Source organism: Zosterops lateralis (genome assembly GCF_965231275.1).
Source record: "Zosterops lateralis genome assembly, contig: HAP1_HAP1_SCAFFOLD_57, whole genome shotgun sequence".
Lineage (NCBI taxonomy): Eukaryota > Metazoa > Chordata > Aves > Passeriformes > Zosteropidae > Zosterops > Zosterops lateralis.
The window spans coordinates 203,491-347,669 of record NW_028154609.1 but is presented as its reverse complement, the minus strand read 5'-3'; the positions used below and the strand labels follow the sequence as shown (position 1 = coordinate 347,669).

The window sequence follows — 144,179 nt, the reverse complement described above, 5'->3', positions numbered from 1 at the left end:
GGGTGTTTGTGGCTGCAGTCCTCCTGCAGTGACAGATGTGGTTTTCTTGAATCAATGATCTTGTAGAAGGGTGTAGTTTTCCTCTGAAGGTCCAGTGGTGGTACAGATGGGTCTGGTGCTCCTCTGGGAATCCAGTGAAACAGGCTGCCTTTTGTGTGGTGAATGTCAGATTATATCCAGGTAGGAATGCTTGGCTCCTCCCTGTGGGTGGAGCATCTCACAATGGGATGATTTACTTTTATCAGTCATGCAGTGAGCATCAATGGCCCATTAACAGAAGATAAGCCCCTGGAGGGAGGATGGGTTGTGGAAGAGATAAAGAGCACTGCCCCACCTGGTTCTCACAGATGCCAATAGAATACATTGTTTTGGTTCCATCTTGGATTGCAACCCAAGACTCTTGGTCAAATGCATATTCATGAAGAGTATACGCGTTTAAACATTCCTTTCTGTACATATTTTCTAGGAATTCTTTAGCTTAGTTGGACCCCTGACCTCATCCTCCTAAAATATGTGCCATAATGTAGATGTAATTTATTTCCTTTTGAGGCCACCTGGTCTGTGGTTTGGCAGTTATTTATGGCCAAAGGGTTGGTGGTGGATTCCTCCTGGCTCTTTCTGTGTTATTTGCCTGGGGTTTTTTTCAGTAGTATCTTATCATCCAGACATTTTAGCCAACGTTTTTCTCTGAATCAACATTAGCCATTTTACTATTGTCTCGTCAGTTACAGAAATACAGGCATCAGTCATTATTTCCCAACCATAGTCACTTCTGCAAAGGTAATTAGCACATTTTAATTTTTTCATATTAATATAGTCTATTAAATAGTATATTTATATTGTTGTTTATATTTGCATTTATATTTATGTTTATGAATATCGTCTTTATACTATATATTTATAGTTTTATAATATACTCTATTTCAATATTTTGCAATACCATAAACTAAAATACTTTTATCACACTGAAATATGCAATCTCCACAGGGATTAGGGTATTAACTGCTAAAGACTGACAAATTAGACTCTATCAAAAGCAGTTTAAAAGAGATTACAAACTGCACTGTGTCAAAATCATTTGCAAAAGCCAAGATATAAGTGTGAAAGCCAAGAACTACACAGTTATTTCTAACAGGTCTCCTGGCCTAACAGAACACCAGGACTGTGCTAAATGAGCAGATTGAAGGAATTACAAGGATGCACGCTAGGAGCACTGAGGACACATGAAAGGCTGTCGTCGTTTGAAAGACAGGGATCTGCTGGGGAGGGGCAGGGCCTCCCTAGAAATGGAGAATTCAAACCCCCTCCCTCCAAATGATTATAATTTAGAAAAGGAAAGGGGCTTTCAGGCAGGGGGATGAGGTTAAGAAGCACAGTTCTTTACTAGTATATATAACAAGGCAAACAAACAACAACAACTGCAGCATTAATAGCAAACACAACCAGGAACATTGGGAGGCATTGTTTCACAAAGGCCGGGGCAGTCCAATCTCTTGGGACCCTGAGAGCACCAAGCTGGAAGAGTGGAAAAAATCCCGGGCTGGTGGATGGGATCAGAAGCTGTGCAGTGGCAGCTGGAATGGCAGGGATGTCCCAGCAGGGCAGGGCAGTGTGGGGTCACAGAGCAGCAAAAAGCCTCAAGGCAGCGCTGAAGAAACGGCGGCAGCGGGATGGGGCTGGCCCAGCAGGGCAGGGGGAGACGAGCTCAGAATTCCTGGGCACATGAGCAGGGGTTGGCAGATTTCACAGGACTGCACTTTGGTGGTGGCAGCAAACTCCTCCCACAGCAAGCAGCAGCCTGCCTGTCCTCTCCCCGACACCGAGAGCAAGAGAGGGAAGCTGTCCCCAGCCCTGTCCTTTTTCCTGCCTCAAAACTCACGTTATCTCCCCCTCCTGACTTTTGGCCACCTCTATATTTTGGTCAAGCACCCAGAATCACTCAGTACTTAGTCTCCTAGCAATTTATGGAGAAAAAAATCAGTAAATAAAAAAGGATCAAACTGAACCTCCAACACTCTCCTGCTCCAACTCCTACTTCAGGGAACTTGGGCTCTGTTTTGGTTTGAATAGACAGGGATCTGCCAAGAAAGACTGAACTCTCCCTTGGAATGTAAGCCTCCTCTCCTCCTTTTCAAATTATTGTAAATTTGCAATTAAAAGGCTGTTAGGCAAAGATTTTGGGGATAGGTATAGCAGTTCTTTACTAGGGATATTAAAAATACAAATGTTGTAGTACAAAAGAATAAGCAAACAAACAAACAAGGAAGGAATCTCAGAAAACAAGCAAACAAAACCAAAACAAAACAACTTAAAACTTGAGAGAGTCAGAAATACAACGTGACACCCTGTTAGTCAGGGTGTTGGAAACAGTCCAAAGTCAGCCCTCCTAGGGTGGCAGAGGTGTCCTGTTGGAAGCAGAGATGGTCCTGTGGAGCCAGGGGTCCTGAAGTGAGTCCAGACTTCCTTTGGGAGTCTCATGGGAACACCGGAGTGCCTGATGCCACTTGTGGCTCTTTTTTATCTCGGTAGAAATTGTTTGCCTTCTGCTCTGTGGTAGAGCATCTCACAATAGAGTGATGAAATGTGTCATGCCATTGCTGAGCTTTAATGGTGCGTTAACAGAAGATATTCCCATGGGGGTAGTGAAAGACTGAGCAGAGATAAGAGATAATACCCCACCCGGTTTTTAACAGCTGGCTTGTTATCAGAGAAGGCAGTTACCTCCTCCCTTCTGGAGTTACAACAGATAAAATAAAACCTCCTCAACTGAGCTTTTGGCCATCTCTTTGTTTTTGGTCAAGTACTTTTTTTGTATCCAACACTTAGTCTCCACGGTAAGTTATGGGGAAAAAATTCTTTAAAGTAAAAAAGGAGCAAACCTAAACCCCAACAAGCAGCCAGCCTGGCTCAGGGCACCAGCCTTCAATTCCTCACTTTGGAGTTCTGCAGTGGTTTTGACTTGCCTGATTGTCCTTGGGAGATATTCTTCTCTTTAATGCCTCATTGCCATGGCTATCTGTGCATGCACTGAAGAGAAATGAACTCAGTTTCTGGGGAAATGAGCAGCTGCAAGTTGAGGGTGTGAATTTCAGATGGTTGCTAACTGGGTCTTCCAGGGCCTTGGGGCTGCCCATGGATTTCCCAGCAAAGGCTGCAAAGACACTGGAACAGACTTGTCTCTGGATTTCTCAGTCCCTGGGGATTGGTTTTCAAAACCTTTGGATGGATTGCTGAAAGTCTCTAGATGCTTGTTGAACTCCAGGAGTTTTACCAGAGTAGACTTTCTTGGTTGATTTTCCAACCAATACTCTAAATTTTGAATTTGAGCCATTCAAGAGCATAAAATTGAATTAAGTTGGCTTTTATTTCTTCCCATGTCAGTAAAGTTTTTAACCTTTGAGAACTTTGTCAGTCTTCTGCAGGGACATATGCTTGTCTCTGATGATTTTGCGGTTTTCTTCTTCAATGCCAGTTTCATTACATGAATTTATCAGTATTTTATCAATGCTAAATGTCTGAAACGTGTATTTCAGATAAATTTTTCACAGCCCATAATCAGCATCAAAGATTTTCCAGATTATTTGAAGGGGATACATCTCTGATCCAGGTTTCAAATACCACAGTCACTTAGAGCTTGATCTCTCAAAGTCCTCATCAGCATTTTTTAAACAGTATTCTTTTCCATCTTCTTTCATGTAAGAAAGGTCTTATTCCTGCCATCACGCTGTCCCACAATTAAAACCCCACAGCTCTGTTTAGTACCTGTAGGTAGTTGAATTGCACTGTTTCCTTTGAAAGCAGGTACGTGCTTGGGCTGCAGCCCTTGAAAGAATTCCTGATTGCAACATAGTTTTGTGTGTCACAGGAGGTTAGTGCTGCTAGGAGGCTCTGTGCTGATCCTTTGGAAGAACATAAATAATATTGAAGGATAAATCCAATGAAAAGCTCAGACAACAGAGTCATTGATAGTTTTACAGGTCTTAATTTTGTCAGTTTTCCCTTCCTTTAATTTTTTTAATGTATTTTAAAGTGAAACTCTGTCTTTCAGCCAAAATTTATTTGGCAGTTTAGTGGGCCATTCATTCAACCCAAATCTGCTACCAGTTCTTTGACTCCATAATGACTCAGAAAATTTACAGTCATTTCTTTTGAACTTTTTCTTACCTCTTATCTTATCTTTTTCTTATCAATGGTAGTGCTGACAAAATTTAAAGGCCCATGCTTTGGACAAAAAAAAACCTTTTTATAGATCGCCAGATTATTTTCATAGTGGGAAAGAGGTATTAGCTGGAAATAGATTCTGTTAGGGAAAGGAAGATTTTCTATTTTGAGGTGACGTGTTGAAAGAGATTCATGGGAAGATTTGACCCATTTATCACCATCTGATTTTAGGGGGAAGATGTGCAGGCTCTGAAGAGCAGCATTTGATGGCCTCAAGTTGGGGAACTCCAAACCCAAGGTGTCTGTTTGGGAAAATGTTGATTTCTGTAGAGCAGGTACTAAAGTTGGGGCCAGAGCTGGGAAGTGTGGCTCCCAGCCCAGAGCCATCATCTCCATAAAACCACTCCTCCAAAGTCCTGGCATATTTTGGGATAGCCTGCAGCTCAACAGTGGAAACCAAACCCTTGAATAAAGAACAAAAAGGGAAATGAAACAAATGTCAAAAGAAAGTAATTTGCATGTCTTGGGAGCAGAGAAATCATTTCAGTGAGCCATCTCTGACAGAGAGTTTTGGAAAACCAACACAGAATATTAAATTCCCTGCAGGGAAAAAGCCAACTCCATGCTCAGGCCATGATATTTATCAAAAGCAAGTCTGTAATTGAAGAAACCCCTTTGAGATCCTTCCAAAACCTTCTTGGGACCCCCCAAACTCCTCTAGGCCCCCCTTGGGACACCCCCAGACCCATTAAGGAATTTACTGGGGGGCCCAGACCCTTTTGGGGACACTTGGGAACCACCAAGACTCCCCTGGGATCCTCCCAGACCCATTTGGGACACCCTTGACACCCCAGACCCATTGGGGGCACCTGGGACTCCCCCACACCCATTAGGGGAGCCCTTTGGACCCCCCCTCAAACTCCTCAGAGACATCCTGGGGACACCCCCAGACCCATTTGGGACTCCTCAGAGACCCAAGACTCATTTGGGACTCCCCAGAGACCCCAGACCCATTTGGGGACTCCCAAAAACTCTCTGGAACTCCTTGAGAACCCATCCCAGACCCATGTGGGGACACCTGGGACACACTTGGGAGCCCCCAGACCCATTTGGGGACCCCCAGAGACCCCAGACCCATTTGGGGATGCTCCAGGACCCCCCTGGGACACTCCCAGACCCTTTTGAGAACCTTCAGAACCCCCCAAAATCCCCCTGGGCCACCCCAGGCCCAGTTCTGCCCCTCCCTCTCTATTTCACCCCAGTTCCAGACCCCCCCTGGGTGACTTAGGTGATATTTGGGGCTTATTTTGGTGATATTTTGGAGTAAATTTGAGGAATATTTTGAGGTAATTTTGGCAATATTTTGGGGCTATTTTGAGCTCATTTTAGTCTAATTCTGAGGTAATTTTGCTGAGATTTTGGGGATAATTTGGGGTAATTATGGGGATTTTGGGGGTAATTAGGGGTTAATCTTGGTGTAATTTTTGGGGTATTTTTGAGTAATTTTGGTGGATGTTTTGTGATAAATTTTGGGTAAGTTTGGCTTTTTGAGAGGACAAAAATATCCCTTATTTTAGGGATATTTTGTGGTACTTTTTGGTAATTTTGTGGATATTTTGGGGTAATTTGGAGACAGGTGAGAGAAACTTCCCCAGGAATGTTCCCAAAAAATTCCCAAAGTTTTGCAGGGAGGGTGCCTAAAATCTCCCCGAAATATTCCAGAATATTGGTTCCATCTTGGATTGCAACCTAAGAATGGGCTCCAGGCTCCTTGCCCAGGCTCTCTCCAGAACACGCCCAGGCCAATGCTCAGCACAGAAAAGCCCCGGGAGCAGCCCCACGCTGGCCCTGGGCAGGCTGGGGGCAAACAGCAGGGCTGGGGCTCTGCAAGGGCCCTGGGGGAGACGGGAAGGAGCAGCAGAGCAGGGGCTGATCCATCCCCACTGCGCTGGACACCCCAGGGCAGCGTCCCAGAGCGTCCTCATGCACCTGCCAACAACATCCCCCCTGGGCAGCCCTGGCCTCTCCCCCAGCTCACACAGGAGCCGCATCCTTGCAGGCACAGACACGGCAGCACTGCCTCAGGAGCCCCTGTTTGCACTGCCCAGAGCAGGCCTCAGCACCCCCATGCTGTTGGTGTCGGGAGATGAACCTGAGGGAGCACAAATGCCATCAGCCCCTGGGGCCAGGAAGGGCTGGGCCACAGCAGGGAAACCACTCAGCTTTGGCGTGGCCTCTCAAGTCACACAGAGAGTTTGTTCCCATCAGCTCTGAGTTTCCTGTGCCACTGCAGACGTTGTTGCTCAGAGCCAGGGCTGCCTGGCAGCCACCCTAAAACTGCCCTGAACATTTCCTTTGCTTTGCCTTGGCTTTATTTACACTCCTTGCTACAAATTTCTTCCTCTTGCCCACCCCTGTCCCTTCCCCTGCAAACAGCCCATCCCTGGTTGCCCTTTCCTCTCTGGCCCCACTCCCCATTGCAGTTCCTGAGTTGGCACCATGGGAACGTCCCTTGGGGAGCAGGATCATCCTCCAAGGGCTTCAGGAATTGTCTGCAGGCTCCTGCAGTGCCTGGGGCTGCTCCCTTGCCAGAGGCACCCCAGGCCAGGGGGGCACATCTGGGCTGCTGTGTCTGGCTGTGGGGCTCCTGTTGTGGGCCATGAGGAGGAGCTGCAGAGGCTCTGCAGGACTGACAGGATGGGCTTTGGGGCTGTCAGGAGAAGCTGAGGGACCTGGGCTGCTGCACCTTCTGAAGAGGAGGCCCAGGCCTCATCCTGACACTGCTGCAAGGCTGCTTTCAGAGAATCACACAATCAGCAAGGCTGCAAATCACCTTGGACATCATCAAGTCCAAACTGTGCCCTGACACTGCCTTGTCTCCCCTGAGCCTCCTCTTGTCCAGGAGAAACAAGCCCAGCTCCCTCAGCTGCTCCTCACAGGACTTGTGTTCCAGAGCCCTCCCCAGCCTTGTTCCCTTCTCTGGACACGCTCCAGCCCCTCCATGTTGTTCCTAAATTGGGGGGCCCAGAACTGGACACAGCACTCGAGGTGCTGCCTCAAGCAGTGCCCAGCACAGGGGAAGAATCTGTGCCCTGCTCCTGCTGGCCACACTGTTCCCGATCCATAGGAGTGCCAGGGCTTGGATGAGGGACATGGTGGGCAGGGCCTGGGGACAAAGTCTAATTTCTGTCGGCCATGAAGGGTGTCTTGGGTTTTCTAACAAAAACAAACAAACAAGTTTATTCTATTCCATCTTTTGGAACCTGGTTGTGGAGGTGTTTTTTCTTTCTCTGTTTTATCTCCAGGAGGGAGGGTGCAAGTGCCTTTCTGATAACAAGCCAGCTGTTAAAACTGGGTGGGGCATTGATTCTTATCTCTGTTCACCCTCCCATTACCTCCATGGGGATCTCTTCTGTTATTGGGCCATTACAGCTCAGCAATGACAATTAAAAAATATTTAGGGGATATTTTTCAGATATTTTGGTAACAATGTAGGGATATTTGGGAATAGTTTGGGAATGGTCTTAGGGGTATTTTGGGGACATTTTGAGAAGATTCTGGAAATATTTCAGGAAGATTTCAGAGACATTTTAGAAACATTCTTTGAATATTTTACAGGGAATTAGGAATATTTGGGGGATATTTTGATGAAGTTGTTGGCATATTTTAGGGACATTTTGGGAATGTTTTGGGAGCATCACAGAAATATTTTGGTAACATTTTGGAGATATTCCAGGGATGTTTTGGGGATGTTTTAAGAGGATTTTGGAAATATTTTAGGAATATTTCAGGGACATTTTAGAAGCAGTCCTAGCACATTATTGGGAATTTTTGGGGAACATTTCCTGCACATTTTAGAAACACTCCATGAACACTTGTGGGAACTTTTTCAGACCATTTCAAGGGATTTTAGAAACACTCCATCCACATATTTGGGAATATTTTTTGGGAAAGTTTCAGGGGATTTTAGAAACATGCCATGTACATTTATTGGAATATTCTGGGGACATCTTGGGGGATTAGAGAAACATTTCCTCACACATTTTCTGGATTTTTTTGGGAATATTTCAGGGACATTTTAGGCACTCTCCGCAGATTTTTGGGAATTCTTTGGGAACATTTCCAGGGAATTTTCTCTCACCTGCCTCCAAATTACCCCAAAATATCCACAAAATTACCGCAAAATATCCCTAAAAATATGTACTCTCAAAAAGCCAAAATTACCCCAAATTCCCTCAAAACTTCCTCCAAAATTACCCCAAACTACACCAGATTTAGCCCAAAATATCTTTAAAATATCCCCAAAATTACCCCAAATTATCCCCAAAATCGCAGCAAAATTACCTCAGAATTAAACCAAAATTAGCTCAAAACAGACCCAAAATATTACAAAAATTACCCCAAAATATTCCTCAAAATTACTCTAAAATCTCTCCAAAATAACCCCCAAATATCCCTTAAGTTACCCAGAGGGGTCTGGGAGGGGGGGGGAGGAAGAAAGGGGGAGGGGCAGAAATAGGTCTGGGGTGGCCCAGGAGGATTTTGGGGGGATCTGAACGTTCCCAACTGGGTCTGGGGGTGTCCCAGGGGGGCCCTGGAGCATCCCCAAATGGGTCTGGAGGCTCTGGGGATCCCCAAATGGGTCTGGGGGTGTCCCAAGGGGGTCTCTGAGGAGTTTGGGGGGAGTCAAAAAAGGGCTCCCCAAATGGGTGTGGGGGAGTCTTAGGTGCCCCCAATGGGTCTGGGGTGTCAGGGGTGTCCCAAATGGGTCTGCAGGGATCCCAGGAGAACCCTGGGGGTCCCAAAGTGTCCCTATAAGGGTTTGGGGCCCCCCGGAGGTTCCTTAATAAGTTTGGGGGTGTCCCAAGGGGGGCCTAGAGGAGTTTGGGGGGGTCCTAAGAGGGTTTTGGGATGATCCCAGGAGGTCTCAAGGCTCCCCAAATGGGTCTGTGGGTTCCCAAGTGTCCCCAAAAGAGTCTGGGGTCTCCCAAAGGGATTTCAGGGGGTCCCAGCTGTGTCCCAGGTGTCCCCAAAAGGCTCTGGGGTCTCCCCGCCCTTCACCTTGGGTCACCTGGGCAGGGCTTGGGCAGGATCTTTCAATCACTTGCTACACTTGGGACTTGGCCCCTGCTTGACAAAAAGGCTGATGGAGCTCACAGGCTCCTTCCGGAGAGCAGCTGGCCCTGCAGGATTCCTCTGTGCAGGAGAGTTCCTGCAGTCACAGACTTGCTTTCGATAAATATCATGGCCTGAGCATGGAGTTGGCTTTTTCCCTGCAGTGAATTTAATATTCTGTGTTTGTTTTCCAAAACTCTCTGTCAGAGATGGCTCACTGAAATGATTTCTCTGCTCCCAAGACATGCAAATTACTTTCTTTTGACATTTTTTACCCTTTGCCCTCTCTGTTTGTTATTCAAGGCTTTGGTTTTCACTGTTGAGCTGCAGGCTATCCCAAAATATGCCAGGACTTTGGAGGAGTGGTTTTATGGAGATGATGGCTCTGGGCTGGGAGCCACACTTCCCAGCTCTGGCCCCAACTTTAGTACCTGCTCTACAGAAATCAACCTTTTCCCAAACAGACACCTTGGGTTTGGAGTTCCCCAACTCAAGGCCATCAAGTGCTGCTCTTCAGAGCCTGCACATCTTCCCCCTAAAACCAGATGGAGATAAATGGGTCAAATCTTCCCAAGAATCTCTTTCAACACGTCACCTCAAAATAGAAAATCTTACTATCCCTAAGAGAATCTATTTCCAACTAATACCTCTTTCCCACAATAAAAATATTCTGATGATCTATAAAAAGGGTTATTTTCCAAAGCATAGGCCTTTAAATTTTGTCAGCACTATTACTGATAAGAAAAAGATAAGAGATAAGTTCAAAAGGAATGACTGCAAATTTCCTGAGTCATCATGGAGTCAAATGAACTGGTAGCAGATTTGGGGTGAATGAATGGCCCACTAAACTTTCAAATAATTTTTTGTTAAAAAAGAGACTTTCATTTTAAAATACAATTATTTTAAAAAAAATTAAAGGAAGGAATGAATGATAAAATTAAGATCTGTATAACTATCAATGACTGTTTTCTGAGCTTTCCATTTGATTTATCCTTGAAGTTTATTTTTCCAAAGGATGAGCACAGAGACTCCCAGCAGCACTAACCTCCTGTGACACACAAAACTATGTTGCAATCAGGAATTCTTTCAAGGGCTGCAGCCCAAGCACGTACCTGCTTTCAAAGGAAACAGTGTAATTCAACTACCTACAGGTACTAAACAGAGCTGTGGGGTTTTAATTGTGGGACACCGTGATGGCAGGAATAAGACCTTTCTTACATGAAAGGAGATGGAAAAGAATACTGTTTAAAAAATGCTGATGAGTACTTGGAGAGATCAAGCTCTAAGTGACTGTGGTATTTGACACCTTGATCAGAGCTATATCCCCTTTAGATAATCTGGAAAATCTTTGATGCTGATTATGGGCTGTGAAAAATTTATCTGAAATACACGTTTCAGACATTTAGCATTGATAAAATACTGATAAATTCATGTAATGAAACTGGCATTGAAGAAGAAAACTGCAAAATCATCAGAGACAAGCATATGCCCCTGCAGAAAAGTGACAAAGTTCTCAAAGGCGAAAAACTTTACTGACATGGGAAGAAATAAAAAACAACTTAATTCAATTTTACACTCTTGAATGGTTCAAATTCAAAATTTAGAGTATAGGTTGGAAAATCCACCAAGAAAGTCTGCTCTGGTAAAACTCCTGGAGTTCAACAAGCACCTAGAGACTTTCAGCAATCCATCCACAGGTTTTGAAAACCAATGCACAGGGACTGAGAAATCCAAAGACAAGTCTGTTCCAGTGTCTTTGCAGCCTTTGCTGGGAAATCCATGGCCAGTCCCAAGGCCCTGCAAGACACGGTGGTCAACCATCAAAAATTCACACCCTCAACTTGCAGCTGCTCATTTCCCCAGAAACTGAGTTCATTTCTCTTCAGTGCATGCACAGATAGTCACAGATAGTCAATATCTCCCAAGGACAATAAGGCAAGTCAAAGCCACTGCGGAATTCCAAAGTGAGGAATTGCAGGCTGGTGCCCTGAGCCAGGCTGGCTGCTTGTTGGGGGTTATGTTTGCTCCTTTTTACTTTAAAGAATTTTTTCCTCATATGTTACCAAGGAGACTAAGTGTTGGATACTTAAAGAGTGCTTGACCAAAAACAAAAAGATGGCCAAAAGCTCAGTTGGGGAGGGTTTATCTTATCTGTTGTAACTCCAGAAGGGAGGGGGTAACTGCCTTCTCTGATAAGAAGCCAGCTGTTAAAAACCGGGTGGGGTATTATCTCTTATCTCTGCTCAGTCTTTCACTATCCCCGTGGGAATATCTTCTGTTAACACACCATTAAAGCTCAGCAATGGCATGACACATTTCATCACCCTATTGTGAGATGCTCTACCACAGAGCAGAAGGCAAACCATTTCTACCGAGATAAAAAAGAGCCACAGGTGTCATCAGGCACTCCGGTGTTCCCATGAGACTCCCAAAGGAAGTCTGGACCCACTTCAGGACTTCTGGCTCCACAGGACCATCTCTGCTTCCAACAGGACCAGCTCTGCCAGTCCAGGAGGGCTGACTTTGGACTGTTTCCAACACCCTGACTAACAGGGTGTCACGTTGTATTTCTGACTGTCAAGTTTTAGTTTAGTTTTTTGTTTGTTTGTTCATTTTTATTTTGTTTTAGTTTGTTTTCTGAGAGTCTTGTTTGTTTGTTTGCTTATTCTTTTGTACTACAACATTTGTATTTTTAATATCCCTAGTAAAGAACTGCTATACCTATCCCCAAAATCTTTGCCTAACAGCCTTTTAATTGCAAATTTGCAATAATTTGAAAAAGGGGAGAGGGGGCTTACATTCCAAGGGAGACTCCAGTCTTCCTTGGCAGATCCCTGTCTATTCAAACCAAAACAGAGCCCAAGTTCCCTGAAGTAGGAGTTGGAGCAGTAGAGTATTGGAGGTTCGGTTTGATCCTTTATGATTTACTGATTTTTTTTCTCCATAAATTGCTGGGAGACTAAGTACTGAGTGATTCTGGGTGCTTGACCAAAATATAGAGGTGGCCAAAAGTCAGGAGGGGGAGATAACATGAGTTTTGAGGCAGGAAAAAGGACAGGGCTGGGGGCAGCTTCTCTCTCTTGCTCTCGGTGTCGGGGAGAGGACAGGCAGGCTGCTGCTTGCTGTGGGAGGAGTTTGCTGCCACCAACAAAGTGCAGTCCCGTGAAATCTGCCAACCCCTGCTCATGTGCCCAGGAATTCTGAGCTCGTCTCCCCCTGCCCTGCTGGGCCAGCCCCATCCCGCTGCCGCCGTTTCTTCGGCGCTGCCTTGAGGCTTTTTGCTGCTCTGTGACCCCACACTGCCCTGCCCTGCTGGGACATCCCTGCCATTCCAGCTGCCACTGCACAGCTTCTGATCCCATCCACCAGCCCGGGATTTTTTCCACTCTTCCAGCTTGGTGCTCTCAGGGTCCCGAGAGGTTAGACTGCCCCAGGCTTTATGAAACAATGCCTCCCAAGGTTCCTGGTTGTGTTTGCTATTAATGCTGTAGTTGTTGTTGTTTGTTTGCCTTGTTATATATACTAGTAAAAAACTGTTCTTCTTAACCTCATCCCTCTGCCTGAAAGCCCCTTTCCTTTTCTAAATTATAATCATTTGGAGGGAGGGGGTTTGAATTCTCCATTTCTAGGGAGACCCTGCCCCTCCCCAGCAGATCCCTGTCTTTCAAACGACGACAGCCTTTCATGTTTCCTCAGTACTCCTAGCATGCATCCTTGTAATTCCTTCAATCTGCTCATTTAGCCCAGTCCTGGTGTTCTGTTAGACCAGGAGACCTGTTGGAAATTACTGTCTAGTTCTTGGCTTTCACACTTATATCTTGGCTTTTGCAAATTATTTTGACACAGTGCAGTTTGTAATCTCTTTTAAACTGCTTTTGATAGAGTCTAATTTATCACCCTTTAGCAGTTAATACCCTAATCCCTGTGGAGATTGCATATTTCAGTGTGATAAATGTATTATAGTTTATGGTATTGCAAAATATTGAAATAGAGCTATAAAAAAATAAATATATTATATAAAGACAATAATCATAAACATAAACATAAACTACAAAAATAAACAACAATATAAATATGCATTTAATCGACTATATTATTATTAAAAAATTAAAATGTGCTAATTACCTTTGCAGAAGTGACTATGGCTGTGAAACAATGACTGATGCCTGTATTTTTGTAACTGACTGACAGTTGTGAAATGGCTGATGTTGATTCAGAGAAAAACATTGGCTAAAATGTCTGAATGATAAGATACCACTGAAAAAAACCCCAGGCAAATAACACAGAAAGAGCCAGGAGGAATCCACCACCAACCCTTTGGTCATCAATAACTGCCAAACCACAGACCAGGGGGACACAAGAGGAAAGAAACCACAAAAGTCTCAAAATCACATCTGAATTATGGCACATCCTTTAGGAAGATGAGGTCAGGGGTTGAACTAAGCTAAAGAATTCCCAGAAAATGTGCACACAAAGGAATGTTTAAATGTGTATAGTCTTCATGAATATGCATTTCACCAATAGTCTTGGGTTGCAATGCAAGATGGAACCAAAGTTTGTATTCCATTCCCATCTGTTTAAATCAGGTGGGGCAGTGTTCTTTATCTCTTCCATGGCCCATCCCTCATAACTCCAGGGATTATCTTCTGTTAATGGCCCACCTGTTAAAACAAGGTGGGGCAGTGTTCTTTATCTCTTCCACAACCCATCCTCCCTCCAGGGGCTTATCTTTTGTTAATGGGCCATTGATGCTCACTGCATGACTGATAAAAGTAAATCATCCCATTGTGAGATGCTCCACCCACAGGGAGGAGCCAAGCATTCCTACCTGGATATAATCTGACATTCACCACACGAGAAGCAGCCTGTTTCCACTGGATTTCCAGAGGAGCGCCAGACCCATCTGCACCACCACTGGACAATCAGAGGAAAACGACACCCTTCTACAAGGTCATTGATTCAAGAAAACCACATCTGTCACTCCAGGGGGACTGCAGCTACGAACACCCGAACTAACTGGGAGTCAGGTTGTATTCTGACTTTGTCTGTTGTTTTGGGTTTTCTATTCTACTGTATTTATATTTTAATTTTTAGTTTTTAGTTTAGCCTGCGAGGAAGTGGAAGATGCCCCAGAACAGCCAGGCAGGTGAGGAGGAAGTCAGTGCCCCTTTCCCCCTCTCTCCTGCTCCATCTCCCAGCCCAGCACGGCCCCCAGCTGCAGGACAAACCTGCTGCCAACACTGTCCTGCTGGGGATGGACTGGGGGGATCTCCTTCCCCTTCCCTCTGGCACGGAGGCAAATCCCATCCTCTCCTTGTCCTTCCTCCCTCAGATAAGAATCTTAGGATGGAGACCAGGGAGGACAAATCCCCACAACAGAACCTTGTAGAAGAGGCCGTTGTGAGCGGCTCCATGGCACAGGAATCCAACAGGGAGGAAAAGCCCCAGAGATCCCGCAGGAGGAGGGGCTCCAAACCCATCCCATGGGGCTCTGAGGAGGAAAGACCTGACCCGTGCCAGGAAGGTGGACAGAGCTTCAGCCGGGGCTCTGAGCTGGTCCATGAGCAGCTTCATGATGGGGAGAAGCCCCACAAGTGCTTGGAGTGTGGGAAGAGCTTCAGCCGGAGAGACCACCTGATCAGCCACCAGAGGATCCACACTGGGGAGAGGCCCTATGAGTGTTCCCAGTGTAGGAACAGGTTTCAGACCAGCTCCAGTCTTCTCTCACACCAGCGCATTCACACTGATGAGAGGCCCTTCCGCTGCCCCGACTGCAGGAAGGGCTTGAAGCACAACTCCAACCTCATCACCCACCAGCGCATCCACACTGGGGAGAGGCCCCACGAGTGTGGGGAATGTGGGATGAGCTTCACCCACAGATCCAGCCTGATCAGCCACCAGAGGATCCACACCAGGGATCAGCCCTATGAGTGTGAGAAATGTGGGAAGAGCTTCAGCCAACGCTCCTGCCTGATCCGCCACCAGAACACCCACGCTGAGGAAAGGCCATACAAGTGTGAGGAATGTGGGAAGGGCTTCAACCAGAGGTGCAAACTGATCATCCACCAAATGACCCACAGTGGGGAGAGGCCCTATGAGTGTTCTGAGTGTGGGGACAGGTTTCAGACCAGCTCCCATCTCCTCAGGCACCAGCAGATTCACACAGAGGAGAGGCCCTTCCACTGCCCCGACTGCAGGAAGGGCTTTAAGCACAACTCCCACCTCATCAGGCACCGGCGCATCCACACTGGGGAGAGGCCCTATGAGTGTCCCCAGTGTGGGAAGAGCTTCACCAGGAGCTCTCACTTGACCAGACACCAACAGAGTCACCGGTAAGGGAATGGCCCTGTGAATGCCCCAACTGTGGGAAGAGCTTCATGATCTGCTCCTCCTCCATCCCTCACTGGAGGATCCACGTAGGTCAGAGCCCTGGTGACCAACATTCATTGTAATCTCCGTTGGGAAGACACAGGGCTGGTGGTCTTTGTCTTTGGTTGTCCCTAATATTCCTTTGATTCATCTCCATGCCTCTAAAATATACAAATTTTGATAAAAATCAATAAACTCATCAAGGGCATCTATAGCCTCACTTTTTTCCATGTTTCAAGAAAATCTGGGATTCAGAGAGATACTTTGGATCATTTGGGGGTGTGGGGTGTATTTGGTGTAGTTTTCTCCATGTCTTAGCGCTCAAAGGGACAAGGGGGTTTTATTTGTCACTTCACAACCACTCAATGTCACTGAAAACTGCTCAATCCCACCCCAAAATTACTTGATTCCACAGCCTCTCAGGGTGGGATGGGGTTGGAAGAGGATTGGGCAAAGTGAGATGCAAATAAGAGAGGGGTGAGTGGGCATTGGGTAGGGCAGGATGGGTGAGATGGGGCTTGGGAGGTGTGAAATGGAAGAAATATTGCTTGGGAAGGGGGTCTTGATGTCCAGCACGGGTGGGGATGGGTTTGGGTTAGGACTGGGGAGGTGGGGTGGGGTCTGGAAGGAGACAGCCTAAGTTCGGGGATGATGAAAGGAGGAGGAACCAATTACTGAGGGGTTTTGGATATTCCATACTCCTTGGAATATCTCATGTTTCTGAGGCACTTGTAGAGCACTCCCCAACTCTTGGTGGGTGTTCTTAGAGCAGCTCCCTGCAGCCCCATTGCCAGGGGTGGTTGCCTTGGGCACCAGCTCAGAGCTGCAGGCAGAGTCCATTGCCTCGGTGCTGGAGAGCAGAGAAATGATGAATGACCCCAGACATCTCCAGGGTGTGTTTGGGGGCCAGGGCAAGTTCTGCGTAGGTGGGGCGGTCACTGCCCCAGCCTCAGCCACTGCAGCCTCTGCTCCAGCCCCAAAGTGGCTGCCAAGCCCCTGGCACCCCAAAAACCCCACCTGTGAGAGGGACCAGAGCAGCTGAGGCTGTGACACGGGTGTGATACTGACACGTCCCATGTGCCCTGGAGCTCCCAGCAGCTGAGATAATGCTGAACCCAAGGGGGACTGTGGATCTCCCCCTCTCTCTCTCTTCTCCTGAATTCCTCTTCTGAAAATCTGGAGAACTGTAAGTAGGACAGGTCAGAGTTTGCTCAGTCAGTGCTTTGTAACTGTAAGTAGGACAGGTCAGAGTTTGCTCAGTCAGTGCTTTGTGAAGTGATTTACTGGAATTTCATGGTGCTTTAAGATTTCCTAGCTATCTCATCCCCTGATGTTTGCAAGTTAAAAGTGCTTTCTCCACCCTCCTGAGAAGTTTGTTGTTTTCTCCCATGTGCCCCCTGAGGGGATCGAGGTACCTCAAGTCCATTTCCAACAGCGGCCCAGCCAGTTTGGGGCACAGCAGCAGGAACTGCAGTGCTGAGCAAGGCCTGGCTTGGCTGGAGGGAGCAGAAAGGCCAAGCCCTGAGCCCAGGCCTGGCACAGCAGGGCCTGTCCCTCCCGGGTGCCTCGGGGCTCTTTGTGGGGCACTGGGATGGCAGGGGCAGCAAGGACAAATGTCATCAAACTGCAAGCCCTGCCAGCCTCCTCAGGGAGGGGCCAGGGAGGAGCAAAGTGCAGGCCCTGAAAGGAAAGTTCCTCCTGTGGGGCCTCCAGAGGCGCTGCCAGAGCCCAGGGGACAAAGGTCTGGGTGCCTGTGGCCCTGCCAGCCCTGCCCAGCCCTTGGCCATGTGTCCTGCAGGCTGTGCCCCCTGTGCGTGCTGCTGCTGTGCCCTGGCCGGCTGCACACGCCCATCTCGCTGTCCCCCCCAGCATTTCCCAGCCCAGCATTTCTGTGCCCTCCCTGGGCTCCCTGCACCCAGCGCTGCCGGCTCCTGGCACACAGAGCCAGGCCAGGAGCCCACCCTGCCAAGGGCCTTTAGAGCAGCCTGGTGCCTGCCATGGCTCCTGACCTCAGCAGCTGCTCCTGGGATGCTTCCATGGAACCCGAGCACAGCAACGCTGCTGGGCATTGGCCCTGCTCAGGCTCACACACTGTCAGGGCACATTCCCTGCCTGGAGGATTCGTGCCTGACCCAAGCCCTGCAGTTGTGGCTCCAGCATTGCTTTCCAACAAGAACAGGGGAAGGCAAACTGTGTGTAGCTCATGGTATTTTACAGTGTCTAAAACTGGCTAAGCCATCAGTCTTAGAGGTGAGATCCATTTGGAATGAATGGGATGGAGAAGTAGGACAACATGGAAAAGGCGAGCATAGAAATCAATAGCAGAAAACATCTTTGATTGTTTCTTTCCATTGTCATTTCACTTCTAGAAAGCTGTTTTAATTTTCCAGGAATTTTTTCCACAGTCTCATCTGCTCTTTCCAAGAACCTTTCCTGGAGAATGAGGTCAAACTTCTGTCACAAGATGCGCCACCAACTGCAGCTTCCCTTGGCTTTCCACACCACGAGTGCAGCACAACTCTTGCAGCAAAGCAGATCAAATATTTGGAGAAATTTACAGCTTGTTCTTTTTCCTTGTGGAGTGGGAAGATGTGCATTTTCATTGTTACTGTTCTACTCTAAAAAACATGCTGGGGTACCAGGAGTTGTTAGAGAATACAAGGCTGGTTGAATGCAGAGAATGAATCTCCAGAGGCTGCAGCCAGGAGTGGAGAGCTGTGTGATAATCATTCTAACATGCCCATGGACACCTGGAAAGGGATCTAGAGCATGAAAATGGGCTGACAGAGGGAGTTTGTTTCTGTGTTCAGTTTAGATGATTCTACATCTCATGCATTGATCTAAATCGAGACCACAGTCAGTTCATGATAAGCACCAGAACAAGCTGAAAGTCACCAAGTAGATGACTGAAAGAATCGGAAAAGGAGAGATGCAGGAAATGACTTGGGGAACTTTGTCTGGAAGAAGGGTCATTTTTTCTAATCATTTCTAATCCACTCCCTCTGTGTTTGTCTTTCTCCAAAAAGCCATTTTCATCCCGGATGCCTCATGAAACAAGAAGCCTGAGCTTGTGGAAGTGCCTGAAAGATGCCCTGTTCCTCTGCAGGGACACTCAGGCTGAAAGAGGAGCCTGAGCCCTGTCTTGGGAAGGCTCCTGGGAGCTGGAATTGGTGGCGTGCTGGGAGAGGAGGAGCAGGGGGAGAAGGATGGGCGCTGCTGTGTGGCAGGAGCAGGAGGTTTGGGCCGCAGGACATTCCGCCTGCGCCGCTGCCCCGCAATGGGCGGCCGTGCCCGGGGCTCTGGGCCTGGCCCCGCCTGCGCTGAGCTCCCGACACTGCGGGAGCTGCCCGGGCTGGGCTCAGGTTCCCGCTGGCCCTGGGCAGCAGGCTGGGCTCCAGCTGGGATCAGCAGCAGCTGCAAATACCTCTGCCCATCTCCACTTGCTGCTGCTGCTCGGAGGAAGCAATGAAGGGAGTCGAGGAGTTCTGGTTTCTCTTTCTCCTGGTGGATTTTTTTCATTTTATTTGACATTGTAGAGGTAATTTCTGTGATGGCCTCTGCCAGTTGATTCTATTTCAGCAGCAGCAGCAGCAGCAGCAGCAACAGGGCTGTGTTTGAGTGCTGCAAATGTGGCCTGTGTGGCTTTAATTCTCCTCAATTTTCTGCTTGTAGAAAACGAGGTTCATTTTTGGTAATTTTTAGGAAATATGTTTAATAAAATTAAGACAATTTGGAGATAAAAAAGCAAAGTATGGCCAGCTGGGTGACTTGGCATTCAGCCAAGTCCACACTGTTATATTAGAGAAATTCTTAAAATATTCTTTCTATTGCATCAGTTTGTGAATATTTATATTTTTCTAAAAATTAGTTTCCATATTCTAGGAACTGTTTTGCATGGTCCTTCCTTGGGTCTGCCTTTTTAGAGCATGCGTGTTTTGTGGCTGTGTCTTCATTATCACATCCAGCTTGGGCTTTGGTCTATGCCTTCTTTGGATAGTAGATGCTGATAGTTTGTATATCTGTAGCAGAGTCTTTTTTACATGTTCACTGGATGTCATCTCGACTAAACAGACAGTTTAAGCATATTACATCAACTATTACCCTATGTCTAATTTTCTTTACTAAAAGCAGAAATAAAAAAACCCCTTATATCTTATATCCTTTCCACAACGTTATTAATCATATAGCACACATCTTGTGAAAAGCCAACTTTATAATATACTTTTACAACATGCTTTTTAGGCACTTGTGTACATTTGGAGATCTGCTACTCATGATTGCAGAGATTTCGGCAATGAAAGTGCTCTGGATGTCACTGATCAAAAAGGGCAATTGCAGTTTTACTGATACAATTCAAGTGGCCACCAGAAGAGGGGCAAGAGCAGCCATGATCTACAACTGCCAAGGCAAAGGCAGCAGCACCTCCTGCTGTCACCTCAGGGGGAGTAAAACAGTGCTGAAAAGAGCGCTGGAAGCCGATCCTTTCTTTCTCTGCAGGCTGGGTCAGGGCAGCACAGGCGGGCCCTGAGCAATCAGGGCTGTTGGTGGGTGATTGTTGCTCTAGTGCCGACTTGAGGTGGACAAAGGCCTTGGAAGGCGAGGCAGGAGCAGGTGGGAAGGGGCCGGCGCTGCTGCTGCTCCTGCCCGGGAGCCCCGGCTGGGCCGGGCCGGCGCCCGCTGCGCTGCGGCTCCTGCTGCTGCCAGAGCCGGGCGGGACTCGGGGACAGGGAATGGACACGGGGGGACACCAAAGGCCTGCGGGGCTGCGGGGATGTTGGCGCTGGGGCCAGCGCCAGCACAGAGCTTCAGCCGCAATGAACCCAGAGGGAAAGGCTGGGGAAAGGCTCCATTGCAGCCTTTCTTTCCTCAGGGCTGGGAAGGGACCGAAATGAAAGGAGAACAAGCAGGGCCCGACCCCTCCTCCTTTGGGAGGAGCCCCATGCCTGGGGCTGTGAGGGAAAATGAGGGGATGTGAGGGGCTGTGAGGGGTCATGAGGGGCCAGGAGAGGTTCTGTGGGGCCATGAAGGGCTGTGAGGGGCCGTGAGGGGCCAGGAGAGGTTCTGTGGGGCCATGAAGGGCTGTGAGGGGCCATGAGGAGCCTCAGCCCTGGCAGGAGGGGGGTCCCACCATGTCCCCAGGGCAGGGCAGCCCTGAGGGGCCGCCAGTGCAGACGTGGCAGCAGAGCGGGCTTGGGGCACCTCCGGGAGGGGATGAGACCCTTCCCCAGCTCCAAACCACACCAAACCCACCATTAACAGGATGTTCCATCTTTAGAATCCACTGGCTACTCGGAGTTGACTGTACAGTTTAATCCTGGTGGGAAAATCTAGGGAATTTTCACAGTGAGTGACATCCAGCCACTCTTAATAATGTCTAAGATTTAAAAGTCTTACCAATGAAAGATAATACTAATGAATAAAAAGAACAAAACCAAGAAATTATTCCCCAAATCCCAACACCCAGTACCACACCAAAATGACAAACATTTTTCTTTACTATCACAATATTCATGAAAACAAAATCCTATTAACATTCTTCACCTCACATCTTCCCCATCAGATAAATGAGGCTATTTGCAGTGTTTAATACCACTCACAATTGAGACCTGGAGGGAAGAATGGGGAGACACTACCAATTTCCATGTCAAACCCAGCAGGCCAACTCCAAAGTAGAGAGAATAAAATGGAATGGGGACAGGAGCTGGTCAGATGTTCCTCTAAATGATCCCAAAATCATCTCCAAGTGAACAGGAGGGGAAAATAAATCCCTATAAACCACCGTGTGTGTTCAGGGACTCAGCTGTGAGGAGCTGGACATGGACAGAGGCATCTGAAACAATCTCAGGTTTTATGGTTTCTTTCTTCTCAAGATTCCAAGGCTGGTGGTTTGTGTGGGTCCGAGGGAGTGTTTTTCCCTCCTGACCTCTGAAGGCTTTGACTCTTAGTCTGTGCTGAGCTCAGTGTGACGCAAGAATGATGACGACTCTCAAGATCTTGGTTTTCTTGGTTTCTCGTGTTGTTTATTAATTCTTATCTTACAAATTCTCTGTGTCCGGCCAAGATGTTCACAGGAGCTTGGACACGATGTGACTCCTCCTGTGATGGGAGGTCACTCTGTCTTTATACAGATAACTACATGGTTATTATTTACCATTTCATACCAATGCCTATCACCTATACTAACAGAGTCATTTCTACTTTGACCCAATCCACTGATACTACTTTGTGCCCACATCACTGCAGAAGATGGATGCCAAGGGAGAAAAAGAACTCAAGGAACCGCCCTAAAATCTCCATCTTGTCCCTTTGCATCTACATTCTAAAAACCCCAAACTACAAAACCTTCTACACGGTGATAACTACACTACTGTCTGTCATACATTTGTGACTTGCAATTCTTCTCTGTGTTAGATGTTTTTCACAAGGACCAGAATCTAAGACTGTGTCTTCCTGGGCTCTGTGCCAGGCAAAACCCCCCTGCACAGACCCCAGACCCTCTTTCTCAAGTCTCAGGCCTCTCTACCGAGGTCTGTGACCATCCAGGGCGCCCAGAGGGATGCCCTGGACTCCAACAGCTGATTTGAGAGGCCACGCCAAAGCTGAGTGGTTTCCCTGCTGTGGCCCAGCCCTTGCTGGCCCCAGGGGCTGATGGCATTTGTGCTCCCTCAGGTTCATCTCCCGACACCAACAGCATGGGGGTGCTGAGGCCTGCTCTGGGCAGTGCAAACAGGGGCTCCTGAGGCAGTGCTGCCGTGTCTGTGCCTGCAAGGATGCGGCCCCTGTGTGAGCTGGGGGAGAGGCCAGGGCTGCCCAGGGGGGATGTTGTTGGCAGGTGCATGAGGACGCTCTGGGACGCTGCCCTGGGGTGTCCAGCGCAGTGGGGATGGATCAGCCCCTGCTCTGCTGCTCCTTCCCGTCTCCCCCAGGGCCCTTGCAGAGCCCCAGCCCTGCTGTTTGCCCCCAGCCTGCCCAGGGCCAGCGTGGGGCTGCTCCCGGGGCTTTTCTGTGCTGAGCATTGGCCTGGGCGTGTTCTGGAGAGAGCCTGGGCAAGGAGCCTGGAGCCCCCAGGCCCTGCCCTGAGGCGTCAGCGCTGCCCCAGCAGTGCCCATGGCCTGTCCCTGCTGCAGCCCCGGCACTGCCACCCCCAGCCCTGTGCCCGGCCCCAAGAGCCCTCAGGCCCTACAGCAACACCAGGGCCAGGAGGGCAGCGGGGCAGGGCCACGGCAGCAGCACTGGCAGCACCAAGGGCTGTTGCTCATGGGCACAGCTGCTGTGCCAGCCCTGATCTGCCCCCAGCTCTGCACACAGACATTGCTGCTGCAGCTGCAGAGAAGGGAACAAAAGGGGCATCTCTGCAGAAACCTTGGCTGGGAGATCCTTGATTTCCTTTAAAGCCACCAAGAGTGCAGCCACTCATTGACACAGTCTGTGGTCACAGGGAAAGTGGAGAGAAAGAAATGAGAAATGGTACAAACAATAAGACTTATTTGTAACAAGATAAAAAGAATAAACCACAGGAGAAACCCCACAACCAAACCAAAAAGAAATATCATATTTGAGTTTTATTACAAGTGATATGTAGAAATTGGCCAGCAGTTTAATGTTTCTGAAAACATCCAGTCATCAGCCTCCACACTGCAGCCTTGAACTCCTGGTTCCTCAGGCTGTAGATGAGGGGGTTCAGGGCTGGAGTCACCACCGAGTAAAGAACTGACAGGGCCAGATCCAGGGATGTGGAGGAGATGGAGGGAGGCTTCAGGTGAGCAAACATGATAGTGCTGAGGAACAGGGAGACCACGGCCAGGTGAGGGAGGCAGGTGGAAAAGGCTTCGTGCCGTCCCTGCTCAGAGGGGATCCTCAGCACAACCCTGAAGATCTGCACATAGGAGAAAACAATGAACAGAAAACAACCAAATACCAAACAGACAGTAACAGCAATGAGCCCAAGTTCCCTGAGATAGGATTTGGAGCAGGAGAGCTTGAGGATCTGGGGGATTTCACAGAAGAACTGGCCCAGGGCATTGCCATGGCACAGGGGCAGGGAAAATGTATTGGCTGTGTGCAGCAGTGAATAGAGAAAGGCACTGGCCCAGGCAGCTGCTGCCATGTGGGCACAAGCTCTGCTGCCCAGGAGGGTCCCGTAGTGCAGGGGTTTGCAGATGGACACGTAGCGGTCGTAGCACATGACGGTGAGGAGACAAAACTCTGCTGACATGAAAAACACAAAGAAAAAAACCTGTGCAGCACATCCAGTGTAGGAGATGTTCCTGGTGTCCCAGAGGGAATTGTGCATGGCTTTGGGGACAGTGGTGCAGATGGAGCCCAGGTCACTGAGGGCCAGGTGGAGCAGGAAGAAGAACATGGGGCTGTGCAGGTGGTGGCCGCAGGCTGCGGCGCTGATGACGAGGCCGTTGGCCAGGAGGGCAGCCAGAAAGAGGCCCAGGAAGAGGCAGAAGTGCAGGAGCTGCAGCTGCCTCGTGTCTGCCAATGCCAGCAGGAGGAAGTGGCTGATGGAGCTGCTGTTGGATATTTCTTCACTCTGGCCATGGAATTCTGTTGAAAGGGGACACAGGGGCAAGTCAGGGGAGACTGCTCAGCAATGCCCAAGCCCTTTCTCCCAGCCCTGCCCCTGCTGCTCTGTGCCACCCAATTCTCATTTTCTCAGAGCCCTTCCTGCAGCTCTGTGCCTGGAGCTCTGCTGGGATCTGGATCGTGGCTGTGACGAGCAGGGGCTCTGCCCATGGACACCGAGGGCTCAGCTCTACTCTGCAGCAGTGGGGTCATGGGGACAGGGACAGGGGCAAGTTCTGGGGTTGGACTTCATCAGCCCAAAGTGCTCCTGAGGCAGAGGAGCTGGACAGCATCTCCTGCCCTGGGGCTAAGGAATGGTGATGGCCAAAGGCAGTTTGAGAGGGTTTCCTGCTGTGCCCAGGGAGATCAGAGAGAACTGTGCAGTGTAAGAGCATTGGCTATAACTCAGTGAAGAGTGAGGGGAGCTGCTCTGTCACTCCATCTGTCCCCAGCTGCCCTTTCTGAGATCGAGGGCAGTCACTGTGTTGCCCTGAAAATCAGCCTGACACAGCTGAGAGCAGAGGGAGCCACAGCAGAGCAAACTGGCTCAGCCTTTCTCAGTGTCAGCCTAACCTCTGACCAAGAACACTCCTGTTCCCAGTGTCCCCTGGAGGCAGCTTACAGCCTGGATGGCATCCTGAGGACACACCAAGGGTCCTGTGCATGGCACTGCTGGAGGAGAGTCAGCTCATTCCCAGCCTCCAGCCTGCCCTGCCCAGAGCTGCTCCCCAGGGCAGAGGGAGCCGGGACACCCCATTTGCTGTGTCTTGGCATCAAGATCTGTAAAAATAGTAATCACAGTGTAGTTTGGTTTGGAGAGGACTTTCAATATCCCAGCCCAGCTTGGTGGCCCTTTCCCCCCCACTGCCTGCCCAGGGCTCTGCTGCCTGGAGCTGTCCCTGCCTGCAGCTGCTTCCCTGTGCCCAGGGCTGGGCCCTGCCAGTGCTGCCAGAGCCCAGCCCAGCCCTGGGGGCTCAGCTCTGCCCTGCAGAGCCCTCCCAGCTCAGGCACTGCCCAGGGGCAGCTCTGGCTCTGCAGGCTCTGATGGCAACCTCAGAGCAACCCTGAGGAGGCTAGAAAAGTGATTCTGGTGCTGCCTGCAATGGGCCCTGTGCTGATTTCTGTCACTGCCTGGTTTAGTAAGATCTGAGACAAAATTGTTTGGTTCTGTTTTCTGAACCTGAACATAGAGATTAATGTCTATGTGCAATTTCCCATCCAGGCAACACAGAGTAATAGATTAATAAAGCAGGATTTCCCCATTTGTGCAGCCCCTGCCTCACTCTGCTCCCTGAATAACCTGCTTGGAAATATTCTGCAATTAAACGTCATGTTGGGAGACATCCTCAACAATGCAGCATCCTCACCATACAAGGAGAACACTTCCAAGCCTTACCAGCTGTCTCCTTCCACCCAGATCTTGTCCCCCAGTGCTGGGAGCAGCTCCCAGGGCTGGCTGAGAGCTGTCCCTGGCAGGCAGCAGAGTCCCTGCCCCAGCACAGCGCCCTGGGCTGCAGGACCCTGCTCTGCAGGACAGCCCTGGGCACCCCTGGCTGCTCTACAGGAGCAGGGTCTCTGCAGGACCCTGCTCTACAGGAGAGAAGCAGAGAATGTACTCACAGAGTCTGTAGGCATTGGGATGTTCCAGCTTTAGGAGAGGACTGCAGGAGCTGCAGCTGCATTGTCCTGCAGCCAGAGGTTCCTGTGCCAAGGGCTGGGAGTGATTCTCCCCCAGGCACTTGTCAGCCCCTTGCCAGCCCTGAGTGATTGAAGCTCTCTGTGCCTGTGTGCTGTGCCCGGGGTGGCTGCAGGCAGTGCCCCAGCCCTGCTGGGCTGGGAGAAGAGCTGATCATCAAGAGAAATGTGGTTTTGAGCTTTTCTTGGCTGCCAGGAGCTGCCTCTGTGCCAGGAGCCCGGCCCAGCTCAGGAGCACAGACACAGCACAAGGACTTTAATGACCCTCTTGGGGCTTGGTGATGAGGCCCTGAACATCAGAGGGAGATGATGAAACCTCTCCAGAACTCCAAGTCAGAATCCAACTCCAAAGTTTCTGGAAGTTTTAATGGGTCCCACTGAGGGACAGGAGAGAGAAAGTGTCCCCAGGCCCCAGGCAGAGCAGAGAACTGCAGGCAGTGGTGACAGGTTTTTCAAAGGACTTTGGGTTTTGCTTTTGCCTTGGAATCTCTGAGAGTTTTGTGCAATCCAATTATTTGCTGTAATTAGTCCCTTGAGAGGCTTTGTCAGTAGTGACATTCAGTGGGGCTCATTAATGCTTCAAGATACTTTAGTTATTTTAAGGTACTTGGAGTTTCCCTTTTAAAACTGACTCTGTGAGAGGTTTGTGCAATCATGGCCCCAATTATCTACTTTAACAAGTCCCTTGGGATTCTGAGTCAGTAACAACACTCAGTGGGGCTCATTAGCACTTCACAGTACTCAAAGTTTATTAAGGAACTACTTTTTGACTCTGAGTCTGAGTGCTGTGTGTGATAATTGGCCTCCAATTAATCTGCTTTAATGAGTCCCTTGGGAGCTTTGCATTGACACTCAGTGGGGCTCAATAATGCTTTGAGATACTCAAGGTGTTTAAGGTACTTTGGATTTTCCTTCCCACACTGAGTCTCTGAGAGGTTTTTGTGCAATCCTGGCCTCCAGTTCTCTACTTCAAGGACTCCATGAGGGGCCTGGTTGGGGATGGACCTCAGTGGGACACATTAATACTTTGAGACACTTTGGGTGTTTCTTCTGACTTTGACTCCTGGAAAGGTTTGTGCAATCTCCTCTCAGGCCCTGAGGTTCCAGGGCTCAACTCCAAATGCACCATGGGGCTCATTAGGATCAAACAAGTCCTGACAAACCATGGCTGTGCCTTGATTTCCCTCTGGTCTGGTGCAGTTCATTAGGAAGGTTTCCTACTGCAGTTATAGGGAAAAGTTTCCAAGAGCTTCTAAGAAATACATATTTCTGTTTAAAAAATGTATTTTATTACTGTTCTCTTTAGAGAAGAGGTGATTGCAGTATTCAGTAACTGATATTGATCCAGGGACTCCTCTAAGCAGGTCTGGCCTGCTCAGAGAAGCTGTGCCTTGAACTCTGACCCAGTGTGGACAACCTTGCTCTGCATTCCCCAGCCCCATCCTGTCTCTCCTTACTCGCCTGGGACCTGCTTTGCTCATAGAACTGGCTGCACTCAGGCAAAGAGGGATTTTCATCTTTTTTAGAAATCTAAAACTCCTGAGTGTCCCCAGTGAAAACAATCTCCTCAAGTTTGTGCCAAGAGCAAGGTGCCACCAAGGAGGTTTCCCTTCCCCAAGGAAGAACGATGCAAGGAATGTTTTAGACGCACAGGAAGTTCTGCTGATGGGCAGAGAGGGCAGAGGGCATGTGGGCAAAAGTGAGAAACGTGAGGAGACAACTTGAAAAAAAATGGCTGAGGAAAAGAGAGAAACATGAGGATAGAAAAGGGCAGGATAAATGAGGGGAAAATTGTGAGAAACATGAGGGAAGAAAAAAGCAGAAAACAGTGGGAAGATGGGGAAATGTGAGAGGTAAAGTGTGAGGAAAAGGAGCTGAAAAGGGTGGGGAAAATAAGTAAAAGTTGAGAGGGAAACATGAGAGGAAAACTGTGAGACTCGAGAGGGGGAAGGGGTGAAAATGTGAGAGGGAAAAGAGCAGGAAATGTGAAGAAAGAAAAGGAGAGAAGGCAGTATTGGCATAAGAGCTGAAATAATTCCTAAGTCATTCCCCCATGCATTTGCCCATTTCTTGCACAAGCCCAGGGCTCCTCTGTATGTCCGTCTCCACCTGTGCCTTGATTCCTGTTTGGAAGCAGTAGAAGTGGCAGGATGTGCCCAGCAGCAGGAGCTGCTCCAAGCTGGGAAGGCGCCAGGTGGTGCTGATTTCCAGAGGCTTCTGTGTGCCAGGGGAGGCCAAGGCAGGAGTGGGTTGAAAGGTGCTGGTGCTGCTGCTCCTCTGTGCCAGAGAGCCCCGGCTGGGCAGGGCACGGCGCCCACTGCACTGCGGGCTCTTTCTCCTGCCACAGCTGGGCACAGCTGGCAACAAATCCCCATGACTTGTGGGGAAACCAAGGGCTTTGTGGAGGCTGCATTGCTCTGCACACACCCGGGCCACCTGCAGCACAGAGCTTTGGCCCCCAAAAAGGTAACCCCGAGGGAAAGAGCTGGAAAAGGTTTCATTTTCACCTTTCAGTAGAAGCGACTCAAATGCAAGTCATTAAGCAGGGCCCAATCCCTGGTGCCAGCTCAGTGGGAGAAAGGAGGCATGACTTTATTTCAGTGCTGGGTGCATGGGGAATCACTTTTCTAACACAGGTGCTCACTCAGAAATCTCACCTGCTAATTTGTAACCATGGAAAGAAGACCTACTCATGACTTTGCTGAAACTCACAGGTAAACATTCTCTCCAATTAGTTGGCATATTTAAATCACTTCTTAGAAGTTCCTGACAGGAGAGTAGGGCTCTCTTGAGGGTCTCTGGTGGTCATTTGGGGAACATCTCATTCCTCCAATTCTCCTCTGATGCTCAAGAGCCTCCTACAACCATTTTCTTCCCCTACCAGTAGTTTTCCAGCTTCCTTCTTAGGAGGACTACTCTATTCTCAAGGCTAAGGTAGCCACTTGCACACATCAGTCACTGTGTTGGGGGAATAGAGGGCTCAACACTGTCAATGCAAAGGGAATTCATGATTTGTTACAGTTCAACATTTTCTCAACACCTTCCTTTTCTGAGAATTGCTCACAAGCATTTCCTCAATTTACCGTGAAAGTGTTTTTGCTGACTGAAGCTGCTGCCCGTTCCTGAGAGAAAACACAAACTAACAGAGTGTCAGTTTATGCGGTGCTTTATTCGAGGGCCCTGGGGACCTGAGGACTAGTGTCTCAAAGTCAGGGTCCCGAGTTGGTTACAAAAGATGCTCATCTTTTATACCTTTGTTACAAGTCTTACTTCATCAGCCTACGTGCAATCTCCTACGTATTTTACTTTAAACATTCACATTCATCTTACAGGTAACCTTTCTAAAGGCTATAAATTTTGCACGCTTGCTCTAGCTGAAATAAAGGTTAATTCTCTAAGCTTAACTCCCACCATAGAAACATTTTATTGGTAACCATGTAATCATATTTCACAAGTAATTTGTATACCTATATGTACTACATGCTCTACTAAGTCCTTTAAACGTTGTTCCTTGCATCAGCAGATTCTCAGGCCTCATTTTGGTTCTCATGGGCCTGCACAGGGACCAACTCCTTAGCCTAACTACTGCTAACAGAGGCCTTATGGCAACAACTCCCCCCTTTTGAGCATTCTTCAACCAGTTGCAAGGATGCTCAATTCTCTTCTTCATGCAGCAGTCTCTATATAAGATGGTGGTGGAGTAATTCTTGTCATGACTTCATTTCAGGTCATGGCCTTCATGACTCTTCTCGTATGCATCCTTTCCCTAAAGATCATTCCTAAGAAACAACGATATGCTACAAAAATAATCACAACCAAGATTATAATCATTATTACATATTGAATGACAGAGGATATCCAACCAGAAACCTGGATCCCTAAAGAGCTAAATATTGCTCCAATCCAATTGTGTTCAGCATCTTCTTTGGTTTCCTGTATCTTAGACTCTATATCATCCAATTGACTTATGTCTTTTTCTACTTCCTTTGTAACGTTTGGGATATGGATACAGCAATGATCTGTTCTATCATGTAGGTACCCGCAGACACCATGTTCTTTTAATAACAACATATCCAATGCCATTCGATTCTGTATAGCCATCCTACTAGTTGCTTGTGGCTGCAAATTCAAATCCTTAAACCCCTTTTTAGTGGCTGATGCTAATCTCTCAGTTTGTCCCAAAAGCCGGTAGAGCATTTCCCTATTTCTATAGGTCGATATGGGAGCAAATAATGATTCTAACATCCAACCCAATTTGACCCCTCCTGATGGTTCATGCCACTCATCTTCTGGATTTATTTCCTCCATGACCTCTCTTTTATTCCTCCTTCCTATGTCCAAATCTGTCAATCTTGATTGTTTCCAGAATGGGCATAATGTGGGCACTCCCAACGTTATTTGGGTTCCCAATCCATCTATAGGTATATGTGTGGTCCACATTCCATGTCCCATGACCCATACTAAATTCCCTGGACTCCTTATAGTAGTAGTTTTGCACTTCACCTGCTTTTGTCCTTTTAATTCTCCTTTTATAGAGTGGTTGTATCCTCTACATTCACATCCCCATTTCAGCAAAATCTTCACTGGTACCAGCCCTACCTGCTCTCCTGGTGTATCACACGTAATTACCCTTGTGCAATTCCATGACTCTACTTTCTCTGTCATTTTCCTATGACTTGTTTCTGCTGTCAGGACATGGGCATGTGTCTGGTTCTTTCTACCAGTCCATTGTATACACCATCCAATTTTCCCTAGATAACTATATGTTTCCAGCAAGCTTGGCCCCCAGATTGCTTGCCATGTAGTCCACTCTTCCTTGCTATCCTGGCAAACCACTTCATAATAATATTTTGTAGTGGGCATTTTATGTGATTGTACCTCATCATATTCACACCATCCTACATTTTTGAATCGTCCAATCGTGATGAATTTGGAATTGGGTAAGGCTTCACAATCCCCTCTACTTCCAGGTGATGACCACTGTTTGCGGAGAGTTGTTGTTTTAACTGTCCACTCAGTACGGTTATGCAACTCTTTCCTACATTCCTTTGTCCCATTTCTGGTGATCGGAGGCATTTCAGTGATAGGAATAATTCCCCAGGGTATGGGATCCCCTGCTGCATGGGGTAAAGGTAGACAGCAGTTATGGATGACACATTCTGAGTTTTTCCAAAGTCTCGTATCAGTCCTACTACCAGATTTTCCTGTTTAGAGTTTCTTGGTAACCCTACCTCATTATCTACCTGCCGAGTCACTCTCATCTCACCTAGGTATATCATCGTTCTTGCATGTGCCCACCAATCATCCTGTGCTATCCAACACCAGTAAATGCCTTCATCTTTTCCTGGCTGCACATTCCTTACTATCAGGATAATTGATTCTCCTAATCTTCTTTCTATCTGATACTTTCCTCCAGATGTTAAATTTTTCCCAAACCACCATCCATACTTGGAAAAATGCTGGCCTTCTTTAACTTCACAAGTAAAAATCACATCCTTCTCTTTGGTCACTTGATATTCTCCATGTTGGGCCTTAATTTCAGAGCCTAAGTGGGCCCTTGCCTCCACCTTTCGTAACCCAAAATTCCTTTTCCCTCCACAAGACACTATGCACAGATATATACCTTCTGTCTCTCCTATCTTTGGATCAGTATAATTCAGCCACCCCTTCCCATAAGTTCCCAGAGTCCACCAACTTATATTCCCCAGCTGTCTTTCCCATTGCTGATGTTTATTCTGTTTCCACCACTTGACTTGGATATCCTGATAACATTCCTTTTCCAATTTGAAGGTACAATTTATTCTCAAAGGAGGTCCGTCCCACATATCCACCTGAGTTGAGACTGGAGTTACATTTACAGCTATAGTTTCTTCACTTATTTTCCCAGTATCCCATAGTAAAACTTTCAATTTGAAACTCCCATAATCAAAGCTTTCTCTTATCCAGACTACGCAATGATAAACGTCGCTGTCATTTATCGTGACATTGGATAGTTGCAGGGTGGTATTTCCTTTCTGCTCATCCTCATCCCAAACCATAGTTATACCTGTATGAATTTGTTCTGCCCCATGTCTCCTCCACTTTATATTGATTTTGTCGGATCCAACTTTCTGGTTGTCCGTGAACAGACAGGTCATAGACACATTCATTCCTTCCATCATCACTATTTTGGTTCTGTAATAACTAAAAATTCATTGGTTAAAGGTAATAAACAGATCAGCAAGAACCCAACTATCAGAATCTGTCCTTGGGCCGGAACACCATTCGAGTGGGGGTTAACAGTTGAACTTCCCAACGGGTCGGCACCTTCTTGACTCGGGTGTAATGTATCCAGTTGTCGATCCCCTCGACTTTTACTGCGGTGAAGGTGGTCATGATCACTTGTCGTGGGCCTTCCCTTGTTTCTTTCAAGGGGTCTGTGTTCCAATTCTTCACATAGACCTGGTCTCCCGGCTGGATGTCATGGACAGGATTTTCCAGCGGCAGGGGTCTGTTCCATTGCAGGGCTCCTTTTAGGGCAGTAAGTACCTTATTCAGAGACAATACATAATTAAAAAGCACATCATTCCCTACTACATGAGGGTCTCCCTTTAATACTGTAGCATGATATGGTCTGCCATACAATATCTCGTATGGACTTACTCCTATCCTCTCCCGGGGTTTAATCCTAATTCTTAACAAGGCTAATGACAGGGCCTGAGGCCACTGGATTTTGGCCTCCTGACAGATTTTCTTAATCTGTCCTTTCAGGGTTTGATTCATCCTCTCTACTTGCCCACTGGATTGAGGCCGCCATGGGGTATGCAAATTCCAGGTAACATCTAACAGTCGGGCGACTGTCTGTACCACTCCTGCCACAAAATGAGGTCCCCTGTCAGAAGAGATCCCTAATGGAACCCCAAATCTTGGAATGATTTCTCTCATTAATGTTTTCACTACTTCTTTGGCCTGATTAGTTCTGCAAGGGAAAGCCTCTGGCCATCCCGAGAATGTGCAGACATACACCAGCAGATACTTGTATCCTTGTGATCGGGGCAATTCGGAAAAATCTATCTGCCAATAATCTCCTGGCTCTGCTCCTACCTGTAATTTCCCTAGTTGTATCTGCGTCCTCACTATTGAATTATTTTTAAGGCACACTGGGCACATGGCATTCACTCGTTTAGCCATTGTTAACATCTGGTTAGAGATAATTTCCCTCTTCAGAAATTTTACCAATACCTCTGCTCCCCAGTGGCATTTATTATGCTCAGTTTCTAAAATCACCTTCATCAATTTGGTAGGGACCACTACTTGGCCAGTCCCAGTCACATACCATCCCATTGCATTCTTCTGGGCCTGGACCAGCTGTGCCAATTTCTCATCCTCAGCGGATTAACTGGGTTTTTGTCCCATATAAGGTTGTACTGGTCCTACCTTCGTTGGAATCAGCGCCATTTCAGTCCAGACCTTTCTAGCAGCTTTTCGTGCGATTAAATCAGCCAGCCGATTCCCTCGAAAAGTCTTTCCCTCATCTTTCTGGTGTCCTTTCACATGCATCACAGCCACTTCCACTGGCTTATACACAGCTTCCAGTAGCAGCAGGATCTCATTCTGATGTCGAATGCATGTCCCCTGTGAACTTAACAGTCCTCTCTCTTTCCATAAAGCCCCATGTACGTGCAGAACTCCAAATGCATATTTTGAATCTGTCCATATATTTACCTTTTTCCCACTGCTCAGGACCAGGGCTCTGGTTAATGCTATAATTTCAGCCTTCTGTGCAGATGTTCCTGGAGTGAGGGCCTTAGCTTCCACCACCTGCGTGAGGGTCACCACCGCATACCCGGCATACCTGCTTCCATTCTCTACGAAGTTGGATCCATCGGTGTACAGTTCCCAGTCTGGCACCTCCAGGGGCACATCTCTCAGGTCCGGTTGGCTAGCGTACACCTGTTCGATGGTTTCCATACAGTCATGTGTTAATTCGCCCTCATTCTGCTCACTGCGGAGGAACTCTGCTGGATTGATGCAATTAGTCACTTTGAGCTCAACATCATCCTGTTCTCTGAGCAATGCATGGTATTGTAACAATCTGCTAGAGGACATCCAATGCCCCCCTTTTTGTTCCAAAACTGCCAGTACCATATGGGGCACAAACACCTCCATCTTTCTCCCCAGAGTCAATTTTCGGGCCTCCTGGATCAGTATCACTGTGGCTGACACTGCCCGCAAGCATGCCGACCATCCTGCGCTCACAGTGTCCAGTTGTTTAGAGAAATACCCAACAGGCCTCTTCCACGATCCGAGGGTTTGGGTTAGTACGCCCAGGGCTAGTCGCTGCCTCTCATTGACATATAGCTGAAAGTCTTTATTTAAATCTGGTAGGCCGAGTGCAGGTGCCTCTTTCAAGGCCTGTTTCAGATCTAGGAAGGCCTTCTCCTGTGGTTTGTTCCACTGCAGTTGAGACTCCTTTAAAGCTTCATAAAGGGGTTTAGCCATTAGCCCAAAGTTTGGTATCCAGAGTCTACACCAACCCACCATTCCTAAAAAGGATCTTAGTTCTTGGTGGTTTTGGGGTGTGGGTATTGCACAGATAGCTTCAACTCTATTGATTCCCAATTTCCTTACCCCCTTTGAGATTTCACAGCCTAGGTATATCACACTCTCTTGGACTAATTGGGCCTTTTCCTTTGAAACCCGATATCCTCCTTGTCCCAGCATATTCAACAGTTCTATGGTTAGGGTTAAACAGACCTCCCGTTGTTCTGTAGCCAGAAAGATGTCATCCACATACTGGAGGAGAACGTAAGAGAAGGGTGATTCTTTTACCTGAGTCGTCTTCCATTCCTCCAGCTCTTTGGCTAATTGATTTCCAAAAATTGTGGGAGAATTCTTAAATCCTTGGGGAAGTCGTGTCCAAGTGAGCTGCCTTTTTCGTCCGGTATCCAGATTTTCCATTCGAAGGCAAAATATTTCCTACTTTCTAATGCCAGTGGGATGCAGAAGAAGGCATCTTTTAAATAGATAACTGTAAACCATTGGAATTTCTCTGACACAGATGTTAACAAAGTATACGGATTGGCCACCACAGGGTGAATGTCTTTGACAATGTTATTTATTGCCCTTAAATCCTGCACTAGTCTATACTTACCATTTGTATATCTCTTTCACAGATGCTAGCAATGTATAAGGATTAGCAACTACTAGATGAATGTCTTTTTAGTTATCTCATTTATGCCCTTTAAATCTTTCCTGGTTTAGACTCGGGTATCCTCATTACAAGTTCACCATTCTCAAAAGTAATCACTGCCTCTAGAGCTGCCAGAAAATCACATCCTAAAAGCAGAGCTGAACACCCAGGCATATATAAAAATTTATGTGTTAAAGTTTTATTTCCAAAGCTCAGATCTAGGGGTTGCAGGAATGGCCAGATCTCCTCCTTCCTTGTGGCTCCAATAATTACAGTCAATTTTTTTTTTTTTTTTTTCCAAATCTACCCTTCTACATAATTTAATATGAAATATTTACAAGAAAAGTGACATCTTTCCCTTCTAAGCACAGAGTGACCATCTGTTCCTTTGATCTTGGCTTCCCCTCACAGATCCATGACTCTGGCTATGCTATTCAACTGAGGCTGAACATACTGACTAAACCAGTTTGGGCACTCTCACTTTCAATGTCCTTCTAATTTATTTATTCTTAATACTCCACAGCTTCTGCCAAAACCACCTCTATTACTGTCCCGACCGGTTCTGCCACCACGTCCTCGCCACCTCTAAAAGCTTGTCCAAACTTCTTAACTTTCCGCTTTCCAGTTCTTGTAACTTTTCCTAATGTCCTCCTGTGACTGGTCTAGAAAAATAAAGGCGAGCTGAATCCCCACTCGCCCACCATCTACCTGAAGACCAGTATACCTCCTGGCCGCATCCGAGCCATCCCCTCCACCACCACTGCTCTCCGCCCTGTCCCTTCTGCGTCTCCCTTCCTTTCATCCCCGCCCCACAGTCAAATCCCGATCGCTGCCAGGGATAGAAGCAGTGGGCAACTCTGGCAGAGGAGGACTGGGGATAGGGGACAGGAGCCGATGACATAGGCGTAGGTAGGAGAGGAGGGTCGGTAGAGGGATAAATCTTTGAGCAAGTGTCAGCAGAGAAGGGGGATAGCCAGGAGAAGCATTTTGGATAGGCGCAACCAGGGGAGAGGAAACAGAATCAGGTGGGGTGAGAGTAAGTGGAGTAAAACTTAATGCTGAGGGAACGTTGGTAGGGGCAGTGGGTCTTACAAATAAATCAGCTTCCAAATGATCTCCTCCCTTTTTTTTTTCAAAACCAGGTGTTCTACACAACACTTATCTTGGACGCAAGCCAAACAATGATTATTTTCTAAGACCAGTGCTTGTATTCCACATTCCACTAACCATGCCGGTTTCTCTTTTAAATAAAAGAAAAGATCTATGTATGGCAATTCATCAAGTTTCAATTCTCGTTTACAATGTGGCATCAGTTGTGATATAAGTTCTAATTGTAAAGACCCATTTTGCGGCCATCTCTGGTTTGTTTTTGAGAGCATAAAACAAATCAAGATAAGGTATCTCATCCCATTTCTCATTATTTTGTAAAAAAAAGCACATCAAAAGGGTTATAACATCAGGGTTAACAGATCCATTCAAAGGCCACTCTGGGCCACCAGTTTCATATAGTGTCCACCGATGATTACAATAATCAATCTTTTTACTTTTTTACTTTTATGTAACTCTTGGTGGAATCCTTCCTTTTTCCACCTTCCCAGTAAACATCCCAAGGGGGAACTCCCTGGGACCTTATCATTAGATTGTACCAAAGTCTTAAAGGTTTTAAACGGCATCATCTCTCTTTTTTTTTCTTCTTTTTTTTCTTTTTTTTTTTTTCTCTTTTTCTTTTTCCTTTCTCTTTTTTTTTTTTTCTCTTTTTCTTTTTTTCTCTTTTTTTTTTTTTTTACACTTTAAGTTGCTCACACACACACACACACACCCCAATACTAATACTAATACCAATACCAATACCAGTACCAATACCAATACCAAACTTGCCACTTCTCGTCGCCGCGAGGGGCAAGAGCCGAGCCTGCGAGGCTTTCACCTCGTCTGACGGTCGGCGCCTAGGCTTCCCAGACCATAGACGTCTTTAGCACAACCCTGTGGGGATCGCCGTCCCGTCTTATTAGGCAGGCACCCAAACCTTAAAAAAAAATAAAATAAAGCACCTTTCGGGCTTACCTTCTCACAGTCATCCGTCAGGCGCGGGGTCGGGCGCGGGTCGATGACTCCCCAGAAATCACCTGGTGCCGGCGTGGAGTTGATCGGCTCGCGAACCGCCCCAGCCACCTCCGGAGGTCCTGCCGCGGTCGCCAGAAAACTGCTGCCCGATCCCCAGAGAAAACACAAACCAACAGAGTGTCAGTTTATGCGGTGCTTTATTTAGGGGCCCCGAGGACCTTGAGGACTCGCGTCTCAAAGTCAGGGTCCCGAGTTGGTTACAAAAGATGCTCATCTTTTATACTTTTGTTACAAGTCTTACTTCATCAGCCTACGTGCAGCCTCCTACGTATTTTACTTTAAACATTCACATTCATCTTACAGGTAACCTTTCTAAAGGCTATAAATTTTGCACGCTTGCTCTAGCTAAAATAAAGGTTAATTCTCTAAGCTTAACTTCCACCATAGAAACATTTTATTGGTAACCATGTAATCATATTTCACAAGTAATTTGTATACCTATGTACTACATGCTCTACTAAGTCCTTTAAACGTTGTTCTTGCATCAGCAGATTCTCAGGCCTCATTTCTCAGGTTTCATTCTCATGGGCCTACACAGGGACCAACTCCTTAGCCTAACTACTGCTAACAGAGGCCTTATGGCAACACTCTGGTGAAACTCCTGGAGTTCAGCAAGCACCTAGAGACTTTCAGCAATCCATCCACAGGTTTTGAAACCAAATCCACAGGAACTGAGAAATCCAGAGACAAGTCTGTTCCAGTGTCTTTGCAGCCTTTGCTGGGAAATCCATGGCCAGCCCCAAGGCCGTGAAAGACCTAGTTATCAACCATCTAAAATTCGCACCCTCAACTTGCAGCTGCTCATTTCCCCAGCAACTGAGTTCTTTTCTCTTCAGTGCATGCACAGATAGTCATGGCAATGAAGCATTAAAGAGAAGAATATCTCCCAAGGACAATCAGACAAGTCAAAGCCACTGCAGAACTCCAAAGTGAGGAAGTGCAGGCTGGTGCCCGAGCCAGGCTGGCTGCTGCAGGGCTCTGGGACACAATCACAGCACAACTTGGGGCAGGAGGGGCCTCAGGAGGTGCCGCAGCCCAACCTCCAGAGCACGGCAGGGGCAGCTGAGGGATCAGACCAGGCTGCCCAGGGCTTTATCCAGCAGGGCCCTAAACAACCCCAGCCATGGAGAGGGCACCACCTCTGTGGGGAGCTGCTGCAGTGCTGAGCTTTCCTTGTGCTCAGCTTCAGGAGCAGCCTGGACTGCTCTGATTTCTATTTATGCCACTTCAGTTACAGCCCCCAAGCCTCCATCTTAAATCTATGGTTCTAAAGAATTCATCTCTTGTATGTAAACCACAAAGTTTACATTTGCATTTTAAAATACAGTACTCGACACAGAGTACAAACCTGTACACTGAAGCAGCAAATGCCCTCAGTACAGAATAATTTCCTCTTCATACTGCTCCTGGGTCTTGTGGCTGAGCTGACAGACTGCACTGCTGCCAGACTTCCAGTCTAGTTGCTCCTCAGGCCACCTCTTTTCTCAAGAAACAGCTGGATACAAATGGCAAGAGATGAGTCACATTCAAAGTGCTGCAAAGACAAGTGAAGTCATTTAGGAACTTTCAGGTTAAAGAAACAAGAGTCGAGTCCTGTGAAATCTGCCAACACCTGCTCATGTGCCCAGGAATTCTGAGCTCGTCTCCCCCTGCCCTGCTGGGCCAGCCCCATCCCGCTGCCGCCGTTTCTTCGGCGCTGCCTTGAGGCTTTTTGCTGCTCTGTGACCCCACACTGCCCTGCCCTGCTGGGACATCCCTGCCATTCCAGCTGCCACTGCACAGCTTCTGATCCCATCCACCAGCCCGGGATTTTTTCCACTCTTCCAGCTTGGTGCTCTCAGGGTCCCAAGAGATTGGACTGCCCCGGGCTTTGTGAAACAATGCCTCCCAAGGTTCCTGGTTGTGTTTGCTATTAATGCTGCAGTTGTTGTTGTTTGTTTGCCTTGTTATATATACTAGTAAAGAACTGTTCTTCTGAACCTCATCCCTCTGCCTGAAAGCCCCTTTCCTTTTCTAAATTCTAATAATTTGGAGGGAGGGGGTTTGAATTCTCCATTTCTAGGGAGGCCCTGCCCCTCCCCAGCAGATCCCTGTCTTTCAATCGAAGACAGCCTTCCATGTGTCCTCAGTGCTCCTAGCATGCATCCTTGTAATTCCTTCAATCTGCTCATTTAGCACAGTCCTGGTGTTCTGTTAGGCCAGGAGACCTGTTAGAAATAACTGTGTAGTTCTTGGCTTTCATATCTATATCTTGGCTTTTGCAAATTATTTTGGCACATTGCAGTTTGTAATCTCTTTTAAACTACTTTTGATATAGTCTAATTTGTCACCCTTTAGCAGTTAATACCCTAATCCCTGTGGAGATTGCATATTTCAGTGTGATAAATGTATTATAGTTTATGGTATTGCAAAATATTGAAATAGAGTATATTATAAAACTAAAAATATATAATATAAAGACAATAATTATAAACATAAATAAATAAATACAAATATGAACATCAATATAAATATTTAACTATTTAATAGACTATATTATTATTAAAAAATCAAAATGTGCTAATTAGCTTTTCGGAAGTGACTATGGTTGGGAAATAATGACTGATGCCTGTAATTCTGTAACTGACTGACAATAGTGATATTGCTAATGTTGATTCAAAGAAAAACGTCAGCTAAAATGTCTGGATGATAAGATAACATTGGAAAAAAGCCCCCAGGCAAATAACACAGAAAGAGCCAGGAGGAATCCACCACTGAGCCTTTGGCCATCAATAACTGCCAAACCACAGACCAGGTGGCCTCGAGAGGAAATAAAACAAAAAAGTCTCAAAATCACATCTGAATTATGGCACATTCTTTAGGAAGATGAGGTCAGGGGTTGTACTAAGCTAGAGAATTGCCAGAAAATGTGCACACAAAGGAATGTTTAAATGTGTATAGTCTTCATGAATATACATTTGACCAATAGTCTTGGGTTGCAATCCAAGATGGAACCAAAAGTTTGTATTCCACTCCCATCTGTTAAAACCAGGTGGGGCAGTGTTCTTTATCTCTTCCATGGCCCATCCCTCATAACTCCAGGGATTATCTTCTGTTAATGGCCCAGCTGTTAAAACCAGGTGGGGCAGTGTTCTTTATCTCTTCCACCACCCATCCTCCCTCCAGGGGCTTATCTTCTGTTAATGGGCCCTTGATGCTCACTGCATGACTGATAAAAGTAAATCATCCCATTGTGAGATGCTTCTCCCACAGGGAGGAGCCAAACATTCCTACCTGGATATAATTTGACATTCACCACACGAGAAGCAGCCCTTTTCCACTGCATTCCCAGAGGAGCACCAGACCCATCTCCACCACCACTGGACTTTCAGATGAAAACTACACCCTTCTACAAGATCATTGTTTCAAGAAAAGCACATCTGTCCCTCCAAGAGGACTGCAGCCACAAACACCCTGAGTAACTTGCAAGCTTTGGGGCTCCTGGATGGATTGATGGCACCTGGTCAGCTGCACCTGAGGGGAATGTGCCGTGGATGTGGCCTTCCCGGGCTGGGGATTTTACAGCTGAGCCAGTTTGTGTGAGGGAGGATGGGTGTCCCCTGCCTGTGCCCAGAGGTGACAGCAGAGCCCCAGGACTCTCCTCCTCCCTTCCTGGCTGTGGGCAGTGTGTGCAAAGGTGGCCTGAGCAGATGAGCCTGTGGGCTGTGGCCTCCCCTGCCCGAGCCTGGCCCAAGCTGATTTTCAGGAGAGCTGCTGGGTTTGGCTTTCTTGTGGATCCATTCTGCTGCCTTAGTCTTGTTTCCTTGTCCCCAGGGCAGAGGTGGTTGAGCCACAGTGTCATCTTGATGGAGTTTCAGGCTCTGTTGGGCAGCCCAAGTGGCAGCCCAAGGCTGCAGCCAGGTGAAGGAGGGGTGGGCTTGGGTGGTCTCGGCCTCTTTATTCAGTTTTGCCGTCAGGGGCAGATCTCCTTCCTGGCCATGTTGGAGCCATTTCCCACAACACTGCAGTCTGTGGGACGGCTGCTGTGCCCCAGCCCCTGTGAGGAAGGCGCCGTGGCACACACAGACAGCCCGAGCCCCACAGTGCCCGGGCCTGGCTTTGGAGGGTGGGCTGTGCGGCCGTGAGGGATCGGCCAGATGGACGCGGCCAGGGAGTTGTGCTCAGCGGCTCCATGTGCAGCTGGAGGCCGGGGGTGAGGGGCGTCCCTCAGGGAGGGCTCTGCCTCGGCCCCGGGGCTCTGGAAGGGCTTTGCCGTGACCCCGAGAGTGGCCGGAGCTGCCCCTCAGCTCGGGGTTTGAGGGGCCAGGAAGCTGAGCGGGGCAGGGGCTGAGGAGAAGCGCTTGGGGCGCGGCTGGAGGAGAAGCTGAGCGTGAGGCGGCAGTGTGTGCTGCCAGCCCAGAAAGGCAGCCCTGTGCTGGGCTGCATGGAAAGGAGCCAAGGGCAGCGGGTCAGGGGAGGTGACTGTGGCCCTCTAGTCCATATTTCAGAGCCCACCTGCAGCACTACACTCGTGTGTGTGGGGGGGCCCAGCATAAGAAGGACATGGGGTTGGTAGAATGAGTTCAGAGCAGAGCGATGGAGATGCTCAGGGGGCTGGAGCAGCTGTGCTATGAAAACAGGCTGGGCAGGGAATGTGCTCCATTCGGCTTAGGGAGAGATGCCTGTGCCCGGATTGAGGCGTACATGAGAAGACCATATGATGACAACATCCTGATTTTATTTAACATGGATTTTATTTTACAAGAACTGTGAGGGAGAGAGATAGAAAGAAACAGGAGTGTGTCCTAGGGTGACTTTAAGCTGCTTGTATCCCCAATTGTCTGTTCTGTGTGTGCTGCATGTTGTGCTCTGTACCTTTCAAAGTGGTTCTCAGATGAAGCAGGGAAAGAAGCGGCACACTCTGTTTTGAGAAAACAGAGTTCACTCCTACGAGTTTTTTTCCTCCGGACTCTATGTGTTCATTAAGGGCACAGACAGTGGCCAGACAAAGAACTTTTTTTGCTGTTAGTTAGTTTAGCTAGCTGAGGCAGGGAACCTCCTTGGACTGTTTAAATTATTATTATTTTTTTTTTTTTTCCCCTTGGGATTGTTTAAACCTGTCCTGGACTGAAAAGCCTAGACAGACACAGGATCTCACACCTGCAGCCCACGGGGGCCTGGACCTGGGCATTTTGCAGGGCCGAAGGGACTGGGACTGATAAGAGACTGAGAGAGCTGAGCTCACTCACGGCAAGGGCTTCTCTCAGTTTTGCCATCTCTCTTCAGAGCGGTGAGAGGTTTTATTGTTTCATGTAATTCATTCTTTATGCTTGTGGGCATTTTGTTTGTCAAATCAATAGTTTTTTCCACTTTCCTCCGAGGAAGTTCTTTACCTGGGCCTGCTGAGGGGAGGGGCTGTTTGGGTTTGCCAACCAGAGGAACCCCATTGGCAGTTTTCCTCCCAAATTTGCCCTAAACCAGGACAGAGGGAGGACTCAGAGAGAGAGAGAATAGTGTGTAAGAAAATCAGATGGACCTAGATGATTTTTTGAGATCCTTCCCAACCCAAACAACACTGTGACTGTGGAACACATCTGAAGGTGTATTTTAGGTTGATATAATTAATACCAGTGTCATCAGAATTTTTTTAACTTTCTATTTTTATTAAAATTATTTACTACTATCAATACTCCTTCTTCTTTTTCTTCTTCTGTTTCTTCTTTTGCTCTTCTTATTCCTAAATCCTATTCCTATTTACTGCCACCATTTCTTCATCTTCTTTATTGACTATTTCCTATTCCTATTCTAATTCTATTGTTTTGTGTGTGTGTTCTGTGCAGGGGGGTGTCAGAGTCTGTCCGAGGATGTGTTATGCCTCACAACTGTCTCCGATGGTTGAAGACCAAGACCCCCGAAGAGACTGGGGAGAGCCCCTGGCCTGGCTGAGGTGGGGCGCCTGCCGAGGACTGATACGCATCTCCACGAGAATGGAATGCAAGAACAATAGCAGCTCGTTACAGTGGACTGAGCTGACTATACTGACCGTGCTAGAAGGGTACAGCTTGCCGCTTGTTCCTGAGCACCCAACTTTGACGCAGGTGCCTGCACTGGCCCAGTGCCCTCTTTGGCTCCATTCCACTCGCCTTGGTCCTTTTCCTGACCACCCTATAAAGACTCTGCGGATCCCGTGCACCCTTTGTGATCACCCCACTGGAGAAGATCGCGTCTATGGGCATCTCTACGTCTTGAGGACCTCCGACTCTCCACGTGGTAGCTATAATCCCCCTTCCCCTCTTTCTCTATCTTTCTCACTATTCTCTATTTTCTCTCCCTACTATCGCATTGTGGGCACTAAATAAAAGTGCATTTTTTTGTTTAAGCAAACTGGTTTGTCCCCTGTTGTGTCTTTTGCGCTTTGAGATCTCCAAAACCAACCATCAGGTTCCCCGCATATGTTTGCGGACCCTGACATTTAAATTGGCGTCACGGACAGGATCTTGATAGACTGTGGAGTTGCGGGTTTTATATAGTTTGTAGAAGGGGAAGGACCCTCGTCTCAGCCGCACCCAGCACGCCACTTCGGTGAGCGCTGTTAGAAAGCAAGGGGGGCGAGGGAAAATTCCCGCAAACTGTATACACCCAGGCGAATAAGCACTCCCTGTCATCAGGATATTTCAGAAACGATCTCACTGTGCAAAAGATGGGACTCTGTGTTTTAAGCTGCTTGGTGTAGTTGAGGAGACAACAGGCGTTTTTTGTGAAGAAGTGCCTCCCAAGCAGCTGGGTCTCCTCTCCCATTCCAGGGAAGCGAAGGGAAACACAGTATTAGCTGTGCCATTGTTTGTAACTTTAAGAATACCTCCCTGAGAGTGGTTTTTGTCCCTTCACAAAAAATGAGTGAAGATTCTAGTACAAAAGATAAGGATATTCTTTTTGCTTTGCTAACAAAGCATGGTGCTAGACCTTCTCCAGCCGGAGAAGAGTGGGCACAAGATAATTGGTTTAAGTGTGAAAACATTGTAGATAGAATATATTCTTTGCAACATGATGCTAAGTATAAACTGGGCAGAAATAAAACCATTCTTTGCTCAGTTTTGGGGGCCTGCCTTTCGGCAGCCATAGAAACCCATTTTAAACGGGTAAGTGAAGAGAGAGCAGAAATAGAATCCCTGCAAAAACAATTGGAACAGAAAAGAAATCAAGAGGGAGAAGTAATAGAATCCCTGCAAGATTTGGTAGAAGCTTTGCAAAAACAATTAGAACAGGAAAGAAATCAGAAATATTTGCTGGAGATTTCCCTTGCAGAAGAGCGGAGCAAAAATTCAAAACTTGTAGATTCACCAAAGGAAACAGGAGGAAAGGAGACATACAGCATTAAACAGATATACCCTCAGAAAGAATTAGTACACATGCAAAATTGTGGGGAACTCTGTTGCTCCAATTTGAGACCTCTTGTCAAAACAGAATTTAGTTATATAAATGCAGAGGTTCATGACCCCCATATAACCACCAAACAAACACCCAACACAGCCACTGAATTAGCTAAATTAAAGAAAGAATACTCCCGACTTTCTAGTGAATCTCAGACAGAGTATGTCTTTAGAGTTTCACTTACTGGTGGTGACCAAATTAAATTAAGTGAACAAGAAGCAAGTGGCTACTGGGGACATGGAGTTTTCTTAACAACAGGAAATACACGTGCTCCATGGTCCCTGACACAGCGTGCAGCTTACTGGGCAGGGGGACTAAGCCCCCTTGAAAGGGGCGACCCTCTGGCAATAGTCGGCACCCTGGACCAACTCCTAGAAAACATACACAAAGCTGCATGCTTGCAAATGATACATGAAAGAAAATTGATTTCTGACTATGAGTCAACCATGCAACAGCCTGTCAAACCTGAGATTGTGACCCCCCTAATTCGAGGTTTGCCGGAGTCTCTTAAACCAACAGTAATTCTTTTTCAAAAAACAATAGCATCTATCACTCCGGTAGATAGGCTTGAAAGATTTCTTGGACACACAAGAGATCAAACCGGTTCCACTGACTCCACTGACTTCTCGCCTTTTGCTACTCCTAGCACACAATCTAACAGCAGTCATAACAGTGGAAAATATGGACCAGTGAAGCACTCAGAGGACAAACCTGAAAAACCCAGAGAAGTCAGGCACATTGCTTCTCCTAATGAAAAACCAGAAAAGGGAGAACAAATCTCTAACCAGCAGCAGTTGTGGTTGCTAGGGCTGAAAAGGGGACTACCTCGAGAAGTAATGGATAAATTGCCTTATGATAAATTGGTTAAAATAAAATTACTGCTTTTTGAAGCAACTGTCCACCAAGCCCTTGGCCCTATTCATCCTACAAATCCTTTTCAGGTAGAATGGAGATTTGCCACCTCAGGATTGTCATTATATATATGGCAAAGGGGTCCTGAAGGCCCGATCAGATCTGTTAGCTCTCGCTCTTGTGGCTTTAAAGATGCTGAAAAGAGGTACACTACCTGGGAAAAAGGCTTGTTTGTGGTTAGCTTAGCTCTCATAGAAGTGGAAAAAATTGCACAACAGCAACCAATTGTTTTGAGAGACCCCTTCAAAGTTAAGTCAGTCACTACTGGGACCCCTCCACCTGACGGGGTGGTCCAGAGGGCCTCAGTAAGACAGTGGTCTGCTCAGATTGAACATTATTGTAACATCTTCTCAATGACTGAAGGAGCTGTGAAAAATCTAGCACTACAAGAAGCAGAAAACTTGGATAGCACCCAAGACAAACCTGCTTCAGTCATTACCCCTCCCTTTTCCCCCAAACAGCCAGCAAATCCTTGGTTTACCGATCCTTCTGCCTTTTGCCTGACAGCTCCAAGCATAATTCCCGCACTATGGGGACCAAGTGATTCCAGCAATCCAGCACATTGCCCTGGACAACCTGTTTTGGTGGACCTCCCTACTGTAGGGGAAGTACCACTAGTGCTGAAAACCCCTCTGAATAAATATACATGGGCAGCCTTTGATGCTCTAGGGAAAGAGCATCGAATAAATACAGGATGGGCAATTTTCATCATTCTAACCTCCTGCCTCCTCGTGGCAGATTCTGTTGTGCTTACTTTCCACAGGAGAACTCCGAGGGACATGAAGGCCGTATAAACCATGATAAATATTTTAAACAGAAATTTTAAATAGCATTGATTCAGAAATATTAATGAATAAATTGGTTGCCACAATTAAAGATTTGACCAAATTACAACAATCATTATAATTGTCCTTATTGGCTTTGGGGACACTTCAGTGATTGCTATTAAACATATTACCAAATTGGGAAAAGATAAATGTGAATGATAGCAAATTGGTAATTGATACACCTGGTGCTACACAAAACAATGTTTCTTTGGCCCTTAAGCTGCATCCAGGCACAGCTTTGGATGCAGATGGTTGTTGCCTCAATTATAAGGCAAGAAGAAGAAGGAATTCTTCCTACTGAAATTTGGAAAATAATTTGGGACAATGCAAGTTATTTTCAAAGAGAATTCCAATCCTGGTGGAAATTAGTGAACTTTACCTACAACCCCAATACTAACACAGTTACAGCCTTTGTGTTAACAATAGGTAATGCTTCAGTACATTTGATATTCCCTATCTTTGCATTAGGTATAAACCATGATGGAGCTATTCTCTATCCTTCCGAGCATAGAGAATGGGCCCGTCAAACTGGTGAGAAATGGCAAACTGTCAATTTAGAATCTTGTGTTGTTAGGGAGCAGCAAGGTTTCATTTGTGAAAGTAATGCAATCATAGCTCAGGACATTTGTTTGGACACTGAGCAAAATATTTGTCATTTTGAAGTACATCCTAACGAAGCTCCTGGAACAGTGCTCGTGTATATAGGCAATGGGTGTGCATGCTTTAGGACTGTCTGTAATGTTGTAACTGTAGAAAATGTAATGGTAGATACTAAAAATCACTCTAATTTTTGTGTCTGTAATTTTACCACAATTACAAGATGTGACTTTTCTTATAAAGTCCCAGCTATGTCCTCCTTTTGATTTTGGTTTTGATTTGCCTTGTTTTAGTTAACATCCCTCTTGCAAAGGACACTCCTAAAGTTATTGATGTAAAATGCACTACCCAGACAGCGAAAGTTAAGCCTGTAACAGCAGTTTGATTTGAAATGGTTTGTTGTTTTGATTAATGTTGCTTTGTCTTAGTCATGTTAATTAAAAATTAAGGTTGTTTTGTTTTGTTTTTTGTTTTTGTTTGCTTAGAAATTATTATCATGTTAAAAAAATTTAAAGAATTTTGTGAAAGAAATTGTTTTAAATTAAGTATTTGATTGAAAATTGTAATTGTTGATTTTAATTGATGGTATTATATTAATTATTTAGTAATTTGAGTTAATATTTTGAAAAATTGTTATATTAATTATTTGGTGATTTATGTTGATTATTTTGAAAAAAATTGTTAAAAATTGTTAAATCAATTTCTTTAATTTTTGTTTCATTTTTGCTTCTATTCCCTTTCCGTATTTTTCCTTCTCTCTCTCTGTCTCTCTGTCTCTCTGTCTCTCTGTCTCTCTCTCTTCTACACCCTCTCTATTGTCTCTGTTTTTCTGGGATATGCTGCCAATGTGGATGAGTCCTGAAGACTTCACGAGACTACGGAACCTGCTGATGGAAGAACACCTTCGTCGTCAGTCGTGAGTCACGGGGTGGTGTCAGAGTTTGTCCGAGGATGTGTTATGCCTCACAACTGCCTCCGATGGTTGAAGACCAAGACCCCCGGAGAGACTGGGGAGAGCCCCTGGCCTGGCTGAGGTGGGGCACCTGCCGAGGACTGATACGCATCTCCACGAGAATGGAATGCAAGAACAATAGTAGCTCGTTACAGTGGACTGAGCTGACTATACTGACCGTGCTAGAAGGGCACAGCTTGCCGCTTGTTCCTGAGCACCCAACTTTGACGCAGGTGCCTGCACTGGCCCAGTGCCCTCTTTGGCTCCATTCCACTCGCCTTGGTCCTTTTCCTGACCACCCTATAAAGACTCTGCGGATCCCGTGCACCCTTTGTGTACACCCCACTGGAGAAGATCGCGTCTATGGGCATCTCTACGTCTTGAGGACCTCCGACTCTCCACGTGGTAGCTATAATCCCCCTTCCCCTCTTTCTCTATCTTTCTCACTATTCTCTATTTTCTCTCCCTACTATCGCATTGTGGGCACTAAATAAAAGTGCATTTTTTTTGTTTAAGCAAACTGGTTTGTCCCCTGTTGTGTCTTTTGCGCTTTGAGATCTCCAAAACCAACCATCAGGTTCCCCGCATATGTTTGCGGACCCTGACACACGTCATACCACATCTTATCACTGTTAAATCTCTTCAGGTGTCTCAAATTTTTACACTTAAAGTGCAATAAATGCCCACACTAACTAGACAGGATTTTTTCAACTGTATTTACAACAGTTACTGATCTATCAATATGGTATGAAAGCCTATTAAGTGTGACACCAAAGAGGCCTCAATCAAATCTTTTAATCCTACAAATACTCACTGGCACACTTTCAAAATACTTCTAATCTCAAACTACAATTTTTTATTACAATAATTTCTAAGTAAGAATGTATTTAAACAGGGACTATTACTGCCTTGCTAAAGGATACGTGTCCATTCATACATAAATGTCAATAAAGCCCAGAGGATTGCTGTAGTATTGGCAGTTTATGACTGTTCTGTGCAACTTCTACACTGTAGTTAGAAAATTCAGTTGATCACAAGGATATATTTAAAAGGCTGCTGTGTGAGACTGGCACATCCTATGATTATAGCTATTTTCTAAAATCGTAAATAAGCACCAGTTAATTACATTGCTTTCAAGTAACAGCTAACCTCAACATTCTGCAACATTCACCATTAAGGTTCTATTAAGCATCCTATCAAGATAAATTGCATCATTTGGAATCTGTGGAAGGCAAACGTTCTAGATGCAGTAATTCTATCTCCACCTGCAAGATTACATCATGGGTTCCTGAGAGCTTTGCAAATTTTGCCAAATGATCCTGTACTGCATGAACTTTTTTCTTTTCTTTATATCAAAATAGTTCAGTTTCTAAAATTATAAATAAGCCTTCTATAATTCTAAAAAACACACTGAACACAAACTCTGTTTGACAATTGTCATGCACATTATTCAGAGTTTTGAGGTGTTTCTGAGGAGAAAAGGCACCAGCAAAGTTGTTGAATCCAGAGGCACTGCACCGTAGGAACATGTTAGCGGCCTATGGAAGAAAAAGATACATTTCAGTGCAACTATATTTTCTAAAGCTCTAAATTGGGTTGGCTTCAAGATAGGCACATATTCGTACTGCCTGAAATCCCTCACTTCACTGTCACCACTTAACCATCTCCTTGGAATTTGAAAGGCAGGAAGCCAGCAGCTGTGCAGCAGCAAACTGTCTCTTGTGTAGGGAAGGAAGCAAGTTTTACTACTACAGCACTGGCCACAGTGAAGACAACCACCAGAGAGAAACCATGACAGTGGTCCAAGTAGAGTGAAAAAACAAATCCTTCTCCAGGTCAGAAATCTTAGCCTTTTTCTACATATAAAAAAGGGCTACCCAATTTAAAACTAAGACTTGGGCAAGTATTTTGGAATCAAGGACGTTCAACATGTTATTTTGTTCCTTTGTTCAATCATTCAAGGGCTTAATGTGAATATCATGAGTCCCTAGGAACCAAGTTACCAACTTACACAAAGGTTTGAACCGCACTGTTGAAAGACTGCGGCTTTGAGTCATCTGCAAGATGAAGAGAAAAGGAAAATCAGGTGTGCTAAAGAACTGTACCCAAGAAAGCCATCTGGGGACCCATCAACATTCAGAAAATCTGCATGTATCTATCAGTGCAGCTCTACTGTTACAAAGTTCAACAACTTTCTAGGGTTTTTTTCACAGCCTGCACACACACAAAAAATTGGGCCCTACCCAAAGCCTCTCACATTTCCAATATTCCCATTTTAAGTTGAGGGCACCTATCTCCATTTAATAAGATGGGAAAAGAACTAGAAAAATATACACATTTTTTACAGAAATAATTAAAAATGTTGTGTAACCATACCATATGCAGAACTTGCTAAAGTTTCATATAGCTTAGTTGTACCACCTTCCCTTCCTGCTCACCCTACACTTATTTTCCACTCCTTTGATGCATTTAGAAAATTAGGAGTAAATTTAGGTTACTAATTCTAGGAGGTAGGACCTATGTGTTGTATATGTACTCCAAAATGACTGAACTACTTCTAGATGATCCAATTATTTATTCAGAAGGGCACTAAAACAAGGGGAGTAGGCAGAAACCATTCCAAGATACACAGTTGATACTTTTGAGAATTTAACTATGATCTGCTTCTCATACAGTATCTCTACTGATCATTATACCAGGCAATAACTACCTGTAAGTTCAGCTTCACCTCATTCAAGACCATCGAGCAAAGGCATTTATTCCCAGTGTTGAAATGAATATGTGGCATACCAGCATTTTGAACAGGTTGCCTATATTCCTCGTAAAAATACTTGATGCTGTTAACACTACAAACATTCAGCTGAGGCTTACTTGACCAGGCACAAGACGACGGCCACAGCTGCAGCTTCTGCTTCTAAGTTTGCTTCTGCGATAACACTACAAGAGAAGAGTTTGAAAAACCTCTTCTGAGAGAGAAGGCTTAATAAAGACAGACTCTGCAAGCAGACTTGCCATGCTGGAGACAAAGTTTGAGGAAAGAGAGGAAACACAGTAAGCTTTCTCCTTAGAACAGGCTCTGACAACAACCATACATCTGCATAATTAATACACTAGGGAAAATTCAACTATTCATCCTATGTACAGGATAAGGCACTAAAACCTAATTGATATTTGATATACTACTCCACCCATATAGGGAACAGTTAAAAACTTATATTTTTAAATTTTAAAAACAGTGTTGAAATCCACTGACTTCCCTTAACGTATTCCTTTAACAAAATACATACCTGAACCATTTTTCTAGTGACTACTTCTCCCTTCACAAGTACAGTACCATTTTCCATCAGAGCAGGCCAGACGTGATAGGCCACAAAGGGAGCTGTGAAATCTGAGTCACAACTACGATAGTACCTGTTGAAACAAACAGTACAACATATGTCTGCATACAAGTGCCAAAAGACAAGTACGTTTCAAATCATCAGTGCTGATAAAAAGCAGCTACAGTGCTAGTGTCTTTTCACATCACAAAAATACGTATTCTTTACGTGATCCTGTAAAAGAAATGGACTTGGAAGACAGACTTAGCAGAACATACTATTTACTTATACTGACAGACATTCTAATAAAGCCATCTCACACTTCAGAAGGCCACTAGACCTTACTTTTTGCATAAGCCTCTGTTCTGGTTTGGGTTGAATTAGGGGAAAACCTTCAAGGAATCCCCTAATAACAAAACCTCTACCACCCCTCCCCCCAACCCTGGGTTTGGGAAGGAATCTCTTGAACACAAAGTGGAAAAAACCGGTTTATTAACAAATGAATAAACACCCCCCGACACAAGGGAAAAAAAAAAAAGAACAGAAAAAAAGCTCAGGTTACTGTGAGGGGGAGGGCGCGCCGCTTCTTTTACAAGCCCCGGCGATCTTCCTTGGACTCCTCCAGCCAGATCAGCTCCGGGTGCCGGTCCTAAATCTTAAAGGGGGGGGGGGGGGGGGGAAGGAGAAGAGGAAAAGGGAAGAAAAAAAAACAAACAGAGCACAGAAGCGGCAGAAGGAAAGGAAGAAAAAACAAAAGAACGAAAAGGGCAAGAAACTAGCAGAAAAATTTGCGATACAGCGAGCGACTAGAAGCGACTAGAAGCAGGGAAGCCAAAAGCCAAAGTGGAGCCAGCCCAGCAGGCCAGTGCCCGCCCCCCCCTAAAGGGGACGGATCACCTTCTTAGACATAACAAGGGTGTCCACGATATGGGATTATGGGATAGAGAGCACTGTCAACCCAGGACATTCCACCCCTTATCCCATATCGTGGACACACAATAAAAAACTCCCATCTCACTTACTCAGACCCTTGACACTTACACATTTCCATTCATCTTACTTGCTCAAACCTTTGACACTTACACGTTTCCTTCTGTTTCACCCCACATTCAGATCTCCCTGAGGTACACATCGTGTTGTTCCATCTTTCTGCATTATCCACCACGTATAACCTGGTCCTTGAGCAGAGACAATTCCACGGATGGGTTTGTCTGTACTCGAGGAAGGGTTGATCCATACTGTCTTTCCCAACAAACCTCTAACATGGGCCACTGGAGCTTTATCTCCATCTACTATATTAAGGAGCTGGGACTGAGCAGGACCCGCTCGGTTGGTAGAACCTCGGGTGTTAACTAGCCAGGTGGCCTTCGCTAAATGCTGTTCCCAGTTTTTTAAGGACCCCCCACCCAATGCTTTCAGGGTGGTTTTTAACAACCCATTGTACCTCTCCACTTTACCTGCAGCTGGTGCATGGTAGGGGATATGGTACACCCATTCAATGCCATGTTCCCTCGCCCAGGTTTTAATAAGATTATTTTTAAAATGAGTCCCGTTGTCTGACTCAATTCTCTCGGGAGTACCGTGCCTCCAAAGGACCTGCTTTTCAAGGCCCAGAATAGTATTGCGGGCTGTAGCATGAGACACAGGGTAGGTTTCCAACCATCCCGTGGTGGCTTCTACCATGGTCAGCACATGGCGCTTGCCTTGGCGGGTTTGAGGCAGTGTGATGTAATCAATCTGCCAGGCCTCCCCATACTTGTACTTAGACCACCGCCCTCCATACCAGAGGGGCTTCATCCGCTTGGCTTGTTTAATGGCAGCGCACGTCTCACAGTCATGGATAACCTGAGAAATGCTGTCCATGGTTGGATCCACCCCTCGGTCTCGTGCCCACTTATAGGTGGCATCCCTACCTTGGTGACCTGAGGCATCATGGGCCCATCGTGCTAGGAACAACTCTCCCTTGTGCTCCCAGTCTAGGTCTATCTTCAACTCTCCTATTTTTGCAGCTTGATCTACCCGCTGATTGTTTTGCTGCTCCTCATTAGCTTTACTTCTGGGGACATGGGCATCTACATGGCGAATCTTCATCGGTAGTTTCTCTAACCGGGCAGCAATATCTTTCCACTCTTCAGCAGCCCAAATGGGTTTTCCTCTACGCTGCCAGTTGGCCTCTTTCCATTTCTTCAGCCATCCCCACAGAGCGTTGGCTACCATCCAAGAATCGGTATACAGATAGAGCCTTGGCCATTTCTCTCTTTCTGCAATATCTAGGGCCAGTTGAATGGCTTTGAGTTCAGCAAATTGACTGGATCCACCCTCTCCTTCAGTGGCCTCTGCGACCAGTCGTGTGGGGCTCCAGACAGCTGCTTTCCACCTCCGACTCATCCCTATGACGCGGCAGGAACCATCGGTGAATAAAGCATAACGTGCTTCCTCTGCCGGCAGCTGGTTGTATGGCGGAGCTTCCTCAACCCGAGTCACTGGTTCTTGTTCTTCATCTGCGACGCTGAAACTTTCACCTTCGGGCCAGTTCGTGATTACTTCCAAAATTCCAGGGCGATTCAGTTTCCCAACTCGGGCGCGTTGTGTAATGAGGGCAATCCACTTGCTCCAGGTAGCGCTGGTGGCATGGTGGGTGGAGGGAACCTTTCCTCTAAACATCCACCCTAGCACTGGTAGTCGGGGTGCCAGGAGCAGTGGTGCTTCTGTACCGATCACCTCTGAAGCAGCTTGGATTCCCTCATAGGCGGCCAAGATTTCCTTTTCCGTTGGGGTGTAGTTATCTTCAGACCCCCTGTAGCTCCGACTCCAAAATCCCAGTGGTCGGCCTCGGGTCTCACCAGGTACCTTTTGCCAAAGGCTCCAGGACAGACCATGACTCCCAGCTGCAGAGTAGAGCACATTCTTCACATCTGGTCCCGTTCTGACTGGGCCGAGGGCTACAGCATGAGCAATCTCCTGCTTGATCTGGGTGAAAGCTTGCTGCTGCTCAGGACCCCAATAGAAATCGTTCTTCTTGCGGGTAACCAGATGAAGGGGCCTCACAATCTGACTGTATTCCGGAATGTGCATCCTCCAGAAACCTATGGCACCTAAGAAAGCTTGTGTTTCCTTCTTATCCGTTGGAGGGGACATAGCTGTAATTTTGTTAATAACGTCCGTAGGAATCTGACGCCGTCCATCTTGCCACTTCACTCCTAGGAACTGGATCTCTCGAGCAGGTCCCTTAACTTTACTCTTCTTAACAGCAAAGCCGGCTTCCAGGAGAATTTGGATGATTTTCTCTCCCTTTTCGAACACTTCTGTGGCTGTGTCTCCCCACACAATGATATCATCAATATATTGTAGATGTTCTGGGGCCTTATCCTTTTCTAGTGTGGCCTGGATCAGCCCATGGCAGATGGTGGGGCTGTGTTTCCACCCCTGGGGCAGTCTGTTCCAGGTGTACTGCACTCCCCTCCATGTGAAGGCGAACTGAGGCTGGCATTCGGCTGCCAGAGGAATAGAGAAGAATGCATTTGCAATATCGATAGTGGCGTACCACTTCGCTGCCTTGGACTCCAGCTCATACTGCAGTTCCAGCATGTCTGGTACGGCTGCACTCAGAGGTGGGGTCACTTCATTCAAGGCACGATAATCCACAGTCAATCTCCATTCTCCATCAGATTTCCGCACCGGCCAGATTGGGCTATTAAAGGGTGAGTGGGTTTTGCTGACCACCCCTTGGCTTTCCAGCTCTCGAATCATCTTATGGATGGGGATCACAGCATCTCGAGTGGTTCTATATTGCCGCCGATGCACTATTGAAGTGGCAATTGGTACTACTTGTTCTTCTCCCTTCATAAGTCCTACGGTGATCGGGTTCTCGGACAGTCCAGGCAAGGTGTTCAACTGTCGAATACTTTCTGCCATCACAGTCGCTACTCCAAAGGCCCACCTGAACCCTTTCGGGTCTTTAAAATACCCACTCCGGAGGTAATCTATGCCCAAGATGCATGGGGCCTCTGGGCCGGTCGCAATAGGGTGTTTCTTCCACTCATTCTTAGTCAGGCTCACATCTGCCTCCACTAATGTATAGTCCTGTGATCCCCCAGTCACACCAGCAATAGAAATCGATTCTGCCCCTACATATCTCGAGGGGATCAAGGTACACTGCGAGCCAGTGTCAACCAAAGCCTTATAGTCTTGTGGCTTCAATGTGCCAGGCCAACGAACCCACACAGTCCAAAACACACGATTTTCCCTAACCTCTACCTGGCTAGAGGCAGGGCCCCTCTAAGCATGGTTATCCTTCTTGTAAACAATCACAAACAATCCGAGCCCGGTCAATATTCTGGTTAGTGCCCCACGGCAACATAAGTTACGTATAAGAAGAAATGCTAAAGCTATCTCCGGGTAAGGAAATAACCCTAGACACCACAGAGGTAATAAAACCTCAAAAAACCCTAGAGACCAGAAATATTGACAGGCTTTCACCCCGACTGCCATTACGAGTCCAGAAAAAAGCATCCTGATACACCCACCAAACAATTAGAATCACCAGTATTATTATTAAGGTTTTTTCCACTTTCTTTGACTCGGGTTCCCGGGCCAACGCACCAAAAAATATGTTCTGGTTTGGGTTGAATTAGGGGAAAACCTTCAAGGAATCCCCTAATAACAAAACCTCTACCACCCCTCCCCCCAACCCTGGGTTTGGGAAGGAATCTCTTGAACACAAAGTGGAAAAAACCGGTTTATTAACAAATGAATAAACACCCCCCGACACAAGGGAAAAAAAAAAAAAAACAGAAAAAAAGCTCAGGTTACTGTGAGGGGGAGGGCGCGCCGCTTCTTTTACAAGCCCCGGCGATCTTCCTTGGACTCCTCCAGCCAGATCAGCTCCGGGTGCCGGTCCTAAATCTTAAAGGGGGGGGGGGGGGGGGGGAAGGAGAAGAGGAAAAGGGAAGAAAAAAAAACAAACAGAGCACAGAGGCGGCAGAAGGAAAGGAAGAAAAAACAAAAGAACGAAAAGGGCAAGAAACTAGCAGAAAAATTTGCGATACAGCGAGCGACTAGAAGCGACTAGAAGCAGGGAAGCCAAAAGCCAAAGTGGAGCCAGCCCAGCAGGCCAGTGCCCGCCCCCCCCTAAAGGGGACGGATCACCTTCTTAGACATAACAAGGGTGTCCACGATATGGGATTATGGGATAGAGAGCACTGTCAACCCAGGACAGCCTCACACAAACCAGGGCCTCTCTGTCCACTGACAGATTACACCTTCTGAGCAGCAATTTGGCAGACAGAGTCATCCCCTCTTCCTGTAATACCTTGCTAAAACAAGCTCCCTATAAAGGACATTGCAGAAATACTCAACTATAAAGTTACTTCCTAGTATCTTATGAGACATGAGGCAACTTGATTAGCAAGATCCTCATATATTGATAATGAAACGGTGACATTTTAGCTATGAAAAATTAATTCAAAGGTATGTATACTACCTTTCTAAGTCTGGAATATTGGCTAAATAACACATCTGGCTTTATGGATTCAAACTCAGAACAAATATCAAATAGCAATTTTAAAAAAAAGTTAAAAGCCGTGCATCTATACTTTAGTAATGTATTACAATAGCAAGTTATATAAAACAATGTTGTACCCTGAGGCATGAAGCAAGGCATAGGGTACAATGATGTTTACCTGGCCCTTTATAGAATGCTATCACACAATAAACAGAGATATTTTAATTTCTACAAGTTTTGCTCCATCTCTGTGTGCCATATATACATGCTATACATGTAAACATACACATATGCCACATTTATCTAGATAGATAGACAGAAAGATGGGAGTATGTGTCTCCCACAGCAGCACACAAAAACATATTAGATGTGTTTTTTTAAGGCCATACACACCAAATAGGTGGAGAAGGCATCCCAAGACTATACCACAGTGTTGGTGCTTTTTAATCAGGCCAATAGCTTTGAGTGTCAAAAGCTAACTTTCCCATATTTGAATAGGATCTTTGAGTAGTCCTGTATGACTTTGCACTCTCCTATCAAGAGTCTACTTTCATCTTCTCTCTTTCTCTCCTTGACTTCTCAAGCTCTTCACCACCTGGGTCCCATTCTATTCTAAATTGTATTACTGGAAACCTCCTTAGTGATGTAAGGTTTTTTGCTTTTGAGAGCCATTTTTTATGACTTATCAATCCCATGAATTTTCTAGACAATATGGAAGCACCCTGTTCTCTGCCTGCTAAAAAAGCAGCTTGACCCAACAGAAAAAAAAAAAAAAAAACAAACCAAACCTATGCCATGGTGTGAATTTTTTTAAAACAAAATTCACATTTTTAAAAGGCAGATTTGGTTTTGCTCAGCTCTTAACCAGAAGAGGTGGGACCATATTAATACTTGTATGTTATACAGCAGCTGCAGCCTGGAGGTTGCGGCAAACATGTTGATCCCAGTAACATCAACTGCCAGATCTCAGTAAATATGACTTTTACAGAACAGGCCAGTAAGGAGGAACAAAGATGCAAACATCTTTAAAAAGGCAGATAGAGACTAAACAGGGAAACCTGATGATCATTATCTTCTTAAATGATAAATTAAATATGCTCTTGAGACTGAAGTTTATCCAGAAAATTGCTCTGCTGTTCACTAAAAAAATTGTTAACACTTGTGTACATGCTGGCATTTATACACTATCCTAAACCTTAAAGATATACCAAATTCACTACAGGCCAGGGGTTTTTGCCCAAATTAATGTTTAGAAATCTTAAATTTTTATATTAATTAGGAAACAAGTAGGCTACACAACATTTAATGGTAAGAGTCTGACTGAATATAAAGATTTCTTACATTCTCCTATTGAAAAGTTCTCCATCAACACTGAAGGCAACATCAAGAGGAGGACAGAGTGTCTGCATTTGAAAAGCCAAACAGCACAACGCTCGAATGAAACAGCTGATGACATTGAAATCAACATTTTCTGGACATGGAAGCTTTGGGTTCACGTTCATGCAGCAAATAACTTCCTGAAAATAAAAATACAGGGGTAATTTGCACTCGCTAACAATTTTATTCACAAGCAAGTATAGAAATCACCCCTAAGTATGCCTCTCAGCTTTCTACATTTAAAAATCGGTACAAAAAGCTCATGTTGCCCTAGATTATTCCAGAAAACAATAACTTCAGAAAGAATGTGCTGCTACAAACAAACGAGCTTTTACTAAGTCACACATACACTAGTCCTAGCAATGTTGTTCTGGAAAGTAAACTGCTACAAGACAAAGTCTATACAGTAACTTTTTTCTCCTTCAGTTTACATATTCTGAATTTACTAGCTCCTGAAAGAGATCACCACATCACTTTCCCACCACTGCCCTTGACTTACCTGGACACTGCAACAAACATCATACAGCTCCTTGTGGCAAGCTATAGAATTCAGGGCAGAAATTTCAAGTGCTGCAGGTCCCCCGCAGTGATCTATAGCCAAAGTCTCTTTTACATGTATTTTGATCTTCCAGAAGGCTTTCTTTGCTGCACGGAAAGATTCCTGCAAATATAAAGAACATCTAGTTAAACACAGGAGGCCTAGATTAATTTTTATCAGTTATCTGCAAAAATTAATTTAACCCACTATCATCATAATAAGGAGGAATATAATAAACTGCTGTAAAGGAGAAAGTTAACTCATTGGGAATGAATTCTTTGATTGACTGCAATTTATTTGCAGAAGGTACGATTGAAAATCTTCCCACCTAACTTTCTATATTTGCACAGGATTCCATCACACACCCATGATCAATGCAATCACATTCAAAGATATCATGAGTAACAGCATTTTATGTCCCGCAGCCCTACATGTAAGACAGGAACACCTCATTTTTTGGGAAAAGAGGATGAATTGGAGCGTATAAACTGAATGACTGTTGAAAGAAAAAATCTTCAATAAGTTAAATGTGCTTGGGATCACACACATTAAGATATGCTGCCTCTCTAACACATGTGTTACATCATTTTTATAGAAAAGAAGATTAAATACAGAAAAAATGAAAACAATTTTCTTCAAACTGAGTTCATGGTAAATGTGGGGTATCTAGGTGGTTTCAAGGGACCCAATTAAATTAAAACAGCACATAGCTACAAGCATAAGGAAAGCATGATATGGGAAGATTTTTAGCTTTGTAGTGTTGTAGTATTTAATGCAGCATTCCCAAAAGAATTTTTCTAAGGCAATGTTGATCACTGCAGGCAGCATCTACTTTTCAGACCAAATTGGTCTTCTTTTAGCACCTGTATAATAAATCACTGACCCTGTTCCAATCTCGGAACACGTCAGGTAGGACACTACATTGAGAGTTCAAAGTAGAAGTGTGAGGGGAAGAAAGAAAAATCAAAATAAAAAAAAGGAAGAAAGCTTTTCCTCTCTGGGCTTGACAGAAATGCTAATTTACCCACCATTTAACCCAATGCAGACATAGTGTTTTACAATACACCCTCCAGCCTGTAAAATAAGAAATACTATTTCTTCCTCACCAGAGCTGCAACATATATTATCCTCTGCACCATCTCTATGTCACAGATATATTTCTTCAACAAGATCTCTGCATCCAGGCGATCTTTAGCATAAATGAAGTTAAAGCGAGCTATGAGGCAGGCACGACGAGAAGCATTGGCCCGCCTGCACTGGGCAGGTGAACAGATCTTGACAGGAAGACTGCAGGGGCTGCAGGGTTTGCAAGGATTGCAGGGATCACAGGGATCACAAGGATTGCAGGGATCACAGGGAATGCACGGATTGCAGGGTTTGCAGGGTTTGCAGGGACTGCAGGTGCTTGTAGGGATTGCAGGGATTGCAGGGGTCACAGGGGTCGCAGGGAATGCAGGGTTTGCAGGGACTGCAGGGATCACAGGGGTCACAAGGAATGCAAGGTTTGCAGGGATTGCAGGGATCGCAGGGGTCACAGGGAATGCAGGGTTTGCAGGGACTGCAGGGATCACAGGGGTCACAAGGAATGCAAGGTTTGCAGGGTTTGCAGGGATCGCAGGGGTCACAGGGTTTGCAGGGTTTGCAGGGTTTGCAGGGTTTGCAGGGATTGCAGGGTTTGCAGGGATTGCAGGGTTTGCAGGGATTGCAGGGTTTGCAGGGTTTGCAGGGATCGCAGGGGTCACAGGGTTTGCAGGGTTTGCAGGGTTTGCAGGGTTTGCAGGGTTTGCAGGGATCGCAGGGGTCACAGGGTTTGCAGGGTTTGCAGGGTTTGCAGGGTTTGCAGGGTTTGCAGGGATTGCAGGGTTTGCAGGGATTGCAGGGTTTGCAGGGATCGCAGGGGTCACAGGGAATGCAGGGTTTGCAGGGTTTGCAGGGGGTTTCAGGGATTGCAGGGATTGCAGGGTTTGCAGGGAATGCAGGGTTTGCAGGGGATTGCAGGGATTGCAGGGATCACAGGGGTCGCAGGGAATGCAGGGTTTGCAGGGACTGCAGGGACTGCAGGGTTTGCAGGGATCACAGGGGTCGCAGGGAATGCAGGGAATGCAGGGTTTGCAGGGATCACAGGGGTCGCAGGGCCTGCAGCGTTTGCAGGACTTGTTCACACAGCACCGCCGAGGAGAGCAGCTCCGTGCAAGCCTACAACACACATGCAAAGAAGCAGATTAAAGTGGAAAATTATTGAGCAAGCTCCGTATGCTAGCTGAATAATTTCAGTATGCTTTCCTTATCCTGAAATACAGGAAAAATCAAGAGTTTAAAAACAAATTAAACAAAGCAGACCCTTGATCTTACTTCAAATTGCATAAGTGTATTGTGGCAGGAGGATGGATATAGCACTCCATGCTATAGGAAAAATCACTGGTTAACATTTGGTGTCCTTATACTAGCTCAGATGATCAGGTCTAAAAGACTAATTTCTTTCTCATATTTAAGATGTTAACTAAACCAGCTCAGTTTTCTTTCCTACAGATTAAGAACCTAGGTATTTTCTTCTATCAGGTTCTTGGGCTCCTTTCTTTGCTGCAATGTATTACTCAGCCAAAGGATATCACAGGTATTATTCAAGTAATACCAAAGCTAACAATTCCTCTCCTGCTGTCCCCAAAAGGAGTGTTTCTTAAAGGTTGGCAGACAACCAGTGAAGCAAGTTTATCTTTTGTCCTTTACTCTTACTTCATATTAAAAACTATCCCAACATCTCTGTTTTCCCGTCAAACACTGGTATTACTGTTGCTTTCCTCTTACCAAAAGTGGAAGGAAAAAATTAAAAAATATGTTTTCTATTTATTTTGAAGGTATTCACTCTGTCCTTTCTTCTCTTTACTGAAGGACCCTGGTGAGATTTTTGAGGATCTGAACCAACAAAAGCTCTAACACTTATCAATTGACAAGATTCTTGTTCCACCTTTTTAAGGAGCAGGCTGACTGAGATGACCACAGGTAATAAGGCCAGCAACATCTGCTAAGAGAAAAGACTGCCCAGTTCCATCCTTAGTCAGCTCCTTCAGGGAAGACTTCTAGCAGGAATAGTAGGGCTAAAGAGGACTAAAGAATTCTACTAGAAAGGACAACTGGGAAAGAAAATTAGATTTGGGAAAATGAGTTCTAGAAATAGGCACAGGGAAAATCCAAACTGATATTCTTGGAATCACTTAATAAGGGCGTGAACTTATATCACTTAATGTACTGGCCCAAGACTTGTGAGTAATCATTGTTCTCATGCTAATAGGATGCATGATAATGTGTCTGCCACTTGGAGCTACCTCTTAAATGGCCCTGGAACTGGTAATAACTGCACGAATTTGTATCTGAAGCAATTTAGTTATTTTTATATTATAGTGCTCCACAAAATATGTTTTATGCAACTAAGCAAAAGCTGTTCGGGTCTAGTCACTTATTTGGAAATCCAACCCTCTGCCTCCATCTGATGACAGTGGCTTTTATCTTCTCGGATATTTACATACCAATTACATTGCATAATTAATTGTGACATGTTGTAGGTCCTTCAATAAATGTTACACTATAGCTACTCAACTGATTTTTTATTTAGGGTTTATTCAGCATGCAACATTTCATAGACTGTAGCTCCACATGGGATTGTCATGGACTATACAAATCCTTTTTATGTAGAATACTGGAATGTTTTTCAACACCTCTGCCAGAAGCAAAACCTACCAAGTCAATTTATGAATGTGGGTGTGACAGTATCATTTGTACCCCTCATTGGATACATACACATGATATAGAGCTTAGATGCATTTTGAAACTCTGGTTTTAGGCCAGGAATGAAACATTTTATAAATCTCCATCAATATTTAGATGTCAAGAGAAAAACATGGCTTGCTGAAAAACAAAAAGCAAACAGAAAGAACTGCAGTTGATTTCCCTACTCTTTTTCCATCTCGCAGAGCTCTACAGGAGTTTCAGCTAGTTTTTCTTCCAGGTCTCGCAGTCGACATTTCAGTTTGCAGGCCAAAACTTTCAGCTGTAGCTCTCCCCCAGCTGGATCCTACCAGGAAATGAAGTCACACTGCTTGAATGTTCTACCTTATAGATTCTCTCAGCAAAATACTATAGCATTATGGGCAGATGTATTTCTAAATATTTCATCAACTACCATTTCTAAAGAAACTGAGAACAAAAACAATTGCATTCTCTCTGAGACATAAGAAATACTTTTCAAGCACAGCAAACAAAGACTCAGTTATATAAAGAAATAGATTCACTTATTTTATACCTCATGGTAGAAATTATGGAAGGTCTGCATATGCAGATTTACTGCCTGAGTCATCAGAACAAAGCACTTTGCAGATGTATTGCACAGTTGGTTTTTTCCAGTTAGTCAACTTCTGATTGACTACATCACCAACTCAAATAAACTTTTTGAGAATTCATGTACACAAAACAACAGAAAAAGTTATTAGAACACAGGAGACAAGTATTATCATTCCAGAAAGCACACTGCTTACTATACATGCAGCTGCCTTTTACAACCCATAGAATGGCCTACTAGAACTGGAATTAAATAAGTAACTGAGCAACAGGGTTTTCTTTAAATTTTGAATGTCACGTGCAATGACAAATCTGTAATTGGTATGCCTGGTGTACTGTCATTTAATTACATTGTTATTTTGTGTTTTGGGGACGTTTTGGCAGAACCCTTCTACTGCATTATACTAGACTCTGACTCTTAAAGGATATCACTTTTTATTCATCTTATTTTAATTGTGAAAGGTTTTGACAGAGCAGGTGTAAAAATGAGAAACCAAAGAACCTGGAGACATCACTCTCAAATCTCAGGATCTTGAAGATCCTCCCCTAGCCTGAATTAGCCAACTCTCTTATTTTTTTCAAAGCAGAAAGCCACAACAGATCTGTCTTTTCTGCCAAACTGTTAGTATTACAACCCCTTCAGTAAACACCAAATACATACGAACTCCAAATATCATGGCAGGAGCACGATGGTATTACAACACACATGAACACTTCTCTTTTTTTAACACTCCAGGAAATAATATAGTGTTAAGATAATCTTAGAGGTTTTTTTCTTTAAAAAAAAAAATAAAAGGAGCTCACAAATTAATGCATAGAGTTTATGCACACCTTCAGTTTACACATGTATTTCCACAGTGTCATTTTTTCTAAAAGAGATATAGCACAAATATCTCATAAACATTTTAAAAATGGCATTTTTATGATGTCTCTGCAAATGTAAATGTAAATATCAAATCTTTACCTAGGAGAGGAAAGCAGTATAATAACACAGACTTCTTCTCATACAAAGCAAATTCCTCCTGAAGCAACTAAGGATATATTTCATTAAGTAAAATCTGAGAGAGAGGCTAATATTAACAGAAAGTCATTAAAGATCTTCTGCTGGTATCAATTCATGTAGTTCTATTCCCTTAAAATAAGTTTCTTACACACCTGACCTCCTGAAGCAGAACAGCATACTTTTGGCAGGAGACAGCTTTTTACTGCTGGACAGTCTTCTAAAAAAACACACACATTAAGAAATGGTGAGAACACTTACAGAAAGAGCCAGAGTTGGAAAAAATGCCATATGTGAAACATGTTCGTAATTAGACAAGGCACTGATTTACCTTCTTGAGATGTTTCATTGAGAATTGAGAAGAGCTGCTTTTGAATCGCAGTGTTCAGTTCTAATAATTTACAGCATCGGCTCAGATTTTCACCACTGGAAATCAACTGTAAATGAATGTGCATTTGCCGCCGTGCGCTTGCCCTGTGTGGCTAGCCCGGAGCGCACGTAGCAGTACACCTGATATTTGTGGTCCTCCACCTAGGCCAACGACCTGAGCTGCAGCCACGAAGCCGGTGATAAATGAGAGAAGGACTCTCCGGGAGCTTGGGGTCAGAGAAGTTTATTCCTGCCCGGGCACTCCAGAGAGAGCCCCGAGCAAACAAATGCACCGGCTTAAATACAACACAGAGTGGGTGTGGGGAAAGCGCAGAACAACCAATGAGCAGGAACCAGGGAGTGGCAAGGGTGAGGGGTGATCCAACCAGGAGTGACCAGGGAAAAGGCGGGAAGGGACCCAGCCAATCCCTAGGCCCAGGCCTCAGGGAGATTGGCATGGGGGGTGAGGGTGATGGACAGGGCCTGTGGCGGGAAGGACGGGCCAATCAGGGACTGTCTCCAGGGAGGGTACGCAGAGGGTTATATAACTTAAGTGGTAAACAACAAGATGGAGTCAGGGGAACAGGGCCCAGGGAAGCCATTTTGGGTACATAAAACTGGGGTACACTAAACTGAAATGTACATAAAACACAGACAAATGTACATAAAACTTTACAAACCCCAACATGCATTACTACATCTGTGTGGGCTTTTTTACTTAAAGCTACAATCACGACGTTTTCCCCCCTGTAATTACATCTTTCCAACCTTTCCTTACTGAATGCATTAGAATACTCATTTTTTAAGGTTCACATTTTTAATAGGCAAATGAACAATGCATCAGGACTTCTATCACTCAGATAATTCACTACTTGAGAAAACGTACTCCTTTTCAATTATAAAGATGCTGCAACCACAAGTATCTCTAAAAGAAGAATCATAGAAATTATGAATCTGGGTTAAAATCTTTCAACAGTTATTAAAATAATAATCTAGCAGATTGTCGGATTAAAAGAAAAAAAACAAAATCTGGTTTTCCATATTAGCTGAAATAACACATACAAGGAAAAGGCTCTTATCTTGCTTTGTCAGCAGTCACATGAAGTCTCCACGCAATTTCACCTGATTTTTAAGAGTTACAAACTGAAACATATACTACTGAAGGAGCAAAACCCAGAACTATGCCTAGGAAACAACAAAACTACATCACGTTCAGCAAATGCAGTTTTGAAAATTTTGCAATTTAAACTACACCTGCCAGAAGAATACACACTTTTTTACTTCCTTCCTTAATCTTTATCTGTAACCTGTGTATCACCTTCCACATAGATCACTCTCTAGGTCTTCAGGTTTTAATGACTCCGTATGGTTTTTACAAGCTTCCAAAAGAGCTGAAAATCCCACCCATGTGCCCATCAGCTTGTGTTTTGATCGCTGCAATATGCTCTCCTCGGGCCTTGGGGGAGCACTGTCAACCTGCTCACCTTCACAAGAACACAGCTACAAAAGTGCATTTTTCCAGCTCATTACAGCAACATAACACAGTGTTTCCATCTGCCAGCTCCTCTTTTCCTGCAACAGCAGCCTGAAACTGTTCATCTTCATTTTCCAAGACCTGAAAGACTATTCCCAACCAACTCATGATGGAGGGGTCAGCCCCCACTGCTGCTCAGCCCTCCTAAGGTCTACCTCACCATCCATTTGCAAGATTTTGAAATGCACGGCACTGTTCCTCCTCTGTGGTAGCTTTACCAGCTACTCTCAAACTCCCTAAAATTGTCCTTTGTCATGAATCCTGCAGAGAGTTACACTGGCTATGTAACTGTAACTCCTATCCAACCATAAAGTAAAAGAAAATAGCTGATTTTCCCTGGAAACGCTGCATCTCTTTCCTCACCAAGCACAGCACACAGCAGGTGGTTACAGGCTCCTGACCTGAGCACAAGCCCCATCTACCCCAGAAACCTGGGGATGCAGGAGTGAAAACTCTGTCACGATTTTCCACTGAGCAAAGTCACACCTGACAAGTTTCATGTTCCTCCGCCTCATCTTTCCCTAATTTCACACCTTCTCTATTTCTTCCACTGTTTCACCTCCTCAGTTTCCTGTCACTCCCTGGATTCCACTACATTCCCTCTGCAGCCGAAACTCTTCCCTCAGTCCCGTTCTGACCCCTCGGGGCCGTGTGGCCTTGCAGCAGCCTCTTTCCCCTCCCAGAAGGGCTGGGGTGCTGGATAGCCCGTTCTCCGCCTCAGCACCTCTTTCCCCCCCGTTCTCCTGCCCGTTTCTGGCCCACGGCCGGTTTCTCCTGAGCACAAGCCCGCCCCGGGTCCTTTTCACCTGCCGCTCTTTTACTCCAACGCTCTCTCCTGTTTAGAGCCAGTGTGCTTCAAACCTCACTTTCAACCTCCGGCCCTTGTTTTCAGGGCAAAGAGGCAAAAAGCCGGGGCTGGCACTCAGAGGTGTGTGAGGGGCGCGGGACGGGGCCCAAACCGGCCACTGCAACGCCCGGCGGCGGCCGCCCCAGCCCGGGAGCGCCGGCACCCACCTCGTACTCCTGATGCCAGTTCTCCAGCTTCTCCTGCAGCTCCCGGGCGCTCCCCGCGCCCACCAAACTCTTTAAGTCTCTGGCCATGGCAGGATGTTAGCTCGCTCTTGGGGGTGTTGCGTTGGCTCGATGTCGCTCCGGGAGCGCTCCTCGGGCGGCGCGGGTGTAACAGCGATGGTACAGCCGGCCCGGTGCCCCTGCCCCGGGCCCGTACGGCCGGGACGGTGATGTACGGCCGGCGGCGGCGGCGGTGCCGCAGTAACGGCGAGGGGCAGCGAGGAGCGGGTACGGCCCGCGGCCGCCAGGTGGCGATGCCGGTTAACGGCAGCGGGCGCGGGGACCCGCCGCGTGGAGCGGCACCAGGGGGCGCCCGCGGGCCCCGCGCGGCGGCGGGGAAGCAAGATGGCGGCGGCCGGCCCCGAGCAGGTCCGTACGCGGCGGGACACGGGCACGGGAGGGCGGCGGCGCCGTCCCCGCCGGGGTCAGGGGGGACCGGGCCCGCGGTGAGCGGGCGGGACCCGCTCGGCCGGGGAGGGGAGACGTGGCCGGAGCCTGCTGTCCGGGCGGGGCGGGGCGGGGCGGCCCGCAGCGGCGCCGTGCTGCCCGAGGCGTGGGTGTGCCACAGACGGCAATGGTGCGGGCCCGGCACTGCACTGAGGCGCAGGGTTCTGGCCGGGGCGGGAGGCGGCGGGTGCCCCGGGGCCCGCAGGTCGTGTGTGCTCTGCAGGGCCACACGGGGCCCGAACATCTCCATAAACTTGTCAGGTCAAGCACCTTTCTCAGTACTATCTCTTAGCTCTTCAGCAGCAGAAGAAAACACGGTGTTGCTACTTCAGCGTAGACGTGCAAGTGCAGTCACTTAAGTGTAGTTTTAGGATTCAAGTGAACAAACTTAATTCCGTCCAAAAGATCAAGCTGCTTCTTTGAACATGTGAATCCCTAAATAACAAACCGTTCCGTTTTGGACAGCTACAAAGATACATTAAAGATTTATTTTCACTACGAATATGTACAAGAGTTTCCTCTATTAATTTGTTACATTGAGAGGAAATCCCTTACAATGTCATAACTTCAGATTATTACACGAAAGCCACTCCGGCCAAGTTCCCCATGCCAGGTGTGAAGCCTCACAGTATCTTTCTCGATGCTGCATGCAAGCAACAGGAGTTGAATGCAAACCCTGTACTGTCAAACTAATTTAAAAACTGTATCCACCATGCTCTTCTTGAATAGTCACTGAGAGTCTATCACATATGAGCACGGAGGGAACTAAAATCCTGTGTACTGGCAGATGACGTGCAGGATTATGTCCTGTATCATCTCTGAGAGGTAAAAACTTGATGAATTTCTTGGTAGCTGGTTTTAGGTTTTTAACTGTAACAATATAATTAATAATTCCCATCTGCCATGATAAATATTAAAGTCATATATTGTCTGAAAGTATCTGGATTTTAAATTTAGTCATTATGTTAGCAGAGGTTGCTGTGGTTCTAAGTGTGTATTCTGACAGCAGGGTGGCAGACGGAAAAATTATTCTCAACATAATATCCAGTATATTCCACCAGTCAGTTTACATTGTTTGCATACATATGTGTGTGTCATTGTAGCTAATTTACGTGCCTTTTGAAGCTAACCCATGCCCTGTGTTACAGCAAAGCTCTAACGGCCCGGTGAAGAAGTCTATGCGAGAGAAGGCTGTGGAACGCAGGAACGTTAATAAGGAGCACAACAGCAACTTCAAAGCAGGATACATTCCAATTGATGAAGACCGTCTCCATAAGACAGGGTTACGTGGCAGGAAAGGCAACTTGGCCATATGTGTGATTGTTGTTCTTTTTATTTTGGCCGTCATCAATCTGATTGTGAGTATAATAGCTATAGCGTAAGTAACATTAGGTCGTGTTTCATTCTGACAGTTCACTAAAAAAATAAAACTTCCAGGATGGCCAAGGACTTATAATGTACTGAAGGAGATTCCCACTTTTCTCCTTTCTTTTTAGTTCTTTTGTAGTCTGAGCAAGATTAGATGGAAGAATGGTGTCAATTCAGGCACGGTTATTTCGGTTATCATGGTCACCCCATGAGAAGTGTTACTAGTACATATGAATTCAGGATATATGGCATATAAAATATGGTTATATTTTACATTACAGAGCTGTATGTGAACATTTAGAATTAACTAGGTACTGCACTTTAAAACTTCATTGTTCTAATAACCACATTTTTATTGCTTGGTCAATGAGAAATAATAAATTATTTTTTGTAATTGCACATCCATCTCTGAGGATGCATTCTTGCAGTTCAACGTTAAGTATATACCAAGCTGAACTGTTCAGGAAATCTGTTTAGTCAGTGGTTACCCTTAAACAAAAGAAAGATGTAACTGTGGATGCAATTTAACATTTTATATATATAGAAATAATTTTAGCTACTGTTTCTAATAAGTCTAAAAATAATTTTAAATGCTTTTCATAATTAAATGTGTTATGATGTTTTCAATAGGAACAGACTACAGTAAACTCATACTTAAGCCTCACTTAAACATTGACATTAATAATTGTTCAAATAAAACATCTAATTAATACAATAATTGTGGTAGGAAGATCCGAACAATCAACATGATGATTGAAAATGTGTTTCTCTTTCAGATTACCCTGGTTATCTGGGCAGTGGTAAGAATTGGTCCCAATGGTTGTGACAGTATGGAATTCCATGAGAGTGGCTTACTGCGGTTTAAGCAAGTGTCTGACATGGGTGTTATACATCCCTTATATAAAAGCACTGTAGGAGGGAGACGGAATGAAGACTTGGTGATCACTGGGAATAATCAGCCTGTAAGTTATAACATGAATTGAAAGTTTGTGAGCAACACTAGAGAATTACACTCACATTGCTAATTTGAAACATCATTAAGTTCATGACTTTGTTTCTGAAGATTGTATTTCAGCAAGGAACAACCAAGCTTAGCGTGGAAAAAGACAAAACTTCTATTACCAGCGATATTGGCATGGAATTTGTTGAGCCACGAACAAACCCATGAATTTCATCTGCCAAATGGAGTTAAAATATTGAATGTACAAAAGGCCTCTACAGAGAGGGTATGTCTCTTATCTTTTGTAAGTAATAAGAATACAGCCCATTGTTTGTTTGTGTAAAAGTAGAGTTGGGTTAGTGGTTTTATAGAGGGTTGAGTGTGCCTTTGGAAACACTGAGCAATCGTGTTGCAGAAAAACCACTCACAACTATGAATACACAGGAGGAACAGGTTAAGTGAAAATGAGGGGTAAATTTACATCATCTGTCTTAACAGGAAGCCTGTATTTGGTACAAGTGTTAGCTGTGTATCTCATAAAATTGTCATATAAATTTGGTTTTTTTTATACAAGAAAAATTAATTTCACATACCTTCCAAAATTCACTGATCTTGTTTTGAAACTGAACGTGGGAAATAACAAATATGCAGAAGCTAATGGCAGAAGGGCAAAAAGTACATTCAAGGTTTTTATTACATTGCACAGCACTACTCTTAAGGTAATTAAAGTTACTCAGACAAATGCAAGTAGCACATTTTCATTAAGGTGTAATACAGCTTTTTTGGTTATGTTCTTAGATTACCAGCAATGCAACCAGCGATCTAAACATAAAGGTTGATGGTCGTGCCATTGTCCGGGGAAATGAAGGTGTTTTCATCACAGGCAAGACAATTGAGTTTCGAATGGGTGGAAACATGGAACTTAAAGCAGTAAGTATTTCAAATTAAAGCAATTCTTCTAACAGCTTAGTTTCAAATCTAGGCTGATAGTAAACTGATGTAGCTTTATGTCATTTCAAATTTTATAAAATTACTCATGCACAGAAGTCATTTGGATTTAAATAGATGGTTTATTACTTTGCAGTTAAGTAGTGGTTGAATAGTTCCAGGTAATATTGATTTACCGCTATTAAGACACCAAAAACCTACAACGCAGTTAAAGCTAATATATTGGCCTCTGTACTGGCATGAATACCAAAGGAAGTTAATCTCCTCTGAAAGCTTAACCAAGGATGGCAATGTTTGCCAGAAGAGCAGAGCATATAGTTTGGAGCATTCTGTGCTGCTGCTCTAAGATTCACTGGCATTTCTTTAAGATTTTTGGAGATTAAGATGGTAGTATATATAGAACGATGGAAAAAAAGGATAAAAATAAAGGTATATGCACTTTCAAATGTGAATGAATTTCATGCATGAATTCAAACACTGTTTCCTGTTTCATGTCCATATTTTATATTTACTGCATTTGCTAATAAGAATGTAAAGTGGAAAGTCACCCTACTGCTGTCTTTCTCAATATCAATACACCACTGAAATAGCAAAGTACATTGCTGTATATAGTCAAGAAATCCACAGGCATTGCTGTAATTGTTATTAAAAAATTAAACATTTGCATACATACCTTTTTTTTACTGTTGATTCTACAGCCATCCTAGACGTGTTATTTATCCATTAAACCAGCTTGTCCTTCTCAAAAACAATATGCCTTATTTACATTAGAAGTTGTAATTCTACAACTTCTTTTTTTTTTTTCCTGTCTCCTTACTAGGAAAACAGCATCATCCTGAACGGAACTGTGATGGTCAGCCCGTCACGACTGCCAAGTTCTTCTCACGGGGAACAGTTCAGTAACGGCAACTGGCTGCGCTTCAAGCTGTGCATGTGTGCGGACGGGACGCTGTTCAAGGTTCAGGTGACAGGGCACAACATGGGCTGCCAGACCTCTGTCAACCCCTGTGGAGCCACGCACTGAAAGAAACTGCTGCAGGGACAGTTCTCCTCCGTGTTTACACATATTTGTATGAAGTAATTGCATGCCTTCAAGAGTTTCTTCTTTTGCAGCAGTTTATGCTAACATTTCTTACACTGTATTTTTAAGGAAAGGCTGTTACAGTCAGCAGTATTAGGCCATCATCCTGTTAGCTGCAGTACTGGCACTGAATCTATAAGCTTTCAGTGTACGTGCATACTGAAGTACCTTCTCGAATTGGGATCAGTAGAATATATGTAAAAGAACATGATCTTGGCAACACCTCTACTGCCTACAGTAGTCTCTTGAGGAGGTTTTTGTCCTGTCTCAAGACCTTGAAGACTGCTGAGAATATAACCACAGTCTGAAGTACTTCAACACGAATGTCAACTTTTTGTTGAAAATAGATTCTCCTAGGATGGCTGAAGTGGCAGACTTTTCTCTGCTTTCTTGTTGATACATTGATTTACCCCAAACTTAGGTGCTTTACCAGATGTGTACTGAGGGGTAATGCCAGATTCACTTAAAAATATCACATGATTTCTGCCATGTATTCTCATGTTATTAAAAAAACTGTGCTATCATAAATAATATTTGCAAAGTAATACTGAGTATGGAAATGTAACTTGAATTTTGAAGTAGTCTTGCAGTTATTGAAGTGTTGCTTGAACTTCCATTCTGTCTGTGCAGTTAATGCATTCTGCAGTTGTTTAATTTATGTGAAATACTTACAAAATGTGTTTATATTAGAAGTACGTTTTTAAAGATGTACTTACAACTTGCTTACTACCCAAAAATAGTGTTTTCCGAGGTGCTCTAATGTGAACAGTGTCTGAGTCCATTACTCGATAGGTAATAATCTAAGCTTAACTGTTGCAGCAGTGTCTGAGGTCAGTTCTCTCCTTCCCCATAATTTTCAGTACTGATGCATTACTGAAACATCGGAATTAAATTCTGAAGTTAAACTGCAGTTTTGTAATTCTAAACGTGGTGGGAGGACATCAGACTATGTGTATCAGAATTTGTCAACGGTGAAACTATGGTGAACTGTATGGTGAACTGGGGCCTGCTGCAGCCTTCCAGTGGCATTTGCAGCAGTGATGTGTTTTGAGCTAAAAATAAACCAGCTATTTATAAGATTCTTTCTTTCCCCACCCCATGTATTTCTTCAGTTTAAAATAGCTTGGTTTAGCAGTAGCGTCAAGTAATCTTAATATTGGAGGTCTCAAAAAACTGTTTGTAACAGCTTTTTGACAAGATTTTTGATAAGCACACCCTTCATTACCTTCAAGTTGCATGAGTTTTGCACATTAACTTCAGAACTGATTATTTGTTACATGAAGGTAAACCATCTACCCTTGTTTTACAGTGCTTAAAGTACATAGGATTCCATAAAATACAAATCAGCTCCTGCTGTAACAAGAAATTCAACTCTAAGGCCCCAATTTCTGAACTTCATGGAAGGCAGTAAACGCTCATGCAGAACGTGTATGGGTGGAAGTGGTTGCTGGAGGGATATTCATAAGTCAGGCATTACAGCACATGGGGGAGGTCAGAGGAGTTGTATTTCTCTCACTGCTCAAAGGCAGATTTTGATGCTCAGTAGTTGTTGGGGGTTTGGGGCTGGTCAGCAGTGGAGCCGTTCTGACAAAATCAGAATAAGCAGAATATAATGTAGCAAAAACCACTGAGTTCTCACACTAAAGATTACGGGGAAGTACTAACATTTTGCATACTGTCTTTATGGACCTCAGACTTTTATCAGAGATAATAGTTACTAAACACTTTAACACACATTTTGCTGCTTTACACCCATCTTTGCTGCTAAGCGGTAACTCAATTTCTGTTACAGTTAAAAGGAGGAAATAAACTAACATTTTTCAAATTGTCACTCATGCTAATGGCAGCTTGTCACTTTCTGTATACAAATGGAAACACAAAATATAAAGAGCAGTATCCTCAAAGCTGACATACATCTTGAAAATGCCTTGGTCAACTAGATTACACACGTATTAAAGCTCTTCTCTGATTAATACTGACATGTCTATATGCTAGTATTGGATTCCCATAATTATCAAGAGTTCTTTTTAAAATACTGTGTGCAATGTACAGCTGAAAGATTTTGTCACAAAGGTACTCTTAAATCATGATCTGCAGAATTTTTTTTCAAGTGTGGATTTTTTTTGTCAAAATGTAGCAAAACCAGTCATAAAAATACCAAATGAAATAAATTATCAAATTTGCTAGCCACTATGTATTGTTAATATATTTTACATTTATATTATGCAGTTTGATAAACGTTGGCACCACACATGCCTTCTGTTGAGCATTTATTTATCTTCTAACTGCCTAAGGTACATTTTTCTGTATGTATTAAAAGCATAGAGTAGAACACTGTTTATTTCAGTCCCACAGATGCACTTAAGATTTTTTGTGTATAAAGTGCATTCTACATGCCTGTGTAAAATGCTATACTGGGTACGCTGAAACAACTTGCATGTGAAGAGTTCTCACCATCTCTAAGTGTGGTGGTTGTTCCAATGGGTGAAAGGCTGTAGAATTTCAAACGTTTGTTTTGAAATAATACAATAAATTTTACAATGCAGCTGCTGTTCAGAAGTGTTTATTTTAAGAATATGAAGAATGTGTAAGAAACTGGAAGTATAAAAATTGTTCCACACCCCTTTGTCATAGATTGTATGTGGTGGACTTTGCTTAGTGTAATTGTGTGCAGTACCTGAAGCAGAGTTCAAAAGTCTCCACTGTTGTTAGATCTCAAGCTCCCAAGAAGCTGTGTTTCTCGACAAAAGGCTGGAAAAGAAAAAAAAGGTTCTAATTGTTTTTTGGGATAGATGGAGGGAGGGGGAGGTTACCAGTTTATTAATGTACTTTTTGAAAATAAGACTCCATTCTATTTAATGCAGAATGTTGGTAATGCTGTGGTTATTTGGTGTTGATTTTTTAAAATGTTTTTTTAAATGTCAAACTACATTTACTTTCTGTTCTTGTTGTGCTGAATTTAACCATAATTCTACATTTTAGATTTAGATATTATGGATAACCTTCACTTGCATGTCATAGCTGTGGTCCTTTACTTTAATCTTCCTGGATCAGTGGGAACCAAGTCACAGCGTATTCTTCCTGCTACACATCACCGTTCAGAGTGCCACTGGGATGGGCAGTTCTTACTGAATTGCTCTTTTACCAGAATATCTACTATTCCAGAAGATATATCAAAAACAGCAGTAACAGCTGATTTGAGTTACAGTAATATTAGAACTTTTGTGTGCTCTGATGGAAGAAATGAAGAGTGGATGCTAAAACACCTGAACCTCAGTAACAACCTGCTTTCCGAACTCACTTTAACTACTTGTACAAATTTACCCATTTTAGAAACTCTAAACCTCAATGGTAATGCCATCCACACCCTCACACTGGATATGCCTACACCTGCACACGGGTCTAAAAAGTACAGCATTGTTGATCGTCTCCTGCTTGCTTTGAAAGTACTGTCAGTTGAAAGAAATAATCTAAATACAGTTCTAAGAGGTAAGCATTTCAAAAATCTTTAAGGACTTGACTCCCAAGGGGTAGGTTGGTTTTGGATATAATTTCTATACCTTACTGAATCTAGAGTGTGACTTTCCCAATTTATTATGCTTAAGGTAAGGGAAAATTTCACTGGCAAATATAGAGGTAGACAGTAAATCAGTTGTTTGTTTACTTTATTAGGTTTTTTAATAGTCTTAGCAACTGTACTGTGTTAATAGTAGTCAAATATAACTGGAGCAGTATTCTTGCTTGTTGTATACAAAGGAGAATAAGGATCTTTGGAAAAACATCAGCCTCCACATTCCAGTTGTGAACCTTAAAGGTCAAAAAAATTACAGACTATGAATTTCATACTACCCTTCAGAAGGAAATCAACACTATTAAATAAAACTTCCTGCAGTTTCAGTATTTCAGAGACAGGAAAATATATTTTGTTCATTCCAAACAATTTTGCTCAGTACCTTTAATACTCAATCACAGTGACACCTTGGTGTAACAGGAGAGGGCTGTAAGGTTTCAAGAGATTTTGAGAAAGGCTTTGCTGGTCACTGAACTATGCTGGGAGCTTAACCTTTATGCAGGGATGATTCATAGTGGCCAAATTATTTAAATGAAGCAGAAGCTACCAGATGAACAATGCTGTCCTATACAATATGTTGAATTTATTGATGTCTGATAACACCATCAGATTCATTAGAGTTTGAAAATACAGGACAAGTGATGACAAAAATACCACTTACCCCACAAAGTCACGCAAAGATGATAATATATTTTCCCCTACACAGGGTCATAAAAGTTCTGTTCTCCTTTTATGCTGTTAAATAATTCTCTGGCACAAAGAAAACCCATATCACTTAATGATTTTGTAGTGTTTGTACAGACAAGGTATCTATATAGACAGTATAAAAACCTTACATTATAAAATACATTGATGAAGATTTGATTTGGTTTTATAGATAAATATGACTGCCCATTAAAAGATGCCTTAGAAGGTCAGTCAGATGAATCCTCTTCTATAAGAGACTCAAATTTTTTAAGTTCAAATTGCTGTGCATGGTACCACCATACTTTAAGTTATACTTTAATCCTATATTCATTTAAATACATGTTCAAAACATTCTTCTTGTCCAGAATACTTCACTAAAATTCTGAGGTTTAAGCTCTGGAAAGAAAACACAAACAGCAGTTCTACAGCAGAGGTTTCCCACAGAGAAACCCTTCTCCCAGCTCCCCAGGAGTGAGGCTGCTGCCATACCAGTGTATATTTTTGGCACAAGCTTAAATTCAGGGAAGTAGCCACAGTACAATTCCTCACACAGGTGCAGTGATGAATTTATGAACTTACAGAACTTCTGTATGCCTTTCCTATCACCCACCTCTAGTTTTATACCAGGAATGAATCATTCCCTCTGCTTTTCACAATAAACCCGAAGATCAATTACTCTGCAAACAGAGCTGCTGGCTGAGAAAAGCTAGTTCTGGTAAACAAGGTGACACCAAGGGCAAAATTGTTAAGAAGTAGCAGCTTCTCAACAATGCCCAAAAATCACTTTAGAGTGACACTGTGGTGCTGAACACTCATCATCAGTGGGAATGCTGAGTGTTCAAATGTCTGCCTCTCCCTTGGGCCTTGCAGGCTGGAGCTTCAGGGCTGCCTTCACAGCACCTCAGAAAAATGAGGTGTCTCCAGCTACCAAGTGTTCTGATGTAACGTGGATGTTATTGTAACTAGGATACACTGAAGATTATACTGCCATGCTTCATAATTCACAGGCAGACGGGCACAAGCAACAACATGGTTTTGTTTTCATTTCTTTTACATCCTAAGAATGTAGTTCAAATAATTCCACAGATGAAAAACTCCCATGAAACCACCCATGCAAATGGATAGGAGATACTGTATCACCTTTTTCATCTTTATCTTTTACTTACAATTAACATATTAGGAACTTGTCAACTCAATATATTTTACCCTTTTCACATTCCTTTCCTACCTCTAGTTCTCCAGAGAAGCTTGCGCAAAGTACGGAGATCAAAATAATTTTGATAGCACAAAGAAATGCTAGTGCTTTTATGAAAGTGTCAGTTTTTAAGACATTCATTAACGGAATATTTTAATGTGCTAGCTGTTGATTCTATGCAGCTTTTAGAATGGGACAACCACTGATCAGGAAAGGCATAACACAAAGGCTGCAGCTACTCATTGCAATAGTGGAATGGAAGGAATTTTGTTGCAAAGCATTTTATAAAGACACTTGATGCAGTTGGGAAAACAAGACTATAAAATGTAAAATAGGTTTTTTTTCTTCCTAGGACTAGGCCTCCTGCAGTCTTTACAAACTGTCCATATGTCATCCAATGCCATACAACATATTGACCCAAAAGATTTTCAAAACCGTTCACAGCTGAAGGACATTGACCTGCGAAACAACAAGATAACTAAAATTCATCCAGATGCCTTCAGAGATCTCAACAAATTACAGGTTGTAAAGCAATGCAACTGTTAGAATATTTTATTTTAATCATTAAAGATATTATTTACCAACTATTAAGCATGATTATATGATTCTTATTATAATACTAGTGTATAAATAAAAAACTAGAGCAAATGGTGAAAATATTTTTTTATATTTGCTTTTTACATGTAGGAAAACACATGCTAAAATGTACAAGATACAGCCATAAATTCACAATTTCTCTATGCCACAAACCAATCTATAACTGCCTTAAACACATACATGTCCCCTTCTACCTCCATCCCTTCCATGGCAAGAGCCCTGCAGCTCCCTATTCACACAAAGGTAAGTCTACAATGGGAGAATTCTAAACACCACAATTTAAACTTTTCATCTACATTAAAAAGCTTAGATCAACATTATTGAAATCCTAAGCAGATGTATTGTTCATAGAACTACAGAAGTGCTTGTACACTAAAACACTGTTGTAAGATGTTGGAATAAGGATTCCATTGTGAGCCTTATCAAATTAATTCTGAATTATTTCCAAATAGGTTTTGGATCTCCGTGGAAATGCTCTGACAATCCCTCTACCACAGACACTACTCAGTTTGAACTTTTTTCAACTTGAAGTGTATTTGTCAAAGAATGCCTGGATATTTAACTGCAGGCTAAATGCTTTTAAACATTTATTTCATTTTGTCTTTGACTCCACAAGGAAAAAATGGAGCCTTTCATACAATAAGTCTGCCAACAACTCCCAGAAACCTCTGCTGTATCTTTCAAGTTTCCATTTAAACTGCAGGGACGAAGTTTTGGTCAAAAGGGCCACAGTCCCAAAAGGGACATCAGTGCTGACCTGTAACTTGGACAACATAAGAGGTATGTATATCAGGCACTCCATCCAAATGCTGCTAAAATCCAAATGAATGCAGAATAGTCAAATAAATCTGGTTTTTAAAAGTATGTTTCTAAAGACACTGTTTAAAAATTACTAAGTAACAGTTTAACATGCAAAAATATTTCATAAGAAAGTAGTATTCTGCTTAGAATATTTTAAAGTTAGGTTTACTGACTCTTGATCTCCTTCCTTACATCAAAGGAGGAAGTGATGCCAATTAATATACAAGTAAGTTTCAGTAAGTAATGCATTGCAAACGTATTGGTTCATTTTGGACTGAACAAAGGGCCAAATAATGGGATGGCACTTCTGAAGCATGTAGAAAACCAAGAAGGATGCAACAGTTTACAGTGTTCAGCTAGAGCAAAAATAAAATGAAAGTTTATTTGCAGAGAAAAAAGATTTCTATTTCTTCTAAAAACATACAGCTACCGTAGCACACACTTCGCTTACATTTAAAATTAATAGAGATCATTGAGGGTATAAGTAACAAAACCTATAGAGCCAAGATTTACCACACAGATTGAAAACTAAGACCAAACTTAGACCAGAAGGTGTATTTGTCACGAGCCATAAGGCAAAATGGTTTAACTTTAAAGGGCTAATAGCACTTGGAGGTGGTAAGGCTTTCCCCTGGGAATACTTCATCCCCAAAAGAAAATATCAGAAATGCCACCTGCTTTGTCTGTTTACAAAAAGAGTCACAAAAACCTGGATAAACATCAGCACACTGGACTGCAGCAAAACTTAGCTGGGAACAAAAGCTGTTCCAAAGACAAAGCCAAAAATACAAATTGTAAAGTCTGCAATTAAGACCCCGTATGTAGTGTGTTTTTAGATGGCAGGCAGTGGGCACAGGCCCGCGATACGGTTTAACAGGCTTTGTACCATGTCAAATTATTCGGGATGGATAAAAGGAAAATGGGGTTTATAATAAACGGTTAAAATTATGAGAGATAGTCCAGTGTACATTCTTAAAAACATCACTGGACCCTGCAAACCAAGTATACTATGCTTTTAACAAAGACTGAGTTTGTATTTTCTTTCATTTCAGGCAATGGAATCTCTTGGTGGACACCTAAGGGCAGAATTTCAAAAAATCAGAGTCTTCCTCATATGACACTGGATAAAATGAATAATTTAGTGGTACACAATGCTGAGAAAACTGCTGAAGGATTATATTTGTGTCTTTTCAATACAAGAAAAGAGAAGTATCTCATTTACAGTATAGAGGTGAACGAAGAAGTTTCAGCATTGTTGGTTAGAAAAGCCAGGGACACTAACACTGGTTTTAGGCAGAACGAAACACAGCCAAACTTTGCACTGGCTGTCTCCCTCTCTGTGGTCATTACATTTCTTTGTGCTTTTTGTCTGGGTGCTTTTGCTAGACCCTACCTGGAAAGACTTTGGAGACTCATGCGCAGGAACAAAAATTCAGGTTCAGAACAGACATATTCTAATCAGGCTTTTTCAGATGAAACCTTGAGCAGAGAGCCTTCTGCAAGCAAGCCAACAAATACACAGCATAATACATTGTTTTGTGATGAGCATTCTTTAAGAAACACACAGATTTTTCCTACAGAAACTTCTACTGTGTATCAAAATTTTTCTGGCAATGGTGTACATTCACCAAATCCCAAAGCAGAGTACCAGAAACCAAGCAATACTGAGATCAACATGAAGAAAATACCAGTGTTTCCAAAAGTCCAAACTAGTATAGACAGTAATGAAAGTACAGATATTTATGATACTGGACTATTTTTTTTAAGGACAGATTACCGGAACAGCAATGCACAAACACCAAACAGGAAAGTAAGAAACAACTCTGGTCTGCTGCAGTCTGAGATCACAAAAGCTACACCAAGTGCTCCAGAAAGAAAAGGTATTGTTTCACATAATGAACCCAGGCACACGAGAAAATTTAGGCAGGGAATGCAAAGCCGTGAAGAACAACTTGGTCTAAATGGCAACAAAAGTATACCTAGTGATATTGTACATTTTATTTCACCCAGTAGCTCCAGAAGAGATGCAGATATTGAGAATTTAAGCATCTATGAAATAATAGAAAACTCTCCCCTTACAAAGCATGACTGTAAAACAATATATTCAGATGAAAAAAATGCTTCAGCTGATGTATTTGGTGACAGCTCTTCAGCTGAAGGGATTCCATTCACAATGAGTGACTGTAGTTCTTTAGCAGACTTTGAACTGGAACAGCCTGATGTTAGTGACAACCTGCCAGTCTATCAGTCATCACTAGATGAAACGAATACAGACAGTGGAACTGAGAAGTTCGCAACACCGCCAGAGTCTCCAACCATTACTGCTGAACTTCAGCAGATTTGGAAAAATCAAGAAGAGAACAGTGCCTATTATTTTGAAACCACTATTAATTATGGATCAGACACCACCATGTATGAAACAGCATCCCCTGATTCTGATAAATGCAGTGGTCACATAAGTGTGTCAGATCCAGATACAGTCAGTTCTTCAAGTCAAGAAATTCCAGATACATTTGATTATTTTACTAATGCAGAGTCAACAGCACAAAACTCTATTTCTGATTCTCTCTACTGTCAAAGTACAGATTTTGGTAACACGGTACTTAAGTTAAAACATTTTCCCACATATGACACAGAGAAAACTTCTGAAGAGGATGGACTGCAGCTGTCTCTGCTTCCCAGAGAACCACAGCATTCCCTCAGCTTCAGTCACACGGAACAGAAAGACAATGCACCAGCAGGAAGTACAGAAGACAATGCACCAGCAGGAAGTACAGATGAGGACATAGCCAGGAAGTCCCCTGAAAAGAATGATGGCGAAGCAGACATTACATTAAGAAGAAACATGAGTACATCTGAGGACAGTGGCTTTATTTTTGCTCCTATTGATACTGGCTTGAATGAAGTTGTAAAAGAACCATCACCGCTACATTCCAGCAAAAAATCATCTCTTCAATTGCTACCTGAACACACATTTGAAAAACATTTCATGTTTGTTACAAAGCAAGATGACTTGCTACCACAGGTGAAGCAGGCTTGTGCAGATAAAATGCAAGGAGGTTCTGATGAGAAAAATTCTGATGGATTCACAGAATTACAGGATACCAGCAGCTGCAGTCTGCCTGATGAAATGCAGACTTGTAATCCTACGGCAGATCTGCTTCATCTTTGTAATTCTTCAGAATTCACAACAGATGATCACTTCCAACTGGATCAGAGTGATGATGAGGATACATATTCGTTCACAATCCCACAAGGTGTCTTCAATGAAAGTACACCATACAGTTCATGTTCCTTCCCACAAAAGCCTACAGGAAATACAATCTCTGAAAGCACTGATTCCAGCAAGATGAAGGATCATACTACTTTGACAGAACTGGAGAACCATTCTGATACAACTGTAGAACACATCCAAAATTCCAGTGAAAATCTCAACCAAAGAAGTCAGACAGATTCAGGACAGGAACAGTTTTTTGTTAAGAAGAAAAGAGCATTTGATGGATTTGCTAATATTTTGCAAAGCAGAAGAACAAACTTCAATAGTTGAAACACAAAATGGTAATACTAAGCTCCCACAGTGTTTATGTCATTACAGCAGGTGCAAACATTATTTTGTTTTGAAGTGAAATTACTTCTGTTTAGAAGGGTACTCGTAAAAAACCCAATAACAGACTTTATAAAAAGCTACTCTAGAATATTAATAAAGCTGTTGCTGAATTATATTTACTTTCTCATTATTGGTAGTTGATACTAATATATCACTTCCCTTGGAATTTTCTTCAGATACTCACTCTTTTGTCCTTTTGTCTAAAATAAATGCAAATGGAAATATACATTATATGCTATTGTGTTTTCTTATGGGACTCAACCTATACAGTGAAATGGTACATACTACTGTCTCCTGCTTTTTGAGACAGATTTGTGGATTGTCTCTGAATTCCCAGTGTTGCAAAGATAAATAAAGTCCAATAAGTATTCAATTACATTTCAAAAATTTCTTTTTAATCTGGCAGAAGAGAGAAAACCACCTTTCTCAAAGAAACAGAATAGAATTCAATTCTTGCAGAAACATCAGTTATAGAAATGTAGCTATAATGAGACATCACCCAAAGTTTGCAGATGTGGTGACATAGGCAGGGTAATTAAAAAAAAAAAGACAAAGGATCCTATACCCACTTGAGAATTTTACTTAAGAGAGGAAAATCAAGAGCAGTTCAAAACTGCTATTTTAGAACATCAGTAGCCAAAAGATAGCAAATGTATGTTCCCTCCATTATCCAATAGAGAGCAAAGGTTGGCCTTGCCTTTCCTTTTACCATTATTGTATTTATAGAAACATTTTGTATTGTCCTTTACAGAAGTTGCCATTTTGAGTTCCAACTGGTGACTTCTGTAGGGAAAATTAAGGAGCTTCGGCCTCCCTAATTTTTTTCCTACATGCTCTAGCAGCCCCCTTAAATACTTCCCGAGGGACCTGGCCCTCCTTCCAAAGATGATAATTCCTCTTTTTATTCCTGAGTTCATCCAAAAGCTCTTTGCCCATCCAGGCTGGGCATTTGCCTTGTCGACTCATCTTTTGACACACAGGGACAGTCTGTTCCTGTGCCCTCAAAAACTCTGTTTTGAAGAACACCCACCTTTCCTGGACTCCTTTGTTTTTAAGGGCTGCTTCCCAAGGAACTCTCTGAATAAATCTCCTAAATAGGCCAAAGTCTGCCCTCTGGAAGTCCAGTGTAAGAGTCCTATTGGTGTACCTCCTGATTTCACCAAATATGGAGAACTCTGTAATTTCATGATCACTCTGCCCCAGTTGTCCTCCAACCACCACATCTCCCACCAGCCCATCTCTATTTGTGAACAACAGATCCAACATAGTCTCTCCCCTGGTGGGCTCACCTACCAACTGTGACAAAAAAATATCATCCATGCACTCTAAAAATTTCCTGGACTGCCTCATTTCTGCTGTATTAAGTTCCCAGCAGATGTCTGGCAGGTTGAAGTCACCTACAAGAACAAGGGCTGGTGATCCTGAAACATTCTCCAGCTGCTGATAGAATAAGTTGTCCATCTCTTCCTCCTGGTTGGGTGGATGATAACAGACTCCCAGTAGGATGTCAGCCTTGTTGGCTCTCCCCTTAATTCTCACCCATAGCCATTCAACTGAATCTTCATTTATTTCAATACCTATTGCATAAAAAACTTCTTAATATAAAGGGCCACCCTCCACCTCTTCTCCCTTTCCTGTCTCTTCTGAAGAGCCTGTAGCCATGGAGTGCAGTGCTCCAGCTGTGTGAGTCATCCCACCACGTTTCTGTGATGGTGACTACATCACAGCTTTGCTGTTGCCCCATGACCTCCAGCTCCTCCTGTTTGTTACCCATGCTACGTGCATTGGTGTACATGCCCTTCAGCTGGGCTACTGATTTCAGCCCTAACTCAGGCTTAGCACCCTTGGGTCTGCTTCCAGGCAGCCCAGCTGCATCCCCTTCCCCCTTCAAACCTAGTTTAAAGCCCTGTCAATGAGGTCAGCCAGTTCCTGAGCTAAGAACCTTCTACCCTTAACAGAGAAGGAACCATGAGGTCGAGCACTCCCTGAATTCACAGCCCCCCACCCCTGGGATCATCACCCCCCATCCCACAGGTGACCAGGGAGGGGGAGCTGGGCCCAGATATCCTGGGGGGTCCCTGGGTTGGGTTTTTTTTGGGGGGGATATCTGGAGAATGAAGAACTCCAAATCTGAGTAGAAAATGCCCCTTGGGGGGACATTGTGGGGTCCCAGTGGCAGCTGCTGGCAGAGGCAGCCTGGAGGAGCATAGCCCTGTGTCCCCCAGGAGCCCAAAGTGGGGAGCCCAGAGAGGGGGGAGTGCCGCGATTGGTGGGACCCTCAAGAGCCTGGAGAGGGGCAGGGGGGACTCCTTGGACCCCCTGCACCCCAAGGCAGAGAATGAGGGGAGAAGGGACTTTGGGATCCCAAAAAGCTCCAGCATCCCTGTGAGGAGTTGGAAAAAGGGGGGAACTTCTCATATTCCTGGGAGTCCCAGCAGCCTGGGGAGGGCAGGAACCGAGTAGACGGGGACCCCCACTTCAACTGTGACCCCCAGCAGCGGGGACAAGGAGGAACCCCTGAACACCAAAGGGAAGAGAGCAGAGACAGGGGAACTGCTGGGAGGCATTTTCAGGGCTGAATGTTGATGTTTGGGAGGTTTTTCTGGACCCCAGATGGGCAGTGACCTCTAGAGATGGACTTGGGCAAAACCTTAAACTGAACATGCTCATCCCTTGTTTTCACCCCAAATCAGGACCTCCCATTCCAAAACATTGGCCAGGTGGAGGAGGAGGCTGCAAGGAAGAGGAAAATGTCCCAGATATCCAGGCAGGTGAGGAGGAAGCCAGTGCCCCTTTCCCCCTCTCTCCTGCTCCATCTCCCAGCCCAGCACGGCCCCCGGCTGCAGGACAACCCCACTGCCAACACCGTCCTGCTGGGGATGGACTGGGGGGATTGTCCTTCCCCTTCCCTCTGGCATGGAGGAAAATACCATCCTCTCCTTGTCCTTCCTCCCCAGACAAGAAGCTGAGGATGGAGACCCGGGAGGACAAATCCCCACAGCAGAACCTTATGGAAGAGGCTTTTTTGAGCGGCTCCACAGCACAGGAATCCAACAAGGAGGAAAAGCCCAGAGATCCCACAGGAGGAGGGGCTCCAAACCCATCCCAGGGTGCTCTGAGGAGGAAAGACCCAACCTGTGCCAGGAAGGTGGCTGGAGATCGAGCCAGAGCTTGGAGCTGGTGGCCTCTGAGCAGCTTGATGATGGGGAGAAGCCCCACATATGCTTGGAGTGTGGGAAGAGCTTCAGCCGGAGAGACCACCTGATCAGCCACCAGAGGATCCACACTGGGGAGAGGCCCTACGAGTGTCCCCAGTGTAGGAAGAGGTTTCAGACCAGCACCCATCTCCTCAGGCACCAGCGCATTCACACAGATGAGAGGCCCTTCCACTGCCCCGACTGCAGGAAGGGCTTCAAGTCCAACTCCCACCTCGTCACCCACCGGCGCATCCACACTGGGGAGAGGCCCCACGAGTGTGGGGAATGTGGGATGAGCTTCAGCCTGAGATCCAGCCTGATCCGCCACCAGAGGATCCACACCAGGGATCAGCCCTACCGGTGTGAGCAGTGTGGGAAGAGCTTCAGCGATAGATCCACCTTGATCCACCACCAGAACACCCACGCTGAGGAAAGGCCATACAAGTGTGGGGAATGTGGGAAGGGCTTCAGCTGGAGGTCCAAACTGATCATCCACCAAATGAACCACACAGGGGAGCGTCCCTTCGAGTGTTCTGAGTGTGGGAAGAGGTTTCACACTAGCTCAGCTCTCCTCCGGCACCAGCGGATTCACACAGAGGAGAGGCCCTTCCGCTGCCCCGACTGCAGGAAGGGCTTCAAGCAAAACTCCCACCTCATCCGGCACTGGCACATCCACACTGGGGAGAGGCCCCACGAGTGTCCCCAGTGTGGGAAGAGCTTCTCAGACTGCTCTAACTTGACAAGACACCAACGGAGGCATCGGTAAGGGAAGCCCTGTGAGTGCCCTGATTGTGAGAAGAGGACGAGTGAGTCTCCAGCCTCATCCCCCAAAAGATGGCCCACATTGGGAAAAGCCCTGGTGACCCACAAACACTGTGAGCCACACTGGGAAGACACCTGCCCTTTTCCCTGCCCCTGGCAATGATGTGAGGTGAGAATGAAGAATGTGAGGGTCTGGCCATGGCCCTGTCATTGTCTTTGATCCCATATCAGGTCATTTGCAGGGCAGGAAAGGGGCTCTCTCTTTTCCCCAAGGAGAAGGGTGTCCTTCCCACGCAGGATAAAATACGTTGCTGGGTGAGACAGTTGGTAATTGGTTGTAATTTCCCTGTATATAGTTTGTCTTATCCCTTTTGTTATCCCTGTTGTTTCTGTTCCTGTTTGTTGTTTATCCTGTTGCTGTTGCCAGTAAATTGTTCTTATCCCAGCCTGGGGGCTTTGCCTTTTGTACTTTCAGTGGGAGGCTGGAGGACAGCCAGGGGTGGCACAGTTTTAGCGGGAGCAGGAAATTGGGGAATCCCATTCCTAAAGCCCGTCCCAGGGAAACCGAGCATCACAGCTGGTGCCAGCCCTGGCTGCCCTGGCAACAGCCTTAGGAGCGGGTCCCTGGCTGGGGGCTGTGGGAACCTCTTCCCTCTGGGGCCCAGGGACAGGACTGCAGGGAACGGCTGGAGCTGCTGCCACTCTCTGCTCCAAGTGCCTCCTTCCAGCCGGGCTCTGGGGCTGCTGAGGCTGCTCTGGGCTCTGCCAGGGCTCTGCTGGGGCTCAGCTCTCGGCCACGCTGGGCCTGCTGCCCATCACATTGCTCCAGGTACCTGAATCACACCGGGAAAGAAGGGAAACTTGTAAGGGAGTTGAGATTCAATAGTTTTTATTCAAAAAATCCTAACTAGCCAACAGAAAGCTGTTCTCAAGTGCTGCATCTCCTCTGCACCTACGTGTCCTGTCTCCTCCGGGCCAGCTCTTGCTCTCCAGTTGCTCCTCGCAGGCCACAAGGAGTCAGCAAACACCCTGTGTAGGCACCATGTGCAGGTTTTAAATGCCGAGTTCAATTTCTCTTCGACTTGCGCTAGTTGATTTGGTGGTAGAATTAACCCTTCCTCAAAAAATAACCCTTGCTTGCCCATTTTTAAAACACATAGTTTGAATTTGCTTTATTGTGTACATGTTATATTAACTTGAAAAATTTTTTGAGGAGAAAAACACATTTACTTTTTTTATGTCTTCTAGTTTTCATAAGAAAATCTGGCTGGCTTTGTTTTGTTCTGGTACTGCAGGCGTCAGACCCATTTTTTGCAGTCAAATTGAAGATGTATTTCATGGCATAGAATAGACAAATCTACCACAGAGAATGAAGGGTAACAGGTTAAAATTAATCTTATTTGGATTATTACTTGTGGTCCTTATAAAAACCCTTTCCAAGGGCTGGGTTTTCAAGCTAGAGGATGAAGTACAGTGAGTTTCTCTGGATAATGCTGGAGCCCATCTGAGCAGATGGAGAAATGGGCCAGAATCCAGAATTCGTGAGTGTGAATTTGGGCTCCAGGCCTTGGCCCAAAGGAGAGACAGGATGTCCCCTGCAATGTCTGCATGGAGCAGACAGAACAGATGGGGAAGTGTCTGCAGGGCCCCTGGGAGGGAATCTTGGGGTTCCTGTCAGCAGGATCCTTTTGTAGCGTCAGCCTGGGCTGGGCAGCACTTCCATCTGCAGCTTCCATGTGCTGCTCCAGCAGCTGCTGCTGGGGACCCTGAGGGAAGAGGCCCCAGGAGGGATGGAAATGCTGCAGGGACAGCCCCAGCCAGGGCCAGGAATGAGTTTTGCCTTCCTGGCTGGTGCAATGAGGCTCCTTTGGTGCAAGAGGAGGCAAAGATAAAGTCAAGTTCAACAGTTCAAGGAAAAATGTTGAAAATTGGAAGCCACTAAAAATGCCACACACATTCATCTGTTAGCTCTTCAGTGTCAGTCCTTGTGAAAAGCCTTTCCAGTTTTCTTTTGGATTCCAGGGCCCACAGCTGGGCTTCAGAGTTCAACTACTAATTGGTTTTTTCCAGGTTTTTAAACAGAGTTTAATGGGGCATCTCTTGTCATTTTTTCTGCTCTCCAGACCTTGAAAAAGATTCTGTGCTCCTGTGAGGCACATCTGGAGGGGTGGTTGGCAACCATGGAATCGTCTGGGAAAGCACTTGATTGACTTCAGGGCAGGGCTGGAGAGCTCAGCCTGAGGACAGAACTGTTCCAGATGCCTCTGTCCATGTCCAGCTCCTTACAGCTGAGTCCCTGAACACACACGGTGGTTTATAGGCATTTATTTTCCCCTCCTGTTCACTTGGAGGTGATTTTGGGATCCTTTAGGGGAACATCTGACCAGCCCCTGTCCCCATTCCATTTTATTCTCTCCACTTTGGCGTTGGCCTGGTGGGTTTGACATGGAAATTGATAGTGTCTCCCCGTTCTTCCCTCCACCCCTCAATTGTGACTTGTATTAAATACTGCAAATGGCCTCATTTATCTGCTGAAGAAGATGTGATGTGGAGAAAGTTAATAGGATTTTGTCTTCATGAACTTGTGATGGTAAAGAAAAATGAGGTTGTCATTTTGGTGTGGTGCTGGGTGTTGGGATTTGGGAGTTTATTTCTTGTTCTTGTTCTTATTATTCATTAGTATTACCTTTCATTGGTAAAACCTTTAAATCTTAGACATTATTAACAATGGCTGGATGTCACTCATTGGGAAAATTCCCTTGGTTTTACCACCAAGATTAAATTGTACAGTCAACTCTGAGCAGCCAGTGGATTCTAAAGATAGAAAATCCTGTTAATGGTGGGTTTGGTGTGGTTTGGAGCTGGGGAAGGGTCTCATCCCCTCCCGGAGGTGCCCCAAGCCCGCTCTGCTGCCACGTCTGCACTGGCGGCCCCTCAGGGCTGCCCTGCCCTGGGGACATGGTGGGACCCCCCTCCTGCCAGGGCTGAGGCTCCTCATGGCCCCTCACAGCCCTTCATGGCCCCACAGAACCTCTCCTGGCCCCTCATGGCCCCTCATGGCCCTTCATGGCCCCACAGAACCTCTCCTGGCCCCTCATGGCCCCTCACAGCCCTTCATGGCTCTTCATTTCCACTCAAAGCTCCTCATGGCCCCTCACAGCCTTTCACTGCCTCAGGCATGGGGCTCCTCCCAAAGGAGGAGGGGTCGGGCCCTGCTTGTTCTCCTTTCATTTCGGTCCCTTCCCAGCCCTGAGGAAAGAAAGGCTGCAATGGAGCCTTTCCCCAGCCTTTCCCTCTGGGTTCATTGCGGCTGAAGCTCTGTGCTGGCGCTGGCCCCAGCGCCAACATCCCCGCAGCCCCGCAGGCCTTTGGTGTCCCCCCGTGTCCATTCCCTGTCCCCGAGTCCCGCCCGGCTCTGGCAGCAGCAGGAGCCGCAGCGCAGCGGGCGCCGGCCCGGCCCAGCCGGGGCTCCCGGGCAGGAGCAGCAGCAGCGCCGGCCCCTTCCCACCTGCTCCTGCCTCGCCTTCCAAGGCCTTTGTCCACCTCAAGTCGGCACTAGAGCAACAATCACCCACCAACAGCCCTGATTGCTCAGGGCCCGCCTGTGCTGCCCTGACCCAGCCTGCAGAGAAAGAAAGGATCGGCTTCCAGCGCTCTTTTCAGCACTGTTTTACTCCCCCTGAGGTGACAGCAGGAGGTGCTGCTGCCTTTGCCTTGGCAGTTGTAGATCATGGCTGCTCTTGCCCCTCTTCTGGTGGCCACTTGAATTGTATCAGTAAAACTGCAAATTCCCGTTTTTGATCAGTGCCACCCAGAGGTGCTTTTATGATAGGAAACTCTGGCATCATGAGCAGCAGATCTCCAAATGTTCACAAGTCCATGAGCACAAAGTTGAGGAGAATTAAAGTCACATTTGCAGCACTCAAACACAGCCCTGTTGTTGCTGCTGCTGCTGCTGAAATAGAATCAACTGGCAGAGGCCATAATAGAAATTGCCTCTGCAATGTCAAATAAAATGAAAAAAAATCCACCAGGAGAAAGAGAAACCAGAACTCCTCGACTCCCTTCATTGCTTCCTCCGAGCAGCAGCAGCAAGCGGAGATGGGCAGAGGTATTTGCAGCTGCTGCTGATCCCAGCTGGAGCCCAGCCTGCTGCCCAGGGCCAGCGGGAACCTGAGCCCAGCCCGGGCAGCTCCCGCAGTGTCGGGAGCTCAGCGCAGGCGGGGCCAGGCCCAGAGCCCCGGGCACGGCCGCCCATTGCGGGGCAGCGGCGCAGGCGGAATGTCCTGCGGCCCAAACCTCCTGCTCCTGCCACACAGCAGCGCCCATCCTTCTCCCCTGCTCCTCCTCTCCCAGCACGCCACCAATTCCAGCTCCCAGGAGCCTTCCCAAGACAGGGCTTAGGCTCCTGTTGCAGCCTGAGTGTCCCTGCAGAGGAACAGGGCATCTTTCAGGCACTTCCACAAGCTCAGGCTTCTCGTTTCATGAGGCATCTGGGATGAAAATGGTCTTTTTCAGAAGGACCAATGCAGAGGGAATGGATTAGAAATTATTAGAAAAAAATGACCCTTCTTACAGACAAAGTCCACCAAGTCATTCTCCTTTTGAATTTCTCCCTTTCAGATTCTTTCAGTCATCTATTTGGACAGGTTCAGCTTGTTTTGGTGCTTATCATGAACTGATTGTGCTTTTGATTTAGATCAATGCCTGACACGTAGAATCATCTAAACTGAACAAAAAAAACCTCTGACAGCCCATTTTCATGTTCTAGATCACTATCAAGATGTCCATGGGGATGTTGGAATGATTATCACGCAACTTTCCACTTCTGGCTGCAGCCACTGGAGATTCTTTCTCTGCATTCAGCCAGGCTTCTATTCCCTAACAATTCCTGGTACCACGTCATGTATTCTCAGATTAGAACAGTAACAATGAAAACCTTAAAAATGGCACAACTCCCCAGTCCTCAGGAAAAAAAATAAGCTGTAAAGTTCTCCAAACATCTGACCTGCTTTGCTGCAAGAGTTGTGCTGCACACATAGTGTGGAAAGCCAAGAGAAGCTGCAGTTGGTAGCACATCTTGTGACAGAAGTTTGACCTTGTTCTCCAGGAAAGGTTCTTGGAAAGAGCAGACAAGACTGTGAAGAAGATTCCTGGAAACCTGAAATGCCTTTCCAGAAGTGAAATGAAAATGGAAAGAAACAATCCAATATGTTTTTTTCTATTTGTTTCTATTCTCCCCTTTCTTATCTTGCAATACTTCTCCATCCCATTCATTCACAATGTATCTCACCTCTAAGACCGATGACTTAGCCAGTTTTAGACACTGTAAAATATCATGAGCTACACACAGTTTGCCTTCCCCTGTTCTTGTTGGAAAGCAATGCTGGAGCCACAAGTGCAGGGCTCGGGACAGGCATGAATCCTGCAGGCAGGGAATGTGCCCTGACAGTGTGTGAGCTTGAGCAGGGCCAATGCCCAGCAGCGTTGCTGTGCTCGGGTTCCATGGAAGCATCCCAGGAGCAGCTGCTGAGGTCAGGAGCCATGGCAGGCACCAGGCTGCTCCAAAGGCCCTTGGCAGGGTGGGCTCCTGGCCTGGCTCTGTGTGCCAGGAGCCGGCAGCGCTGGGTGCAGGGAGCCCAGGGAGGGCACAGAAATGCTGGGCTGGGAAATGCTGGGGGGGACAGCGAGATGGGCATGTGCAGCCGGCCAGGGCACAGCAGCAGCACGCACAGGGGGCACAGCCTGCAGGACACATGGCCAAGGGCTGGGCAGGGCTGGCAGGGCCACAGGCACCCAGCCCTTTGTCCCCTGGGCCTGGCAGCGCCTCTGGAGGCCCCACAGGAGGAACTTTCCTTTCAGGGCCTGCACTTTGCTCCTCCCTGGCCCCTCCCTGAGGAGGCTGGCAGGGCTTGCAGTTTGATGACATTTGTCCTTGCTGCCCCTGCCATCCCAGTGCCCCACAAAGAGCCCTGAGGCAGCCGGGAGGGACAGGCCCTGCTGTGCCAGGCCTGGGCTCAGGGCTTGGCCTTTCTGCTCCCTCCAGCCAAGACAGGCCTTGCTCAGCACTGCAGTTCCTGCTGCTGTGCCCCAAGCTGGCTCGGCCGCTGTTGGAAAGGGACTTGAGGTACCTCGATCCCCTCAGGGGGCACATGGGAGAAAACAACAAACTTCTCAGGAGGGTGGAGAACAAACTTGTAACTTGCAAACATCAGGGGATAAGATAGTTAGGAGATCTCAAAGCACCATGGAATTCCAGTAAATCACTTCACAAAGCACTGACTGAGCAAACTCTGACCTGTCCAAGTTCCAGTTCCTCAGATTTTCAGAAGTAGTCAGGAGAAGAGAGAGAGGGAGAGAGAGATCCACAGTCCCCCTTGGATCCAGCACCATCTCAGCTGCTGGGAGCTCTGGGGCCATGGGACGTGTCAGTGTCACACCCGTGTCACAGCCTCACCTGCACTGGTCCCTCTCACAGGTGGGGTTTTTGGGGTGCCAGGGGCTTGGCAGCCACTTTGGGGCTGGAGCAGAGGCTGCAGTGGCTGGGGTTGGGGCAGTGACTGCCCCACCTACACAGAACTTGCCCTGGCCCCCAAACACACCCTGGAGATGTCTGGGGCCATTCATCATTTCTCTGCTCTCCAGCACCGAGGCAAGGGACTGTGGCTGCAGCTCTGAGCTGGTGCCCAAGGCAACCACCCCTGGCAATGGGGCTGCAGGGAGCTGCTCTCAGGAAACCCTCCAAGAGCTGGGGAGTGCCCCAAAACTGCCTCAGAAACATGAGATACTGCAAAATCTCTTAAGGAATGTGAATCAATATGAATGTGAATCAATGTGAATCAGTCAATCAATAACAGGTTCCCCCTCTTTTCATCATCCCCAGCATTTGGCTGTCTCATTTCAGATACCACCCCACCTCCCCAGTCCCAACACCAACTCATCCCACCCCTGCTGGACATCAAGACCCCCTTCCCAAGCCCTATTTCCCCCATTTCCCACGTCCCAAACCCCCTCCCACCCATCCTGCCTCACCCCATGCCCACCCATCCCTCTTTATTTGCATCCCACTTTGCACAATCCTCTCCCAACCCCATCGCACCCTGAGAGGCTGTGGAATCAAGTAATTTTGGGGTGGGATTGAGTAGTTTTCAGTGACATCGAGTGGTTGTGAGGTGACAAATAAAACCCCCTTGTCCCTTTGAGCGTCAGGACATGAAGAAAATTACACCAAATACCCCCCACACTCCCAAATGCTCCAAAGTATCTCTCTGAATCCCAGATCCCCTTGAAACACTAGAAAAAAAGTGAGCCTATAGATGCCCTTGATGAGTTTGTTGATTTTTGTATAAATTTGTTTATTTTAAAGGGATGGAGATCAATCAAAAGAATATTAGGGACAATCAAACAAAAAGGCCACCCGCCCAGTGTCTTCCCAAAGGAGATCATAGTGAATGTGGGTTACCAGGGCTCTGCCCAGTGTGTGTCCTCCAATGGGGGATGGAGTTGGAGCAGAGCACGAAGCTCTTCCCACAGTCGGGGCACTAACAGGGCTTCCCTTACCGGTGACTCTGTTGGTGTTGGGTCAAGTGAGAGCTCCTGGAGAAACTCTTCCCACACTGAGGACACTCGTAGGGCCTCTCCCCAGTGTGGATGCGCCGGTGGGTGATGAGGTGGGAGTTGTGCTTGAAGCTCTTCCTGCAGTCGGGGCAGCGGAATGGCCTCTCCTCTCTGTGAATCCGCTGGTGCAGGAGGAGATGGGAGCTGGTCTGAAACCCCTTCCCACACTCAGAACACTCATAGGGCCTCTCCCCAGTGTGGATCATTTGGTGGCTGATCAGGTGGGAGTTTCTGCTGAAGCTCATCCCACATTCCCCACACTCGTGGGGTCTCTCCCCAGTGTGGATGCGCTGGTGCCTGATGAGGTGGGAGTTGCGATTGAAGCCCTTCCTGCAGTTGGGGCAGCGGAATGGCCTCTCCTCTGTGTGAATCCGCTGGTGCAGGAGGAGATTGGAGCTGGTGTGAAACCTCTTCCTACACTGGGGACACTCATAGGGCCTCTCCCCAGTGTGGATCCTCTGGTGTCTGATCAGGTGGTCTCTCCGGCTGAAGCTCTTCCCACACTCCAAGCACTTGTGGGGCTTCTCCCCATCATGAAGCTGCTCATGGACCAGCTCAGAGCCCCGGCTGAAGCTCTGTCCACCTTCCTGGAACTGAGGGGGTCTTTCCTCCTCAGAGCACCCTGGGATGGGTTTGGAGCCCCTCCTCCTCCGGGATCTCTGGGGCTTTTCCTCCCTGTTGGATTCCTGTACAGTGGAGCCAATCAAAATGGGCTCTTCCACAAGGCTGTGCTGCGGGGAGTTGTCCTCCCTGGTCTCCATCGTCAGCTCCTTGTCTGGGGGAAGAAGGACAAGGAGAGGATGGGATTTGCCTCCGTGCCAAAGGAGAGGGGAAGGAGATCACCTCAGTCCATCCCTGGCAGGATGGCAGGAGCGGGGATGCAGCCGGGACAGGTTGGGATGGGCAGCGCGGGGCTCTCGGCTGCTCCCACCCCCTGGGGCTGGGGGGAACCCGGCCCGGGGAAAAGGAGAGGGAAACTGGGAAAACTGGGGGCTGCACATCCAGACTGGGCCTTGCTGGGCGCCCTGGCTGGGCACTGCCAGCCCTTGGGGCTCCTCTCGGGAGATCTGGGATGGGGGGAAGGCAGAGAGGGGTGGGGCATCCCAGGAGTGGCATCAGTGGGAGGGTCTGGTTTGTACTGGGGTAACTGGAACATTACAGGGGCAACCGGGAGTGACTGGGAATGACTACAAACATGCTGAGGGAAACTGGGGTATACTGGGAGTGTCTGTGACCATAATGGGGGGACTGAAACCACACTGGGAACAGCTGGAACCACACTGGGGAGAACTGGGATCACACTGGGGGTGACTGGTTCTGAGTGGGAATGAGCGAGTCTGCACTGGGGGCAACTGGGCATGACTGCGACTATGCTGGGAGGAATTGGGATCATCTATGGAGTGACTGGGACTATACTAGGGGCAACTGGAAGCAACTGGGCCCACAGTGGGAGGTACAGGGAGTTACTCAGGGCATGGCTGCAATAGCAATGGGAGTATCTGGGAGTGACTGAGGTCATACTGGGGGTCACTGGAACCACACTGGGGTCATACTGGGGGTGACTGGGTGCAACAGCTCATACTGGGAGTGACTGGGATTGTAGTGGGAGTGACTGGGATCATCCTGGAAGTGACTGGAACCACACCAGGAGTGACTACGGGTCCTACTGGGATCATCCTGGGAGCCACTGGGATTACAGCAGGTGTGAATGGATCCTGACTGGGGCTTACTGGGAGCTGCTGGGCCCATGCTGGGAGGAAAATGTGGATACACTGGGAGCAGCTGGGATCAACTGGAAGGTACTGGAACCATGCTGAGGGGACTGAGACCACATCGGAGGAAACTGGAATCATACTGGGAGCAACTGGGAACACACTTGGGGCAATTGACAGAAATTGGGAACATGCTGGAGGCAACGGTGAGTAACTGGGAAAGACTGGGATCATTCTGAGGCAGCCAGGATCTTACTGGGGCAACTGGGAGTGACTGGGAAGGACTACAAGCATGCTGAGGGCAACTGGGATATACTGGAAGTGTCTGTAACTGTACTGGAGTGACTGGAACCACACTGGGAACAGCTGGGATCATGCACAGGACAAATGGGACCACGCTAGGGGCAACTGGGAGTTAATGGATCCATGCTGGGGGCTACTGGGCATGCCTGGGTCCCTGCTGAGAGAGACTGGGAATATTCTAGGGGCAAATGGGGGCAATTTTGTTCATAGTGGGAGGAACTGGGAACAACTGGAAGTATTCTGGCAGCAAATGGGGTCATACTGGGATCACAGTGGAAGCAGCTGGGTCCACTCTGGGTGAGACTGGGATCACACTCAGGGGGGCTGGACTCATACTGGGATTGACTGGGAGTGGCTGTGAACAACTGGAATCACACTGACACAAACAGGGAGGAACTAGGAATGACTGGGAACATTCTAGGGGTGACTGGAATATACTGGGAGAGACTGGAAGTCATGGGGATCCTACTGGAGGCTACTGGGGTCATGCTGGCATTGACAGGGAGAGACTGGGATCACACTGGGGGCAACTGGCATCATACTGGGATTAGAGTGGGTGTGAATGGACACTGCCTGTGGGTTACTGGCAGCCACCAGACCCAACAGGAAGAGCTGGAGGTCATGGGGCAACAGCAAAGCTGTGATGTAGTCACCATCACAGAAACGTGGTGGGATGACTCACACAGCTGGAGCACTGCACTCCATGGCTACAGGCTCTTCAGAAGAGACAGGAAAGGGAGAAGAGGTGCAGGGGTGGCCCTTTATATTAAGAAGGTTTTTGATGCAATAGGTATTGAAACTAATGAAGATTCAGTTGAATGGCTGTGGGTGAGAATTAAGGGGAAAGCCAACAAGGCTGACATCCTACTGGGAGTCTGTTATCATCCACCCAACCAGGAGGAAGAGATGGACAACTTACTCTATCAGCAGCTAGAGAATGTTTCAGGATCATTAGCCCTTGTTCTTGTAGGTGACTTCAACCTGCCAGACATCTGCTGGGAACTTAATACAGCAGAAATGAGGCAGTCCAGGAAATTTTTAGAGTGCATGGATGATAACTTTTTGTCACAGTTGGTAGGTGAGCCCATCATAGGAGGGACTATGTTAGATTTGTTGTTCACAGAGATGGGCTGGTGGGAGATGTGGTGGTTGGAGGACGACTGGGGCAGAGTGATCGTGAAATTATAGAGTTCTCAATATTTGGTGAAATCAGGAGGAACGTCAATAGGACTTTTACACTGGACTTCCAGAGGGTACACTTCGGCCTATTTAAGAGACTTATTCAGAGAGTTCCTTGGGAAGCAGCCCTTAAGGACAAAGGAGTCCAGGAAAGCTGGGTGTTCTTCAAAACAGAGATTCTGAGGGCACAGGAACAGACTGTCCCTGTTTTCCAGAAGATGAGTCAACGAGGCAAATGCCCAGCCTGGATGGGCAAATAGGTTTTGGATGAACTCAGGAATAAAAAGAGGATGTATCATTTTTGGAAGGATGGCCAGGTGCCTTGGGAAGTATTTCAGGGGGCTGCTAGAGCATGTAGGAAAAAATTAGGGAGGCCAAAGGTCAGTTTGAACTTAAAAAGGCAACTTCTGTAATAGACAATACAAAATGTTTCTATAAATACATTAATGGTAAAAGGAAAGGCAAGGCCAACCTTTGCTCTCTATTGGAAAAGGGAGGGAACTTAGTAACTGCAGATGAGGAGAAGGCAGAAGTCCTTAAAGCCTTCTTTGCCTCAGTTTTCAGTGGGAAGACAACTTGCCTTTGGGACAACTGCCCTCCTGGGCTGGTAGATGGTGTCAGGGAGCAGAATGTTCCCCCTGTTATCCAGGAGGAGGCATTCAGAGAACTGCTGAGGCACTTGAATGTTCATCAGTCTCTGGGCTTAGATGGGATCCACCCCAGGGTGAGGAGGGAGCTGGCAGATGGGCTTGTGAAGCCACTCTCCATCATTTACCAACAGTCCTGGCTCACTGCTGAGGTTCCAGGTGACTGGAAGCTGCCAATGTGACACCCATTCACAAGAAGGGTGGGAAGGAGGATCCCAGTAATTATAGCCCAGTCAGCCTGACCTCAGTACCTGGTAAAGGTAATGGAGCAGTTTTATATTGAGTGTCATCACACAGCACCTCCAGGATGGCCAGGGTGTCAGAGCCAGCCAGCACGCGTTTAGGAGGGGTGGGTCGTGTTTGACCAACCTGGTCTCCTTTGATGACCAGGTGACCTGCCTGGTGGGTGCAGGAAGGGCTGTGGATGTCTGTTTGGACTTCAGCAAGGCCTTTGGCACTGTCTCCCACAGCACACTCCAGGATAAGCTGGCAGCCCGGGGCTTGGACAGGAGCCCTCTTTGCTGGGTTAGGAACTGGCTGCATGGCCAGGCCCAGAGAGTGCTGGGGAATGGTGCTGCATCCAGCTGGGGACAGTCACCAGGGGTGTTCCTCAGGGGCCTGTGCTGGGGCCAGCTCTGTTCAGTATTTGTATTGACAACATGGATGAGGGTATTGAGTCTTTCATTAGTAAATTTGCAGATGACACTAAGCTGGGAACATTTGTTGATCTGTTGGCAGGTGGGAGGGCTCTGCAGAGAGACCTGGAATGGTTGGATGGGTGGGCAGAGTGCAACAAGATGGAGTTTAATGAGTCCAAGTGCCAAGTCCTGCACTTTGGCCACAATAACCCCTGCAGTGCTCTGGGCTGGGGATGGTGTGGCTGGACAGTGCCCAGGCAGAAAGGGACCTGGGGGTTCTGCTCAGCAGCGGCTGAACATGAGCCTGCAGTGTGCCCAGGTGGCCAAGAGGGCCAATGGCCCCTGGCCTGGATCAGGAATGGTGTGGCCAGCAGGAGCAGGGAGCTCATTCTTCCCCTGGACTCAGCACTGGTGAGGCCACACCTTGAGTGCTGTGTCCAGTTCTGGCCCCTCAGTTTAGGAAGGACCTTGAGACGCTTGAACGTGTCCAGAGGAGGCAACGAGGCTGGTGAGGGGCTTGGAAAACAAGCCAGATGAAGAACGACTGAGGGAGCTGGGGCTGTTTAGCCTGGAGAAAAGGAGACTCAGAGGTGACCTTATCACTCTCTACAACTTCCTGAAGGGAGGTTGGAGACAGCTGGGGGTTGGTCTCTTTGTCCAGGCAGCAACTGACAGAAGGACAGGACACAGTCTTCAGCTGTGACAAGGGAAATATAGGTTGGATAGCAGGAAGAAGTTTTTCACAGGAAGAGTGATTAAATACTGGAATAGTCTGCCTGGGGAGGTGGTGGAGTTACCATCCCTGGATGTGTTTAAGAAGAGACTGGATGTGGCACTCAATGCCATGATCCAGTTGAGGTGTCAGGGCTGGGTTGGACTCGATGATCTTGAAGGTCTCTTCCAACCTACACATTCTGTGATTCTGTGATGGGACCCTGACTGGGGTTACTGGGAGCCACCAGAGCCACACAGGAAAACAGCTGTGCACACACTGGGAGGAACTGGAAAAAACTGGGAATGACAGGATGCATACTGGTGACAACTGGGAGGTACTGGCAGGGACTGGGATAAAACTGGGGGCAACTGAACCATGCTGAGGGAACTGGGAGTGCCTGGCAATGACTACAAGGGCAACTGGGATATACTGGGAGTGCCTGAGACCATGCAGGTGGTGACTGGGATCACACTGGGAGCCACTGGGAATGTGCTGGTGGGAACTGGGACCAATTGTGAGTGACTGGGGCCCTGCTGGGAGAGACTGGCATCATACTGGGAGTGAGGTGGGGCACCTGCCGAGGACTGATACGCATCTCCACAAGAACGGAATGCAAGAACAATAGTAGCTCGTTACAGTGGACTGAGCTGACTATACTGACCGTGCTAGAAGGGCACAGCTTGCCGCTTGTTCCTGAGCACCCAACTTTGACGCAGGTGCCTGCACTGGCCCAGTGCCCTCTTTGGCTCCGTTCCACTCGCCTTGGTCCTCTTCCTGACCAGCCTATAAAGACTCTGCAGATCCCGTGCACCCTTTGTGATCACCCCACTGGAGAAGATCGCGTCTATGGGCATCTCTACGTCTTGAGGACCTCCGACTCTCCACGTGGTAGCTATAATCCCCCTTCCCCTCTTTCTCTATCTTTCTCACTATTCTCTATTTTCTCTCCCTACTATTGCATTGTGGGCACTAAATAAAAGTGCATTTTTTGTTTAAGCAAACTGGTTTGTCCCCTGTTGTGTCTTTTGCGCTTTGAGATCTCCAAAACGAACCATCAGGTTCCCCGCATATGTTTGCGGACCGTGACATTAAATTGGCGTCACGGACAGGATCTTGATAGACTGTGGAGTTGCGCGTTTTATATAGTTTGTAGAAGGGGAAGGACCCTCGTCTCAGCCGCACCCAGCACGCCACTTCGGTGAGCGCTGTTAGAAAGCAAGGGGGGCGAGGGAAAATTCCCGCAAACTGTATACACCCAGGCGAATAAGCACTCCCTGTCATCAGGATATTTCAGAAACGATCTCACTGTGCAAAAGATGGGACTCTGTGTTTTAAGCTGCTTGGTGTAGTTGAGGAGACAACAGGCGTCTTTTGTGAAGAAGTGCCTCCCAAGCAGCTGGGTCTCCTCTCCCATTCCAGGGAAGCGAAGGGAAACACAGTATTAGCTGTGCCATTGTTTGTAACTTTAAGAATACCTCCCTGAGAGTGGTTTTTGTCCCTTCACAAAAAAATGAGTGAAAATTCTAGTACAAAAGATAAGGATATTCTTTTTGCTTTGCTAACAAAGCATGGTGCTAGACCTTCTCCAGCCGGAGAAGAGTGGGCACAAGATAATTGGTTTAAGTGTGAAAACATTGTAGATAGAATATATTCTTTGCAACATGATGCTAAGTATAAACTGGGCAGAAATAAAACCATTCTTTGCTCAGTTTTGGGGGCCTGCCTTTCGGCAGCCATAGAAACCCATTTTAAACGGGTAAGTGAAGAGAGAGCAGAAATAGAATCCCTGCAAAAACAATTGGAACATGAAAAAAATCGAGAGGGAGAAGTAATAGAATCCCTGCAAGATTTGGTAGAAGCTTTGCAAAAACAATTAGAACAGGAAAGAAGTCGGATTTATTTGCTGGAGATTTCCCTTGCAGAAGAGTGGAGCAAAAATTCAAAACTTGTAGATTCACCAAAGGAAACAGGAGGAAAGGAGACATACAGCATTAAACAGATATACCCTCAGAAAGAATTAGCACACATGCAAAATTGTGGGGAACTCTGTTGCTCCAATTTGAGACCTCTTGTCAAAACAGAATTTAATTGTATAAATGAAGAGGTTCATGACCCCCACATAACCACCAAACAAACACCCAACACAGCCACTGAATTAGCTAAATTAAAGAAAGAATACTCCCGACTTTCTAGCGAATCAGAGACGGAGTATGTCTTTAGAGTTTCGCTTACTGGTGGTGACCAAATTAAATTAAGTGAACAAGAAGTAAGTGGCTATTGGGGACATGGAGTTTTCTTAACAACAGGGAATACACGTGCTCCATGGTCCCTGACACAGCGTGCAGCTTACTGGGCAGGGGGACTAAGCCCCCTTGAAAGGGGCGACCCTCTGGCAATAGTCGGCACCCCGGACCAACTCCTAGAAAACATACACAAAACTGCATGCTTGCAAATGATACATGAAAGAAAATTGATTTATGGCTATGAATCACCCATGCAACAGCCTGTCAGACCCGAGATTATGACCCCCCTAATTCGAGGTTTGCCGGAGTCTCTTAAACCAACAGCAATTCTTTTTCAAGAAACAATAGCATCTATCACTCCGGTAGATAGGCTTGAAAGATTTCTTGGACACACAAGTGATCAAACCGGTTCCACTGACTCCACTGACTTCTCGCCTTTTGCTACTCCTAGCACACAATCTAACAGCAGTCATAACAGTGGAAAATACGGACCAGTGAAGCACTCAGAGGACAAACCTGAAAAACCCAGAGAAGTCAGGCACATTGCTTCTCCTAATGAAAAACCAGAAAAGGGAGAACAAATCTCTAACCAGCAGCAGTTGTGGTTGCTAGGGCTGAAAAGGGGACTACCTTGAGAAGTAATGGCCAAATTGCCTTATGATAAATTGGTTAAAATAAAATTGCTGCTTTTTGAAGCAACTGCTCACCAAGCCCTTGGCCCTATTCATCCTACAGATCCTTTTCAGGCAGAATGGGGATTTGCCACCTCAGGATTGTCATTGTATATATGGCAAAGGGGTCCTGAAGGCCCGATCAGATCTGTCAGCTCTTACTCCTGTGGCTTTAAAGATGCTGAAAAGAGGTACACTACCTGGGAAAAAGGCTTGTTTGTGGTTAGCTTAGCTCTCATAGAAGTGGAAAAAATTGCACAACAGCAACCAATTGTTTTGAGAGACCCCTTCAAAGTTAAGTCAGTCACTACTGGGTTCCCTCCACCTGACGGGGTGGTCCAGAGGGCCTCAGTAAGACAGTGGTCTGCTCAGATTGAACATTATTGTAACATCTTCTCAATGACTGAAGGAGCTGTGAAAAATCTAGTACTACAAGAAGCAGAAAACTTGGATAGCACCCAAGACAAACCTGCTTCAGTCATTACCCCTCCCTTTTCCCCCAAACAGCCAGCAAATCCTTGGTTTACCGATCCTTCTGCCTTTTGCCTGACAGCTTCAAGCATAATTCCCGCACTATGGGGACCAAGTGATTCCAGCAATCCAGCACATTGCCCTGGACAGTCTGTTTTGGTGGACCTCCCTACTGTAGGGGAAGTACCACTAGTGCTGAAATCCACTCTGAATAAATATACATGGGCAGCCTTTGATGCTCTAGGGAAAGAGCATCGAATAAATACAGGATGGGCAATTTTCATCATTCTAACCTCCTGCCTCCTCGTGGCAGATTCTGTTGTGCTTACTTTCCACAGGAGAACTCCGAGGGACATGAAGGCCGTATAAACCATGATAAATATTTTAAACAGAAATTTTAAATAGCATTGATTCAGAAATATTAATGAATAAATTGGTTGCCACAATCAAAGATTTGACCAAATTATAACAATTATTATAATTGTCCTTATTGACTTTGAGGACACTTCAGTGATTGCTATTAAACGTATTACCAAATTGGGAAAAGATAAATGTGAATGATAGCAAATTGGTAATGGATACACCTGATGCTACACAAAACAATATTTATTTGGCCCTTAGCTGCATCCAGGCACAGCTTTGGATGCAAATGGTTGTTGCCTTAATTATAAGGCAAAAAGAAGAAAGAATTCTTCCTACTGAAATTTGGAAAATAATTTGGAACAATCCAAATTATTTTCAAAGAGAATTCCAATCCTGGTGGAAATTAGTGAACTTTACTGTCCTGAATTTGTGAGATAAGAATGTATTCTATTTGCCATCTGTTGGAAGTGGGGGGGCAGTTATCTTATCTCTTCCAAGAACAATGTCTCCCTCCGGGGAGATGTCTCTTGCTAATGGGCCATTAAGTGACTCTCTGCATGACTGATAAGGTACATCATCCCATTGTGAGATGCTCCACCCAGAAGGAGGAACCAAGCATTCCTACCTGCATAAAATAAGCTTGGTCTAAGCCATCGGCCCCAGTTTTTTCTTCACTAGATTTCCAGAGGAGCAGCCATCTTCGCTGGATTCCCAGAGAAGCAGCTTCTTCCCTGCTGGATTCCCAGAGGAGGACCAGGCCCATCTACTCTATCACCAGACCTTCACAGAGAACTATACCCTTCTACAGGATCTCTGCTTCAGCAGCATTTCATCTGCCACTGCAGGAGGCACAGCCACCATCCAACTGGACTTTTACCAACACCCTGACTCCTCAGGGTGTCAGGTTTTCTAACTGTATCAGTAGTTTTGTTTGTACTAATTACATTTGTTGTTCTTTTTTTTTTATTTTAGTTTTTTCTCGTAAATAACTATTATTCCCATTCCCATACCTTTGCCTGAGAGCTGTTTTTTTATTTTGAAATTGTGGTAATTCGGAGGGAGGGAGGGGGTTTACCTTTTCCACTTCACAGGAGGCTTTTGCCTTCCTTTACAGACTCCTGTCTTTTCAAACTAAGACAGATCTTGGCGCCCAACATGGGGCTCGAGGGCATTGAAAGGAAAAAGGGAATAATAGTTCTTAAGTAATCTAATTGTGTGTACTGATATAGAAACATCTTTGAGTGTCACCATGTGGTCTAGCTTACCTTGGTTTGGGTGGCACGTGATCGTGGCTGTATTTCTCCCATTTGCAGGCCCTTATCTAGATATGGGTCCTATAACTAAGGCTACTGTGGCTGTTATCCAGTTTGGCTTATGGGTTAATAAGGTGAGGAATTCATGGATCTTTAACTTCCTCTGGAAGGCAGGTACATGGATTCAGAGCTATCATACACTAACTGTGTGTTTTTGGGGTTACCTTAATAATGGTACCTATTGTGAAGAAATGACACCAGGGGAGATTTTCTCCCAACCTTTTAACCATCTTTTTGGGTCTGCTCCGCCAGTTTTTGAAGGGTTAAGATCCACTCTGAATGCTAATGATGTCATACAATGGGTGGTGTTGTTGATATGCCTGTTATATTTAGCACTCAGAGATAAGGGAAGATTAACATGGAGAACTACCCTGACACCTGCCCCAGAGACTAGAGATGCTGCTGTTCCAGAGCCTGACCCTGCCCCACAGTCTGTCTCAGAAATGAACCACCCAGATTGAGTGGGGGTTCTGGTTAAGGAGATACGTGAGATGAGTCAGATGCTGAAGGAGTGCATTTCCCCAGCTATTGAGAAACCCTCACTTTGCCTTCAAGAGGGACAGCCAAATAGTACAGCAGTGGAACCCACAGGTGTTACAACTGTCCAGGGTCCAGCCGAACCACAAAGGCAGTCACAGCTAGCAGCAGTTGCCCCGGTAGAAACAAGGAGGTCTAAGATGAAAGCTGAGCACCCAGATAAGGATAGGAATGGAGGAACCTCACAACCCACAGGGGAGCCAGAGGTTGCAATCATCACCGAGTCCCTAAGGTACGAAAGTCTCCGTAACCTGCACAAAGACATTGTGTGACGGGGACGTGAGGCTTATACTACCTGGTTACTCCGGGTCTGGGATCTTATGGGTACAGGCGTGCAGCTGGATGGTGGTGAGGCAAGGAACTTGAGACCCTTGACCCAGGACTCAGGTATGAATCAGATTTTTGTAAGGGAGCCAGGGTCTCTTTCTCTCTGGGAGCGGCTTTTAATGAGTGTCAGAGAGAGGTTTGTCCACAGGGAAAGAATGCAGGAGCACCACCATAGGATGCGCTGGAAGACCCTTGAGGAAGGGATCCAACAGCTGAGGGAAGTAGCAATATTGGAAGTACTCTTCGGGAGGGATGGACAGCATGACAATGACCCCGACAGAGTCAGGTGCACAGGGCAGATGCTGTGGAGCCTAGCAAACCTTGGGCCATCTCAATACACCACTTTTATTGCAACAATTGATGCAGATACTAACCGAGAGACCGTGGGTTCTGTTGCCAACAAGCTGAGGAATTATGAGAGCATGATCAATGGCCCAATGCAGGCTCATATCTCAGCTGTGATTAAAGAGTTCAAAGAGGAGATGAGGGAGATGAGGGAGGAGATGAAGAAAGTTAATGCAGCCCCTGTGCGAGTTACAGGCCCCAAATTCAGTGCCCAACATTCCCCAGCTAGAGACAGAGGGTACACCCCAAGGGCCAATTTGTGGTTCTTCCTGCGTGACCATGGGGAAGACATGGGTAGGTGGGATGGGAAACCCACTTCTGTCCTGGCAGCACGGGTGCGTCAGCTCAAAGAGGGAAACTCTAACCGAGGAACTTCCACCAAGGTGAAGGTAGCCTTGACCTCCCATGACCGAGCTGCCGGGTATGATGTGTCAGATCCCCTTGAAAGAACCTCTAGTATGTATGCCCAGGAAAGGAATAATAACCAGTGTTAGAGGTGCCCTGTCTCTAGCCAGGGAGAGGCACGAGAAAACCGGATCTTCTGGACAGTGTGGATCCGATGGCCTGGCACATCAGAGCCACAAAAATATGATGCTTTAGTTGATACTGGTGCGCAGTGTACTTTAATACCATCGGGACAGGTGGGGGCAGAGGCTGTTTCCATTGCTGGTGTGACAGGGGGATCTCAGCAACTGACCCTAGTGGAGGCCGAGGTGAGCCTGACCGGGAAGGAGTGGAAGAAACATTCTATTGTGACCGGCCCAGACGCTCCATGTATTCTAGGCATAGACTTTCTCCGGAACGGCTATTACAAAGACCCAAAGGGACTCAGGTGGGCTTTTGGAATAGCTGCTGTAGAGGCAGAGAACATTAAGCAGTTGAACACCTTGCCTAGATTATCAGAGAACCCGTCTGCAGTAGGACTCCTGAGGATGGAAGAGCAACGTGTGCCAATTGCAACCTCGACAGTGCACCGCCGGCAATATCGGACAGATCGAGATGCTGTGATCCCCATCCACCGGATGATTCATGAGCTAGAGAGCCAAGGGGTGGTCAGCAAAACTCACTCACCCTTCAACAGCCCCATCTGGCCTGTGCGCAAATCCGACAGAGAATGGAGATTGACTGTAGACTACCGTGGCTTGAATGAAGTGACTCCACCGCTGAGCGCTGCCGTGCCGGACATGCTGGAACTCCAGTACGAGCTGGAGTCCAAAGCAGCAAAGTGGTATGCCACTATTGACATTGCTAACGCGTTTTTCTCCATTCCTCTGGCAGCAAAATGCAAGCCTCAGTTTGCTTTCACGTGGAGAGGTGTGCAGTACACCTGGAACCGACTGCCCCAGGGGTGGAAACACAGCCCCACCATCTGCCATGGACTGATCCAGACTGCACTGGAAAAGAGTGAGGCTCCAGAACACCTGCAATACATCGATGACATCATTGTGTGGGGGAGCACAGTGGCAGAGGTGTTTGAGAAAGGAGAAAAAATCATCCAGATTCTCCTGAAAGCCGGTTTCGCCATTAAGAAGAGCAAAGTCAAAGGACCTGCCCGAGAGATCCAGTTCCTTGGAGTGAAATGGCAAGATGGACGCCGCCAGATTCCCACTGAGGTCATCAACAAGATCACGGCGATGTCTCCACTGACCAGCAAAAAGGAAACACAAGCTTTCCTGAGTGCCATAGGATTTTGGAGAATGCACATTCCCGAGTATAGCCAGATTGTGAGCCCTCTCTACCTGGTTACCCGCAAGAAGAACGATTTCCACTGGGGCCCTGAACAGCAGCAAGCCTTCACCCAGATCAAGCAGGAGATTGCTCATGCGGTAGCCCTTGGCCCAGTCAGGACGGGACCAGAGGTGAAGAACGTGCTCTACTCTGCAGCCGGGAACAATAGCTTGTCCTGGAGCCTTTGGCAGAAGGTGCCTGGTGAGACTCGAGGCCGACCCTTGAGATTCTGGAGCCGAGGTTACAGAGGGTCCTAAGCCAACTACACCCCAACAGAGAAAGAAATCTTGGCTGCCTATGAAGGAGTTCAAGCCGCCTCGGAGGTGATTGGCACGGAAGCACAACTCCTCCTGGCACCCCGACTCCCGGTGCTGGGCTGGATGTTCAAAGGAAAGGTTCCCACTACCCACCATGCCACTGATGCTACATGGAGCAAATGGATTGCCCTTATCACCCAGCGTGCCCGTATTGGAAATCCGAATCGCCCTGGGATTTTGGAGATAATTACGAACTGGCCGGAAGGTGAAAACTTCGGTCTCACTGATGATGAGGAACAGGAACAAGTGACAAGGGCTGAAGAAGCGCCACCATATAACCAACTACCAGCAGAGGAAACATGCTACGCTCTTTTCACTGACGGTTCTTGTCGCATCGTAGGGATAAACCGAAAGTGAAAAGCAGCCGTATGGAGCCCCACACGACAGGTTGCACAGGCTACCGAAAGAGAAGGTGGATCGAGCCAACTCGCTGAGCTCAAGGCTGTTCAGCTGGCCCTGGACATTGCTAAAAGGGAGAAGTGGCCAAGGCTCTACCTTTACACCGATTCGTGGATAGTAGCCAATGCTCTGTGGGGGTGGCTGGGAAGGTGGAGAAAGGCCAACTGGCAGCGCAGAGGAAAACCCATCTGGGCTGCTGATATATGGAAAGACATTGCCTCTCGGGTGGAGAAACTAACAGTGAAAGTCCGTCATGTAGATGCCCATGTCCCCAAAAGTCGGGCTAATGAGGAGCACCGAAACAACGAGCAAGTAGATCAGGCAGCAAGAATAGAGGTGTCAAAGATAGACCTAGATTGGCACCATAAGGGGGAGTTGTTCCTGGCTCGATGGGCCCATGATGCATCAGGTCATCAGGGCAGAGATGCCACCTACAAGTGGGCACGAGACCGAGGGGTGGACCTAACCATGGACAGCATTTCTCAGGTTATCCATGACTGTGAGACGTGTGCTGCCATCAAACAGGCCAAGCAGGTGAAGCCCCTATGGTATGGTGGACGGTGGTCCAAGTACAAGTATGGGGAGGCCTGGCAGATAGACTACATCACACTGCCCCAGACACGCCAAGGCAAGCGCTACGTGCTGACCATAGTGGAAGCCACCACTGAATGGCTAGAGACCTACCCTGTGCCTCATGCCACCGCCCGGAACACCATCTTAGGCCTAGAAAAGCAAGTCCTGTAGAGACATGGCACCCCTGAGAGAATAGAGTCAGACAACAGAACCCATTTCAAGAACAGCCTTATCAACACCTGGGCCAGAGAACATGGTATCGAATGGATATATCATATTCCCTATCATGCTCCAGCTGCCGGCAAAGTTGAACGGTGCAACGGACTCCTTAAGACCACCCTGAAGGCACTTGGTGGTAGAACTTTTAGAAACTGGGAAATGAACCTGGCAAAAGCAACCTAGATGGTCAACACCCAAGGGTCCATCAATCGAGCTGGTCCTGCCCAGTCTGAACCCGTGCACACAGTAGATAGAGATAAAGTCCCTGTGGTACATATGAAAGGTATTTTAGAAAAAACTGTTTGGATTAATCCCACCTCAGGCAAAGACAAACCCATCCGTGGGATTGTTTTTGCTCAAGGACCTGGTTATACTTGGTGGGTAATGCAGAAAGATGGAGAAACCCGTTGTGTACCACAAGGAAACCTAGTCTTAAGTGAGAAATGGGTGTAAGATTTCATTGTGATGCAGATGGAAATAGAATAAGGGGTGGATAATGTCCTGGATTTGTGAGATAAGAATGTATTCTATTTGCCATCTGTTGGAGGTGGGGGGCAGTTATCTTATCTCTTCCAAGAACAATGTCTCCCTCCGGGGAGATGTCTCCTGCTAATGGGCCATTAAGTGACTCACTGCATGACTGATAAGGTACATCATCCCATTGTGAGATGCTCCACCCAGAAGGAGGAACCAAGCATTCCTACCTGCATAAAATAAGCTTGGTCTAAGCCATCGGCCCCAGTTTTTCTTCACTGGATTCCCAGAGGAGCAGCCATCTTCGCTGGATTCCCAGAGAAGCAGCTTCTTCCCTGCCGGATTCCCAGAGGAGGACCAGGCCCATCTACTCTATCACCAGACCTTCACAGAGAACTATACCCTTCTACAGGATCTCTGCTTCAGCAGCATTTCATCTGCCACTGCAGGAGGCACAGCCACCATCCAACTGGACTTTTACCAACACCCTGACTCCTCAGGGTGTCAGGTTTTCTAACTGTATCAGTAGTTTTGTTTGTACTAATTACATTTGTTGTTCTTTTTTTTTTTATTTTAGTTTTTTCTCGTAAATAACTATTATTCCCATTCCCATACCTTTGCCTGAGAGCTGTTTTTTTATTTTGAAATTGTGGTAATTCGGAGGGAGGGAGGGGGTTTACCTTTTCCACTTCACAGGAGGCTTTTGCCTTCCTTTACAGACTCCTGTCTTTTCAAACTAAGACATTGCCCTAGATTATTCCAGAAAACAATAACTTCAGAAAGAATGTGCTGCTACAAACAAACAAGCTTTTACTAAGTCACACATACACTAGTCCTAGCAATGTTGTTCTGGAAAGTAAACTGCTACAAGACAAAGTCTATACAGTAACTTTTTTCTCCTTCAGTTTACATATTCTGAATTTACTAGCTCCTGAAAGAGATCACCACATCACTTTCCCACCACTGCCCTTGACTTACCTGGACACTGCAACAAACATCATACAGCTCCTTGTGGCAAGCTATAGAATTCAGGGCAGAAATTTCAAGTGCTGCAGGTCCCCCGCAGTGATCTATAGCCAAAGTCTCTTTTACACGTATTTTGATCTTCCAGAAGGCTTTCTTTGCTGCACGGAAAGATTCCTGCAAATATAAAGAACATCTAGTTAAACACAGGAGGCCTAGATTAATTTTTATCAGTTATCTGCAAAAATTAATTTAACCCACTATCATCATAATAAGGAGGAATATAATAAACTGCTGTAAAGGAGAAAGTTAACTCATTGGGAATGAATTCTTTGATTGACTGCAATTTATTTGCAGAAGGTACGATTGAAAATCTTCCCACCTAACTTTCTATATTTGCACAGGATTCCATCACACACCCATGATCAATGCAATCACATTCAAAGATATCATGAGTAACAGCATTTTATGTCCCGCAGCCCTACATGTAAGACAGGAACACCTCATTTTTTGGGAAAAGAGGATGAATTGGAGCGTATAAACTGAATGACTGTTGAAAGAAAAAATCTTCAATAAGTTAAATGTGCTTGGGATCACACACATTAAGATATGCTGCCTCTCTAACACATGTGTTACCTCATTTTTATAGAAAAGAAGATTAAATACAGAAAAAATGAAAACAATTTTCTTCAAACTGAGTTCATGGTAAATGTGGGGTATCTAGGTGGTTTCAAGGGACCCAATTAAATTAAAACAGCACATAGCTACAAGCATAAGGAAAGCATGATATGGGAAGATTTTTAGCTTTGTAGTGTTGTAGTATTTAATGCAGCATTCCCAAAAGAATTTTTCTAAGGCAATGTTGATCACTGCAGGCAGCATCTACTTTTCAGACCAAATTGGTCTTCTTTTAGCACCTGTATAATAAATCACTGACCCTGTTCCAATCTCGGAACACGTCAGGTAGGACACTACATTGAGAGTTCAAAGTAGAAGTGTGAGGGGAAGAAAGAAAAATCAAAATAAAAAAAAGGAAGAAAGCTTTTCCTCTCTGGGCTTGACAGAAATGCTAATTTACCCACCATTTAACCCAATGCAGACATAGTGTTTTACAATACACCCTCCAGCCTGTAAAATAAGAAATACTATTTCTTCCTCACCAGAGCTGCAACATATATTATCCTCTGCACCATCTCTATGTCACAGATATATTTCTTCAACAAGATCTCTGCATCCAGGCGATCTTTAGCATAAATGAAGTTAAAGCGAGCTATGAGGCAGGCACGACGAGAAGCATTGGCCCGCCTGCACTGGGCAGGTGAACAGATCTTGACAGGAAGACTGCAGGGGCTGCAGGGTTTGCAAGGATTGCAGGGATCACAGGGATCACAAGGATTGCAGGGATCACAGGGAATGCACGGATTGCAGGGATCACAGGGGTCGCACGGAATGCAGGGTTTGCAGGGTTTGCAGGGACTGCAGGGATTGCAGGGGTCACAGGGAATGCAGGGTTTGCAGGGACTGCAGGGGTTGCAGGGATCACAGGGGTCGCAGGGAATGCAGGGTTTGCAGGGATTGCAAGGATCACAGGGGTCGCAGGGAATGCAAGGTTTGCAGGGTTTGCAGGGATCACAGGGGTCGCAGGGAATGCAGGGTTTGCAGGGATCACAGGGGTCGCAGGGCCTGCAGGGTTTGCAGGGATCACAGGGGTCGCAGGGCCTGCAGGGTTTGCAGGACTTGCTCACACAGCACCGCCGAGGAGAGCAGCTCCGTGCAAGCCTACAACACACATGCAAAGAAGTTTCTTGTCAGTTTACCATCCTCAGATGTTTTTCCCTAAGGCAGATTATTTTGTCAATTTAATTTTTATAAGAGTAGGGTGAGATTTTAAACCAACATAATTAAAGAAGCTGCAGCTGGTTAGTCTAATATGAAGACATTCTCATCAATATGTTTTATGGGCTTTATTTAAGAATAAACAAATAATCTTTATTTAAGAATAAATGGTAAAAGTAAAGTAATTCCTAAAGCATGTGTAGCCAAGCAATTTTTTCCTAGGAAACACACTTTTAACGAGTAATATTTTGCAGATTTGCTCCTCTTTCAGTACCACAGAAGAGTACTGTGAAGCAAACAAGTGAAAACTGAACACTGTACAATTACAGGGCAGAACTCATCGACTAAAAAATTCTCTTTTTATTCCATACAGTTGCTCTCTATGTATTTTGTAAAACTGCATTATTTGCTCTTTTGTCTAAAACTTAACATAGTTGCTTTAAAATAAAATATTTGGGCACCAGAAGAAATCATCCAAACAGTTTTTGTTCCCTCATAACAAAGTAAAAAGCTTAGCTTTTGTTTATACTTCAATTTCAAATGAGAAGGAAATGCATGCTACCTAACATGACTGATTTCTATGATTCAGGGACTTCTCTGAGTAAGGCCTCTACCTGCACTGGAGAGCAGACCTTTGGCAATCCAGGAAAGAAATCTCATCCTGCAATAGTTGAAGCTGCTGCTCGTAGTCATTCAGTTGCTTTAACTTCTTCAAGGTTTTGCACTCTTGAAAACGGGAAGCCTTCAGACTTAATCACACAGAACAGTCAGTCACAAGGTATCCTATCAATGTAAACTATCTATCAATTAATCCTTATCATCATACAACAGGAGCAGATTAAAGTGGAAAATTATTGAGCAAGCTCCTTATGCTAGCTGAATAATTTCAGTATGCTTTCCTTATCCTGAAATACAGGAAAAATCAAGAGTTTAAAAACAAATTAAACAAAGCAGACCCTTGATCTTACTTCAAATTGCATAAGTGTATTGTGGCAGGAGGATGGATATAGCACTCCATGCTATAGGAAAAATCACTGGTTAACATTTGGTGTCCTTATACTAGCTCAGATGATCAGGTCTAAAAGACTAATTTCTTTCTCATATTTAAGATGTTAACTAAACCAGCTCAGTTTTCTTTCCTACAGATTAAGAACCTAGGTATTTTCTTCTATCAGGTTCTTGGGCTCCTTTCTTTGCTGCAATGTATTACTCAGCCAAAGGATATCACAGGTATTATTCAAGTAATACCAAAGCTAACAATTCCTCTCCTGCTGTCCCCAAAAGGAGTGTTTCTTAAAGGTTGGCAGACAACCAGTGAAGCAAGTTTATCTTTTGTCCTTTACTCTTACTTCATATTAAAAACTATCCCAACATCTCTGTTTTCCCGTCAAACACTGGTATTACTGTTGCTTTCCTCTTACCAAAAGTGGAAGGAAAAAATTAAAAAATATGTTTTCTATTTATTTTGAAGTTATTCACTCTGTCCTTTCTTCTCTTTACTGAAGGACCCTGGTGAGATTTTTGAGGATCTGAACCAACAAAAGCTCTAACACTTATCAATTGACAAGATTCTTGTTCCACCTTTTTAAGGAGCAGGCTGACTGAGATGACCACAGGTAATAAGGCCAGCAACATCTGCTAAGAGAAAAGACTGCCCAGTTCCATCCTTAGTCAGCTCCTTCAGGGAAGACTTCTAGCAGGAATAGTAGGGCTAAAGAGGACTAAAGAATTCTACTAGAAAGGACAACTGGGAAAGAAAATTAGATTTGGGAAAATGAGTTCTAGAAATAGGCACAGGGAAAATCCAAACTGATATTCTTGGAATCACTTAATAAGGGCGTGAACTTATATCACTTAATGTACCGACCCAAGACTTGTGAATAATCATTGCTCTCATGCTAATAGGATGCATGATAATGTGTCTGCCACTTGGAGCTACCTCTTAAATGGCCCTGGAACTGGTAATAACTGCACGAATTTGTATCTGAAGCAATTTAGTTATTTTTATATTATAGTGCTCCACAAAATATGTTTTATGCAACTAAGCAAAAGCTGTTCGGGTCTAGTCACTTATTTGGAAATCCAACCCTCTGCCTCCATCTTATGACAGTGGCTTTTATCTTCTCGGATATTTACATACCAATTACATTGCATAATTAATTGTGACATGTTGTAGGTCCTTCAATAAATGTTACACTATAGCTACTCAACTGATTTTTTATTTAGGGTTTATTCAGCATGCAACATTTCATAGACTGTAGCTCCACATGGGATTGTCATGGACTATACAAATCCTTTTTATGTAGAATACTGGAATGTTTTTCAACACCTCTGCCAGAAGCAAAACCTACCAAGTCAATTTATGAATGTGGGTGTGACAGTATCATTTGTACCCCTCATTGGATACATACACATGATATAGAGCTTAGATGCATTTTGAAACTCTGGTTTTAGGCCAGGAATGAAACATTTTATAAATCTCCATCAATATTTAGATGTCAAGAGAAAAACATGGCTTGCTGAAAAACAAAAAGCAAACAGAAAGAACTGCAGTTGATTTCCCTACTCTTTTTCCATCTCGCAGAGCTCTACAGGAGTTTCAGCTAGTTTTTCTTCCAGGTCTCGCAGAAGACATTTCGGTTCGCAGGCCAAATCTTTCAGCTGTAGCTCTCCTCCATCTGGATCCTACCAGGAAATGAAGTCACACTGCTTGAATGTTCTACCTTATAGATTCTCTCAGCAAAATACTATAGCATTATGGGCAGATGTATTTCTAAATATTTCATCAACTACCATTTCTAAAGAAACTGAGAACAAAAACAATTGCATTCTCTCTGAGACATAAGAAATACTTTTCAAGCACAGCAAACAAAGACTCAGTTATATAAAGAAATAGATTCACTTATTTTATACCTCATGGTAGAAATTATGGAAGGTCTGCATATGCAGATTTACTGCCTGAGTCATCAGAACAAAGCACTTTGCAGATGTATTGCACAGTTGGTTTTTTCCAGTTAGTCAACTTCTGATTGACTACATCACCAACTCAAATAAACTTTTTGAGAATTCATGTACACAAAACAACAGAAAAAGTTATTAGAACACAGGAGACAAGTATTATCATTCCAGAAAGCACACTACTTACTATACATGCAGCTGCCTTTTACAACCCATAGAATGGCCTACTAGAACTGGAATTAAATAAGTAACTGAGCAACAGGGTTTTCTTTAAATTTTGAATGTCACGTGCAATGACAAATCTGTAATTGGTATGCCTGGTGTACTGTCATTTAATTACATTGTTATTTTGTGTTTTGGGGACGTTTTGGCAGAACCCTTCTACTGCATTATACTAGACTCTGACTCTTAAAGGATATCACTTTTTATTCATCTTATTTTAATTGTGAAAGGTTTTGACAGAGCAGGTGTAAAAATGAGAAACCAAAGAACCTGGAGACATCACTCTCAAATCTCAGGATCTTGAAGATCCTCCCCTAGCCTGAATTAGCCAACTCTCTTATTTTTTTCAAAGCAGAAAGCCACAACAGATCTGTCTTTTCTGCCAAACTGTTAGTATTACAACCCCTTCAGTAAACACCAAATACATACGAACTCCAAATATCATGGCAGGAGCACGATGGTATTACAACACACATGAACACTTCTCTTTTTTTAACACTTCAGGAAATAATATAGTGTTAAGATAATCTTAGAGGTTTTTTTCTTTAAAAAAAAAAATAAAAGGAGCTCACAAATTAATGCATAGAGTTTATGCACACCTTCAGTTTACACATGTATTTCCACAGTGTTATTTTTTCTAAAAGAGATATGGCACAAATATCTCATAAACATTTTAAAAATGGCATTTTTATGATGTCTCTGCAAATGTAAATGTAAATGTAAATATCAAATCTTTACCTAGGAGAGGAAAGCAGTATAATAACACAGACTTCTTCTTATACAAAGCAAATTCCTCCTGAAGCAACTAAGGATATATTTCATTAAGTAAAATCTGAGAGAGAGGCTAATATTAACAGAAAGTCATTAAAGATCTTCTGCTGGTATCAATTCATGTAGTTCTATTCCCTTAAAATAAGTTTCTTACACACCTGACCTCCTGAAGCAGAACAGCATACTTTTGGCAGGAGACAGCTTTTTACTGCTGGACAGTCTTCTAAAAAAACACACACATTAAGAAATGGTGAGAACACTTACAGAAAGAGCCAGAGTTGGAAAAAATGCCATATGTGAAACATGTTCGTAATTAGACAAGGCACTGATTTACCTTCTTGAGATGTTTCATTGAGAATTGAGAAGAGCTGCTTTTGAATCGCAGTGTTCAGTTCTAATAATTTACAGCATCGGCTCAGATTTTCACCACTGGAAATCAACTGTAAATGAATGTGCGTTACTACATCTGTGTGGGCTTTCTTACTTAAAGCTACAATCACGACGTTTTCCCCCCTGTAATTACATCTTTCCAACCTTTCCTTACTGAATGCATTAGAATACTCATTTTTTAAGGTTCACATTTTTAATAGGCAAATGAACAATGCATCAGGACTTCTATCACTCAGATAATTCACTACTTGAGAAAACATACTCCTTTTCAATTATAAAGATGCTGCAACCACAAGTATCTCTAAAAGAAGAATCATAGAAATTATGAATCTGGGTTAAAATCTTTCAACAGTTATTAAAATAATAATCTAGCAGATTGTCGGATTAAAAGAAAAAAAACAAAATCTGGTTTTCCATATTAGCTGAAATAACACATACAAGGAAAAGGCTCTTATCTTGCTTTGTCAGCAGTCACATGAAGTCTCCACGCAATTTCGCCTGATTTTTAAGAGTTACAAACTGAAACATATACTACTGAAGGAGCAAAACCCAGAACTATGCCTAGGAAACAACAAAACTACATCACGTTCAGCAAATGCAGTTTTGAAAATTTTGCAATTTAAACTACACCTGCCAGAAGAATACACACTTTTTTACTTCCTTCCTTAATCTTTATCTGTAACCTGTGTATCACCTTCCACATAGATCACTCTCTAGGTCTTCAGGTTTTAATGACTCCGTATGGTTTTTACAAGCTTCCAAAAGAGCTGAAAATCCCACCCATGTGCCCATCAGCTTGTGTTTTGATCGCTGCAATATGCTCTCCTCGGGCCTTGGGGGAGCACTGTCAACCTGCTCACCTTCACAAGAACACAGCTACAAAAGTGCATTTTTCCAGCTCATTACAGCAACATAACACAGTGTTTCCATCTGCCAGCTCCTCTTTTCCTGCAACAGCAGCCTGAAACTGTTCATCTTCATTTTCCAAGACCTGAAAGACTATTCCCAACCAACTCATGATGGAGGGGTCAGCCCCCACTGCTGCTCAGCCCTCCTAAGGTCTACCTCACCATCCATTTGCAAGATTTTGAAATGCACGGCACTGTTCCTCCTCTGTGGTAGCTTTACCAGCTACTCTCAAACTCCCTAAAATTGTCCTTTGTCATGAATCCTGCAGAGAGTTACACTGGCTATGTAACTGTAACTCCTATCCAACCATAAAGTAAAAGAAAATAGCTGATTTTCCCTGGAAACGCTGCATCTCTTTCCTCACCAAGCACAGCACACAGCAGGTGGTTACAGGCTCCTGACCTGAGCACAAGCCCCATCTACATCCTGAAGGTACAGAAACCTGGGGATGCAGGAGTGAAAACTCTGTCACGATTTTCCACTGAGCAAAGTCACACCTGACAAGTTTCATGTTCCTCTGCCTCATCTTTCCCTAATTTCACACCTTCTCTATTTCTTCCACTGTTTCACCTCCTCAGTTTCCTGTCACTCCCTGGATTCCACTACATTCCCTCTGCAGCCGAAACTCTTCCCTCAGTCCCGTTCTGACCCCTCGGGGCCGTGTGGCCTTGCAGCAGCCTCTTTCCCCTCCCAGAAGGGCTGGGGTGCTGGAAAGCCCGTTCTCCGCCTCAGCACCTCTTTCCCCCCCGTTCTCCTGCCCGTTTCTGGCCCACGGCCGGTTTCTCCTGAGCACAAGCCCGCCCCGGGTCCTTTTCACCTGCCGCTCTTTTACTCCAACGCTCTCTCCTGTTTAGAGCCAGTGTGCCTCAAACCTCACTTTCAACCTCCGGCCCTTGTTTTCAGGGAGCCTCGCCATGGGCAAAGAGGCAAAAAGCCGGGGCTGGCACTCAGAGGTGTGTGAGGGGCGACAACCGCAGGGGCGCGGGACGGGGCCCAAACCGGCCGCTGCAACGCCCGGCGGCGGCCGCCCCGGCCCGGGAGCGCCAGCACCCACCTCGTAGTCCTGATGCCAGTTCTCCAGCTTCTCCTGCAGCTCCCGGGCGCTCCCCGCGCCCACCAAACTCTTTAAGTCTCTGGCCATGGCAGGATGTTAGCTCGCTCTTGGGGGTGTTGCGTTGACTCGATGTCGCTCCGGGAGCGCTCCTCGGGCGGCGCGGGTCTACCAGCAATGGTACAGCCGGCCCGGTGCCCCTGCCCCGGGCCTGTACGGCCGCGATGGTGATGTACGGCCGGCGCCAGCGGCGGTGCCACGGTAACGGAGAGGGGCAGCAAGGAGCGGGTACGGCCCGCGGCCGCCAGGTGACGCTGCCGGGTAACGGCAGCGGGCGCAGGGACCCGCCGCGCGGAGCGGCACCAGGGGGCGCCCGCGGGCCCCGCGCGGCGGCGGGGCAAGATGGCGGCGGCCGGCCCCGAGCAGGTCCGTACGCGGCGGGACACGGGCACAGGAGGGCGGCGGCGCCGTCCCCGCCGGGGTCGGGGGGACCGGGCCCGCGGTGAGCGGGCGGTGCGGCCGGAGGGTGCTGCTCGCGGAGGTGCGCTCGGGTGGGGCGGGGCACCATTTTCCCGCGGTGGGCGAGGCCGGTGTGGTGCCGGAGCGGTTCGGCTGGCGAGGGGAGAGAGGGCGCTCGGGCGGCGCTGCCCGCCCGTGCCCGGCGGTGTCTGGGCGGGACCCGCTCGGCCGGGGAGGGGAGAGGCGGCCCGAGGCTGCTGTCCGGGCGGGGTGGGGCGGGGCGGCCCGCAGCGGCGCCGTGCTGCCCGAGGCGTGGGTGTGCCACAGACGGCAATGGTGCGGGCCCGGCACTGCACTGAGGCGCAGGGTTCTGGCCGGGGCGGGAGGCGGCGGGTGCCCCGGGGCCCGCAGGTCGTGTGTGCTCTGCAGGGCCACACGGGGCCCGAACATCTCCATAAACTTGTCAGGTCAAGCACCTTTCTCAGTACTATCTCTTAGCTCTTCAGCAGCAGAAGAAAACACGGTGTTGCTACTTCAGCGTAGACGTGCAAGTGCAGTCACTTAAGTGTAGTTTTAGGATTCAAGTGAACAAACTTAATTCCGTCCAAAAGATCAAGCTGCTTCTTTGAACATGTGAATCCCTAAATAACAAACCGTTCCGTTTTGGACAGCTACAAAGATACATTAAAGATTTATTTTCACTACGAATATGTACAAGAGTTTCCTCTATTAATTTGTTACATTGAGAGGAAATCCCTTACAATGTCATAACTTCAGATTATTACACGAAAGCCACTCCGGCCAAGTTCCCCATGCCAGGTGTGAAGCCTCACAGTATCTTTCTCGATGCTGCATGCAAGCAACAGGAGTTGAATGCAAACCCTGTACTGTCAAACTAATTTAAAAACTGTATCCACCATGCTCTTCTTGAATAGTCACTGAGAGTCTATCACATATGAGCACGGAGGGAACTAAAATCCTGTGTACTGGCAGATGACGTGCAGGATTATGTCCTGTATCATCTCTGAGAGGTAAAAACTTGATGAATTTCTTGGTAGCTGGTTTTAGGTTTTTAACTGTAACAATATAATTAATAATTCCCATCTGCCATGATAAATATTAAAGTCATATATTGTCTGAAAGTATCTGGATTTTAAATTTAGTCATTATGTTAGCAGAGGTTGCTGTGGTTCTAAGTGTGTATTCTGACAGCAGGGTGGCAGACGGAAAAATTATTCTCAACATAATATCCAGTATATTCCACCAGTCAGTTTACATTGTTTGCATACATATGTGTGTGTCATTGTAGCTAATTTACGTGCCTTTTGAAGCTAACCCATGCCCTGTGTTACAGCAAAGCTCTAACGGCCCGGTGAAGAAGTCTATGCGAGAGAAGGCTGTGGAACGCAGGAACGTTAATAAGGAGCACAACAGCAACTTCAAAGCAGGATACATTCCAATTGATGAAGACCGTCTCCATAAGACAGGGTTACGTGGCAGGAAAGGCAACTTGGCCATATGTGTGATTGTTGTTCTTTTTATTTTGGCCGTCATCAATCTGATTGTGAGTATAATAGCTATAGCGTAAGTAACATTAGGTCGTGTTTCATTCTGACAGTTCACTAAAAAAATAAAACTTCCAGGATGGCCAAGGACTTATAATGTACTGAAGGAGATTCCCACTTTTCTCCTTTCTTTTTAGTTCTTTTGTAGTCTGAGCAAGATTAGATGGAAGAATGGTGTCAATTCAGGCACGGTTATTTCGGTTATCATGGTCACCCCATGAGAAGTGTTACTAGTACATATGAATTCAGGATATATGGCATATAAAATATGGTTATATTTTACATTACAGAGCTGTATGTGAACATTTAGAATTAACTAGGTACTGCACTTTAAAACTTCATTGTTCTAATAACCACATTTTTATTGCTTGGTCAATGAGAAATAATAAATTATTTTTTGTAATTGCACATCCATCTCTGAGGATGCATTCTTGCAGTTCAACGTTAAGTATATACCAAGCTGAACTGTTCAGGAAATCTGTTTAGTCAGTGGTTACCCTTAAACAAAAGAAAGATGTAACTGTGGATGCAATTTAACATTTTATATATATAGAAATAATTTTAGCTACTGTTTCTAATAAGTCTAAAAATAATTTTAAATGCTTTTCATAATTAAATGTGTTATGATGTTTTCAATAGGAACAGACTACAGTAAACTCATACTTAAGCCTCACTTAAACATTGACATTAATAATTGTTCAAATAAAACATCTAATTAATACAATAATTGTGGTAGGAAGATCCGAACAATCAACATGATGATTGAAAATGTGTTTCTCTTTCAGATTACCCTGGTTATCTGGGCAGTGGTAAGAATTGGTCCCAATGGTTGTGACAGTATGGAATTCCATGAGAGTGGCTTACTGCGGTTTAAGCAAGTGTCTGACATGGGTGTTATACATCCCTTATATAAAAGCACTGTAGGAGGGAGACGGAATGAAGACTTGGTGATCACTGGGAATAATCAGCCTGTAAGTTATAACATGAATTGAAAGTTTGTGAGCAACACTAGAGAATTACACTCACATTGCTAATTTGAAACATCATTAAGTTCATGACTTTGTTTCTGAAGATTGTATTTCAGCAAGGAACAACCAAGCTTAGCGTGGAAAAAGACAAAACTTCTATTACCAGCGATATTGGCATGGAATTTGTTGAGCCACGAACAAACCCATGAATTTCATCTGCCAAATGGAGTTAAAATATTGAATGTACAAAAGGCCTCTACAGAGAGGGTATGTCTCTTATCTTTTGTAAGTAATAAGAATACAGCCCATTGTTTGTTTGTGTAAAAGTAGAGTTGGGTTAGTGGTTTTATAGAGGGTTGAGTGTGCCTTTGGAAACACTGAGCAATCGTGTTGCAGAAAAACCACTCACAACTATGAATACACAGGAGGAACAGGTTAAGTGAAAATGAGGGGTAAATTTACATCATCTGTCTTAACAGGAAGCCTGTATTTGGTACAAGTGTTAGCTGTGTATCTCATAAAATTGTCATATAAATTTGGTTTTTTTTATACAAGAAAAATTAATTTCACATACCTTCCAAAATTCACTGATCTTGTTTTGAAACTGAACGTGGGAAATAACAAATATGCAGAAGCTAATGGCAGAAGGGCAAAAAGTACATTCAAGGTTTTTATTACATTGCACAGCACTACTCTTAAGGTAATTAAAGTTACTCAGACAAATGCAAGTAGCACATTTTCATTAAGGTGTAATACAGCTTTTTTGGTTATGTTCTTAGATTACCAGCAATGCAACCAGCGATCTAAACATAAAGGTTGATGGTCGTGCCATTGTCCGGGGAAATGAAGGTGTTTTCATCACAGGCAAGACAATTGAGTTTCGAATGGGTGGAAACATGGAACTTAAAGCAGTAAGTATTTCAAATTAAAGCAATTCTTCTAACAGCTTAGTTTCAAATCTAGGCTGATAGTAAACTGATGTAGCTTTATGTCATTTCAAATTTTATAAAATTACTCATGCACAGAAGTCATTTGGATTTAAATAGATGGTTTATTACTTTGCAGTTAAGTAGTGGTTGAATAGTTCCAGGTAATATTGATTTACCGCTATTAAGACACCAAAAACCTACAACGCAGTTAAAGCTAATATATTGGCCTCTGTACTGGCATGAATACCAAAGGAAGTTAATCTCCTCTGAAAGCTTAACCAGGGATGGCAATGTTTGCCAGAAGAGCAGAGCATATAGTTTGGAGCATTCTGTGCTGCTGCTCTAAGATTCACTGGCATTTCTTTAAGATTTTTGGAGATTAAGATGGTAGTATATATAGAACGATGGAAAAAAAGGATAAAAATAAAGGTATATGCACTTTCAAATGTGAATGAATTTCATGCATGAATTCAAACACTCTTTCCTGTTTCATGTCCATATTTTATATTTACTGCATTTGCTAATAAGAATGTCAAGTGGAAAGTCACCCTACTGCTGTCTTTCTCAATATCGATACACCACTGAAATAGCAAAGTACATTGCTGTATATAGTCAAGAAATCCACAGGCATTGCTGTAATTGTTATTAAAAAATTATACATTTGCATACATACCTTTTTTTTACTGTTGATTCTACAGCCATCCTAGACGTGTTATTTATCCATTAAACCAGCTTGTCCTTCTCAAAAACAATATGCCTTATTTACATTAGAAGTTGTAATTCTACAACTTCTTTTTTTTTTTTCCTGTCTCCTTACTAGGAAAACAGCATCATCCTGAACGGAACTGTGATGGTCAGCCCGTCACGACTGCCAAGTTCTTCTCACGGGGAACAGTTCAATAACGGCAACTGGCTGCGCTTCAAGCTGTGCATGTGTGCGGACGGGACGCTGTTCAAGGTTCAGGTGACAGGGCACAACATGGGCTGCCAGACCTCTGTCAACCCCTGTGGAGCCACGCACTGAAAGAAACTGCTGCAGGGACAGGTCTCCTCCGTGTTTACACATATTTGTATGAAGTAATTGCATGCCTTCAAGGGTTTCTTTTTTTGCAGCAGTTTATGCTAACATTTCTTACACTGTATTTTTAAGGAAAGGCTGTTACAGTCAGCAGTATTAGGCCATCATCCTGTTAGCTGCAGTACTGGCACTGAATCTATAAGCTTTCAGTGTACGTGCATACTGAAGTACCTTCTCGAATTGGGATCAGTAGAATATATGTAAAAGAACATGATCTTGGCAACACCTCTACTGCCTACAGTAGTCTCTTGAGGAGGTTTTTGTCCTGTCTCAAGACCTTGAAGACTGCTGAGAATATAACCACAGTCTGAAGTACTTCAACACGAATGTCAACTTTTTGTTGAAAATAGATTCTCCTAGGATGGCTGAAGTGGCAGACTTTTCTCTGCTTTCTTGTTGATACATTGATTTACCCCAAACTTAGGTGCTTTACCAGATGTGTACTGAGGGGTAATGCCAGATTCACTTAAAAATATCACATGATTTCTGCCATGTATTCTCATGTTATTAAAAAAACTGTGCTATCATAAATAATATTTGCAAAGTAATACTGAGTATGGAAATGTAACTTGAATTTTGAAGTAGTCTTGCAGTTATTGAAGTGTTGCTTGAACTTCCATTCTGTCTGTGCAGTTAATGCATTCTGCAGTTGTTTAATTTATGTGAAATACTTACAAAATGTGTTTATATTAGAAGTACGTTTTTAAAGATGTACTTACAACTTGCTTACTACCCAAAAATAGTGTTTTCCGAGGTGCTCTAATGTGAACAGTGTCTGAGTCCATTACTCGATAGGTAATAATCTAAGCTTAACTGTTGCAGCAGTGTCTGAGGTCAGTTCTCTCCTTCCCCATAATTTTCAGTACTGATGCATTACTGAAACATCGGAATTAAATTCTGAAGTTAAACTGCAGTTTTGTAATTCTAAACGTGGTGGGAGGACATCAGACTATGTGTATCAGAATTTGTCAACGGTGAAACTATGGTGAACTGTATGGTGAACTGGGGCCTGCTGCAGCCTTCCAGTGGCATTTGCAGCAGTGATGTGTTTTGAGCTAAAAATAAACCAGCTATTTATAAGATTCTTTCTTTCCCCACCCCATGTATTTCTTCAGTTTAAAATAGCTTGGTTTAGCAGTAGCGTCAAGTAATCTTAATATTGGAGGTCTCAAAAAACTGTTTGTAACAGCTTTTTGACAAGATTTTTGATAAGCACACCCTTCATTACCTTCAAGTTGCATGAGTTTTGCACATTAACTTCAGAACTGATTATTTGTTACATGAAGGTAAACCATCTACCCTTGTTTTACAGTGCTTAAAGTACGTAGGATTCCATAAAATACAAATCAGCTCCTGCTGTAACAAGAAATTCAACTCTAAGGCCCCAATTTCTGAACTTCATGGAAGGCAGTAAACGCTCATGCAGAACGTGTATGGGTGGAAGTGGTTGCTGGAGGGATATTCATAAGTCAGGCATTACAGCACATGGGGGAGGTCAGAGGAGTTGTATTTCTCTCACTGCTCAAAGGCAGATTTTGATGCTCAGTAGTTGTTGGGGGTTTGGGGCTGGTCAGCAGTGGAGCCGTTCTGACAAAATCAGAATAAGCAGAATATAATGTAGCAAAAACCACTGAGTTCTCACACTAAAGATTACGGGGAAGTACTAACATTTTGCATACTGTCTTTATGGACCTCAGACTTTTATCAGAGATAATAGTTACTAAACACTTTAACACACATTTTGCTGCTTTACACCCATCTTTGCTGCTAAGCGGTAACTCAATTTCTGTTACAGTTAAAAGGAGGAAATAAACTAACATTTTTCAAATTGTCACTCATGCTAATGGCAGCTTGTCACTTTCTGTATACAAATGGAAACACAAAATATAAAGAGCAGTATCCTCAAAGCTGACATACATCTTGAAAATGCCTTGGTCAACTAAATTACACACGTATTAAAGCTCTTCTCTGATTAATACTGACATGTCTATATGCTAGTATTGGATTCCCATAATTATCAAGAGTTCTTTTTAAAATACTGTGTGCAATGTACAGCTGAAAGATTTTGTCACAAAGGTACTCTTAAATCATGATCTGCAGAATTTTTTTTCAAGTGTGGATTTTTTTTGTCAAAATGTAGCAAAACCAGTCATAAAAATACCAAATGAAATAAATTATCAAATTTGCTAGCCACTATGTATTGTTAATATATTTTACATTTATATTATGCAGTTTGATAAACGTTGGCACCACACATGCCTTCTGTTGAGCATTTATTTATCTTCTAACTGCCTAAGGTACATTTTTCTGTATGTATTAAAAACATAGAGTAGAACACTGTTTATTTCAGTCCCACAGATGCACTTAAGATTTTTTGTGTATAAAGTGCATTCTACATGCCTGTGTAAAATGCTATACTGGGTACGCTGAAACAACTTGCATGTGAAGAGTTCTCACCATCTCTAAGTGTGGTGGTTGTTCCAATGGGTGAAAGGCTGTAGAATTTCAAACGTTTGTTTTGAAATAATACAATAAATTTTGCAATGCAGCTGCTGTTCAGAAGTGTTTATTTTAAGAATATGAAGAATGTGTAAGAAACTGGAAGTATAAAAATTGTTCCACACCCCTTTGTCATAGATTGTATGTGGTGGACTTTGCTTAGTGTAATTGTGTGCAGTACCTGAAGCGAGTTCAAAAGTCTCCACTGTTGTTAGATCTCAAGCTCCCAAGAAGCTGTGTTTCTCGACAAAAGGCTGGAAAAGAAAAAAAAGGTTCTAATTGTTTTTTGGGATAGATGGAGGGAGGGGGAGGTTACCAGTTTATTAATGTACTTTTTGAAAATAAGACTCCATTCTATTTAATGCAGAATGTTGGTAATGCTGTGGTTATTTGGTGTTGATTTTTTAAAATGTTTTTTTAAATGTCAAACTACATTTACTTTCTGTTCTTGTTGTGCTGAATTTAACCATAATTCTACATTTTAGATTTAGATATTATGGATAACCTTCACTTGCATGTCATAGCTGTGGTCCTTTACTTTAATCTTCCTGGATCAGTGGGAACCAAGTCACAGCGTATTCTTCCTGCTACACATCACCGTTCAGAGTGCCACTGGGATGGGCAGTTCTTACTGAATTGCTCTTTTACCAGAATATCTACTATTCCAGAAGATACATCAAAACCAGCAGTAACAGCTGATTTGAGTTACAGTAATATTAGAACTTTTGTGTGCTCTGATGGAAGAAATGAAGAGTGGATGCTAAAACACCTGAACCTCAGTAACAACCTGCTTTCCGAACTCACTTTAACTACTTGTACAAATTTACCCATTTTAGAAACTCTAAACCTCAATGGTAATGCCATCCACACCCTCACACTGGATATGCCTACACCTGCACACGGGTCTAAAAAGTACAGCATTGTTGATCGTCTCCTGCTTGCTTTGAAAGTACTGTCAGTTGAAAGAAATAATCTTAATACAGTTCCAAGAGGTAAGCATTTCAAAAATCTTTAAGGACTTGACTCCCAAGGGGTAGGTTGGTTTTGGATATAATTTCTATACCTTACTGAATCTAGAGTGTGACTTTCCCAATTTATTATGCTTAAGGTGAGGGAAAGTTTCACTGGCAAATATAGAGGTAGAAGTAAATCAGTTGTTTGTTTACTTTATTAGGTTTTTTAATAGTCTTAGCAACTGTACTGTGTTAATAGTAGTCAAATATAACTGGAGCAGTATTCTTGCTTGTTGTATAGAAAGGAGAATAAGGATCTTTGGAAAAACATCAGCCTCCACATTCCAGTTGTGAACCTTAAAGGTCAAAAAAATTACAGACTATGAATTTCATACTACCCTTCAGAAGGAAATCAACACTATTAAATAAAACTTCCTGCAGTTTCAGTATTTCAGAGACAGGAAAATATATTTTGTTCATTCCAAACAATTTTGCTCAGTACCCTTAATACTCAATCACAGTGACACCTTGGTGTAACAGGAGAGGGCTGTAAGGTTTCAAGAGATTTTGAGAAAGGCTTTGCTGGTCACTGAACTATGCTGGGAGCTTAACCTTTATGCAGGGATGATTCATAGTGGCCAAATTATTTAAATGAAGCAGAAGCTACCAGATGAACAATGCTGTCCTATACAATATGTTGAATTTATTGATGTCTGATAACACCATCAGATTCATTAGAGTTTGAAAATACAGGACAAGTGATGACAAAAATACCACTTACCCCACAAAGTCACGCAAAGATGATAATATATTTTCCCCTACACAGGGTCATAAAAGTTCTGTTCTCCTTTTATGCTGTTAAATAATTCTCTGGCACAAAGAAAACCCATATCACTTAATGATTTTGTAGTGTTTGTACAGACAAGGTATCTATATAGACAGTATAAAAACCTTACATTATAAAATACATTGATGAAGATTTGATTTGGTTTTATAGATAAATATGACTGCCCATTAAAAGATGCCTTAGAAGGTCAGTCAGATGAATCCTCTTCTATAAGAGACTCAAATTTTTTAAGTTCAAATTGCTGTGCATGGTACCACCATACTTTAAGTTATACTTTAATCCTATATTCATTTAAATACATGTTCAAAACATTCTTCTTGTCCAGAATACTTCACTAAAATTCTGAGGTTTAAGCTCTGGAAAGAAAACACAAACAGCAGTTCTACAGCAGAGGTTTCCCACAGAGAAACCCTTCTCCCAGCTCCCCAGGAGTGAGGCTGCTGCCATACCAGTGTATATTTTTGGCACAAGCTTAAATTCAGGGAAGTAGCCACAGTACAATTCCTCACACAGGTGCAGTGATGAATTTATGAACTTACAGAACTTCTGTATGCCTTTCCTATCACCCACCTCTAGTTTTATACCAGGAATGAATCATTCCCTCTGCTTTTCACAATAAACCCGAAGATCAATTACTCTGCAAACAGAGCTGCTGGCTGAGAAAAGCTAGTTCTGGTAAACAAGGTGACACCAAGGGCAAAATTGTTAAGAAGTAGCAGCTTCTCAACAATGCCCAAAAATCACTTTAGAGTGACACTGTGGTGCTGAACACTCATCATCAGTGGGAATGCTGAGTGTTCAAATGTCTGCCTCTCCCTTGGGCCTTGCAGGCTGGAGCTTCAGGGCTGCCTTCACAGCACCTCAGAAAAATGAGGTGTCTCCAGCTACCAACTGTTCTGATGTAACGTGGATGTTATTGTAACTAGGATACACTGAAGATTATACTGCCATGCTTCATAATTCACAGGCAGACGGGCACAAGCAACAACATGGTTTTGTTTTCATTTCTTTTACATCCTAAGAATATAGTTCAAATAATTCCACAGATGAAAAACTCCCATGAAACCACCCATGCAAATGGATAGGAGATACTGTATCACCTTTTTCATCTTTATCTTTTACTTACAATTAACATATTAGGAACTTGTCAACTCAATATATTTTACCCTTTTCACATTCCTTTCCTACCTCTAGTTCTCCAGAGAAGCTTGCGCAAAGTACGGAGATCAAAATAATTTTGATAGCACAAAGAAATGCTAGTGCTTTTATGAAAGTGTCAGTTTTTAAGACATTCATTAACGGAATATTTTAATGTGCTAGCTGTTGATTCTATGCAGCTTTTAGAATGGGACAACCACTGATCAGGAAAGGCATAACACAAAGGCTGCAGCTACTCATTGCAATAGTGGAATGGAAGGAATTTTGTTGCAAAGCATTTTATAAAGACACTTGATGCAGTTGGGAAAACAAGACTATAAAATGTAAAATAGGGTTTTTTTCTTCCTAGGACTAGGCCTCCTGCAGTCTTTACAAACTGTCCATATGTCATCCAATGCCATACAACATATTGACCCAAAAGATTTTCAAAACTGTTCACAGCTGAAGGACATTGACCTGCGAAACAACAAGATAACTAAAATTCATCCAGATGCCTTCAGAGATCTCAACAAATTACAGGTTGTAAAGCAATGCAACTGTTAGAATATTTTATTTTAATCATTAAAGATATTATTTACCAACTATTAAGCATGATTATATGATTCTTATTATAATACTAGTGTAAAAATAAAAAACTAGAGCAAATGGTGAAAATATTTTTTTATATTTGCTTTTTACATGTAGGAAAACACATGCTAAAATGTACAAGATACAACCATAAATTCACAATTTCTCTATGCCACAAACCAATCTATAACTGCCTTAAACACATACATGTCCCCTTCTACCTCCATCCCTTCCATGGCAAGAGCCCTGCAGCTCCCTATTCACACAAAGGTAAGTCTACAATGGGAGAATTCTAAACACCACAATTTAAACTTTTCATCTACATTAAAAAGCTTAGATCAACATTATTGAAATCCTAAGCAGATGTATTGTTCATAGAACTACAGAAGTGCTTGTACACTAAAACACTGTTGTAAGATGTTGGAATAAGGATTCCATTGTGAGCCTTATCAAATTAATTCTGAATTATTTCCAAATAGGTTTTGGATCTCCGTGGAAATGCTCTGACAATCCCTCTACCACAGATACTACTCAGTTTGAACTTTTTTCAACTTGAAGTGTATTTGTCAAAGAATGCCTGGATATTTAACTGCAGGCTAAATGCTTTTAAACATTTATTTCATTTTGTCTTTGACTCCACAAGGAAAAAATGGAGCCTTTCATACAGTAAGTCTGCCAACAACTCCCAGAAACCTCTGCTGTATCTTTCAAGTTTCCATTTAAACTGCAGGGACGAAGTTTTGGTCAAAAGGGCCACAGTCCCAAAAGGGACATCAGTGCTGACCTGTAACTTGGACAACATAAGAGGTATGTATATCAGGCACTCCATCCAAATGCTGCTAAAATCCAAATGAATGCAGAATAGTCAAATAAATCTGGTTTTTAAAAGTATGTTTCTAAAGACACTGTTTAAAAATTACTAAGTAACAGTTTAACATGCAAAAATATTTCATAAGAAAGTAGTATTCTGCTTAGAATATTTTAAAGTTAGGTTTACTGACTCTTGATCTCCTTCCTTACATCAAAGGAGAAAGTGATGCCAATTAATATACAAGTAAGTTTCAGTAAGTAATGCATTGCAAACGTATTGGTTCATTTTGGACTGAACAAAGGGCCAAATAATGGGATGGCACTTCTGAAGCATGTAGAAAACCAAGAAGGATGCAACAGTTTTCAGTGTTCAGCTAGAGCAAAATAAAATGAAAGTTTATTTGCAGAGAAAAAAGATTTCTATTTCTTCTAAAAACATACAGCTACCGTAGCACACACTTCGCTTACATTTAAAATTAATAGAGATCATTGAGGGTATAAGTAACAAAACCTATAGAGCCAAGATTTACCACACAGATTGAAAACTAAGACCAAACTTAGACCAGAAGGTGTATTTGTCACGAGCCATAAGGCAAAATGGTTTAACTTTAAAGGGCTAATAGCACTTGGAGGTGGTAAGGCTTTCCCCTGGGAATACTTCATCCCCAAAAGAAAATATCAGAAATGCCACCTGCTTTGTCTGTTTACAAAAAGAGTCACAAAAACCTGGATAAACATCAGCACACTGGACTGCAGCAAAACTTAGCTGGGAACAAAAGCTGTTCCAAAGACAAAGCCAAAAATACAAATTGTAAAGTCTGCAATTAAGACCCCGTATGTAGTGTGTTTTTAGATGGCAGGCAGTGGGCACAGGCCCGCGATACGGTTTAACAGGCTTTGTACCATGTCAAATTATTCGGGATGGATAAAAGGAAAATGGGGTTTATAATAAACGGTTAAAATTATGAGAGATAGTCCAGTGTACACTCTTAAAAACATCACTGGACCCTGCAAACCAAGTATACTATGCTTTTAACAAAGACTGAGTTTGTATTTTCTTTCATTTCAGGCAATGGAATCTCTTGGTGGACACCTAAGGGCAGAATTTCAAAAAATCAGAGTCTTCCTCATATGACACTGGATAAAATGAATAATTTAGTGATACACAATGCTGAGAAAACTGCTGAAGGATTATATTTGTGTCTTTTCAATACAAGAAAAGAGAAGTATCTCATTTACAGTATAGAGGTGAACGAAGAAGTTTCAGCATTGTTGGTTAGAAAAGCCAGGGACACTAACACTGGTTTTAGGCAGAACGAAACACAGCCAAACTTTGCACTGGCTGTCTCCCTCTCTGTGGTCATTACATTTCTTTGTGCTTTTTGTCTGGGTGCTTTTGCTAGACCCTACCTGGAAAGACTTTGGAGACTCATGCGCAGGAACAAAAATTCAGGTTCAGAACAGACATATTCTAATCAGGCTTTTTCAGATGAAACCTTGAGCAGAGAGCCTTCTGCAAGCAAGCCAACAAATACACAGCATAATACATTGTTTTGTGATGAGCATTCTTTAAGAAACACACAGATTTTTCCTACAGAAACTTCTACTGTGTATCAAAATTTTTCTGGCAATGGTGTACATTCACCAAATCCCAAAGCAGAGTACCAGAAACCAAGCAATACTGAGATCAACATGAAGAAAATACCAGTGTTTCCAGAAGTCCAAACTAGTATAGACAGTAATGAAAGTACAGATATTTATGATACTGGACTATTTTTTTTAAGGACAGATTACCGGAACAGCAATGCACAAACACCAAACAGGAAAGTAAGAAACAACTCTGGTCTGCTGCAGTCTGAGATCACAAAAGCTACACCAAGTGCTCCAGAAAGAAAAGGTATTGTTTCACATAATGAACCCAGGCACACGAGAAAATTTAGGCAGGGAATGCAAAGCCGTGAAGAACAACTTGGTCTAAATGGCAACAAAAGTATACCTAGTGATATTGTACATTTTATTTCACCCAGTAGCTCCAGAAGAGATGCAGATATTGAGAATTTAAGCATCTATGAAATAATAGAAAACTCTCCCCTTACAAAGCATGACTGTAAAACGATATATTCAGATGAAAAAAATGCTTCAGCTGATGTATTTGGTGACAGCTCTTCAGCTGAAGGGATTCCATTCACAATGAGTGACTGTAGTTCTTTAGCAGACTTTGAACTGGAACAGCCTGATGTTAGTGACAACCTGCCAGTCTATCAGTCATCACTAGATGAAACGAATACAGACAGTGGAACTGAGAAGTTCGCAACACCGCCAGAGTCTCCAACCATTACTGCTGAACTTCAGCAGATTTGGAAAAATCAAGAAGAGAACAGTGCCTATTATTTTGAAACCACTATTAATTATGGATCAGACACCACCATGTATGAAACAGCATCCCCTCATTCTGATAAATGCAGTGGTCACATAAGTGTGTCAGATCCAGATACAGTCAGTTCTTCAAGTCAAGAAATTCCAGATACATTTGATTATTTTACTAATGCAGAGTCAACAGCACAAAACTCTATTTCTGATTCTCTCTACTGTCAAAGTACAGATTTTGGTAACACGGTACTTAAGTTAAAACATTTTCCCACATATGACACAGAGAAAACTTCTGAAGAGGATGGACTGCAGCTGTCTCTGCTTCCCAGAGAACCACAGCATTCCCTCAGCTTCAGTCACACGGAACAGAAAGAAAATGCACCAGCAGGAAGTACAGAAGACAATGCACCAGCAGGAAGTACAGATGAGGACATAGCCAGGAAGTCCCCTGAAAAGAATGATGGTGAAGCAGACATTACATTAAGAAGAAACATGAGTACATCTGAGGACAGTGGCTTTATTTTTGCTCCTATTGATACTGGCTTGAATGAAGTTGTAAAAGAACCATCACTGCTACATTCCAGCAAAGAATCATCTCTTCAATTGCTACCTGAACACACATTTGAAAAACATTTCATGTTTGTTACAAAGCAAGATGACTTGCTACCACAGGTGAAGCAGGCTTGTGCAGATAAAATGCAAGGAGGTTCTGATGAGAAAAATTCTGATGGATTCACAGAATTACAGGATACCAGCAGCTGCAGTCTGCCTGATGAAATGCAGACTTGTAATCCTACGGCAGATCTGCTTCATCTTTGTAATTCTTCAGAATTCACAACAGATGATCACTTCCAACTGGATCAGAGTGATGATGAGGATACATATTCGTTCACAATCCCACAAGGTGTCTTCAATGAAAGTACACCATACAGTTCATGTTCCTTCCCACAAAAGCCTACAGGAAATACAATCTCTGAAAGCACTGATTCCAGCAAGATGAAGGATCATACTACTTTGACAGAACTGGAGAACCATTCTGATACAACTGTAGAACACATCCAAAATTCCAGTGAAAATCTCAACCAAAGAAGTCAGACAGATTCAGGACAGGAACAGTTTTTTGTTAAGAAGAAAAGAGCATTTGATGGATTTGCTAATATTTTGCAAAGCAGAAGAACAAACTTCAATAGTTGAAACACAAAATGGTAATACTAAGCTCCCACAGTGTTTATGTCATTACAGCAGGTGCAAACATTATTTTGTTTTAAAGTGAAATTACTTCTGTTTAGAAGGGTACTCGTAAAAAACCCAGTAACAGACTTTATAAAAAGCTACTCTAGAATATTAATAAAGCTGTTGCTGAATTATATTTACTTTCTCATTTTTGGTAGTTGATACTAATATATCACTTCCCTTGGAATTTTCTTCAGATACTCACTCTTTTGTCCTTTTGTCTAAAATAAATGCAAATGGAAATATACATTATATACTATTGTGTTTTCTTATGGGACTCAACCTATACAGTGAAATGGTACATACTACTGTCTCCTGCTTTTTGAGACAGATTTGTGGATTGTCTCTGAATTCCCAGTGTTGCAAAGACAAATAAAGTCCAATAAGTATTCAATTACATTTCAAAAATTTCTTTTTAATCTGGCAGAAGAGAGAAAACCACCTTTCTCAAAGAAACAGAATAGAATTCAATTCTTGCAGAAACATCAGTTATAGAAATGTAGCTATAATGAGACATCACCCAAAGTTTGCAGATGTGGTGACATAGGCAGGGTAATTTAAAAAAAAAAGACAAAGGATCCTATACCCACTTGAGAATTTTACTTAAGAGAGGAAAATCAAGAGCAGTTCAAAACTGCTATTTTAGAACATCAGTAGCCAAAAGATAGCAAATGTAAGGTAAAATTATCTCTGTATATAGCCCAAGGCCCTTTCAACAGACTCAGTACCACTGATGCAGTCCTTGAAGGGAAATGTCATCATGAAAGGGAGCAGACTCAGCTCTAGGAAAATGCAGGAAGCTGGCTACAACTCTGGGAAAACTCTCACAGAGACACAATTAACTCCTAAAACTCCAAACAAAAGGAACACATTTCAATTCCATCACAAGACGAGCAAGTCCAATGGCACACTACATCACTGAAACTACCTTTAAAGAAAAAACTAAGAACAAAGAGCCATTGCCAGCTTTCATTAAAGCTCATTATACACACTAATTCTTTGTGGTCAAAACAACTTTAAAAACGCAATGCTTGAAAAAAGCACTGACTTGGTATTTTGGTATCTATGGGTCTTCAAACACCATTAACAGTTTTCCAAGGCCTGTCACCTTTTGGCTGTTGCAGCTGCTAACATGTTAAGAAATCTAACTATACAAGTAAGGCAATTTTGTGAATCACAGGGGAAAAAAATCCACTCTAGTGCTCTATTGATATCTCATATACTGAAATGTTTTGTCATTTCCTTGTGCAACAGTCCAACAGGATTTCAAAATATATACTGGAATATTATTTTTCTCATCTTTTTCTGACCATGAGAATGCTTCACAGGTGAGGCAGACAGTACACCACTTGTGAGAAGCTGCAGGATTTCTAAGATTCCCTTTATTCCATAAAGTTTACTTTGTCAGACAAAGTAAACTCACTCCTTTATAGTCGGATTTTAACATGTGGCAAAGTATTCATTCGTACCTGTGCCTTATCTTGCCACTGTCCTTTGCTACTCATCTCTCCATTATTACCACCACATCTTCATTCAAATCCAAACATTCCGCTGCTTCTCCTTCATATTAGTTCATTTCATTAGCAACTGCTCTTTAATACAAAACCTTTGTATTTTTTGTGACTTCCACACAGTATTCATCATACTCTGCTCCTCCCTACCCACCCCATGTTAGCATGCCCTTCTATATCAATTAGTTACACAGTCTCACACAGACGGACCCCAAGACTGTATCCTCAGTTTTCTTTCTTTACATTTCATCCACTGTATCTTGTTCACACTGAAAACTGGTTAGCTTATTTGGCCACTGAGAATTTTCTAGGACACCTATACTAGTAGGAATCCCATGATCCCACTGGTGCTACTACCTCAGTTGACTGTGGGTAAAAAGTCACAAATAAGCTCAATAAAAAAAGGTGCCTGAATGTACGCTGTATATATTTGTAAATGAAGCATGAGGAATCAGCCAAGAGGATGTTGGCAATAGTCTGAACACACCCTTCTCACAGGGCAATGGCCTGCCGAGCTCCACAATCAACAGGACACAGAATCCCTCATACGGTGAATCAGGACAGGAAAAATACAGAAAAGCATATCAAGAACTTCAAATACAGTAATCAGAATGAAGTAAAAATCTCATTTTCAAACACATACTTATAATAGTTTGATAATCATCAAGTTACTTGCTGTAGGTACAAAGCATTTCAATCTTTCCTGAATATGCTGATAATTGGGCTGGAAAATAACTCTAAAATAATAGGAGAAGACATGTACATTTAACCTACACATAAACCAACAAAATAAACTTTTTTGAATAGTAGCAGTAATTTTTTTCATGGTACTGTGACTCACCCGCTCAGAAAAACAGAGATAAGCAACAGCCTTCATCAGAAACAAATGCAATGAAAAACTTCTTCAGGATCAGTTCTGCATTACAATATTCTAATTGCAATGTATATACATTCATTTGAAGTAATTTTAAGCCAAGGTTGGAAGCAGTATCTGGAGGTCACCTAGTCCAATGATCCTGATCAAGCAGGGCCACCTAGAGCCAGTTGCTCAGGACCATGTTCAGGTGGCTTTTGAGCATCTCTAAGGATAGACTCTGTAAAAATGCATGGCAATCCTCACAGAAAAAGAGAGCAGTTCCTGATGTTCAGATGGAGCCTCCTATGTTTAGTTTATGCCCATTTGCCTCTGGTCCTGTCACTGGGCACTGACTAAAGAGTCTTTGTTTTCTTCACACCCTCCCTTCAGATAGGTAAATACTTTAAGTAAGACTTTCCACAGCACCACCTCTTCTCCAGGCTAAACAGCTCTAAGCCTCTCCTCATAGGAGAGAAGTTGCCATCCCTTCATTATCTTCATGGCCCTTTACTGGACCCTCCTCCAGAATGTCACAGTGTCTCTGGTACTGGGGAGCCCAGAACTGGACACAGTACTCAGGTGTGGCCTCACCAGTGCTGTGTAGGAGGGAATAATCATCACTCAGCCTGTTGGCAATACTTTGTCTGAGGCAGTCCAGGAACGTTCTTCACAGCAAGGACTTGTTGCTGGCTCAGCTCTGACTTGGTGTCCACCAGGACCCCCAGTCCCTTTTCTGCCAAGCTGCTTTCCAGCTGGGTGACCCTCAGTGGACGCTAGTGCGCTCCAAGTGTCCCTCTGAAGGTCATCCTGGAGCCCAGGAGCCAACAGGGATCCTGAGCCAGCTCCGCTGCCTTTGGCAGCACTTTGGCCAAGGAGCTGCAGCAAGGGGGAGGCAACAGGGACTGGGACTGCTGCAGGCTGGGCAGGGAGGAAGGGCCAGGGACGCTTGTGCTGACATGCTCCACAATCCACAGGGATGGGGGACAACTGGGAAGCAACAAGTTCTCCCAGGCACGACAGGGATGGAAGCCCTTGGGGTGGAGTTCCCTGCAGGAACTGCCAGGGGAGTTGCTGCTGGGATCAGCAGCAGCAGAAGGCAGCAGGATCTGCTCCTTTTCCTGGCTCTGTGTGCAGGGCACAGGCTGTGCTGGCCCTGCTCCCACAAAGCCCTTGCCCATGGAGGCTGCAGGCTCAAAGCAATCCCAGTGCAGAGAGAGGCTTTGCAGCTGAACTCCACTGCCCTTGTGTTTGGGGCTGGAATGGCTCTCATGCCAAAGCACAGCAGGGAACCAGGGCTTGGGGAGGCAGAGCCTGTAGAGGGAAAGAGAGATCAGGCACTCACATGCCTCCAACTCCTTCAGCTCTCTTCTTTTGGAGAATGAGAAAGAAGCAAGCTGGGGAGAGGCACATGCAGTCCTTTGAAAAAACATGGTGTCTAACAAGTCCTGTGGGAGAAGAAAAGGAAGGAGCAACCTTGCCTTGTTTTCATAGCCTGTGTCTTCTGCAGAGGAGACAATGGGATGTGCAGGAGGGGAGGAATAACTGTGATAACCCAGTCTGCCTTGCTGTGCACTGATACACTTTGCAGCAGTGACCATTAGAGGTAATGCCAGATTCTTATTTAGCATCATGACACGCTGCTGCTTCATTGCAAAACTGCCTCAGTGTGGAGAAAATCAGCTGAATTTCTTGTCACTTTAAGTAGATGCGGTAAGAAACAGTGACAAATATTAAAACAGGTTTTCCTACCTCATCATCCAGACGGAATTTTGTGTTGTCTTTTCTTCATTGTATGCACAACATTGAAGAGTTCTTCTGTATCCTTCAGGGAGCTATCCACTAGTGACTGGAAAAAAAAGGGATTATGGCATTCATTCTCTTTTAACACACACTTGCACTAAGCTGTAGCTTCAACTTAGTAAGGAAAAGGAGAGATTTTCTTTAGTCCTGCAGTGTGGAATAAATGGTGTAGGAACAGCCACAATCCCAGCTGTAAGAACAGCGTGTTCTGAGTCTTAACAGGACATTGTGGACAAGAAAGCACCACAATCTCCATGATTCACCTCTTAGGTCAAACCAGAATGGTTCATGGTGTCAAAGCAGCAGGTGATGGGAATAACAAATGTCCCTGGGCTGGGGCAGAAGCCTGGCAGTCAAAGGCTTGGGAAAAGAGAGCTGGCCAAGGCAGGCCGAGGTGCAGGCAGGCATTGGGCTGAAGGCAAGAGGCAGCTGGTGCTGCCAGCACGGGAAGGGACTCCAGGCACAGGAGCTGCCGGCGGCAGGAGCAGCTCCTGCTGTCACTGCCAGGGAAGGACTGGCAGCAGGCAGGAGCAGCGGGCACATTGCTGATGGACAGCTGGCAAGTTGGAGCGGCCAGCCCAGGAACAAGAGAGGTGCTGCTGCTTGGAAAAGTAGTTGATGGCATGGCTGGATCAGCCTCACCAAGGTCAGGCTGTTACAGTCCGGGCCATCATGCAAAATGCCTTCCAGCACAGAGTCCCCATGGCCCAAGCAGAAGCAGCAGCAGCAGCCCCGATACAATGAATTCTATTCCTAAATCATCCAACCAGCCACAAACACGATGCTGTTCCTGTCTTTTTGCACCTCTCCTGGTCTAACCCAGTTGTGTGACAATGGGAATCATTTCTTACACAAGGCCTGTGCCTACAGCCTGTCTATTCTGTCTGACAATGTCAGCAATGCTCTGGTATGTTTATATTATATCTAGGACTTAGTTAACTTTGTACAAAGTAACGCTGCTGAACTTTAAACTGGACCTTAGGGCTTTTCTATCAACTAATACAGTCTCTTCTTTACTTCAGGCACTTAAGGCACTAAAGGCATATTTTTACTCACTTAAAACTAAAACTCACATTGCCTCTTCATGTCTGTGTGACTTTATGGATCTCAGTTTCCCCGAGGGTTTCAAAGCAGCCCCTGCATTCTTTTCTGCCTCTAAGCCTTTGTGCACGGGGTCCTGGGAGATTTCTATCTGCTTTCCAACAGGGCTGGGACACGACTCCATGGGTCCCTTCTCTCCTCGTTCCCAGGTCTCTACACGGTGCAGGTGGTTTCCAGCTGGGACCTCCTGTCCAATGGAGAGTCCATGGATCCCAGTTCCCCGGGTGTAGACCCAGTTACCCCCAGTCTCTCCCAGTGTGTTCCCAGTCACTCCCAGTATGGTCACAGACACTCCCAGTATATCCCAGTTGCCCTCAGCAAACTCATGGTCATTCCCAGCAACATCCACTTGTCCCAGTAAGGTTCCAGTTTCCACCAGTATGATCCCAGTCATTCTCAGTCTAATCCCAGTATATCCCAGTTGGTCCAACTCTGATCCCTGTTCCCCAGTTCTTGTCCTGCTGGGTCCCAGTGTTCTCTGGGGCTCGGGGGCTCCGTCTTGGCTCCGTCTGCCGGGGCTGGGGCTCGGCCTCCCCTGCGGGAGAAGGTGAGGGGGGTCCCCGGGGCTCGTGTCCCCCCTCGGAGCGCCCGGGACTCCCCCGTGTCCCCCCGTGCCGGGCTCGGCCCCTTTTCTCTCCCCACAGCTCCTGAGCCGGCTCCTGCTCACCCTTGGGAGGGGCTTTGGGGAGCCCCCCCGGGAGCCCCTGGAATCCCCATTCCCGGGCACCGGGACCCCCCCGCAGCTCCTTCCCCGGCCCCAGGACCCCCCGCGCCCCCTTATCCTGCCCCAACCCCGCCCCGCAGCCCCTTGCCCGGGGATCCTCCTCTCCCAGCCCCGGCATCCCCTGTTCCCGTCAGCCCGTGGAGCCCCGGACCCCCATTCCCGGCCATGGGTTCCCCCTGCACCCCCTGACCCGGCACCGACAGCCCTGCGCCCCTTTCCCGGACATCCCGCCTCTCCCTGCCCCCAGAGCCCCCTTGGCCTTGGCCCACAGACCCCCTGGGCCCCTATTCCTGCCTTGCCCGGGACCCCCTGGGCCCCTCCTTTCCTCAGCACTGGGGACACCCGGGACCCCCATTCCCAACCATGCCGGGTTTTCCCACCTTTGGATGGGAGTGGGGACACCGGGGACCCTTGGAGCTCCCTTTCCTAAGCACAGGAACCGCTTTAACCCCGCCCATCCCACACCTACCCACCCCCAGCCTCCCCTTTTCCCACCCCTGGGTGTACAAGGGATTCCTGAATCTAAAGTTGCTGCACGGTTTATACAGGAAAAATTGGATGCAATCCCTGCCCAAGTGGAAAATGTGGCCAATCCAATAGTGGGGGCCAGGGGTGTCCCAGGAAGATCCAAGGCAGCAGAACCAGTGAGGATTGCACTCAAACCAGGAGCCACAGCAAAGGGAAGGCAAAAACAATTCCCTTGGAAATCAGAGAACTGGAAGGGATTGGCACCTGCAACTCAAACATTCCTGCAGCCCGGTCTGTTAGTGCAATGGGAGCCCAAATCCAACAGCCCAATTCTGGCCATTTAGAAAGCAGATGGGGAGAGTTATCCATTAGTACAAGATTGAAGAGCAATTAACAAAACACCGAGGACATAAACCCAATAGTGGCCAATCCCTGCACCCTTCTGACCACACTGACAGACGAATTAGGGGGGTTTGCTGTTGTAGGTGCCTTTTCCTGCATTCCTGGGCATGAAAACAGCCAGGAGCTCTTTGCTTTGGAGTGGGAAAATCCTGAGACAGGGAGGAAAACTCAGCTCACATGGACAGTTTTATCACAAGATTACAAGAACAGCCCCACAATATTTGGAAACCAGCTAATAAAGGAATTAAAAGACTGGAAAAAACAAGAACCAGAAGGAATTATTCTTCAATATGCAGATGACATCCTGAGTGCAGCCAAAACTAGAGATGGTTGCACACTACTTACCCCACGTTTATTACACTTTTTGGGACGGAGTGAGTCCAAAGTTTCCAAAGACAAAGCACAGATGGCCAAGGAAGCAGGAGTTTACTGGGGCCTGGAGATCTCCCGTGGACACGGGCAGCTGAGCAAAGAAGGGAAAGAAGCCACCTGTGGACTCCCAGAGCCCCACACTGGGAGAGAGAGGCAGCTTTCCTGGGAATGGTGGGGTGGTGTCCTTTGTGGAGGGCTAATTATGGACTGCTGGAAAAACCCCAACATGGGGCAGGAAAAGCAGCCGAGAAAAGAATTATCCTGTGGACTGAGAACACCAGAGCAGCATTTCAACAGCTGAAACACTCTCTAGGGCCAGCCCCAGCCCTGGCACTGCCAGACTTAACTGAGCCTTTGGAACTTTTCACAGCCCACAGACGGAATCTGGCTCTGGGGGCACCAGCACAGCCTCGGGAATCCACGGAGGGCTGGGGCCACTTTTCCAGACAGACAGACAATGTTCCCCAGGGCTGCCCAGGATGCCTGAGGGCTGTGGCAGCCACACTCCTCCTGATGCAGGAAGCCCAAAACCTCCTCCCTGGGCGACACACTGCAGTGTCTGTACCCCATGCCCTGTTCCAGCTGCACTGGAACAAAAGGGGGGCACTGGCTACCTGGGAACCCGATGCTTAAACATCAAGCCCTGTTATTAGAGCAGGATGATGTTACCCTGAAAACAACTTATGTTGTCGGCCCTGCCATGGTTGTGTCCTCCACCTTCATTGACAAGGAGCCTAAACAGAACTGTTTACAGACAATTGGAGAAGTCTGTTCCAGTCGATGGGACCTGAGAGATGTGCCCCTGGAAAATCCAGATTGGGAGCCTTTTACAGGTGAGAGCAGCTTTATGAAAAACAGCCAAAGGATGAGGGGTTGTGCAGTAACCAGGCAGGATAAGGTGATGGAGGCAAAGGCCCTGCCAGCAGATGTGTCAGCACAGAAAGCTGAACTGATTGCACTAAGCAGAGCCCTGGACCTGAAGGAAGGGAAAAAGGGAAATATAAATATCTGGACTGACTCTAAATATACATTTAGTGTTGTCCACGCCCATGGAGCCATCTGGAAAGAGAAAGGACTTCTGAACGCTCAAGGCAATCAAATCAAACATGCTGAACAGGTACTTGCCCTCTCAGAGAGCATTAAAAACCACACAGAAGTAGCTTTCATGCCTTGTAGAGGTCACCAAAAAAGGAAAACCACTCCAGAACTGAGAAACCGCTTTGCTGATAAAGCAGCAAGAGGGATTGCAGAAAAAGGTATTCTCACAGTAATTCCACACAAAGAGATTAATTTGTCAGGGCTCACCCCAAAATATGACCAGGCAGAGCACAAACTAATCAAGTTTCCCAAAGCTGAGATGACAGAAGGTGGGTGGGCTGTTACACCACAAATCAGGTTGTAGTCCCACCCCTGATCCTGCCAGAGCTGGCTCAAAGAGAACATGAAAACACACATTTGGGTGTTGAAAACCTCCTGAAACAGCTGAAAAAGGGAGTAATAGGAAAGGGAATGACTGACATGATACAATCAGTAGTGAGCAAATGTGAAATCTGCTGGAAAAACAACCCTGACACGAGGAAAAGAGTTGTATTAGGAGTAACAAAAGCAGGGGATCTTCCTGGAGATTACTGGTAAATAGATTTTGTGGAGTTACCATGCAAAGAGGGATAACATTAGTCCCTGTGAAATACTATATGGCAGACCAGATCAGATCCCACATAGTATTGGTGAAATTCACTTGAAAGGGGAAACTTGATTTCTAGAGATGTCTAATGGTTTTAGATTGCACTTTGCAGCAGCTCCAGACTTACCTGGTGCTGACCAGACCCCCAGGACTGGACACAGCTGTGCATCCATTCCAGCCTGGAGACTGGTCTGTGTCAGTGGTGGGACAATGATCCTCTACAAGCCAGTCCTGCTGACCACTCTCACCACGGTCACCATTGCTGGCAAAGGACCTGGATTGGCTATTCCAGAGCTAAGAGAGCTCCTGCTCCTGGAACAACTGTAAAAACACAGACTGAGGCTGATGCAGACAAAAACATGCTTTAAATGATTTCTTCTCTGTACTTAAAGAACTGTGCACAATAATCCTTATTCTTCTTTGCATGACACCTAACTGTACAAGACAATGCTACTGTTAGATGTTTATTATTGGTGTTTAGTATTTTTTTATGGCTAGATATTTATCTCTGGTTAAATGTTCATTACTGCTAGATGTTCATTATTGTTAGTTACTTATTTGTGATTGAATACCTATTATTAGTAAATATTTAGGATAGAGACTCAACAAGGAAAAGGCCTTGTCAAGCCTCTAAAGGGGGGAAATGGTGCCTGAAGCTTTAGTTTTCATATTTGCAGATTCTGGGCTGCCCAGGGATGTAGTTCTGAGCCTCATATTCAGTGCCAGTGAGCTCTTCACAGAGCAGGGACACAAAACAAATCCTTTTTCTGCACAGAACCAAGGACACCTTTCAGGCCCAAAAGCACAAACAAGGGTGGACTGAAGGGAGGAACAAGAAGGATAAGACCTCACAACCTGAAGCTGTAATTGGACAATTAAACCCCAATATGCAAATGGACCAAAACTTATAAAAGTGTCAGATCTGGTGCCTGGGCAGCCATTTTTTTGTGCCTGTTCTTGGTCCACCCGGGGTGCAGCCTTGGTGGGGCTCCTGTCCTGCCCAGGGGGGATCCTGGATTCAATAAATCCCTACTTTATTCTCTGTCCCTGCCCAGTCTCTGTTTCAGGTCAGCCTCCCAAGGCATCAGCACGGCCTGGCCCAGGGACACTGAGCTCCAGCACTTTGGGCTGCTGTGCCCAGGCTGCTGCCCTTGGGCTCCCAGCACAGGCCAAGGGGGGACAATCCCCTCCAGAAACTGTTGTTGGCTTTAAGCTTTGCTCTGGAACATCCCCAAAGAGCCACCTGCAGGGGCTGGAGCCCGGCCGGGTGCCCGGGGCCACCAAAGCCGCTGGGGCAGTGCCCTCCTGCCCCGGGCAGGGCAGAGAACACCCAAGGAAAGGCTCGTGCTGGGCTCAGGGCAGGGACAGGGCACTCCCCTGGCGCTGCCACGGGCACAGCAGAGCCGGCCTGGGGACAGCATTGGCATTGATGGCCCCTGGAATCCCAGCAGGGATTGCTCCTCACCTCACTGATCTCATTGCATTGGTCATCCATTCAAATCATTTCCCCATGGAATTCCCATGGCAGTGGGCTGGGGGGGAGATCCATCCATGGAATTCTCACCTGACTGGGATGACAGTGAGATCCAGCCATGGAAATTCCATGGGAATTCCTGCATTCCCTGGTCTCCCCATTCCTGAATCCCACATTCCCATGGGAATTCCCTTCCCCTCTCACACCCACCTTTGTGCTCCAGAGCCTCCCGACCATATCTGACGTCTTTTGGGGGCCCTTCCACACAGGTGTGTCCCAGGTAATGCTTCATCAGCTCCACCAGGATCCCTTT

At 45.2% G+C, this 144,179-nt stretch overlaps 4 protein-coding genes and 2 pseudogenes across 6 annotated transcripts; 4 read left to right on the top strand and 2 right to left on the bottom strand.

The window, feature by feature from the left end:
* Positions 1-23,242: 23,242 nt before the first annotated feature.
* LOC310923463 (olfactory receptor 14J1-like) lies at positions 23,243-24,166 on the bottom strand (the record flags this gene model as incomplete). Its single annotated transcript, XM_083885459.1, has 1 exon — positions 23,243-24,166. The coding sequence occupies exon 1, from the start codon at positions 24,005-24,007 to the stop codon at positions 23,243-23,245; it is 765 nt and encodes a 254-aa protein (XP_083741585.1). The 5' UTR covers positions 24,008-24,166.
* A 24,950-nt stretch (positions 24,167-49,116) lies between these two features.
* LOC310923457 (uncharacterized protein) lies at positions 49,117-118,128 on the bottom strand (the record flags this gene model as incomplete). The annotated part of the gene is given in 12 exon segments (XM_083885456.1): positions 49,117-49,170; positions 49,909-49,962; positions 51,193-51,316; positions 58,067-58,242; positions 58,602-58,763; positions 59,747-60,055; positions 60,057-60,581; positions 60,584-60,686; positions 62,591-62,709; positions 64,128-64,192; positions 64,304-64,409; positions 118,042-118,128. Coding segments are annotated over 12 exon segments (1,884 nt in total).
* On the top strand, positions 67,292-71,688 carry LOC310923466 (beta-sarcoglycan-like; annotated as a pseudogene). The gene is made up of 6 exons: positions 67,292-67,315; positions 68,542-68,751; positions 69,538-69,723; positions 69,825-69,987; positions 70,500-70,631; positions 71,470-71,688. The product of its transcript is annotated as a beta-sarcoglycan-like (transcript).
* Positions 74,724-82,168, top strand: LOC310923460 (uncharacterized protein; the record flags this gene model as incomplete). Its single annotated transcript, XM_083885457.1, has 4 exons — positions 74,724-75,219; positions 77,536-77,705; positions 78,233-78,560; positions 79,634-82,168. 4 exons carry the CDS (start codon positions 74,724-74,726, stop codon positions 82,126-82,128), a joined length of 3,489 nt encoding a protein of 1,162 aa, XP_083741583.1. The 3' UTR covers positions 82,129-82,168.
* A 303-nt stretch (positions 118,129-118,431) lies between the features above and the next one.
* Positions 118,432-123,134, top strand: LOC310923462 (beta-sarcoglycan-like; annotated as a pseudogene). The gene is made up of 6 exons: positions 118,432-118,464; positions 119,852-120,061; positions 120,848-121,033; positions 121,135-121,297; positions 121,810-121,941; positions 122,780-123,134. The product of its transcript is annotated as a beta-sarcoglycan-like (transcript).
* A 2,898-nt stretch (positions 123,135-126,032) lies between these two features.
* Positions 126,033-133,527, top strand: LOC310923456 (uncharacterized protein; the record flags this gene model as incomplete). The annotated part of the gene is made up of 4 exons (XM_083885455.1): positions 126,033-126,528; positions 128,844-129,013; positions 129,541-129,868; positions 130,941-133,527. 4 exons carry the CDS (start codon positions 126,033-126,035, stop codon positions 133,433-133,435), a joined length of 3,489 nt encoding a protein of 1,162 aa, XP_083741581.1. The 3' UTR covers positions 133,436-133,527.
* Between the last annotated feature and the right edge of the window lie 10,652 nt (positions 133,528-144,179).